The following is a 144,179-nucleotide window of genomic DNA, read 5'->3' on the forward strand; positions in this document are numbered from 1 at the left end:
CTGTAGAGGTTGTAGGGGTTATGATTCAAAGGAAAATCAATATCCTTTGCTTGCAAGAAACAAAATGGCGTGGAGAAGAAGCTAAGGATATTCAAGGTTTCAAACTTTGGTATACAGGAAAAGTAAGTGCACGCAATGGAGTAGGCATCATTATAGATAAGGAGTGGAAGAAGAACGTTGTAGAAGTTAGCAGAATTGGAGACAGAATTATTTCTTTAAAAATGATAATTGGACGTGAGACTGTTAATATTGTTAGCGCTTATGCGCCGCAAGTCGGGACAGAAGCCAGTCTTAAGGAATTATTTTGGGAGGATCTGGAGGGGTTGATTCGACACATACCACAGAGTGAAAAGATTTTTATTGGAGGAGACTTTAATGGGCATGTCGGGAGGGAAGCTGGTCAGTATGCGAGGGTGCATGGTGGTTTTGGTTTTGGAGAGCTAAACAATGAAGGGCAAACTCTTCTTGATTTCTCATTGGCGTATGATTTTAAGATTGCCAACACTTGTTTCAAGAAGAGAGATGAGCATCTCATCACCTACAAAAGTGGAGCCTCAAGATCGCAGATTGATTTTCTTTTGGTTAGGAACACAGATAGAAAACTTTGTAAAAATTGTAAGGTGATCCCTGGAGATGCTGTAACGACACAACATAGGGTCCTAGTCCTTGATGTGTGTATTATGAGTAAAATCCAAAAACGTCGACAAGTAGTAACACCAAGGATTAGGTGGTGGCAATTAAAAGGTGAGAAGCAAGATATTTTCAAGCGAAATCTTTTGGATAAAGGAATTTGGGATTCTCAGGGAAGTGCTAACATCATATGGGAGGATATGGCTAAAAAGATACGGGAGGTTGCAAAAGTAGTTTTGGGAGAATCGAAAGGTCCTGGTCCGAGAGATAAGGAGTCTTGGTGGTGGAATAATAGTGTACAGGACAAAATCAAGTATAAGAAGAACTGTTTTAAAGCCATACATTTGTGTAACAATGAGGAAAATTGGGAGAGGTACCGTATGGCTAAGAAGGAAACTAAGAGAGCTGTGGGTGAAGCTCGTTCTAAAGCTTTTGAAGAATTTTATAAGAACTTTGAGACGAAGGAAAGAGAGCAAAATATTTATAAGATTGCCAAGAGTAGGGAAAGAAAATCAAGAGATCTAGAACAGGTAAGGTGTATTAAGGATGAAGAGGGAAGAATTTTAGTTACAGATGATGAAATTAAAAATAGATGGGAGACTTATTTTTCTAAACTTTTCAATAATGGAGAGGATTCATCTAGTAACTTGGAGGATTTAGTAACTGGTGAAGGAGAACAAAATTTGTCATTCTATCGAAAAATACGTGATAAGGAGGTAAAGGAAGCTCTTAAGAAAATGGCAAATGGTAGAGCTAACGGACCTGATTGTATATCTATCGAAGCGTGGAAATGTTTAGGTGAAGAAGGGGTGAGATGGTTAACTAAGTTATTTAATGTGATTTTACGGTCCAAGAAAATGCCTGATGAGTGGAGGAGAAGTACATTAATTCCTATTTATAAAAATAAAGGAGATATTCAGAATTGTACTAACTATAGAGGGATTAAACTCATGAGCCACACAATGAAATTGTGGGAGAAAGTAATTGAGCACAGGTTGAGATTGGAGACAAGTATTTCTGAGAATCAATTTGGTTTTATGCCAGGTAGATCAACTACAGAGGCGATTTATCTACTAAGGGGATTAATGGAAAAGTATCGTTGTAAAGATAAAGATCTACACATGGTTTTTATTGATTTGGAAAAAGCTTATGACCGTATACCAAGAGAAGTGCTTTGGAAAGCGTTGGAAAAAAAGGGAGTACGGATTGCTTATATTAAAGCCATACAAGATATGTATGAGGGGGTAAAAACTAGTATAAGAACGCCTAGTGGTCAAACAAAGGATTTTCCTATAAAGATTGGGCTACATCAGGGATCATCTCTGAGTCCTTATTTGTTCAACTTGATTTTAAATGTTTTGACGGAACATATTCAAGAGGAAATCCCGAAATGTATGCTCTTCGCGGATGATATAGTTCTTATAGCAGAGACAAGAGAAGAGGTTAATTGCAAACTTGAGTTATGGAGGAGGACATTGGAGTCGAAAGGTTTTCGTCTGAGTAGAAGTAAGACGGAATATTTATATTGTAAATTTGATAAAGGACTATTCGAAAATAATTTGGAAGTGAAATTGGGAGATCAAATTATACCTCAAGTGGAAAAGTTTAGATATTTGGGAGCCATTATCCAAAATGATGGCGAAATCAGTGGAGATATTTCACATAGAATTCAAGCTGGGTGGTTTAATTGGAGAAAAGCTAAAGGAGTTATTTGTGACCGTAAGGTGCCTAATAAACTTAAAGGAAAGTTTTATCGTACTGCTATCAGACCGGCAATGTTATATAGTAGTGAATGCTGGGCTCTAACGGGACAGCAAGAGCATAAAGTTGGAGTAGCAGAGATGAGAATGTTACGATGGATGTGCGGACATACACGTAAAGATAAAATTCGAAATGAGCACATACGTGAAAAAGTGAGGGTGGCACCTATTGAGGAAAAAATGGTAGAAAATCGGTTGAGATGGTTTGGGCATGTACAAAGAAGACCAAGGGAGGCACCAGTGAGAAGAGTGGAACATATAACTTTGAGTCCGATTAAGAGAGGTAGAGGAAGGCCTAAGAGAACACTCTTGGAAGTTGTTGAACGTGATCTCTTAATTAATAATATTTCTAAAAGCTTAATAAATGATAGAGCACAATGGCGTCTTGCAATCCATGTAGCCGACCCCACCTAGTGGGATAAAGGCTTGTTGTTGTTGTTGTTGTTGTTGTTGTTGTATATTTTTTAACAGAGGGAATATTTAGCCAAGCTAACCTTATCTTCAAGGAATTTTTAAATCTTTTATAGACTATTATTGCTTTAAAGAATAAATGAGAAAAATGCCTCTAAAATTTATGTTAAGCAGCATCATAAATTCTAAACTCATTTATTATGTATATTGTTTCCTCAATTGTTAAAAACAGTTCAATCTGACCGTTGTAGTTAATCAAAGTTAACTTTAATCATTAGTTGATAAAAAATGACAGAAAAGGACCTCAAAAATTACATAAAAAGACCAAAAAATTACAATAAATCATTCAAAAATTATAAAAAATAACCAAAAAATTTAGTCATTTTATGTAATTTTGTGATCCTTTTATGTTATTTTTTGATCAACTAACAGTTAAAATTAACTTTTGCTAATGGTAGACGCTAGATTGCATCTTTTTTAAAAGTTGAGAAAATAATTTATACAATAAATAAGTTTAGGATCTATAGTGCTACTAGATCTAAAGTTTAGGGAATAATTTTTTCACTTATTTTTTTTAAATAAAAGCCAGACACTAGAGAACATTCTACCAAAAGCCCCCCATCCTCCAATAACAATTAACATTCTAGCAAAAGTTAATGAAAAAATGACAGTAAAATCTCCCAAATTATTTAAATGATAAAACGGTCTCCCAAGATGTTAAAATTTCACTAAAATCCTTAAAAATCTATGTGTCAATAAGTTATAAATTAAAAAGATTATTTTGCTCTTATTAACAAGTTATAATTTCTTGTTCAAGTCTTGTAATTTTTTGAATAAAAGTTATTATTCTTTAAACTAAATTTGTGATTGAGATTTGTTATTTTGAGAATTTATTTTTCAAAAATAGAAATTACAACTTGTAAAATTGTAATTTCTTATTCAACTATTGCGACTTATAAAAAAAATTGTTATTCTTTAAATAAACATGGTAATTAGGGCTTGTTTTTTAATAACAAAAATTATGTTTAATAAATTATGATTTATTATTTAACTCTTGTAATTCATAGAATAAAAGCTATTATTCCTTAAATAAAAACTATAATTGAGACTTGTTATTTTTAATAAAGATAAAATGATCTTTTCACTTTAAAATTTATTGACAAAGAAATTTTTAGAGATTTTAATGGAATTATGATATTTCAAGGGACTAGGTTATTATTTATATAATTCAAAGAGATTTTATTATTATTTTTTAAAATTAATCCCTTTCTTTTTTTTTATTTTTTATTTTGTCATAGAAGAAAAAGTTAATGCACTTCGATAAAAGGGGCAAAAAAAGAAAAGATACCACTTTACTAGTTCACCAAAATAGAGCCCAGGGTTTTGGTGGTCAGTGGTCACAACTTGGGGTCATTATGATCGGTCAACACCTTAGATGATTACCAACAATGCTTGTTTTAGTGGTTAGAAACTTAGACAGCTTAACCTAATATCTTGAGTTCGAGTTCTAAGATATGCAGCAATAAAATTAAGCATGCAAAGCATGTCTTGCTAATGGTACTTGTGAAATCCCCTCAAAGAAGGCCCCATTTGAGTGGGAATCTGGATTAGTCTAGAGTGGATTGGACGGATAATGAACCTAACATATCTAAACATTATCAACATATCGGGTGTAAAAGCAAAAAACAAAAAAAAAATCCCTTAGGCAATTCCTAGATATCATGGTAAATGGGCCTTCAACATTGAAGAAGGCCCATAACATTTGCCAAGAAAAGGATAAATCATATTTAATACAGACCATTATTTTTAATTAATTGAGACTTATTTTTTTAATAGATTAATTGTTAATCAAGGCTTATGAAAAGTATCATCTGAGGGCTTAATTTTTATTTTGAAATAGGTTAATTATTAATCAAAACTTTGAAAAATATCATTTGAGGGCTTTATTTTTTTTGAAATAGATTAATTATTAATCAAGGCTTTTTCCCTTAAGATTGAGGCACGGGGATCACCTTAATGCTGAGCTCTAATGTTGACTCATCGGTCTTTGTCATGCTTGGGACATAGGTCTTGCAAAAATCAAACCCTTTTATAACTCGTCTAAAACTATAGAATTGAAAAATTCATATATAAGAAAATTATATAAGGATCATAACTTTATCTATGAGATGAAACTCATGTTACAAAGAGAGTAGATCATATATATTATTCAGATTGATTGTGAGGATAACAAAATGTTATGATTCTCACATTGATAGACTTCATTGATGGAGTGTAGTTTATAAATTAGTTAGACACTCTCCCCCCTTATGAAGTGCCTTTTGAAAGTGAGTTTTATTTAAAGAGTTTGTGGTTGTAACACAAAACTATTGACCTTTTTGCTAAGACTCCAAGATATGAGATTGATAGACTTTTATATGATTGGTGGCATCGCTTGAGTTCTTTAATGGGTCTTAGATGTTTTATCTTCCGTTTTTTATCAAAAAGAAAAAGGATATCATTTGAAGGTAGTAATGGAGTTTGAGAAACTATTTTTTCTAGTGATATTAAGAGACAACGACATCCCTCTCAATTAGATTTTTTTATAGAAAAAAAATCATATATATAGTTTTCAGCTAATATGAAATTCTTTATCGGCCATGCTTAATAAAATTTAGCATAATTTTCAATGTTTTAACTTTTAAGGATTCATGTTGATGGGTATTACATTATCACCATTGATATTATGATATTGCGACATAAAATCTCTTTGTTTTGCTCTCATAGGCTATTTTAGGCAAACTGATTAAATTTTATAGATTACACGATAATTCAGAATTGGAGAAATTGCTAAGAAGGACCAAATGACAAAACTATTGAGGTAAAAGAATTAAGGGCTTTCAAGCGAATTAAAGTTTTTCATAAAAAAAAAAAGAGTAAAATAACGTTGCGTGAATAATTATTCAAGGGAAGATGAAACATTTGGTCATCCAAATTTGTTTAAATTATTTAATCTTTTATATTTTTTTAAATTATCATATTAATTTCTTAAATTTTTAACAAAAATTGACTATCAAATTAATCTAATGTATAAATTATGTTAATGATTTGACACATGTAGTTAAAAGAAGACATTGGCCTTCAAATCAACTTAATTTTTTATCAATATAATCCCTTATTTTAATTTTTTTTGAAAATTTTGATTTTTTTATAATTGAATAATTACATTTTGTTCATTAATTTATGTAACTTTCATTAATATTTTAACTGTATTATTTTTTCTCTAAACAATAACGGTCAAATTAATAACTTATACAAATTTTAATGATCAAATTGATAAAAAATAAATTAAAAAAAATCAAATTGATGAATAAGTTAAACTGATAGAATACAAATTTCATTATCCCATTATTTAGAGGACAATTACGAAATCTGATAAATTATACATAACGATGTGATAATATAATCCTATGGTGAAATAATGGAAAATGATAATCAAACCTTCCCAAATTGTATGAACAATAATTTAATCTTTTAAAATGTAATAATTTCATTAAAGTTTTTAGAGACTCTTATATTAATAATTTTAAAATAAAAATATTATTTTATTTTTATTAAAAATAATAAGCCCTACCAATAATTTTTGTTTAAAAAATAATAACTTTTATTACGTAAATTATAATAATTGAATGTAAAATTATAATTTATTAAGTGTAATTTTTGTTATTAAAAAAATTTTAATTATAAGTTTTATTTAAAAATTACAATTTTTATTCTGTGATTTAAGAGTTAAATAAAAAATTATAATTTATTCAATATAATTTTTATTATTAAAAAATAAGTTTTTAAAATAACACATCCTAATCATAATTTTTATTTAAAAATATTAATAATTAAATAAAAATTATAACTGATCAATAAAAATATAATTTTAAAATTTATTAATGTATGAGTATTTAAAAACTTTAATAAAATTATAGTTATTTATATAATTTGAAAGAATTTGTTCCAACATTCAACTTTGAATGTTTTAAAATAAAAAATTTAGAAAATCTGATTCCTTGATCTAATCCGTGACGATCAATCATATTATGATTACAATATTATAATTTGTCTCAACAGCTTTTCTTATTGTTGTTGCTGCTGTCTTTTTTTTTTTTTTTTAAGGTTTTTCCCGTCTCATGATAAATGGATGCCAGACCTATTCATAAAACAAATAAAAATGGGACATCATGACTTATCTAGGAAGTCAGGAAGAGAGAGAAAGTGACGACATCATCAAGAAGACAATCATGAATTTATCCACAATGTTCATGGATTCTTGCACATTCATGAGAATTCGATTTATACTCTGAATGTTACCGTAAGACTGCGTAAAATTTTTTCCATGAAAGCGTGTTAGTATTAGGCAAGTTCCATGAGATCTAGGAGAAAATGAAAGGATGGCCGATTGATCGATCCCTATCACGTGGCTTCCAAGGATCTTAACAAACAATATATTAATACACCGCTAATCTGGTCTGGTGTTGCCGTGGCATGCATACCTCTCTCCGAAGTATTGATTGAACCAGTGAGATAGTCCCTCACTGACGCAATCTCATAAGGAAGAAGGGGCTCATGTTTCTGTTTATTCGTCTTTGACGCCACTTTTGTTCCTCTCGCACGCCATTTCATCACGAAAATCGAATTAATCGCACTGTTTTTTCTGTTTCTTGATCTCTGCGTATTTGTTTATTTCGAATCGGATTTTTTTTCCGCCTCGTTCGATTCTGGGTTTGAAGGGAACGGTTGTGTTTTAGATTATGAGGAAAAGGGAGCGGGAAAATCCTTGTGGAGTATGCGGCCACTATCACAAATACGAAGAAGGGGAGGTTTGTTCGATTTGCGGCCACCGCATTCCGGCTGCATCGGAGAAGACTTCAATCCGAGTCAGCGCCTTCCCTTCCGAGATTTTACCAGAATTCCTTTACTTGGGCAGCTATGATAACGCATCACGTTCGGAGCTTCTCAAGACTCAGGGAATCTCTCGAATCCTCAATGTAAGACTTCTTTCATCATTTCTTTAATATACGATTCTTTGATAATTATTTCGTATCCCTTGTGTCGTTCGGGATCGTAATTTCAATATCTCATTAATAAACTAATTTATGATAAATCTTTGAATAATTTGATTAGATATTTGTTCATTGGCATTTGATCCTTTGAATTTGCTCATCGGGCATTTGATCCGTCGGATCCTGTTCTTAGTGGCATTTGGGATTTCAATGTGATGATGCATAGTTATAGACAAGAAAGAAATGCACAAATGTTTTAACCGAATTAACTTGTGATGGTGTGGTTTCAGTTATTCTTCAAAATGCATCATTTACTGTTAAGACTTCAAGTGGAATAGGTATAGAATCCAGGGTGGTTTGCAAGACTCGAAATCTTGAGAACCTTATTTATAATGGAGGCGGTTCAAAAGTAACAGTTCCTTGGTAAGCTGAGCCTGAGGAATGAAAAAGATCGTTCTTTTAGCTGCTAGTTCACATTCAAAAAGTTTTTTGCAAGTTGCAAATTAGAAGTTAATTTTAAATTGTTCTGGACCAAATTACGAATTTATCAGATGTGTTTCAAGTTTCTAACTGGCCAATCAATGGAGATGATGCCAAGTTAAACGTTTCATGGTTTATATATTCCAATGATATAGCTTAAATGGGCTGATTTGGCTTATTTGTATCCATGAAATTAATCTTTCTAGTGCTAGATTTGTTGATTTCTCTGGGTGAAGTACATAGCTGGAATTGAGATAGCAGGAATGATTAATTGTAGAATGGAGATGCATTATGTTTAAAGTACTCTCCTAGATATTCTATAGGCAATGGCTCCTTCAAGTTTGAGGAGCTCTGAGCATAGACATTAGGAGGGAAAAATAATGTTTCGTCATTGGTTTCTTGTCTCGAGAACAGAGATACCCAACCTAGTGACTTTGTGACTTTGAGGCACTATTGCCATTCAAATTGTTACATCAGCTGTTTAGCGAAAGAGCATTTAATTTCTTTGGTTTCATGGCAATGAAACATAACAACAGTGACAAATCTGATGGTTTTGAGATCTTATCTAGGAATTTTTGAATACTTACTTTTTTATATGACGTTGTACTTTATGCCTTTTGCAGACGGTTCCTTCTTGTCAAAATCTCTATAGAAACTCATTTACCTATCACTGTCTCCCAGATGACAAAACTTTGCCTTTGCCATTTGATGAAGCGATTCAGTTTCTAGGTATGTTTTTTTTTTATTTTTGACACATTAACTTCATTACAAGATGTTTTAGCATTATTGCTTAAATGTACAGTCTTTTATATCACTGCTAATGAGATGATTCATTATAAAATAGCCTGATACTTGCTCTCTGGTTTGGTCCAAATATGGCTATTAGATGATTGAGCCATCCAGTCACACCAAATGAAATACCAAATTACTCATTCCCAAGGGTTTCAATACTTTGTGAAATCTTTTCCTACCAACCATCTTTGCGAGATGTTATACTGCTAAGTATATGGTAGAGCTGCGGGAGGTATTCTAAGGAGAACAATAAAAGTAAAAATGCAGAAACGATGATGAACTATTTGCTTTTTTAAATTAGATTTTTGTTCTGTCTTGCAATGATTAAACAGATTGCTGACACATGCACCTATTGATTCTACTTTTCTCCTACAAGAATTGTTTCAATTTATGGAATTATCTAGAAGACCCAATTAAGCCTTACTAAGGTCAAAATCTAGTTTGAAAGGAAAGCCTTTGTACTACAATGAGATGTTATATCTCCAACAACTTCAATCAGCATGTGCTGCATCTGAGTTCTGTCTGATTTTTGCCTGGAGGAAATATCAAATACCCCTATGTAAGCAGATTATCCAGCTAGATCTTCATCAGCCTTTTTGAGGTCTGGCCTGATTACAGGAATGATGTCTTCATTGATATTGGATAGAAATCCTTTATAATTATTGAGGGGATTGAGAACGTAGGATTGTTTTATCCTTAACTGCTAGTTTCTTTTGAAAAATTTTGCCTTTTAATGGAACGCAACAGAAACTGATATTTGTATATAGACTGAAGTGTTATTCCTTTGAGCTGAGTGAAGATTTAAGAATTAACAAGCCAGTGCTTACAGTGAGGCGAATGCTGTAAAACTGCAGAAAGAAGGAAACATAGCAAACAACCTTCTGAACAACCTCCCTCGTCCCCAAATATATCTTTACCAGCTTACGTTTTAACTCTTCCAGCTCAAACCTAATGTGACTCGAAGCAGCCATGTTGCTTACAAACTTCCTTCCCCTTTTCTTCCCTTTTAGACACCTCATAGTGGCCCTCTAGCGCTCCCCCACCCCCCTCATTCACTTCTCCCAGGTCTTTAGCACACTTAGCCCGGTAGTTATTGGTCAATCAGAGTCAAAGGCCTTTCTTTCTTGAACTAGAAGTATTACTATTGCTTTTTTTTTTTTTTGGTCATAGAGATAGAAGAATTTATATATGCATATCATAAACTTGAACCTATACAGGTTTAATTCCCAATTACTGAGTTGGCATTTTATTGCAAGGAAATTTCATCTAGTTTTCTTTTTTCTAGCTCCTTGCGTATCATTCTGCGTGTTAAAGTTTATGTTGCCTAACAGTACTCTAAATTTTAGTATGCTTACCCATTTTGCATTGCAAATGTATTCCTCAACTGTTTCTTCAATATTGCTCTTAGAGGGTGAAGAAATATCTTTATACCCTAAAGTTTTTTAAAACTATTATAAGTTGATGTAGAGGCTCCAGCAACTTATCTTTAAATACTTGATCTTTAATGTCCCTGATTGATTAGACTTTGTATTTTATTGTCTGCTTTTTTTGAATATCTTTTTCCCATCTGCCTCAGTTTGACAGGCAACTCACGATCACTTCTCACCATTTCAACCATGCTTTCCATTTTTAAAGGGTGGGTGGGTGCCCCCTTGTAGGCCTTCCCAGGGGCAGATGTGGTAGAGCTTATATTTGTCTAGATGAATATGGATATGGCGAAAAAGCTATTTTTGATAAAAGTAACGTTTTAAAGACTGAACTAGTAATTGCATTGGTGGGGGCATTGATTACTGTTCTATATCTGATGATAAAAAAATAAACATGTTCTATGTATTAAAATTTGATATTATAAATAATAAAAAAAATTCCATTTTGTCCTTTCATATATGTCAAAATCAAAATAAATAGAGCCTTGATGGAAAATAAAAGAAATCTCTGGCACCATACTCTTCCTTCAACTTCACTTATGTGTTGATATATGGAAGGTTTGGAATGTCTGCTTCAACTTCACTTGACCCCTAAACCTCATTGTTTCCTTGATTGTTGCATTGATTTAAGGAAGGTTTGGAATATCTACGTCAACTCACTGGGTTACCAAACCAAATTGTTATTATCTTGAGATATATTGAATATGCTATATTGTCTTTTTCTCATTTCATAGTAGTAAAGCTGTTGCAAAATTGTTTTCTCAAAGAAATGGTACTCAATTTCCTCTCTAGCACTTGACCAAATATTAATTGTGGAGGGGATGAGTTCTTCACTAGTGTTTGGAGGGAAATTAAGAGCTTGTGCTTTCATGTTCTGGCAGGCAATTTGTTCTTGGTGTTTAGCTCTTTATTGATATTAAAGTCACGTTGTTTAAGTCTCAACCAACAATGCACTAACTATAGTCTCACACTGGCTGAATGAAAAGGAGAAGCAAAGGGGTGTTATTATAAAAGAAAACAGAATCAACATTCTAAGCGTATTTCTTTGACTGGGTTGTTGGGTAGACAAGAAACTTGCAATGGACCATTAGGTAGTCAAGAAGTATTTGGCTATCCGAATTGGCAAGGCTATTGAAGTACTTGATCCACTTGGTTCTTATTGGTTGTTGGTCGATTTTTTGACTGGCCACTTTTGTGGGCCAAGTGGATGGGAATGATATTTCTCAGGTTCTTTTGTTTGACTGGTTGATCTGGTTTGGTGTAGTTTATAAAAGTATGGTGGAGACATGCATGAAAACATTAACTCAGACCTAAATCTGTATTGACTCTCAGAATCATTAATCATGTACTTTGCCGTGTAAAAATTGGCTCAAGCTAATTTGAATTCAATAATTAATAGGTTCATTGTTGGCCTGATGAAGTTACAAATTGTCATATATGTCTTCAATTCTAGTTTTCCTATCCATTTTTTGGCTTTTACACTTGAATCAACACTTTTGGAAGAAGGCCTAAGAGAGGTAGAGGAAGGCCTAAGAGAACACTTTTGGAAGTTATTGAACGCGATCTGTTAATTAATAATATTTCTAAAAGCTTGATAAATGATAGAGCATAATGGCGTCTTGCAATCCATGTAGCCGACCCCACCTAGTGGGATAAAGGCTTGTTGTTGTTGTTGTTGTACACTTGAATCAACACCTTTTTTTGCTTGTAGAGCAATGTGAGAAGGACAAGGCCCGGGTTCTGGTTCATTGCATGTCAGGGAAGAATAGGCAAGTTATCGCCACCATTTTTTTCTAATCATGGCATTGAAATATTCTGCTTGAATTGGTTCCATATAATTTTGTGGTGGACCAAAAAAAAAAAAAGCAATAAAAAAAGCAGAAATAGTATAAAGTTCTCACTCTAGTGCTGCAGCCTTGTAAAAGGGGATGGAGTGAAGACATTGAAAGTTACAACTATAAAGAAGGGTTTAGATCAGTGCAAGTTACAATTCCCATGACTATTATATTTCTTCTGGCAGGTCCCCAGCTATTGTGATTGCTTACCTGATGAAGTCCAAGGGATGGAGACTCCCCCGGAGCTACCAGTGGGTGAAAGAGCGAAGATCATCTGTAGAATTAACTGAAGGTACCTCTGATTTCTAATTCCAGATTTGTTTCACAATTTTGAAGAAGATTAAGAGTATTTTAATTTAGAATAGATTTGGGTGTAGAATTTAATTTTTCACTGTAGTTTTTTATTATTCTGTTAGGATTTATAATTTTTTGTTAGGATCTATTATTTTGCATTTTAAAATGTTATCTTTTGGGTTTTATATAAAGCCCTTGCACATAAAACGTAGATCAGTTTTCTCATTGATTAATATATATAAAATTCTGGTCATTTACCCTTTCACTGATCTCCTTATGGAATGAAATGAATTAGCAGAGAAACTTGAATTTGAGAACTTTGATAATTCTTCCTACCCCTACTACATGTCCTTAAGGAAATTGGATTCCAATTCCGGGCTCATCTCAAAAGATGAGCACCATCTAGATTAAAATTGGATGATCCATATTTAATTATTATGTCTTTAATTTTTAATTTTAATAGATGTAAAATGCAAAATAAAAATAATGCTCTAGCTATCACTTCTTAAAAAAATTAAGTTATAGTGTTAAAATTTAAGAATTAAAAACTCTAAAAATTAAATACGAATAGTCTAGATCTCATTTTAAAGATGAGCAATGAGCACTGGATCCGAACTCTGTCCTTAAGAGGCCTGAGAGAAAGAATTGGGGGACGGCCCCAAATTTTAGTTTTCCAACGTTGATCTTGTTCCTAATTCTCGGTCTGTGTCCTGTCAGCAAGAATACAGGCTACTGCTCAACCCTGTGAAACCTGCTAAAGCACAGCAAACAAAGACAAATCACTACTAACTAGTAGCCTAATTAGATAACCAGAGTTGAAAAACATTGAGTAATACGTAAATTAATTGCGCAAAGCAAGAGAGAAGCTTGACCTAGAAGCTGTGCCAATTAACGTAGGAATATATTTCAAAGCCTAAAGAAATTTGACACGGATAAACCAGTCAATTTGTACGACAAGTTGCATCTACTGGGATCATGCTATTTTTTGCCAGAAAATCCAAAGACCTATGCTGCGGACTGTGAGCACCCCAAGAAAGAGAGTTGTGATATGGAAACAAAAGCCTAATCATGAGTCACTTTAATAGTTATCATAGTTTTATATCTTAAATTGCATGAATTAGAATTGACCCAATGATAGCTACAACAACGAACTTAATCCTGTAAATGTTGAAATTATTTAGCAGAACAGAGAACATAATTTTGATGGGCGAAGAAGGAAGGATGGCGGTAGACTGAGGGTCTTTACTGACCTTTTAAAGAGAAGCATCTGTCTATAGTGCGTTAGAGTTAAAAAATAACGATGGTGATGATGATGATGATGATGCTTGTTTGCTGTTAGTGAAGCTGTTTCTAAATCAGTTATGATGAGTACATTGAATGAATTAGCGATAATGGGTTTTGTTTGTTTTGTTTTGTTTTTTTCAACCACTATCTTTCTGACGTGCATCCTTCCTTTCATAATGTAGGTGTTTACCAGCAACTGCAGGAGTATGAACGCAAGATGTATGGATCGGTTGACACTGGCAGCTCTCCTTTGTTTGGGTTCTCAGCTCCAGCAACTCCTCCCATTAGCTTTGGCTACCCACAAATTAATGATCCAGCTGCACCTCTTCCTGCCTTTAGCATTCCTGGCGCTACCTCAATCTTTGCCCAAGCTCCCTTAGACGTGCCCCCAGCTGACTTTACTTTTGGAGCTGGTCAGACTCAAAACAGTGTGATTGGGAGCCCATTTAATGCCAATCCACCAAATCGAACTGGCAGTGACACCCAAATGGATGGTTCTTGATTTAAGCTAGAATGATTCACAATGACCGGTACCCCAACTTGATGAGCTTTATTACCTGCAACATAGAAAGTGGTGAGGGTAAAATGCTATACATTCTAGCTTCTAAGACTTGGGCATTTGGCTGGTGCTAAATTTATAGACTAAGGTAAACTTTTTAAGTGTTTGTTATCAAGTTTTTCATTAAAAATATTGACATGTAAATGAAATCTGTTGAAAGATCCTGTTATAGTAGTATTGAGCTGTTAGAAACATTCACTTGTCATATTTTTGTTGTACAACTTGATAACGATCACCTAAAAGTTTTACCCTAGTTTAGGATGCCGGCCTGTAAGCTGTCTTGCACTCTTGCTTCAAATCAAGATGCGAATGATCACAAGTGACTGATAGATACTATACAAGTTCATTCTTCCTTGTTTACTTTCGAGTCATTTCATGGTTTCCTGGTCGTAGTAATGAATTACAGCTTATTTACTGGCCTGATGTGCCTCTTCGTCTGCAGATCCGTACTTACATTATCCGGTTGTTATTGGACGTTAGAAGCGGAATTGTACAAGATGAAATAGGTTACAGTACTCTTTCTCTATACATGCTTGTCTAGTCGCATTCTAGGGTTGTCGTGCTGTTCCTGACTTGCCATTTGAAGTCCTGCTTATGATGCCTGATTTGGACTTAGCTAGATTATGAATCTTTGTTTTGCATAGAATCCAATTTGGTTTGTTATTTATGAATTATGAATATGAATAGTGCGATGCCGTATTTATATTGATTGAGATGCCATATTACTTGACTGAATTTTACGGACATCTGCCAACTTATTCAACCAAGATAATCTTTCTTGAGCAAACTTCAAAGATAAATTTAGCAGAACCATTTTGTTTTGTAACTTCGATCGTTATTAATTATTGTAATGGAGGACGTATGTTCAAATTTAAAAGCCAGTGACCAATCATTAATGTAAAATGTATTGCTAACATGGAGTTAACATGTGAATCATCGATGAGTAAGGGCAGTGGTGGAGATAAAGGGTTGGGGAGCCACGGTCTCCCATATTTTTTTAATTTTTTTTTATAAAATAAGAGTTATATAATTTTAACCCTCAAAATATGTTTGTCTATGTTTGATACTAGCAAAATTTTAACTATAACTAATTATTAAATATACAAAGATATTTGAAAAAAAGAATAATGTTTTATGCCATGAGAAAATAGGTATTCAAAATAAGATATATTTTTGTGACACTTGTTCACTATCACCATGTTGATATATTTACTATTGTCATAAATTATCAAGTGAATGAATTAAATAATAAATTCAGTAAGTAAGGAATGAAAGTTTTTAAGTTGAGCATGACTTTAAATTCAAGGAGTGTGTTTAAATTATTAATTATTAATTGCTGAGAAATTTTATTTTTTCAATTTTTTCCTTAAAAAAAAGATTTGATTGAAATATGAATTATATATTATGAGCTTGATGTGTAATTTCTATGACTTGAATACTAAGAGTAAATTATGTCAAATTTTTGTAAAAGTTAAAAAGTCTAATTCTTATTTATTGATGATTTGTATGCTATGAAGAATTGATGAGCAAACTTTTAAAAACAATAGTACATATTTATTTTGGTTATATATTTGTAAAATTGAATATAAATATATTGCAATATTTGTATTATGTTAATTATATACACACACATAAATTTCATTCAATTGTCAAATATGCTTTGTAATCTCAGTCTCCCATAATTAAAAAGTATTGCTCTGCCCTCAGTACTGGTACAATATGTAAAATGTAGAGCAACTAGAACTTGTTTTGGTTATTCTTATGCTGGGTCTAAATTGACATCCTTACTTTTGACTATTTAAATCTGAAGATTGCTTAAACCTGTCGTCAATTTGAGCCGAAGTTAACCAGATAATACTTTTAGGTACTGCATAATGAAAAAAATGAATGTTAATGACCAAATCCTTGGGACAGCAGGACAAGAATATCAAAGTAAATTGGCCGAGCTATATAATTTAGTTTCAATCAAGAGGCAAGATAATAATAGAAACCTCCTTGGCTTTGAAGTTCATACCTCAAAACATCACAATTCACAAAGCCAGAATTCTAATCTCTCGAGTACACACAACACTACACGTCACACTTTATATATTATTAAACAAATCAGACACACCTGACTCTCATATATATCCTATAATACACTTTATTCCTCCACCACTAAAATATATATATATATATATATATAGGAAGTAGTACATCAAGTTCAACAATGTTGAAGGGTTTTGATTAATCATAGGAATTCAGCTAAAACATTCTTGACAACGTAGTTGGCAACAATGGCATTGGTTTTCTCAGTAGGATGAAAAGAATCCCAGAAAACGAATTTGGAAGCATCTGAACAAGTGAACATGTCGCCTCTTCTGCAAGCATACCCCATCTCAAACATTCCTGTTGCACAACATGCTACCGAGGTCGATTGAAACCCTGTTTCACACAAATCACTAATATCAACTCTAACATATATATTTACTTTATTCTCCACATAATAATAAAATTTTTAGCTCCTCAAATTTGTCTTAATTATAAGTTTGATTTTGTTTTAAATTTATCTCAATTATCAATTTGGTTCTTATTGATGTAGCCATGTAGATTAATTAAAAGAAATTTAATTATTTAGCTAGGCAAAAACATACTTGAAATTTTTAAAATACAAATGAATAAAATGCATCGTGAGAGACTATATGAATAAAAATTAAACTAATTTTATAACTAATTTATTCTTAGTTAACTACATATACATGTTGAGTCATCGATATATTTTAGACATTATATTAATGTGATACATAGTTTAGAAGAAGAAATTTCTAAAAATAATATTTTTCTTACTATTTTTAAGAGTTTTCCCTCCTAATTTTTTTTCTTCCTATTTTTCTCTCCGTCCATATGAAAGGAAAAGTCAATTTGTTTTTTAAAATTTAAAAGACTAACATAACAATTGTAAGAAAACATAAAGAATCAAATTGATAAAAATTAAATTTAAGGAACTAAATTGATAAACAAATTTGAAAGATCAACAATTTAATTGTCCTTTAATCTCTAACACATGCATGATGAATGTTCAATAGAAATATAAAGGAGCTTACCATAGTGGGCTGGTTTTGTTATGATCTGCAATAAAATGAAATATGGATTTGAGAACACCAATCTGATCCCAGGTAGCTCCTTGTTCAGCTTCACTGTCAATTTCTTGAGCTTATTATTGAACTCCAAGGCTATGGCATTGTAACTGGGAACACATTCATTACCACCAACAAAGTTTGTGGTTCTCTCTAATGGCAAGCACCCCATTGGAGGTAGGCCTCCTAGGGAGATCTTCCGGGCACCCAGGCCGTGGAGTTTCCTGATGAAGCTCTCGGCGATGCCGGCGAGGAAATTCTCATATTGCCGGGGAGTGTACTCCGATGACCGGCCGGGGATGGCATAGTAGTTCTCCAGGAAGTCATTTGTTCCCAGACTCATCATGTATAATGCTTCACTTATGGTCTGGTTTGCCTTGCTTTCTCCAACATGGGCTTTAAGTTTGGTTTGGTAATCTTTGTAGAAATCCAGTTGCTTCCATAATGGTATCACCGACTGAAAATGATGCGTATTTAAGGCTACTTTAGAAAACCCACAAAACTATATGTAATGAACCGAAACCATATATAATATTAATTATTAATTTTAAGGATTCGGCATGTGATCGATGATGCTATTATAATTTTGCCCTCTCAGGTGAAAAATATTTTTCTATTTGTCTCTTAATTACGCAGCTACATTTAGTTGGAGAAGAATATCCCATCCTATGATTAGCTGGTTATCCCATTAATTTAAGTCTGGATATCATATCAACTTTATCGCTGTGAACTATATGTGAAAATATTGGATGTAGAAATCTTAAGAAAAAATAAAATTACACATTGTTAATCTGAAATTTTCAATTCTTTTGTTTTTCTTAAAAATATAGATACAAGTACAACAACAAATATATATCTTCTAATAACATAAATGATACTCGTTTCGTCTCAAATTATAAGACACTTTAGATAAAATCTCACATACTAATAAAGCTAATTAAATGTATTTTATAACCTTATTTTTTTAAGATAAAAATATAAACTTTTAAAAATGTCAAGAAAATTGAAGAAAGAGAATATATGAAAATAGTCATATTAAAAAAGTATCATTAATAAAATATTATTTTCATCAAAATATTTTATATTTTAAGACACTGAATTTTTTATAAAAATATCTTATAATTTAAAATGGAGAGAATATAAAAATATCTTTATTTTTTTGTTCGGTGAAGAAAAGGAAAGTAAATCTAAAGTAACAATATATACTCGCATATAATTTATATTTCACGGAATTAATTGAACTAATACAGAGATATTTATTTATTTATTTATTTTATCAAAGTTGGAAGAATTCAGATCTGAAAAATTTCAGTGCCATTAACTACAACTGAAGATCAGAGAAAATTGAAAACTTAGAAGCAGCAAACTAAGTAATGTGAAGAGAAGAAGGCATTAAGTGATTACCAGAACCTCGGAAGTCGCGTTGTCATAACCAGTAGCGGCGGAAGCAAAGGTGACGCCGGTGGCGAAATCGGAAATGTTATACTTGGGGTCCAAGTACGCCGGAATGTATGGCTTCACTCCGACAGCCTCAGAGATGAAGTCCGTGGGTATTCTGCCATTACTGAACCTCCCCGTAGGCTTCCCACCCTTGAAGTCACGACCGTACGGCGCGAAATTGCTCCGCGCCACCGTCGGAATGAAGTTTGTTGTTCCCGGCGTCCACCGATGAGTCCCCGAACACGATGACCGCCGGAACCTTCTCACTGCCGGTTCCGGCCACCAGTAGTGCCAGAAAGATACAGAAAACGTGCACGCATGAGGAAGACGAGATCAGGTTGTTTCGTTGACCTTGCATTGTGGTGTTATTGTGAAGCTGCAAGTGAGTGTGATTTGTAAGAAGAGAAGTGGAGAGATGATAAATGAGACGTTTGTGGTGAATAGTAATTAATGCAACTTTGATCTTTGGAGGTATGGGCGGAGAGTTAGTTGAAGTTCATAATTGCTCACACAAGCCACCACCTTTTAATTTATGTTCAATACTATACGTACCAGATGGCTGCATTATTAATTATGATTACTATTAATCATAACTAAAATGACAGTGGTGATGATAGATGTCAATTGATGACTCTAGAATGCATCAATTTTTCTCCCAAGTAGATTGGAAGATCATATCTTAAACAATGCCCTAGCTAGCTTGCCAGGGATTAGTACGAAAAAGATTTAATTTACTAGATCATTTTAGTAAGTCTTTATCTTTTTAATTTAAGTTAATTAATGCTTGTTTGAAAGTCAACAACTAAACTTGCTTAATTGTTTCTTGGTAAACAATTAGAAAAATGGTATTACTCCTTTTTTAAATATAAGTAAATTTTCACCTAACTCATATAATTTTTAAGAATTAGTTAATCCTAATAATTATTCCATTTATTAAAAATTATAAGATATTTTAATTGAATCACACTATCTAATAAGTTAATTAATTATATTTAAATTGATATAATCTTTTCATGTATTTGTCTTTATTTAATAAGGTGTGATTTCATTATTTAAGGGTAAAACTTCATTGATTCTACAATGAAAAGCAAAAAATGCTTTATTTTTTTGGAAAAATTTCAGTTAAGAACCATGGTAGAAACTTAATTATTGGTGTGTCCTATAAAATTTTGAAATTTTCATTTAATTTAAAGGAGAAAAGTTAAAAGAATTTCAATAGTGAGAATACCAAAATATCCTTTACTTATTATATAAAATTATTAGTTGTTAATTTTTTTACTGTACTTGTTAATTTACCAATATCACTTGTAAATTACATCCGTTCATCAGACAATCAATAACATTAGTTATTAATTTGCTAACTTTACTTATTAATTTACTAACATCAACTATAAATTACATGACTTGTTAATAATTTATAATTGATATTAGTAAATTATAAAGCCCATTAATAATTTACAACTAATGTTAATAAATTAACAAGTCAACAATTTAATAACTGATAATGTTGTTGCTTATGATTGATAAATTGATATCAAGTCTTACATAATTATTAACATATCAATTTATGTAATTTACAACTCATATTTGTAAATTAATAAGTAGAGTAAGAAAATTAACAACTTGTGATTCTACATAACAAGTTAAGGATATTTTAGTTATTTTACTATCAAAATTCTTTTGATTTTTCTTCTATGAACTAAACTAAAATTTCAAAAATTTAATTTTTTGGATCCACCAATAATTAAGTCTTTACTATAATTCTTAATTGAAATTCTCTCGTATTTTTTTAACTTTGACCTAATCACATAAAAAAATATCTTTTTTAAGGGATGGAATTTGTTTAGAATTAAAACATTTGGACTAAAACGTACATATAATTAATTAAACAGTTATACCATCTCTAATCTACACGCTAAATTTGCTATCAATCAAATTTCATGAAAGAAAAAAAAAGGTGTCAAAATATCTAAATTTAAATAAAAATACAAAAAAGAAAAAACTGTACTTTGCATAAAGTGGAAGATGGGAAGAGAGTAGCCAAAGAAAGTACATGACAATGACAGATGACTTCATAGGACAGAGAAGCACTTAGTGAGAGTGATCAGTAGAGGAGGGCCATTCTTCAACACGAGATACATATAAAGTGTCTTAATTAATGCATCTATATATCTACTGCTGCACTTATTTTTCCAAAAGGCTTCTCATTATTTGCTGGGTTCCACATAATCAACATTACTCCTATGAGTATTTCGTACGCGAGTCCAATACGCTGCTTCCTGACTTATTGTCTCTTAATTAATGGTCCCATCTTCTTCTGGTATAGTAGTAATTACATTGGCATGCTTCTCATATTTTCTGGCTTCAAACTTACAAATTAAAGTACATACACACTATGGATAGTTTTCTTAAATGAGACACTAACAACTTGAAACAAACACAGCCTAATGAATTCTAATGATGAGATGTTTTTGGGGCAAAAAAATTGCTTACTTAATTAAAACCTTGATGTCAAATAGAAAAATTCTTGTTTGTGATATCAAGAACAAATTAAAACCAAAGAAAAAAGGGAGAATTAATGAGGGAGGTATCCATGTGGATATAGTTGCAAGGGTCCGTGAAAGAGACAACTCAGACAGACACGGTAATAAATTAGAAAGGCTTCCGTATTCAATTCTGCCACCAGAAAAGGAGGTGATCCCATATTTATGTCTCGTCTAGTGAAGTCCAAGCCAAGCCAACTTAACTGTGTTCTCTTGAATTTTGGTGCTATGGTGAGTATCACATTTATTTCTTGTCTCTGGCGATCTGCGTCTGGGTGCTTGTGTTTGATCCAAAATTTTGCATCGTTACTCATTATGACCTGTTAGTGTAAAACAATCATCATTGACCAAAAAGATACCTCTTGCTTCATTGACTGAGATTTTAAAGTAATGAGCAGTGGTTAACAATTTCAACATTCTTGATGTAACTAAAAAACCCTACGAGCTATTTGCATTTGTTGATGTTGCGGGTAGTTTATTAGGTCCATAAAAAGATTGGGCTGATTTAATAAACGAGTCAACTTATACTAAAAGATTATTTATAAATAACACTTTTATATATTTTTGTTTTCTTAATTTAAATTTTTAAATATTTATTTGAGGTTAATTAAGTTTAATTAAATATTATTTAATTTTATTAGCCAACTTTTGAATTTTAAATGCCTAAATCTTGAATTTTAAAATATTAATGATATCTCTGATAATTTTGCACATTTTTTATTTTATTTTATTTTATTTGTATAGATTTTCTGGATTTAATATGAAAGATATTGATGAAAATTATTTTTTATAGAAAAATATAGGCATGCTTGAAGATTAAGTCAAGCATCAAATCTTAAAAATTTTATTTATATTTATTTTGGATCTTCTGATATAGTTTTCAATTAGGATTATTAAATGTAATTTTGTTATTTTTATTAAATTATTAGGTTTTATTTATGTTGGGACGCAGGACTTTTAAAAGAGTAGGAATAGAAACAGTGATTAAAAAAACGCAGAATTTAAATAAGAAGGAACAGGAGGCGGCGAAATAAAATTGGAGAGGAGCTGAGGCACGCGACTTCTTGCAGGGGCGATCGCTCTTCATCTTTCTGTGTTCAGCAATTTTTTATGGCTTCTTTCTCTCTCTCTCTCTTTTTTTAACATGTTGCTGTTTAATTTCTAGTGTTACAAAGAACTAATTTTTTAGTATAATCAGTTACAAATCATAAACTTAAATTGTAATAAAAGTCTTTAATATTTATAAAAAATTTTATTTTAGCTTTATTTTACTTAATTTTATATTTTAACTACTATTACTGAGTAGAATAACTTTATTGCATGACTTTTATATTATATATTTTATTTAAAATTTTGCCTGCTGTAATCGATTGATATAATATCATAAGCGTAATTTAGTCTAGCGTGGGTGATTATTCATATTTTGTTTTTGATTTAGTTAATATAAAAAAAATTGTTAGGTTGTGAGTTAAGGAAGATTTCAATCAATTTATAACTTAATTTTTTATTTAATTCTTAAATGATAATTCAAAAAATATATAATAAAATAATAATAATAAAGTTAAATAAATTTAATTTTTTTTTGTGGAGGAGGAAAATTAAGTTTAGATGATTAAGTTGTAATTAATTGTATTTCCAATGCCTAGCAATTTTTCTCAATTAAACTTGCTTTAATTATTTAATTTAGTTTTTTAATTAATTTTGTTATAAAACCCCCCATTTTCATAATTCTAACTTAAGTAATTAATTCATTAATTTTTACAGAGATGACCTAAGTTACACTTTATTGTAAAATTTAATTTTTTATTAATTTTGATGCTATTTGATAGTAGGAGTTATCTTGACTTGAATGCTAGGAATGCAAAGCATACTTAAAAGTTTTTATTGTATTATAAATTTTTTTACCATCAATCCAATTATATGAACCTGGAAATTTGAATAGGTGGGAGCATATTAAATTTAAAAAAGGACTAAAAGATAAATTTATTTTAAAATTTTTTCTCTAATAACATTAGGTATCCTAAACTTTTTGATAGTATTTTTGCCATGCTGTTAATTCCTCCCTCTGTTGACCGTCAAAACCCAAGTTTGACCCACAAATTGCCACGTTAAATTGGAAAACCTTACACATGGCATAGTGACTATGATGAGATGGACGACGGCCAAGCAACAAGAAACCATGAGAATTTAGAGACGGATAATCTTTTCTGGGAAAAGTGAGTCCGACATTGAGATGTTGCCTTCGAGAACATGGAGAAGTGACGAATTAGATCTCACAATCAACCAAGCAACCAACAATGTGAAATCAGGTAACAACAATCAACAAATATTTGGATTTAGATCTATTCACAAAGCCACAGTTTCAACACTAGATTCATACATTTTGGAGGGTGTTAAGACCGGAGAGACACTGAAGAAGGATCAGAGGCAACAATAGATCAGAACAAGGAGAAGCAGAGGACTTTGCCAACAATGACGGTGAAGAAGCAGAGAGGGGAGACACTGCCGAGGGTGGTGGAGATGGAGCATATGGCGGAGTAGTTCGACACCATATCCATGGCGATGCTTTCACTTATAATGTAGACAGAGAAGCGCCTCTGGAACTTGAAGCCATTGATGCATCTTGAGGTATAGGCCATGCAGCAATGGCGGCATTGAAGAAAGGGGAAGAACGATGTAGGGCTCATCATTAGGCTCCACGTGTGAAGTTTTTCAATTTAACGTGGCATTTGTGTGAGTTAAACTTGAGTTTGGATAGTCAACATATGAAAGATTTATCGGTAGGGCAAAAAAGCATTCTTTTTAAAGATTTTAAGACTAAAATACTCCATCAAAAATTTTAGGATATTTGTCACTCCTGAAAAAAAAAAATAGATATTAAGACAAATTTGCCCTTTAACCTTTAAAAGAAAATACTACTCATGCCTTGAAGATGATATTGTACACAACTTTTTTTTATCTTTGTTTTTTTATCTTCAGAGAACCATTCTGGCCAACACAAGGTGCCCTCCTTCCATCACACGAGGGTCAAGTTTGAAGTTAATGACTACTTGCAACATGCAAGAGTCTATGGGTTCATAGATAATCACTAAAAATAAGGTTTAGGGTCTCATACCCTGGAAATATCCCAGCATGCAATCAATACCATCCATTTTATTCACATATAAGCTTGGATCTGTAATCACAATCCAACATCCACATATACAATTCACATTCATCTACACCAAGTTGCAAATTAGCCACTTTATTACCAATTACACTTCAAAGGCCTCCAACTCTCAATACTTCAGAATTTGAAATCACAAAGTATTAAAATCCGGACATAAATCTCTAAGTAACTAATAACATGATTATAAATTCTTATAATAATGCTTTCCACTTCTTCCATCTGCTCTTTCTTTTACTGCTCTCCATGAAATGACTCATCTGTATCTGATAACATCATAAAGCAGATCAGCACAACTTAGGAATTTAATCACAGCGTGTGCAGAGCCTTTCCAAATTTAAAGATATTGCATACTGTTTGTTTTTTTTTTGGCTAAATTAAATATACTTATAAGCATCAAAATAAATTACTGTTGAAAAATGTTAATAATAAAAATTTTAATTAGTTCAAATATTATATTTTTGTATTTTCCATTGACATAAAAAGTTTGTCTTTCTATTTTCTTTTAAGTAAATAAGAATATTAAATTCTAAGGTAATAAGTTTTGGATACAGACATCATGGTATAACATAATTAGAACTAACAAGTAACTCTACAAAGATTATCTCTATCATTTGATCACAAGCTCAAGAATGAATCAAGAAGTAGTAATGGCAGGAAACGCATGTTAGTATATGTTGGTACTTCATTCAAATATTCCAGAGGCGCCACACACACACACAAGATTATGTTACTGTTTTGATCATTTGATGATTCAAAAAATACATTAAGTTTTTTAAATTCCACTAATATTATTTTTTTATTCTTAAAATAGAAATATTTGATTAACATCCTTTGTACAAATAGAGGGTTTGTAATAGAGATGGTGTAATAAAGTAGCCAAATGATCTGTAATCTCTCTCAGAAATCTTCAAGGAGGTTGAGAGGTTTGCCTTAATCCTGGTGGCTTACCAACATCTACTCCATCTAAACTTTCTTGAAACAAAAAAAAAAAAAAAGTAGCTTTATTGGGTCAGTTTGCTTGTGTTCCCATTTTTTTGTTCTAAAAAACTTTTTGAAATACAATTTTTTAAAATTGTTTCTCAAAACAAAACAGAAAGAAAATATATTTGATTGTATTGATTTAAAAACAATTTTGAAATTAAAAACTGGCCAATAATGATAGTTGCAAGAGGTTAATGGTGGTGGCTTATAATAGTTATTGATCAAAATGACTGTAGTTTTCAATAACCAAATAGAATGCATTTCAAAAATAAGAAAAATAGAATAAAAATAATTTTAATGTGAGTACATTTTCTTGTTTTAAAAAAAATTGAAAACAATTTTGAAAATAATACAAATCAAAATATTTATCCAAAGGGTTTTTATCTTTTAAAAAAAAATAGAAAGAAAATAGGCCCAGTATCTTCAATTTCTTTTAAAGAAAATATGTTTCATAAAAAAGCATGCATAACCGATAGAGTAAATTTTGTAATATTTGATCCATTCCTAATTTTTTTAACACATGATCTATGTATGTATGATGTAGTAATAGAGTAATACTTCCTTTGTTTAAAAATATATGACATTTTTAACTAAATTTTACTCTTAATAAAATAGTTATTTGTGTTCAAATTAACACTATCTGTTCATGTTTATCTTATTTAATAGAGTGTTACATTTTAAAATAAATATGAAGTGATTTATTCATCAAGGGCACTTTTGAAAAGAAAGTAATAATTATACCTTGAGACACTAAAAATGCCTTATATTTTTAAACATTTAACAACTTAAAAAATATTTTACATTTTTAAATGAAGGGAGTAATGATTAAGTAATGAAAAAAAGAATGAGGAAATGTTGGGAGTATGATAAGTACCTGTGCTTTCGTGGGAAAAGGCTTTCTCAAAGGAGAAGTCAAATTTTGGGCATCCCCCAATTTGGACATTTTCGAGTTGTGAAGCATCAAAGTTGAATCCTTTGCAGAAGTGTGTGAGGCTTGGCAATTTTGAAAGTTTCAATTCTTGCAGATTTGGGAACACAATGTGTTGCGGAGTGATAGTGGTTGCTTGATCAGTTTTATAGGAAAAGATCTCTTCCATTTCTACAGCTTCTGATACCTCTATGTAATGTAGTTCTGGAAGAAGCATTGCAACTCTAGCTGTCCTGAAAAGGCATTTCAACTTCTTGCAACCCTTCACCGTTATTCTCCTCAATTTTGGAAAAGAAATGTTAGACACGTGCTGAGCTTCTTCCAACTCTTGCATGATTTCCTGTACTTCCTCACATTCTCTAATTTCCAACCTTGTCAGCTGTTGAAGGCTTCCCCAAACAGTGGAGGAGAAGATGCATTTCATTTTTCCACATCCATCCACTGTCAAATCTTTAAGATATTGGAAGCTCAAAATTTGGGAGGGAGTACTGAAATCCCTGCATATCAAGCTTAGCTCACTTAATTTTTGTAACTCTAATTTCTGTAAAGTCAACTCTTCTGGGAAGAAATATGGGAGTTGATCAAGCACTTGACTGCCGCTGTTCCCATGAGGCTTTGCTTCCTATGGAAAACACAAATGAAGCTCATTAATGAACTAACAAAGGAAAGGGAGCCTAAACACATTGAACAATTAAACATTCCTATAATGATTAATTTTGACCATCTATATTCATTGTTCAGCTATTTAATACTGGGTACAAGTGGTTCAAGGCTCTAACATGCTACGATAAGTGTTGAAGCACCATTCATTTTTATTTTCATTTTTGTCGTCCATGTGAGACAAACAAAACCAACATGAAGAATGCAACTTACCTTTCTCTTTATTTGAGTGCATATGCTCCCAGTTGCCCCCATGATTGAAGAAAATTTTGGGCATTCTATCATGTTAATTGCTTCAAGTTTCATAGCGTATAACTTGAATCCATTGCAGATATCAACAAGACTTGGCAATTCCTTCAGATGTATATATGCCAAGTTTGGAAGCGCGATTTCGTTGACATGGTCACTGCCGGCTTCACTGCGACGTCCAAAAAGCTCCTCTAACTTTGCACACGAGACTATGTTTATTGACCATAAATGAGGAAGCAATGGAGTGAGAGAGGAGGTTGAGAAAAGACACTTGATCTTGCTGCAATGCGTTACTTGAAGGCACTCCAATTTAGGAAAGCATGTTTGGAATTCGTTATCCTCCCTCAGAATTTCCTCCAGCTCCTCACACTCTCTTATCATAAGAACTTGTAACATTGGTGGGCTTCTTCCGTGGAAACCCTCAGCAAATACAGATTTCAATTCCTTACATTCAAAAAGTTCCAATACTTCAAGATGGACGAGGTTCGAAATCTGTGAAGGAGCTCTCCATGTCACCCATAGCTCAGGCACACTTCCTAATCTAATCCATTCGAGTCTTGAGCCCGACGGCTGCAAATACCAAAAAAAAAAAAAAAAAAAAAAGGCAACACCATAACAAAAACAAGCCCTACACGTCAATATCATTCCTTTTTCGTCATTTTGGATATGGTTATAGAAAATGTTTTATCACATGCATCAATGCATGTGTTTGTATTTTAAAATTTTCATAACAGAAGTATAACAAAATTGTTTGCACGTTATTTTTTATTTTAAAAAATTTAATAGGTGTAAATGCTTATTTTACTTCACAAAAAATACTTAATTTTGAAATTAAAAATTCGATCAATCAGCAGTTATAATGGTCACATGGTTCGCTAAAAAAAAGGGAAGCAGCAACACAGAAAAATATTGAATTATCATGCTGTACCTATCTATAAAGCTATGGAATGTCTACAAAAATTATATATTCAAATGTTCGTTTTTAATTAAAAATTATATATTCAATTTAGAATGGAAAATTGATAATTCAATTGTTATTTTTCCACATTGGTACAAGTACAACAAAAAGAAATTAAAAAGTATCTTAATCTTTACCTTTTATTACTATTGCTATTGTTATCAATTATCATTTTTTTGAGGTTTTTATTCATTGATTTTTATATGGTTGGAAGAAAGGGATATTACAAATTTAATTTACATAAACTATAAAATAATTTAATTTAAATGTACATGAACAACAAATTGTAAAACTAAGGAGTTGTTATCAAAATAACTTCTAATTCAGTGCTACTGCCGGATCCTGTTGTGATTCTTTTTGAAGTAATGATGCCCCTATTCTTAAAAAAAAAAAAAATCAAATTCAATACGCATGCACGGGAACAACAAATTATAAAATGTTCTAAATAGTAACCTAATTTTTAAATTCCACATGAAAAGATTATGGAATAAGATAATATTTGATATATATTTTTAATAGGCACATGTATACATTTTTTTAAAATAATACAAGTTGTTTTTTATTTTTTAATATGCAAGGGTAAAAAATTTTAAATTAGAACACACTAATATTTATATTTTTTTAAATTTGTATGGGTAGAAAAATTTTAGAATAAAATATATTGTCTAAATTTTAATAAAATAAGGGTAATATGTATTATGTTATATTCCCTCCGTTAAAAAATGTAATGCATTTTTTGAAGAGTTAAATAATAAAAAATGTAATACATTTTTAGTCTTTTGAGGTGTAATCATTATTTTTTTTTCTAAAAGTGCCTCTATTGATAATTACTTTATATTTATTGTAGGGTGTTTAATAGGAATAAATATAAAAATATAAGATTAGTTTGAAAATAAGTAGCTACTTTATTGGGGGTGAGATTCGGTTAAAACTGTCTTACATTTTTTAACAGAGGGAGTATCATTTTAACAAGTTTTTATTGATATATTTTCTATGTTAGCTTTAAATATTTAGATAACAATTAATACACAAGGTGTATGGGCATAAATTTTGGGAAAAAATATTTTTCGTTTATGTTTTTAATATGTATAAAATAATAAATTATAAAATTGATTAAATTGTTATCCAGATTTTATGTGCACGGAGTGAAATATTCTAAAATAAAATAATATGTTAATTTTTTTTTAATATGTACAAAGATAAGAAATTGTGAAATAAAACAAGTGTTTATTTACATGCATGATTAATACTATGTTTAATTTATAAGAAAATCGTTTTTTTATATTTTTACAATACACAGGGTAATTAATTTTAAAGTAAGTCATACGAAAAAGAGTTGTTTTTTTAAATTCTTAATATAGACAAGTAACAAATTCTAAAATAATTTGTGAGATTAAAACAAATTGTTATTTATATTCATAATATACAAAGGATAATAAATTCTGAAATAAAACAAGTTGTTTATACAGTATCAAAGAACAATTTCTCAAATAAAAAAAATAGTGTTCGGGTTGGAGGGAGATGGAAGGGAGACAATGAAGATTTTAATGATTTCGATTAAAAAAAAATGGAAAAATGAGGTTAACATATTTAATTGTATCTCCTTACTATTTTCTCTTACATCTTTATCTTATATTTTTTCTATAAAACTTTTATAGCTCTAGTAGTCCTTCTTTTTTAATCAGTTTTCCCGGCCTTGATTTATTTCCATTTCCCTTGAAGCAAATAGAGAATTAATTGCCATATAAATATTTAGAAATAATTGAAAATGGGTACATATTCTAGAGCCACTACAAATGTGCGCGCGCGAGAGAGAGAGAGAGAGAGAGAGAGTATAGTTGCTTCTAGGATTTTGAAACTGATAAACACTCACATATGCGACTCTTAATGATTTCAAGCACTGATACTTGAGGTGAAAAAAAGTGCGCAACAAGAAAAGTAATATAAAGAAGGCAAAATGATTAGCAAAAAAAATGAAAGTACCTGGGGAAGGCGATCGTTGGAAAGGGATAAACCATGACAGAAATCCCTGAGACTTGGAACTTGTTCCAAAGTTAGGTTCCTCAAGTTGGGTAACACTTTCTCCAGAAGCTCGTTCCAATCTATGGTTATTGAAAATAGGCATTTTAGCTTGCTACATCTCTTAACTTCAAGCATTCTCAGATTTGGAAAGCATACTTGTGAGGATTGAGCATCCAGATGGCCTTTATGCTGCTCTCCTACCTCTGTACAATGCATTATTTCCTCTAATTCATTGCAATCTGATATTTCGAGATGTTCCAACAGTTGCATGCTTCTTAGAATTACAGGGGATAAAATAGTCCTCAAATTGTTGCACCTACTAACTCTGAATTTGCTAAGATTTTGGAGGCTTAGTGTTCCCATCGAACCACTCCAAATACTCCTCAAATTGTTGCACCCAATAACTTCGAATTTTCTAAGATTTTGGAGGCTTAGTGTTCCCAATGGACCACTCCAAACAAACTTCAGCTCGGGTAGATCTTTCAATATCAGTGTCTCCAGGGGTGGGATTAACTTGTTTTTGGTATTCGTTTTAGTACAAATATCCATTTCAAGTAGAAATATTATGTCTTCCACGCCACATTCAGTCACATAAAGTTTCTCTAAATTGAGAAGTGATGATAGAACTGAAATCTCACTGCATACTTGATCGTCCTGCAGTTAAAACATTTAGCAAATCAAAATAAGATAGCCACCTTACTTTGTTGCATTATCTTCATAGATATTATAAAAATAACAATGAAGATTCTATCAAATAAATCGATAGAAGGCATAGGAAAATACATACCATATTTATATTTGAACCAACCACGATGTTAATACATGAAGCTTGGAATTTGGGACACCCCATCCAATAAAATTCTCTTAAACATGGGCAACTTGAATGATAGTTTTTGGGTAAAATGCTGAGCAAATTTTTCAATTGCTCCAGTTTGAGTAATTTTAGAACAGGAAGCTCAATCTGAACCTCTTGATGATCACCCTCATGTTGACCAAAAGCATATTTTAGTTGAGAAGCCATCATAATGCACACCTCCTCCAACTGCACAAGGCCTTGAACACAGGAGTTTGAGAATACATATTCTAACTTATCACAATAACTGATGGTCAAACTTTTCAATTGTGAGAACACCGAATGTGCATTGTTTGAAGCTAAATTTATTTCATTGTTGGTACCATCACCATCCTCCTCCTCTATTATATTCTTCAATTCACCACAACGTATTACAGTTAGCTTCTGTAATGACAGCATAGCTTTGGCAACACACTTTGGGAAGAGTGATGTCAACATAGGACAATTAGATATATGCAATTCTTGCAATTTCTCAAAGAAGAAAAGCAAAGGTGGACCCCGCCAAACTTCTTTTAAATTGACCAAAAGCATCAACTTTAACTTGATTAGCTTTGGAAGCAAAGTTTCTGCTTGAAACAAATCAACATTATGAGAAGTTGCATCTACAATGCATTCTAAATTTGAACAAAAACCAAGACACAAGCTAGTCAACTCATCCATCCTTCCTACACCCTGAACGATGTCTGGTACAATACATTTGAAATCCCCATCAAGTTTATTTAAATGAACAGCTTCAGCTCGTTGTAGAAGATCCTTTATAAATGGACTTAAAGCAATGATTTTTAATTCTGCCAACGACAAAACCTTGGAGAAACAGCCCATAAAAGAATCATATTCACCTTTATAAATCTCAACAAATTTCCCAATTCGAAGTTCATATCTCTGTAACATGGGAAAAGTCGCATTATTTGAAATACATTTACCAAGTTCTAAAGTTGTTCTTCTTGGTTGGATTTTTGAAGTATATAGCTCTTCAAGATGTGTGCATCTTTCTGCTATCTTAAAACTCTGCTCTTTGATCCAAGATAAATCTAATAGCTTCAATTTACTCAACTCTTCTAATCCTTGTGGCAGTTCCTTAAATGAGCTTTCTTTCAAGTCGAGAACTTCAAGTCCTTTGAGGCCTAACACCCATGATAAATCATCACCTAATAGACAATTTCGCAAGCACAAAGTTTGTAGATTAGTTAGAAAATTCGTAGTGTACGGCAATGATAAAAAGTAAAAACATTAATGAAAGAAAAAGACATTAATTATTATACGTTTATTTTATAAGGATCAAATAAGAGTTTAAAACTTTGCAAGAACTAAGAAGGTTAAAACAATCTGACACTGGTTCCACCAAAAGATCATAAAATTAAAGCTCGCCAGAGAGATTGAGACTCGAGCAAACATGGCTAACTTTGGAGAAAGAAGACGATTTCTAGTGTTGGGATTGTTACGTTGGAATTAAAAATTTTAGTGACTAACAGGTAACGGGTAAAGTTAAACATAACATTAAAAAAAAAAAAATAACAGTAAACAACATAAAGAGACTAACCTGAGACTAAGAAGATGACGACAGAGAGACTACCAAAGACGTCGGAACAGCTGAAGAATCCAAGATCTGAATTGCCTGTCTCCAATGTTGCAGTTTGAAGGCCGTAAGAAAAACGCAGATGAGCAATTTTGGAAGGGAAATGTAGAGACAACATGTACAGCGTAAAGGCTTCAAAAATTGAAAACGGAACTCACCCAGACGATGGAAAGAGAATAGAGAAGATGATGAATGAGAAAAGGAGAAGGAAAATAATTGCAATCACTGTTGGAGTAAATCTCTTTAACAAAAGTGTGAATCTCTTCTGCTTTGGTTTCCAACTATTTTTTGAATTATTCTTAGCTCTTTGTGTGTGTGGGTCCTTGTTGTCTGCCATTCAAGCTTTGATTCATTTTCATTTGTCATTTCCCCATGGTAAATTGGTCTTCACCCTCTTTTGGTCTTTTCACCTCTTGGATCATCTAGCCTCCCAAAACCAAAATAAAAAATAAAAAATAAAAAATAAAAAATAAAACAAAACAAAACAAAAGAAAAAAGAAAAAAGAAAAAAAAAACACACAAAGAAAATAAGATGAAAATTGAATGAGCTTCAACGATACCTTACATTCATGTTCTTCTTATATATTCAAGATCCTTTGGCATCCTTACACCTTTAATATTCGCGTCAACTATGAAGAATGAATCTGGAATCCGACATTTTCTTGGGGAGACGATCAGCACCAAATTTATGTGATGACACGTAAATATGATCCACACATGCAGCTCGCCTATTGATGGGAAGGGAAAAAAGAAAAGAAAAACATAATTAAAAATATTGAAGATTTGAAAAGTTTAGAAAATTAAAGATATTTTATTAACTGAGAATATTTTATTTTAATTATCATAATATTATAATTATTATTATCTTTTAATATTTATTGTTATCTTTTCATTTAATTAATCTTAGAATTTTTAAAATTTCTCACATTTATTTTTATGAGTTAAGGTTGAGGCCTATAAATAAAACATCAACTCATTTAACGTGTACGCATATTTAATTAAATAAGAATTATTATTATCTTGTCTCTCTTTAAAGTCTTTTCTCTTCTCTTTATTATCTCTATCGATCCCGTTTTCTCTTTTTTATATTATCTTCTCCTTTCTCCTTCCTTGTTCTGCATCACCTATCTTTTATTTTTTTTTTATTGTTATTATTGATTGCCTTGACTTTAGAGTCAGTAATGTTTTCAAAGATTAACAGCTAAAGATCTAGAATATTTTTTATTAAAAAAATACTCTTTTGTTTAAAAATAAAAAGTATTTTTAACCAAATATCTTATCCCCTCAATAAAATAATTACTTACTTTTAAACTAACATTATTTTTTTATATTTATTATTATTAAAAATTTTATAATAAATATAAAGTTATTCATCAATAGAAACACTTTTAAAAAAAATAATAATTATATCTCGAAAGACTAAAAATATCTTATATTTTTTAATATCTAACTCCTTAAAAAATACTTTATATTTTTGAATTGAGGGAGTAATAAATAAGTCTCAATTAAAGCAATTATTTATCCATAAGTCCTGAAAATTTATTATACAAATTTTTTCAGTTATCTTGAAATTTGATTTAACAGTCGTTTACTTTGGAAAATATTTTTTATTGTCAAGGCTGCATTTTCCTTATACTTAAAAAAGATATTTTTTACTTGTAAAATAATAGGAATACTCCCAGTTTTTTTTTTGGTAAAAATGATAGGAATATTTTTGACCCACCTCCTTTACCATTGTTGGCCATTGCTTTTGTATTTTTATTAAAATATTGATATTGATGTTTTAATATTTACAAATAAAATTTCATCAAATCATAGGTCAAACGTTATGCCGTTATGATATGCAACTAAAATTTTTACAATTTATAAGTAAACTTCTCAAATTTATAAACCAACACATTTTTAAAATATTAATATTTTAATATTTCTCAGTAAAAACTTTATTGATTTACAAGGTAAAACTTACCAATTTATAAGCAAGCCTTTCATATTTACAAATCAGCTTGTAAAATCAGCGAAATTTTAATTATAAATTGTGAATTTTTATTTTTAAATTGATAAAAGTTCACTTATAATTATTAAAACATCAATGTTTTAATAAAAAATTAAAAAATTTTGACTAACCGTTCAATGCTGGCTATTGACCTTCTAGTTAAAGAATTTTCCAAAAAAGAAAAATGCAAACAACCTTGAATTTGATTTTAGAAACTTGACATTTATTTAAAAATTTAGGATACCGAACGAAAGCAAAAAAATAAAATAAAACGAAATATTTGGCAATTATTTTAGTTTTAGTAATCATGTAAAATTCATATATCCGAAACTGATTTTGTTACTCGATGAATTTAATTAAGGCAAAATTATATTTTCAAATTTATTTGAAAAAAATTATTATAAAGTCTCATAAAAATGGTCTAATTAGTCTAAAATTATATGAAATGCATAAAGTCACAAACAACACCTCCCTGATGCCAAGCCTGATAAGGTCAAGTAGAGCCGGTAATTCGGGCAGGCCGGGCTTATTCGGACCGGGCTTATTCAGATCGGGTTTTAAGTATCATACCCTTTAAAAAAAGCCCATATAGTCAAGCCCGGCCCTAACGTCTTCAGGCTTCGGGTTATTCGGGCTGGCCCGAATACCCGAAACTTTTAAAAAATATTTTTTTTTCCTTTTTTGAACTGATTTTAATTTGTAATTTAAAAGCTATTTTTTTTCTCAAATAATATAAACATAACAACACATTCTAGATTAGTAAAATATATGTAAAAAATCATTAAAAATACATTAGTATTAACAATAATAATAAAATTTGAAAAGTTAATTGCTTAATTTAACAACAAAGGCATACTATCAAGTACCAATAAAGCTTATAAAGGTTCAAATAACTTAAAAATCAGAGTTTAATAATACATAATTGTATAATTTCTTCACAAAAAAAGATGAAAATTTCACAATAAAATTCAAAATATCATGCTCAAAAGTCAAAACATCATGCTGTCAATTTTCTCTAATTCCCTATTCCTCTTGACTCTCTTGATTGACATTGTCATTATCATCCGAGGCCACATTTGAACTCTCAGTAAGCATATCAACTGGTGAAAATTCTTCAGATGATTTCCTCTCATTTTCAATCACTATTTCATTATCTGCAATAAATGAACAAGTTTTGTAATATAATTTAGTAAAATTTGCTTCTAATCAAGAAATAAAAAATATATGAAAATAATCACATATTATCATCATCTTGAAAGCCACGCAACCAGTTACGGGTGCAAATCAGAGCTTGAAAATTATCAGGAAGAAGAGTGCTTTGATATTTCGTAAGAACACGTGAACCAATGCTGAATGCAGACTCACTTGCCACTGTAGTGATTGGAATGCTAAGTATATCAGCTGCCATCTTTGAAAGAATTGAAAATCTACCTTTATTAGTATTCCACCAATTAAGGACATCCAACTCTTGATATACATGAGGCTGAAGTATTGCTTCGTCCAGATAAAATTCAAGCTCAGACTTGCCAACAGACATAAAATCCATACTTGTATAATTAATCCAATCCTGCATTATACAAACATTTGAAGTAACATATGTCTTAAAAAATTAAAATAAGATTAAAAATATATAAAAAAAAACTTACATCTAAAATCCCTTGAATATTGCTTGTTTTTATTGAAGCATTAGAAGTAATGGAGGATTGAGCTTGATACCTATGTGTTGGCATTGTTGAACTTGATCCAGCCCCAACATTAGAAATAGAAGTCATCTCTTTATACTGATTAAAAATATATTTCAATTTGCTTTGAATATTCCCAATCCTCGTATGGCAACTTATAGGATCAATTTTGGCATACATATACTGTATCATTTGAAGCTTCATTCGTGGATCAAGCACAGCTGCAATTGCAAGGATATTGCTATAATCATTCCAATACTTATCAAACTTGTCTTTCATTCTTTTGGCCATTTCACAAATCACAAGGTCACCATTAAACATATTTTCATCTAACAAGAGTCGAATCTTTGACACTTGAGAGAAATACAAATTTGAAGTGGGATAAGATGACCCAGACATCAACCTTGTCATAACATCAAATGGCCTCAAGAAATTGCACATCTCCTCTCCTCTCCTCCACTCCTTATGTGTTGGGCAAGATGTGAAACTTGTATCTTACAAGATAAGCTGGTAAAAGCACGGTGATATTTTAATGCACTTTCAAGCATTGCAAAAGTTGAATTCCATTTAGTGGGCACGTCCATTCGCAAGCCCACTGAACAATCAATTCCACCAACTTCTTCAACACATTGCTTGAAAGCAATCATTCTTGCCTTTGATCCTCTTACATACTTAATGCTGTCCCTAATCTTGTTTAAAGCGGTACTTGTCACTTTCAAACCCTCTTGAACTATCAAGTTTAAGATATGGGCACAACACCTTATATGAAAAAACTCCCCTTCACAAATCAAGCTTGCACTGTCTTGCAAAGCTAGCCTCTCTTTCAATTTCTCCTGCATATTATCATTTGCAAAGGCATTGTCTAAAGTAATAGAAAATACTTTCTTAATTATCCCTCACTCCACCAAACAATCATGTACTTTTCTAGCCAATTCTACTCCAGAATGTGGAGGTTCCATGTGACAAAAAGAAAGTATTTTACTATTCAACATCCAATTTTCATCAATAAAATGAGTAGTTAAACATAAATAACCTTCAGAGGTTATAGCTGTCCAACAATCATATGTCAAGGAAATTCTTCCAACACTATTTAACAATTTTTGTTTTAAGGTTTCTTTGTGCCCATGATATACTTTCATGACATCACTTACTGCTGTTTTTCTAGTAATGCACTTCACGCTGCGATTCAAGACAGTAGAATAATGCCTAAACCATTTATATTCAACAATAGAATAAGGCAAATCATGTTCAATTATCATCATAGACAAAGAATGCCGTGCTCCTTTTCATCAAGTTTCCTAGACCTTAATTTTCCTTCTTTATCCATCAACATTAACCCAACATCATGATACTTAGCTAGTTGTGGACAATTCTTAGCATGCCGTGCTAGATGAGATATGCCATCAGCTCCAGATCTTGCTAGATCTTTACTACAACTATTACATCTAGCCTTTGTTTTTCCATCAATTATAACTTTGGAAAAAGATTTCCAAACATTAGATGTGCAAGTTTTGACTTGTTTACTTTTAGAAAGCTTCCTTCCTTGTTCAAAAGCTGTTCTTTTACCAGAACAAACAGATTTTTCTCCTTGTTCAGCAACATTACCCACCTTACTAACATGCAAATTATCGTCCACCTTACTACTACTAGCACCCACATTTTTATTACTAGCAGAACCACCAATTTCAATATATTTTTTTGACTAGAAGACATTGTTTACTGCAAATAATGAGATATAAAAGATAATTAAATAAAATCAATTAACCACCACTAAAAAGAAAAAAGAAACTCATGCCCCTCTCAATCGTGACTACTTAGCTAAGTGAGTATAATGATCACCAAATAATAGTACAATGATCACCAAACAATACATAACAAGATTTTCTTTCAATACAAGATCTGTTCCTAAATAGGTTCATGCAAATTCAAATTGTCTGGACATGTATAAAAACAGAATAGAAAACCACTTGTACTTAGTTTAAATCACTCACAGGTCAGAGTAAATTCAATCTAAATCATTCACACACACAGAGATAACTCATTCAGCTAGACAACCACAGCATCCACTTTCCTATCAAAATGAGTCGAATATATGACATAAATAGGAAGAAATAAAATAGGAAAACTTGAAAAATCAGAGGATGAAAGCTCACCTGTGCTCCCAGGGATAGTTTTCGGTATGAGGGTGAAATACTTTTGCAGAGTGCAAAACCAGAACGAGATGGAAAGGAGGGTGATAGCAAGGTAAGTAGATCTACGAGACTGTGAGGCAAATAGATCTGAGACTGCAACAGTGCGAGGCGAGGAGAAGGAGATCTGGACACGCCGAGAGAAGAGCAAACTCATGGAGTGGAGGATGAGATGAGTCATCTAAGATCAGAGGAGGACAATCACAGACTCACGAGTCACGATTGACAGATTTGCGTCTTCTCCGAGAGTCTAGTGTGGTCTCTCATCTGAGTGGTCTCTACTTACTTTGCCTGATTCTGGCCGTGTGTGTGTAGTGTGCGCGACTGATGACAAGGTGACCGGCAATGCGAGTGCGGCAGTGTGCTGAGTGGCTGAGTGAGTGCTTGAGAGACTGGAGTGTTCTGTTCTTCTCTTCTCAACTTTCTCGCGTGCGTGTGAGCTTGTGAGGGCGGTGATCGGTGAGGCTGAGTCAGTGATTGTGAGAGTGAGACTAAGGCAGTGAGGTGAGGCGTGACTTGACTAACTTCGTGAGGCGTGAGCAGAGCTAAGGCAGTCAGCTTCAGCACAGCAATAACAGTGAGCAGAGGCGCAAATCATAAAGAAAGTAAGAAAAGAAATGGAAAAAAAAATTAATCCGGGTATTCGGGCTTATTTGGGCTGCCCGAATAAGCCCGAACATTAAAAAAATATTTTTTTTATTCGGGCTTGGCCCTAAAATTTTCGGGTGGGTTCGGGTTGGCCCATCGGGCTTGGCCCAAATTATTGGCTTTAAGGTCAAGTGGTCTAGATAGGGTCGAGGTTGGGGGCTATACGCACAGCAAAGTGCCGTGCATCCTTTGCTTTTCCAAGAGCTAATGGATACATCATTTGAAAATCTTAACCTTTCTAAGACCAGCTTTGATTGCAGAAAGCTCATACTTCTATGACAAGGTTGGATCTCTAGATGGGACTGAGATGTTACACGGCCTGTTGTAATATGCAAGAAGAAACGAAATATAAGGCTCATTGCAAGGTAGAGACTAATAAAAGTATCAAGGACGCCCACTATGTTAATCTCTACATCCAGGGTAGATACAGGAGAATTAGTAGAGGTTACGGCCTAACTTTTTTTTTCCCCCATAAAATGTATGAATTGTATATTTTTGACCCTCCTAAATTAGCACATTATAAAAAACTTGAGATATTAGATGAAATTTTCATTTCAATTTTATAGTAATCTTTTACTTATATAAAATCCAACTATTTTTGTAGCATAAAGATTTAGTTATCATAGGATTTATTTATTTTTAGCAAGATATTATATAATTTTTTTAAAACATTGATGTCATTTGATTTTATTTTTATTTTATATTTAATAAAAAAATTATAAAAATTATTATTAATAAACTTTGTTAAACATTGCAACAAAAATTCTAAGACATATTAAATGGTATGTTCTTGATATTTATTATAAAATTACTTATTTAAAAGTTAAGAGGTTATAGTTAAAAAATATTTTTTTAAAAAAAGTACTTTTTTTTGCAATAACCAAGATATTGAAATCTATCTCTCTCTCTCTCTATGTAATAATTAAGTTATTGAAAATAATGAATGCTTTTTACTATGATATACTTAAATTTTATTGACATGAAAAATTTACAACATTTGAAAATCATTACCATATTGATATATTTATTTACTATAATTATCAATTAACATAATTAAATAGTAAATTCAATAAGTAAATAATAGAATTTTTTAAATTAAACAGACTTTAGATCCTAAGAATGCATTTAAAGTATTCAATACTCATGAAGAAGATAAAATCTTCACCAATTTAATGATAATTTATATTGAAAAGGAAATTATTAAAAATTTTATTATAAACATGACAACTAATTATTTTTATGCCATGAAAAATCAATGAGCACAACTTAAAAAATAAATATATTTATTTATTTGTTATATATTTGTAAAACTGAATATAAATATATACATTGAAATATTTATGTTATGTTAGTGATATACATTGATTTAATTTTCTTTCGATTATCATATATGCTTTATCATTTTATTCCTTTAATAAAATTTTCTAGCTCTACCCTTATCTGTACCCCCATAACATGTTTGGATCTAGTCAAGAATACTTAGTTCAAGAAAAAGAACTAATAACAAAATGGAACTATATTTGTGAAATGATTTATTTAAGTGTACCTAACTTTTTTCTTTTTTTTTCTTTCTTTCTTTTTTGAATTAGAAGAGTTTACATATACCAAATTGACACACATTAAGTAGTAACTAGAGAAGATCTCCTCTCATCATCCACCACTTAACACAATAAGGGGGTGGTTGGTCAAAGGTAATAAAAGATCCTATTACCTCTCCAACATTTCTAACTAGAAAATGAGCACAAATAATTACTTCCTTAAATATAAAATTAAAAGAAACAAAGCAAGATCTGTTTAATAACTACATAACAAGATCAATAATGTCACCAAAAGGGTGAATGTTATTGTTGCTTCTGTAAATAAGATCAATGGCCTATGCATAATTTGTGAATACTTTGATATTCCAATTTCCTCTATCCTAACAGAGTTGCAGCCCCTTCAAAATTCCCATTAATATAGTAAAGGTAACTGGAAAATTCTTAATACATGCATTAAATCCAACAACCTAGTTAGCATTGTAGTCTCTTATTAACCCCCCACATTTACCTATGCCAATGCAAACATATCCATCAACATCTAACCGGACTTCACCCATCTCAGGTCTAACCCTTTTCTCAACCTTTCTCTTTGCCTTTTTTCCTAAAGTGTAAGACATCTGTAAAACACTAAGGTTTGATCTTGCTTTTTGGAGTATAGTAAAACTCAACCCTGTTCTATCGACATCATTAGTGTCAAAAAGTTTCTTACATCTACATATTACACCAAATGTCCCAGTAGACATACCCAAACAGAATATGCTAAGGTGCCTATTTTGTGAAACTCTTCCTAGCTTCATGCTTGAGATTTCTTAACAACTAGTTTTCTTTGCTTAGAGATTTAAAATGCACCCAGAGTTCTAGCACATCTTTACTTAAATTATAGCTAAGGGGACACATGTTTGAAGGAAGAAGTCGTCTCTTAGCTCTCAAGTCTGTTGTGTGCATTCTATTATTCATCATATACCATTTTCTTTTATAACTATATGATTGCATCATATATTAATATTATATATAGAATTGAATTGGAATTATCAAACAACATTTTGAATATTGGCTTCTCCATATCCTCAACTTTTATGCTCTATTAATAAAATGAAAAGCAACTTGTATCCTTCTATTGTCACCTTGAGCCTTCTTCTTGCAAATGATAAAACTAACATACTTATTCAAGATAGCAATAGTGAGTTTTCCTTTTGTCTATCTAAAATCAAAATCTAATAAATAAAGGGATAAAGTACAAATTTGCCTTGAATATTTACAAGGAGTCACAATTGGTATCCTAATGTTTTTAAAGGCACAATGTCCTACATTTTCAAAAACTGAACAATGTTGCCCCACTGTTAGTTTAGCACCAAATAAAGTAATACATGTAAGCATTATGAACACGTATGATGAAATTTTGACTAAATACACACTAAAGGGATGTAGCTGAGGGAATTAAATGCAATTTAATGACATGTGATAATAGAATTATGTCTTATCAAGATAGAAATGATTTTGAAGAAGGAACAAAGGATCAATGATGTCTAGTGATAAAGATGGATTGAATGAAGGGTCTAAGAGGACAAATGATGAATCAAAGATGGCATTTGTAGCAAGCTTTAGAAGGAAAGTGATGCTATTTAGGCATGGCTATGAAACACAGTACAAAAGGATGTTGAGGTTTTGTCACTATGGTTTGTTGGCTCCAAGGTGGACTTCTTAGAGTGAGAACAACCCTAAAAGAAGATTTTATAGGTGCCCTAACTATGATATGGTAAGTTACCTTTAATATTATAAGGTTATTTGGATATATGATAAACCTATCATGAGAGCCAATATGATAGGAGGTTGGGGCCACTTCTCTTGGCATGACTCTAATTTGAATAAAGGAGCTAGGTTGTGATAAACTAATTGGTTAAGCACATAGATAGATTATTTAGATATATGATAAACCCATAATGAGAGCCAATGTGATAGGGAGGTTGCGGCTACTTTCTTGGCATGACTCTAAATTTGAATAGAGGAGCTAGGCTGTGATAAACTAGTTGGTTGAGCACATAGATAGATTCAGGATGAAATTGTCCATCTAAGAAGTTGAGAGTTAAGACAAGCCAATATGGTCGACATCATTAGAGAAGTGAATAAGAGGATGAAGTTTGCAAATCATGTCTTGGGTCTTTTTTTTTATTTTTTTCTTAAATTGGTGAAGAAATGGTTATAATGTCTCTATATTTTAGGACTCTTATTTCTAATGGCTATATTGCTATGTTTTTTGAAGCCATTCCCTTATCTTGTAATCATGCCGTTTAGATGAAATGCAAACATTTTGTTATTTTTGTGTTATAGCTCTCTTAACTGGAGACTTGTAGATTCAAAAAATTAGACAATGAACCTAGAAACATAATACCATTGGAAACTAAGTATTCTATTATACTTGAGCAAGTGCTCTCAACAGTGAAGAGAACTAATGGGAAATTTTATGAGCAGTTAAATGGAATGTAATATACCTAGGTTTGATCAAGCATCTATATGTTGGCAACTTTTTTTCTCAACGTTTTTCCCAACCTAAAACAAGAAAATATAAAATAACCAAGAATGCATTTATTAATTAGAGATCTTATTAAATTCAAGACAAAACATTTGAAAAGATTGCTTACTAGTAGATTTAGCATCGCATATATTAAATCCAATATAAAGCTTTTAAGATTCAACATTCATTTGTAACTTCTAATTTTCAAAACCATATTTATTACTATTCTTGACTACTTACTACTTGTATGCTTTTATTATTATCATTATCACAGCACACATAAATTGTCCCCTAAGGCTGTGTGCTATATATACTTGTACTTGCAATTTCTAGTTATGATTAACCTATTACTTTGAGAAATCAAGACAAGCATTTAGAGAATTCATGTTTGAAGTGCTAATTATAAATGCAACCCACCTGCTGGAAATATAATACTATTAGCAACAAAGTAAAGAAACACCATTACTGACATAAACCATGAAAGTAATAGTATTCCATTACTAACCAAGTTTCAGATTAGAAAAGATGTACAAAACAAAAGTCATTGATATGAGAGGATACACATTCCAAAAGTACAAAGCATTAATAGCCACATTCCAACCTTAGGCTCCCTAATCATATGTGTAGTTTCCATTTCAAAAATTATTGATCTAATTAAAAGAAGAATATACATTTTGAAAGTACAAAATAAGTGTAGCTTCCATCTACAAATGCCATTACAAGGCTATGTATTTCACTTTGTGTAGCACTTGATCATATCCCCAATCCACCTCTCCCTTTCTGCAATGATGGAGCTTGTGGTATAGCTTGGTTTTCCCCTTACATTAGACGTAATAGAGTGAATGATAATGTAGAAGATTATGAGACAGTGGCACCATTACCCCTAAGCTGAATCTTCCTGGTACCCTTTGTAGCAATGACCTTTTGTTCTTATCTCATTTCTCTTTCATTTGGGATAGAGAATCTAGTCTCTGGTTCACATAGTTGTGCATGTAATCAATAGAAGTTCCCTTTTTAATTAGTACTTCATCTCTCATTCTAGGCTTCAATACTATAAAGAATACATTACATTAATGCATTAAAGTTGAAAATATCTCAACACCATTAACAATCATAAACTTACACTGAAAATAGTCCTTCCAGTATTTAGAGTCTACTGTGATTCCAAATCCACATTCTTTTATTGACCTATATAGCTTTTTTTTATAGACCTTCTATTTGCAATGTTTAGAGTAGGCTAGCTTTTACCTCTCCTTCTAGTCCTTGTTGATGGATTGGGCTGTTCAATTAGAGTAGGTTGAGATTGAGCTTGTCATGCAAATCTTCTTGTAGTAGTACAAATTATATTATTTCTTGGAGCCCTTTTTCTAGATCAAATTAGAGTAACTTAGGACTCTTGATTTGGATGAGTGTCACTATGTATAGTGTTGGTTCATGTCACTCTTAATATTTGTAGTTCCTTCTTGTTCTTGTGGTTTGGTAATCCTCTTCCTTCCCCTTGTATCTTTTTTTAGGATGCTTGATGTGAGGTCATCCTTATTAATCCACATTTTCATCACAAAATCTTAGGTAATCATAGGATTAACCCAAGCAAATTTTCCAACTGTAGTTAACCATTCAAAATACTTTTGAAATCAAGTTGTATTTTCACAAATTAGGATCCCAAGTTTTTCAAAATTAAAAGAATACTCAAATATCATTTGACAAACTAAAATCAGAGTGAAATGTAATTGCAGAAGTATGGGATTCCAAAAGGGTTTAAAGTATGTGCATGTATATTAAAAATAGTAATTCAACATAAAAATAAGGGAGTGCATCACAACATACTCCTCGTTGTGCCATGCGTCGTGACGCATTACATAGTTTATCATATCTTGCTGCTGTGGAATTTTCAACATGCCCCATTTTTCCATTTGACATTCGATTGAGGTGAATTAAGTGTCTATAGAAAGCTCAATTCAAAACCAAGCTAATGGCATGGGTTTTACTTTTAAATAATTTCACACAGAAGAGTTGGACACCTAAATACATGTTCTCTACTCTTCACACTTTTCACATCACAGGGGTGTCCAAAACCAGAAACATATGTTAAAAGCTACTACTAACATTTGAACTATCCTTAATAAACTTAAGACAATCTATGCAACACATCACATGCACAAAATAGTGTATAAATCTCATTTTCAACTCCTAATCCTCATTAACATCAAAACAGAAGGAGGAGATTTAGCATTGCATTTCATGACTATAAAATCATTTACGTGCATTAACATACTCCTTTATGTTTCTCTATTTATACTAGCATTTTGACCCTATCAAGGCTTTCTTTAATTTACATCACACAATATCCAAGTTTCAAAATACACATTCAAATAACAAGTATATGGTACAACTAAATGCATATTTTCAAAATCACAATCCTAGTTGGAAATATCATTATAAATTACACATTATAACATAAAGTGTGAGTGTTTACAATAAGAACAAGATTCCTAAACCTCTAGAAAGTTTCCTTTTTTAACACCCAAGCCAAGGCCACTAAAAATGTTAAGAGAGAAGGGTGAGTATAATCATTTAGTAACCAATGTTCCTCTACCTTATGCAAGTGCATATTAATTAACATTTTATAAACAATGCATATATGAGTCATATAATCACATATTTCACAACTTTACATATAACTCATGTTATATTTGTATGAATTATCATATTATTATCAATAATATCACTTTCCATAAGTCATATCACAAGGCAAATTGCAATAATACTAATAACCATGTGACAATGGTCCCAACACATACAACAATGCATATTGCCACAATAATAACAACTATATGATAATGACACAATCAAATATCATGACTTGCTATAAACTTAACAACCATGTAACATGTTGGATAATATACATGATTAAAACAACCTTATATCCTCCTTATACTTTTCAATTGAAACTATATGCTATCAATCAAATAGGCTTCGTTTGTGTGAATGAACTACCCATGGTTACCAATTATAAGAAGCAACCTAGCCAAGGTTACTACTTTTACTCTCGAACTATGGCTTTCCCTATTCTCGAACCCTTGGGGTGTTGTAAACCTTAAACTGGTCTCCTTGTGAAACACATGGAGATAGTTAGGTTCAATTCCTTTGACAAATAATAGGATAGCCCTTCAATAAATAGTGAGACAATGGCTACCTCTCAATTTCAACGGTTGGTAGCCATACTAGCTTTTGATTCTAATGATAAGCATCTAATACCACATGGATTTTATCTTTACTTATCTTTCTAGGTGAACTCTCGCCAATATGATCATGCAATCACTCATGCTCCCATATTCACATGTTTACAATTCACAATAGTAAGTTCATTTATAGATATTCATCAAGCTATAACATGTGAGAATATTATGCAAATCCACACCCTTTCATCAACAAAATCAAAACATACTTTCAAAAATAAAAGGGTGTATTTGTGATATTTTTCTTTAAAAAACCATAAAAAATATAAAAGTTAATGATCCAAAGAAAAATAAAAAATAAAATTGGTAAGTTGGGACATTACAAGGAGCATTAGAAAAAGGCATATTATAGGCCCCTAACCCAGTTTTATATGTGAAAAGAGCTCTTCCATTTATGCACGATACCTCTATGTAATGTAGTTCTGGAAGAAGCATTGCAACTATAGCTGTGATGAAAAGGCATTTCAACTTGTTGCAACCAATCATTGTTATTCTCCTTAATTTTGGAATAGGAATATTGGATACATGCTGAGCTTCTTCCAAAACTTGCATGATTTCCTCTACTTCCTCACATTCTCTAATTTCCAACCCTGTCAGCCATTGAAGGGTTCCCCAAATAGAGGAGGAGAAGATGTATTTTAGTTTTCCACATCCATGTACTTTTAAACATCCAAGATATTTGAAGCTCAAATTTTAGGAGGGAGTACTGAAAGCCTTGCTTATAAAACTCAGCTCACTTAGTTTTTGTAACTCTAATTCCTCTAAAGTCAAGTATTTTGGGAAGAAATATGGGAGTTGATCTAGCAGTTGGCTACCATTGTTCCCATGAGGCTCTGCTTACTCTTATAGAAAGCACAAATGAAGGTCGTCATTGAATATGGACTAAGATAGGAAAGGAAGCCTAAACACATTTAACAAGTAAACATTCTTATAATGATTAATTTTGACCATATATATTCATTGTTTAGGTGCTTAATACTGGGTACAAGTGGTTCAAGGCTCTGACATGCTACGATAAGTGTTCAAGCACCATTCATTTTTATTTTTATTTTTGTCATCCATGTGAAACAAACAAAACCAACATGAAAGAATGCAACTTACCTTTCTCTTCATTTGAGTGTCTATGATCCCAGATGCCCCCATGATTGAAGAAAATTTTGGGCATTCTTTATTATAAATTTCTCCAATGTTCATAGCGTATAACATGAATTCATTGTGGATATCAACAAGACTTGGCAATTTCTCCAAATGTATAGATGTCAAGTTTGGAAGCGTGATTTCGTTGACATGGTCACTACTGGCTTCACTGTTGAGTCCAAAAAGCTCCTCTAACTTTGCGCATGAGAATATGTGTATTTTCACTAAATGGGGAAGCAATGGAGTGAGAGAGGAGGTCAAGAAAAGACACTTGAGCTTGTTGCAATGATAAAGCCAAGGTACGTAATGTAATTTAGGAAAGCATGCTTGGTATTCATTGTCCTCTCTCACAATTTCCTCCAACTCCTCACACTTGCTTATGTGAAGTTCCGATAGCATGGGCAAGCTTCTTCCGTGGAAGCCCTCAGCAAATAAAGATTTCAATTCCTTACATTCACTCAGTTCCAAACTTTGAAGACGGACAAGTTTAGAAATCTGTGAAAGAGCTCTCCATGTCACCCACACCTCAGGCACACCTCCTAACCACAACCTTTTTAGTTTTAAACCCAACACCTACATATACACAGAACCAAAGACATGTCGACATGATAACAAAAACAAGAAGCGCAACACGTTAATATCATACCTTTTTCGTCATTTTGGCTGGTAAGAAGTATGATTATAGAAAATGTTTTATTACATGCATCCATGCATATGTATGTATTTTAAAATTTTCATAACAAAAGTACAACAAAATTATATTGTTTGTACGTTATTTTTTCTTTTGAAAAAATTTAATAGGTGGAAATGCTCATTTTACTTCACAAAAAAAATAATTTTGAAATTAAAAATCGATCAATCAGCAGTTATAATGGTCACATGGTTTGCTAAAGAAAAGGGAAGTAGCAACACAGAAAAAAAAGTGAATAATCATGCTGTACCTATCTATAAAGCTATGGAATGTCTATAAAAATTATATATTCAAATGCTCCCTTTTAATTAAAAATTATATATTCAATTTAGGGAAAATTGATAATTCAACTGTTATTTTTCCACATTGGTACAAGTACAACAAAAAGAAATTAAATAGTAGCTTAGTCTTTACCTTTTATTACTATTACTATTATCAATTATCAATTTTTTATTTTTTATTTATTAATTTTTATATGGTTGGAAGAAAGGGAGATTACAAATTTAATTTAAAAAAACTATAAAATAATTTAATTTAAATGTACATGAACAAAAAAATTGTAAAACTAAGGAGTTGTTGTCAAAATAACTTCTAATTCAATGCTACTGACATATTCTATTGTGTTTCTTTTTGAAGTAATGGCACCTCTATTCATTTTTTTTTTAAAATTCAAATTCAATATATATGCACAACAACAAATTATAAAATATTACAAATTGTTGTCTAAATTTTAAATTTCACATGAAAAGATTATGCAATTAAATAAGATTTGATTTATATTTTTAATAGGCGCATGCATAAAATTTTAAAATAATTTTTTTTTATTTTTTAATATATGCAAGGGTAAAAAAGTATAAACTAGAATACACTAATTCTTATATTTTTTTCAATTTGCATGGGTGATAAATTTTAGAATAAAATATGTTGTTTAACTTTTTAATATGTACAGGGTAACAAATTATAAGACAAAATGTGTTGTTATATGTACTTTGTTACATCAATTTAACATTTTTTATCAATGTCTTTTCTATGTTAGCTTTAAATATTTAGATACGTATAATACATAAGGTGCATATGGGCATAAATCCCAGGAAAAAAATATATTATTTATGTTTTTAATATGTATGAATAATAAATTATACAATTGATTAAATTGTTATCTAGATTTTATGTGCATAGAGTGAAATATTCTGAAATAAAATGACACTCCCTCCGTTCAAAAATATAAGACATTTCTAACTGAATCTCAGCTCTCAATAAAGTGGTTATCTATTTTTTAACTAATTTTATCTTTTTATATTTATTCCTATTAAACACCTTACAATAATTATAAAGTTATTATCAATAGAGACACTTAAAAATAATAATTACACTTCGAAAGACTAAAAATGTCTTACATTTTTTAATAGAGAAAATATATTATTTTTTTAATATGTACAAGGATAAAAATTGTGAAATAAAACAAGTAGTTATTTATATGCAAGGGTAATACATATGTTTAATTTATGCCAAATTGTCTTTTATATTTTTAAAATACACAGGGTAAGTAATTTTAAAGTGAGTCATATGAAAAAGAGTTTCTTTTTAAATTCTTAATATAGACAAGTAACAAATTCCAAAATAATTGTGGGAGAGTAAAACAAAGCAAATTATTATTTATATTCATAATATATAAAGGATAATAAATTCTGAAACAAAACAAGTTGTTTATACAGCATGGAAGAACAATTTCTCAAAAAAAAAAAAAATTGTGTTTGGGTTGGAGGGAGATGGAAGGGAAATAATGAAGATTTTAATAATTTCGATTACAAATAAAATGGAAAAAAATGAGGTTAACACTTTTTATGGTATCTCCTTACTCTTTCATCTTACATCTTTACCTTCTTTTTCTTCTTTTTTTTTTTATAAAAATTTTATAGCTGTACTAGTCAATCTTTTTTAATCGGTTTTCCTCCTCTTGATTTCTTTCCATTACTCTCGAATCAAATAGAGAATTAATTTCCAAATAAATATTTAGAAATAATTGAAAATGGGTAGATATTTCAGAACAACTACACCCGTCTGTGCTTGTGAGTATAGTTGCTTTTAAGATTTTGAAACTCCAATGGGGGGTTAAAATATTGATAGACACGCTCATGCGACTCTTAATGATTTCAAGCTCTGATATTGAGCTAGAAGAGAAAGAGTGGGATAGAGGAGAGGCAGAAGGAGAATAGAGAGAGAGAGAGAAAGTTTAATTTCATTCATACCCATTTATTTCAACCTAAAGGCCTATTTATAGAGAATATACTAAATAGGAAAAATTAATTTTTTAATCTTTGTAGTTTTGACCCACTTGTAATTTAGTCTTTTAATTTTGACTCGTTATAACTCAGTTTTTGAAATTTTGATTCGATTATAAATCAATTTCTAAAATTTATCTCTTACAATTTAGTCCCTAAAGTTTCAATCTTTGAAATATTGATGCCTATATTTTAAAAAATAAAATTATAAAAATTAAAAATATTTTAAAATTTTAATATTTATAATATTTATAAAAATTAAAAGGGATTTAATAATTTAAAATATTAGTAATAAATTTTAAAATCTTTTGAATTTTTATAATTTTATTTTTTAAAATATAGAGACCAATATTTAAAAGGTTGAAATTTCAAAGACTAAATTATAAGAGTCAAAATTCAGGAATTGATATACAACCGAATCAAAATTTTAAGACTAAGTTATAATGAATTAAAATTTAAAAATTAAGTTATAACTAAGTCAAAAATATAAGAATTAAATGATTAATTTTTCCTACTAAATACCCAACTACTCTTATATCCCTAATTCTCCCTAATATTTCTAAATCTCACGTATCACTTGAGGTGCAAAGAAGAGCGCAGCAAGAAAAGAAATATAAAGAAGACAAAATGATCAGCAAAAATATGAGTACCTGGAGAAGGCGGTCATTGGAAAGGAATAAACCATGACAAAAATCTTTCAGACTTGGCACTTGTTCCAATGTTAGGAGCCTTAAGTTGGGTAACACATCCTCTGAGACATCATTCCAATTCATGGCTACTGAAAATAAGCATTTCAGCTTGCTACATCTCTGAACTTCAAGCCATGTCAGATTTGGAAAAAAGCATGCTTGTGGGGATTGAGCGTCCAATGGGCCTTGATGCTACTCTCCTACGTCTGTACCAGACATTATTTCCTCCAACTCATTGCAATCTAATATTTCAAGACGTTCCAACAGATGCATGCTTCTTAGAATTAGAGCGGAGAAAATAGTCCTCCAATTGTCGCACCCACTCACTGTGAAGAATCTAAGATTTTGGAAGCTCAGCATTCCCATCGGACCACTCCAAACAAACCTTAGCTCAGGCAAATTTGTCAATGACAAAATGTCTAAGGGTAAGATTAACTTGTTTTTGGAATTCGTTTTAGTACAAATATCCATTTCAATTGGAAATCGAATGTCTTTCACGCCACATATAGTCACATTAAGATTCTCTAAATTGAGAAACGTAATAAAACTAAAACCCTATTATATACCTGATTGCCTTACAATTACAACATTTAGCAAATCAAAATAAGATAGCTATCTTACTTTTTAATTTGCAATGTTTTCATAGATATTATAAAAATAACAATGAAAATTCTTTCAAATAATATGATAGAAGGCATATGGAAATGCATACCATATTTATATTTGAACCAACCATGATGTTAACACATGAAGCTCGGAATTTGGGACACTCCACCCAAGAAAATCCTCTCAAACATGAGCAACTTTGAATGATAATTTTTTGGTAAAATGCTGAGCATTCAAGCAGTTAAGTCTAAGTAAGAATAGGAAGCTCCATTGAACCTCTTAATGATTATCCTTATGTTGACCAAAAGCGTATTTTAGTTGAGAAGCCCTCTTAATGCACACCGCCTCTAACTGCACAAGGCCTTGAACACAAGAGTTTGAGAATACATATTCTAACTTATCACAATCAACGATGGTCAACCTTTTTAATTGTGAGAACACCAAATGTGCATTGTTTGAACCTGAAATTATTTCATTGCTAGTACCATCACAATCCTCATGTATTATATGATTCAATTCACCACAACTTTTTATAGTTAGCTCCTGTAACAACAACACAACTCCGACAACACACTTTAGTGATGTCAACATAGGACAATGAGGTACATGCAATTCTTGCAATTTCTCAAAGAAGAAAAGCAAAGGTAAACCGTGCCAAACTTCTTTCAAATTGATCAAAGACTTCAATTTAACTCAATTAGCTTTGGAAACAAAGTTTCTGCATGAAACAAATCAACATTATGGGAAGTGACATCTACAATGCATTCTAAATTTGAACAAGAATCAAGCCACAAGCTAACCAACTCATTCATCTTTCCTACACCCTAAATGATGTCTGGTACAATATCTTTGAAACCTCCATCAAGTCTATTTAAACAAACAACTTCAGCTCGTTGAAAAAGATCCTTTATAAATGGACTGAAAGCAATGATTTTTAATTCTCCCAAGGACAAACCCTTGGAGTGACAACCCATGAAAGTGCCACATTCATAACTATAACTTCCATCAAAGTTCCCAATGTGAAGTTCATATCTCTGTAATATGAGAAAAGTCGCATTATTTGAAAAACATTTACCAAGTTTTAAAATTGTTCTGCTTAGCTGGATTTGTGAAGCATATAATTCTTCTACATGCATGCATCTTTTAACTATCTTAAAACTTCGCTCTTTGATCCAATATAAATATAACAGCTTCAATTTACTCAACTCTTCTAATCCTTGTGGCAGTTCCTTAAACAAACTTCTTTTCAAATTAAGAATTTCAAATCTTTTGAGGCCTAGCACCATGACCAATTATCACTATCACCTAATCGACAATATTGCAAGCATAGAGTTTGTAGATTAGTTAGAATAAAATTAAGAGTGTGGTAATAATGATCAATTTTTAAAAATCAAATCAAACATTAAACCAAAAAGGTCAGCAGTTTACATAATTTAACCTATTAGATCATCGGTCGAACCGATATGTAATAATTAAATATAAATTAAATAAAAATAAAATTTAATGCATTATACACATACTATATATGTAAGAAATAAGTTTACCATATATCTATTTCTTAATAAAATAGTGTTACATAACTATAAATCAATAATATCATAAACTGTAATCTTATTATTTTTGAATCAATTAATTGATATTTTATTAATTAAGATTAACAGGTGAAGAGGTGCCAGATGCATATATCAATTCAATTCGTTCATACTTTCGAAAAAAAGAACGTGGGCAAACATAGAATTTAAAAATATTTATTTGTTTTAATTAAAAAAATAAAACTAAAAAAAACCCTATGCCTTTGTAAGATGGCTTTCTTTCTCTGACAAAGATGAAAAGTATTTGTGAAATCCAAACCCAACTTTTCATTTCATACTCTCTTTCATTAATGCTTCCCCAAGCTAATTCCTATCTTCCATCCAATCTCTCCGGCTCTCTTTCATCACAGTCCTCCTTACGAGTACCGATTGGGTTTTCAGCCTCTCAGGCTCTCAGCTTTTCTACAAGTACTCACTAGCTTTGTCTGAGTTATAGAAAGATACGGTAACTCTTGAAGACTGGAGCTTTCTTCGTTCACCAAACAGTTTATGATATTTATTATCTCTTTTTTTATCAGTTTTTCCCCCTCCGTACTATCATGTCCTCCATCTTTTCCGTTTGCTTTCTTTTTCTTTTTTTTCTTTTTTTTTTTCATTTTCAGTTTCCCTTCTGCTCCCCCTTTATGTCCTCCTTTTTTGGATGACCGGTTCTCTCCAAACCATTCTGGTTTCCAATTTAAATCCGACTTCGGACTCAAAACCCAATTCTAGGCGGCTCAAACTGGCTCAACCCGTAGACGGTCTAAAGTTCCAAGCCAAACTGATGTAGTGTTTGGGTAATGGCCAGACTGGCCAGCCCGGGCCAACATTCAAAATGTTGATAATGACAAGTCGACTTTTTTATAAACTTCAAAGCCAATTTGCATAACCTTGAGTGCTCCCATGCCTCTAAAATTTGATTTTGATAATTCAGGTATATATATAATTTTTAACAGCAAAATCTCAAGTTTTGAAGCATCTAAAGTTTTGAAGTATCTAATCGTTGAAAAAATTGAGATGTTTGATTGTACAAAAAAGTGAATGCATGGCAACCTTTTATTCACTCATTTCTTGCTACCTTCGTATCCTTCTCAAGATTCAATATAATAGTACAATTTTCTTGAGATGATATCCACAATGTTACATCTCCAATTGTGTCATGCATTCTCAAGTAATTCTTTTCTTTCTCAAACCTCATTAACAAACAAGAATCTACAAAATTATTTATACAGGCACTCACTTTGTTTCTCACCTTTTCAAGTGAACCCATTTCCTCACACATGCCCAAACCAGTTGCAATTGTGAACAAAAATTCAATGGAGATATTTGCATCTTCTAGATATATGGAGCACATAAAAAAGATTGACTTGGCTTCATGGCTCAATCATAGATCAACTCAAGACAAGAAAAAGCATCTCTGACAGGTTTTGAATCCCTCAATCTTCCTAGTGCCTCCTTCCATTCTTCTATCGAATTTCTTTTCAAAGAGGCTCCTACATCCTAAATTGCAATGGAAAGTTCTTTACAGTCCCCAACAATTTCTTGTGCCACACCATGTAATGATTTGTCTACAATATGAGCATGCTTTTGGAACAATGTCCAATATTTCTCTTCAAATGAGAGATCCAATGGATCTTCCTCTCACAATCTATCAAAATGCATACTTGTTGATGTTGTGGTAAGAAATACCTTGCAACCAACATGATGATCTTCAAAAGGAATACCGATATCCTTAATATCAATCTTTGCCCATTCATCATTCAATATCATGAGTATCCTTTTCCCACTATTCAATCTCATTGACAAACGTCTTGCTCTTCCAACTTCACTCTATTCTTTCAATTCCAAATCTAATGTGTCTGCAATTTCATCTTGAATCCTTTTATAATCTAGATTATGGGAGACAGTTGTAAGTATGGCTCGCTCAAAGAGTTTTGATTTCTTGACCCTTTTATCAACTTCTTTAATCAAGGTTGTTTTACCACAGCTTCCCATTCCATACAATCCAATCATGTGGGCACAACCATCTTGGATAGCTCCCAAAAGTTCATTTGAAGCCAACTTTGTAGACTGGAAATACACCAAATTACCAAAAGAGAAATACTCCATATCTGGAATTTCCCCAATGACAAAAAAGGGATCAAAATTATTGCTTTGAACAAGTTGTTTAGTGTTTTCTATCTTTTTTGCCATCATTTTTCCCGAACAATAACTCTTCCAATAATCTGGACACCTCCCTTGAAAGCAATTGTTGTTTTCTTTCATTTGTTGTTCCAATTTTTGCACCTCATCCATATGCATTTTCACTCCATCTAACAAATTCCTAACCGCATTATCAATTCTTTCAGCTTTAATCATTGCTTCTTGACGACGTTTCTGCACTTCACATTAAGCTTATTCAAGCTTTTGCTTCCCTGTTTCAAGAGTTTTTGTGATTTTACTAGCATAGAACAAATATTTCCCTTGATGTACCACTGGATCTACTAAATATTCAGCAACTTTGGCAATAACTGATATTACTATCTCTGCCATTTGAGCCGACCCAACCTGAAAAAGAAGCGTATCATCAGAAGTTATATTGTGACGATGTCCCTGAGAACATCAAGATTTTCCATCTTCCGAAGAATCTAACATTAAAAAAAAGCAAACCTTGAATTATGTACATGACCCAAAATTTTGAAGAACTTTATACAAAATTACCAAAAAAAAAAAAGCATATCCTTATGAAGATCGAAAATTAGATAAAAAAATTTTCCCCTGTATTCGTAAAATTATTATTATTCACTATTTGTTTTTTAAGTAACTTTATATATGTGTATATGTATGTATGCGCACAAAGGGGTGCTTGTATGCAGTGACGGATCCAAGAAATTGAGTCACTGAGGGCATAATTTATATTTAAAATTTATATTTATATTTTTATAAAAATATTTTAAAATTTTTTACAGAATTATAGTAAGGATATAACAAAAAAATTAAATACCAAAAACAATACAATGCATAAAATACAAACTTATAATAAAATAAAAAACTATCTTTCAATGAGATAAAGTCTTCTAGGTCATCAAATTTTATATGGGATAAGGAAATTTTTGTAAAAGGCAAGTGAATTTTTAAAAAATGATGAGGGCAAATAAATTTTTTAAGGGGGGCATATATAATTTTTTGGGGTTTTGTTGTGTAACATTTTCCTTGCTTGTTAGGGCAATTGCCCCCGTTAGATTCAACGTAAAAAGAAATAATGAATTTTTTAGTTTTTCAAGTTTATCTTAATAAAAAAAATTACAAAAACATTATTCTTCTTAATTAGGAAACGATCATAGACCATTATTTCATTTTGCCCAAATTGAAAGAATTATGGTCACTCATCTTTTAAAGAGGCATTTTTTCCCAGAACTTATTATTGAAGAGGTAATTATAAGTTCAATCTTCAAAGAAATTCGATAGTGTCATAATTTATATGCAAGTCATTAAGCCTTGTTATCATGAACAAATATGTCATTAAGCTTTTATAATTAAAAAATAATCGTTAACATGATTAAGGCAATAAGTAAATAAATAAAGACGGAACCAAAACACTAGGTGATGTTGTAAACACAAGACAACGCCTTTTAAAAAAATAGTAAATGAATAGTGATAAAAAGGAGTTACCTTGAAAAAATGGGCTAGGAGCCTCTAATATGCTCTTCTCTAATGTCCATTATAATGCTCTAACTTTTTAATTTCATTTTTTATTTTTTTATCATTAGCTTCTACATAAAATAACAAATATTTTGATATCTTGATATCCCAAAATAATAAAAATTTATATTTTTTATAATTTTTTTTAAAAATTTTCACAAATAAACCCTTTTATTGTTGCAAAATGGCATAGCCTTAAAGGCTAACAATTTAAAAGGCTTTATCATCTTTAAAGAAATTCTTTTCTATAATCCTGAAAATTATAGTCAATAGAATTTATGTTGCATAATATTAATAAACATTTTAATTTCATGTATTCTTTATTGAAAGTTTATGTTTTATACATTTCTAGAATATTGTGTTTATGTTGGAATATTAATTTAAGTCAAAGTTTATATTTTTATTGGAATTTATGTTTTTACATAGTGTATTTTTAATATTTTGAAGAATCGCTATTTTTTCGGTTGGCACCCATTAATTATGCGGATATATGCCTTAGAAATAATGCTACAATGCATGCAATTCTCAATGATATAAGATAATGTTCAAATTTAGTAAGGAAATAAGCTTATATTAGTATTATATCTAGTGGTACAAAATTAAATGAAGACTCTAAAAGAAATAATATAATATTACCAAGAGGAACAAATTTGCCTATTGATAATGCATTATATTCCTCTAAGTCTCATGTGTTATAGAAGTTTATTAAGCTTCAAAGACATCTAGAAAAAGGGTAAACCTTTGGTCTCTCAAATATTTAATGTAACCAAGAGAACCTTTCTTATACTCATATATGTTAATTAGTTATGAAGTTTATAATCATTTGTTTTGAAACCTGTGAAATTGTTTAATGCAAGTTTGACATATGAAATTTGAATAGCCATAGGTTAATATTGGCCTTTGAATTTTTTTGAAAAATTAGTTATATGAATGAAGCATGTGATTTGTAGAGTTAATACGGTACAACAAATAGCTTGTTGAAATTATATATATATATATATGTCTCTGTGTGTGTGTGTTATATAAACAATGACAAAAATGTTAAATTGAGGAGTTCTATGATGATATGTAATATGTGAGTATATATCAAATTGTGGTTTAATGATATATTGTGATAGGAAGTTCAATGACAAGATGTGATGTGGAGTTCCAAGATAAGTTGTGATGTTTTATGAACTAACTATGCGTGGAGCACAATAATGTTACTTAGTATGTAAATATGTTGAATTATATGCATGATATGAATTGTTGCACTTGTGCATTGCATGATCATGTAAGGTGAGAGTTCGCTTAGGAAGAGAAGTAGCAAGTTGAAATCCATATGGTATAGACATTATTTAGAACTTGATGGCTTGCCTTAATACATTCATATTATTTGTCCCACTTGTTTGACAAGAAACTGTCCCACAGCTTATTGAGAGACTTAAATCTAATCTAGTTTTCACTTGTTCGACAAGGAAGCTAGTTTATGAAGAACAACATCCCATAATATGAGATTTGGGAGAAACTGTGACCCACAGGTGAGTTAAGTAACCTTAGTCAAGTAACTTTTCACTCTTAAAAGGCTACGGTAGTCTCATCATATGGACGAGCCCCTTGTGTAATAGCTCATGATTTCATATTGGAGGCATAAGAATGATAAGAAGGTGTAATAAAGAATACTATTAGTAAGGGCACATGATTGTTTGTATTGTGACCCTTATGATAGAATTTATGTGAAATTGTATGATTAGTTTGTAAAATGTGAAAATGAGATTTGTGAATGATGAGTTGACATGTGTTTGATAATAAGATGCTACTTGCATTCTAATTAATTGAGATGCACTAATATAAGTTTAGATATACCTTAGTTATTGAGTGGTTGTACTTACTCATCTCTCTTCAATATTGCAGGAGCTAGCTTAATAGGATAAGATCAAGGGAAACAGCTCAAGGCTTAGGTTATGCATCCTAAATTGCAGGCATCGTTCATTTTGAAAATTATGTGTATAAATCATTATAATATTGCCAACTAGGAGATTTCATATTTTTACTCAATTGCACTATGGATTCTTAGACTAAATTGTGTGGCCCCAGATTATATGTGAGTTTAATGATATATCTAAGAATGGCCAAAATAGTAGTGCAAGTGAATTTGTATTAATGATGATTTTGTGATGATTTCTATAGTTGAGATTCCCCCTTCCATTTTTGCTTTTTACGGAGTTGAGCGTGGAAAATATTATAAATGTGCCATGTATTGTGTTGTGGTGTAGGTATCCCGTAGTCTATTAAGTATGGTTTAGGGTTAAGTGTATGCTTTTAGCACTTAATCAAAAATTGGTCACCCAAGTTGTGTTTTGTTTATAAAGTGAGTGAATTTGAAAATGAGCATTCAACTTTTGATTGAGAAATAATTTGAATATAAAATTATTGCTATTAGTTAGAGCTTGGAGAAAGCTTTATGTAGACACTAGACCACCTTGATCGAACTTTGAATAGAGAAATAAGGTGCATCAGAAATTCAACCCTATTGTAGTCAAATGATAGCAACAACGACTATTATACTATGTAATGCCTCCTACCACATGGCACAAAGAGTAGTGTGGCATAGCACGTTAGTCATGTGTCATGGTGCACCTCCAATTTTTCACATTGTTAAGGCTTTTTATCTTTAATGCAAATGCTTTAAAACCTTTTGGTATCACATGCTTTTGTATACTTAGTTTACTTTGATTTTTTACTATGAAAATATATTAGAGTGTTTTGAAAGCTTGAAAACTTAAGATCCAATTTATGTAATTTTACAAAATTAGTAATTCATTTGGGTTAGCCCCATGATTACCTTAATTTTGGAGTTAATTATGAATTGGTAAAGGCAATCTTACAATACAAGGCGATATTTATAAGCCAATTCACACACCATGCAGATCATTTAGATATTTCATGGTTTTGATCAACATGTCAACCAGATGGTCACATGTTAGCTTACTATCATCTCATAATCAGGTGTTTATGAAATTACTTGCTTAATTTCCTGATCATTCAATTAATAAAATATGCCTTAACAATGTTGTTAAGTTTACATCTTAGGCTTTTAATGACTATTGTATGTTGATTTTGAGCATCCTGTTGCATATATTCACACACAAAATAAGCTTGTGGAATCATTTACTAAATGGTTAAAATTGATTGTAAGACCATTGCTCATGCAATCAAAACTCCTGACATAGCTCCATGGGTTAGATAAGTAAGGTTACCCTTATTAATTCTCCCCAATCTCCCATAATCAATGTGATTAATAAATTTACAAAATTTTACAAATGGGATACCTAAGCTTTACCAATTCAATAAATGGAAGAAACAATTCTCAATAATTGCAATAGGATCTTAAGATTTTCAACATTCAAAATACTCCTATATGCTTTCAATAGTCTCAAATCAGAGTTTTAAATTAATGCAAAAGTATTAGAATCAAGAAAAACTAAAGCATTTACATTAAACCCAAATGCATGCACCGCGGCTAACTATAAGTATGCCACGGCTCACGAGACATCATACGCCACAGTACATTGCATGATTTTTGACAACAAACTTCTGCTATCATATGACAACACAGGGATGAACTTTTGATGCATCCCAAATCTTCATCCTATTGAGGTAATTTTGGTGTCTATAGAGAGCTAGCTAATGGCATAAGTTTCAAAACTAAATTCATTTTCTATAAAAAAAAATTGGACACCTAAACTCATTTTCAGAAAAAACTCACTACAAGGATGTCTAAACTCACACACAATTACCAAAAGCCTACACCAGTCATCTGAACATACTCAATGGACCATTTTAGACTGCACAATCATACAAAGACATATATAACACAAATTTATCACTCAACTCCTAATTTCATAAAACACAAAGGGGAGTAAAATTTGCACAAAATTATCAATATTCATCTATAACATCCCAAAATACACTTTATACTATTGAGTTGCTAGCTTATAGATTCAATCAAAGGATATAAGGAGGGTATAAGGTGGTGTATTAATCATGCATATCATACTATAACCATATGTATGTTGGTGTATTTTGTTGTGTGTTTTAATGCCACTTCACATGTATTATCTATTCTCACACACATGAGTAGTTTGATTAGACTATTTGATTATTGACTCCTCAACTCACCCTGTGGTTATATTTTATAAGTGAAGGCTTCGATAGGGGCAAAGGGAAGGAAGGTGGGATCGAGCATTAAGGGGACTAACTAGTGTTTATATAATCCTTTCTATTCCTTTTGGTTTTATAACAAATGATATATGTATATGCCAACTTAGGAATCATATGTTATTTTGGGAACATTTGCATGAATTCTATTGCAATTGTGGGTATCTTGGCCTAAATTGTTATAATTATGATGTATTGGCTATGAGAGGTTGAGATATTAATGCAAGTATTATTTTGTGTTAATTCATATATTTGATTGGCTATTAGAATGATTATTGTATGTTTGTTACCTCTTGTGAAATTTATATTAAATTAGAGGTTTTAGGGGCCAAAACTTGTCTGAAGATTGTTGTTATGGTTTGAATGCATAAATAGGCTATTTATAGTCCATTTGAGTTAGTTCAAGTAGTTTCATGATTATTGGTACTTGGTATATGAGTTTGGACACCTTTGTTGTGGTTTTGTAATGAAAAGGTATCATTTTGGGTTTGAGTGTCAAAATTTCATTTGGTTTAGTATTTGAGTGTGAGACTAGTGCTAATAGTTTGGTGGTTATAAGTGCTATGTGTAGACACTTGAATTGCTTGAATCAGACATTGGATGGTGATTTGGCAAGCTCTGAAAGTTGGTCCAAAGTATTGTCATGATAGCAGGTATGTGCCACAGCGCATGATGGTCGCACCACAGCACAATGGCCAGCAAGAGCCGTAGCTCTCTATGCCATCCACCGTGACAAAAAATGCTTATGTCATGGTAGACGAGGTTGATTTCTAGGAAATTTCAGATTAATTTAATATTTTTTTTAAGTGATGTGAATGATTTTTATGCTTCCATTGTCTCATTTAATTAGTTTTAAACTAGAATTTGAGCTCAAACAAATTTTGAAAATGGTTTTCTTCAAATCTCAATTTTCTTTAATCTTAACCTTTAAGTTATGATAACCACTTTAAGGGATTTAAATGTCCTAGTTATTATAACAATGTTCCGTGTTTAGTGTCTTATGTGTTTGGTAATATTGGGGATGGTGTTACAATCAACACTTTTGACCATACAAAGTTTCATATGGAGCCATCTAAATACTCACACGGAAGATATTGTAGGAAAACTTCATAAATGGCAAGTATTTATCCCAACTTTCACTGTGTTCAATTGACAAGCCCGTAGCATATCCTTGAGAGTTTGGATTGTCTTCTTGGTTTGTCCATTGGTCTGGAGGTAATAGGTGTAAAGCTCTCTAAAAGTTTGATGTGAACCTCAAATCATGATGTAAAACAATCTCCTTTGGTATCCCATGTAACCGTACAATCTCCTATACATATATTTCAGCAAACCTCTCTAATATGTAGCCTGTTCTAACGATTAGGAAATGAGCTGACTTTGTCAATCTATCAATAATCACCCATATTGCATTATGATTTGCTTGAATATATGATAATCCCATTATGAAATCCATTAACATGCTATCTTATTTTCACATTGGTATCTCTAATGGTTGTAGCAACTCAGGTGGCTTTTGGTGTTCTATCTTGACTTTCTGACACATTAAGCACCTAGAGGTGTTCCATGCCACTACCGCTACTTCATCATGTCTTAATACACCTTAGTAGTACCAGGGTGGATGGTGAGCTTATTCTTATGAGCCTCTAATAGGATAATCTCTCTAATCTCCTGGTCATCAAGAACACACATTTGGTTATGGTATATTATAAAACCATCATCACAAAAGCTAAAAGCTGTTGTTCGATTCTCCTTAATGTCTCCCCAGATTTCCAAAAGGAAATTTTGTAACATCCTAAATTTTAGATAAAAAAAATTATGAAATTTAAGTTTTTTTTAAAATGATGATAATAATAGGAATTTATATTATTTGAGGTTATTTTAATAATATGGGTAGGCATTTAATTATGAATTTAAAAACTTAAGTTTAAAATTATATAAGAAATATTTTGTTAAGATATAATTTTAAGATTTAAAAAAATTATGTGTGTGTGAGAGTTTAAAAAAAAAGAAAAGAAAGTAAAAAAAAAGGGGAGGGGGTTTAGTCCCACATCGGTTAGATGTGGGAATGAAAGGCACCTCCTCATGTATAAAAAGAGGAGGTGCATTGTGGAGGAAGCATAAGGAATTATTTATTGCAATTTGTGAAAATTGCAACTAAGGGCCCAAGATGCAATTTGTGAAAATTGCAAGTAATGGCCTAAAGGTTTGAATAATTAAATTCAAACCTATATTTTTTTTAATATAATTTTGGGACCCACAATCCCATTTTTATATTATTTTTCTCTCTTCCTCTCACGTTACTCGGCTTTTTCTCACAAGGGAGGATTATTTTCTTTTTCTTCAAATATGTTCTAACTTTCCTGTTTAGATTAGCATTTAAAAATTTATTTAATTACAAAATTAATTTTATAGTTATTTTCTAAATAATATTAGCTTTCTAGTGATATGATTATTTTGTAGGATAGAGTAAATATTCTGATTAGAATTTTTTTATATGATAGTTAATCTGATGATATGATGGATTAAAAATATAGGTTAAAACTCTTAGGGATATAATAAATATTATAGAATATTTTTTTGAGGTTGAAACTCATGTTTAAGAATTTTTGAGTTAAAATCTAGATCTATATGGTTGAATTTATGTGGAATCTGAGATGTAGGGATAAACCTATGATTATTAAATATTTATTTAAGTATGAATAGGTATTTTTGAGGTTATAGAAAGGTGATTTGAGGTTTCAGAACAATTCTAAAATTTTTAATTTATTTTTGGACGAATTTTTAGAATATAGAAGGATGAAATTGTGATACGAGAAGTGATTTAAAGATAAAAAAAATAGTTTATTAGGGTACGAGAATTTTAGAAAAAAATTTGGGAAGTTAAATGAGGCATAAATCTTAAATTAGTATTAATATGGATTATAGATCTAAGACTTTCTAATTCTTTAAATTAGAGTTATTTATTTTAATGTAAAATTAATATATAGTATTGTGAAATAATTATGTAGATTATATTGACAAAGATAGTGGTGAAAAAGGAGTTGTGAAGGGGAACTTGTTATTCAAGATACAAGGTAACCATTATTAATGTGTTGTGATGAGTGTGTTTGTGAATGGTTATGTGTTGACATGTTGTTTGAAAAAACTATGAATTATTGAAAATAAATACTGTTATATACTTGTTTGAAATTATTGCCAAGTGGGTCAAAAATTTATTTTTATTTATCATGATGAGATATTATTGTTTGGATATATTCCTGTTTGGATATTTGAATGATGCATGACTTGTCAGGGTATTTTAATGTATGATGTTAATGGGAATTTCTGTTCGGTTAATTATTACCACGTGGTAAGCCCTCATTAGACCCAATGAGTGGCGTGTCGCTTGGTCCAACTCACCTTTGACCGGGTGATTTGGCATCCGAGCATGGCGAAAGGAGGATATAAGGTGTAGTCATGCAAATTAAATACTTGTTCGGTTTGTTTGAAAATATTATTCGGTTAAATGTTTTGTGTGCCCACTTAGCAATCGCATGATTAGTTACATCCGCATGCATCATTACATATTAATTTTGGTTACTGGGACTTTTAAGTCTCATTCCCCGTGGTTAATATTTTTACAGGAGCGAGTCCGGCCAAGAAAGCACCAGAGGTGTAACTATGGTGTATGAGACACCATCTTTTACATTGCCTCTTATTTTAGATTATACAATGTATCTTGTGCCAACTTAGGACATATCTCTTTTGTGAAACATGTAAACTCTAATCCTTTTTATTAAAAGTATTTATATGACCAAGAGGATTATGTCTGTCCCTCTTGATTTATGATCTGATTTGAATATCATGACATGAGGATCCTGTCTGTCCCTCATGGTTCTAATTGCTTTTTTGAGATATTTTAAGACCTGTGGTATATTGTCTTGGATGTATCATGGTAAGAAAATTTTCTACCATGATAATGGTTTTAATAATTTGCGAAAAATCGGTTTGTATTTTTGAGGGTGTTACATATTGGTATCAGAGCATTATGTTTCGAGCCTCTATTTTAGTAACACTTATTTAAATTTTTGTTTGAAACTATTATTTGTGTGAATTTAATATGTATTTATTATGTATGGTGCATTGCATATAGTTGGTTGGCAATATACATTGTTATGGTGCTTCTCATTGTATGGCCATTATATAGCTAGGCTAATTTTATTATTTATATCTTGTATCCTTTAGGAGGGGAGAGAAAATGCCTGTTACTCGTGGTAACTCAGGATTCCAACATGAGCACCTGCCACCGCCACTGCCAAATGAGGAGCCTGACTTGGCGGAATTAAGAATGTTTGTAAAAACATTAACAGACAAGGTTTAAGGATACGAACAAGAGTTGACAGAGCTAAAGAGGCAAAAGGTAACTGAAAATGGAGATAGGGCTCATGTTGAGAATCATGTGGGGGAAGGCAGTTCCTCACATCCTGCCACTCCGAGAGATCATGAGTCTAGAAGGAAGGAAATTAGGCAGGAGGAACAGAGAGCCCCACCGACCATTACTGATGTGTGGGAAACTGTTAGGAAGTTTAACCCTCCTACGTTTGATGGTAACCTTAAACCATCCGTGGTAGAGGAATGGGTGAAGAGACTCGAATCCATCTTTCGAGTAGTCACATGCACCAGCAATCAAAAAGTACAAGTAGCATTAGTGCTCCTAGTGAAAGGAGCAAGAGATTGGTGGGAGATAGCAGGGCCCAGGGATGATTCTACACTTACCTGGGAGGAATTCAAGGAAAAATTATTCAGGCATTACTTTCCATCAGAGTTAAGGTCTGAGAAGGAAGCGGAATTCCATGCCTTTAAGCAAGGGAACCTCAATGAGGACACATTCATTGCTAAGTTTCAGGAGTTATCTAGATACTCCACGTACCTGCAGTATAGGGATGATTCCGAATGGAAGGCTAAGCGCTTATTGGAGAAGGCTAGACCAGAATTGAGGGAACAATTGGCTCATCTAGATATCCGAGATTATGATGAAATGTGCGTAAAACTACAAGTAGTAGCTCGCAGTAAGAAGCAGGTTGAGAGAGAGAAGAGGGGTTATTCATATAGTAGACCCCCAACCTACCCTCGACCCACCGGAGGCATTATGAAGAAAAACCATCAGGGTTCGAGTAGCTCATGGAACCAAGGAAGGCAGAAGGGTCCATTTCAAAGGGGCCAAGGACAGAGGAGCTATCATAGTAGTTATCACGGGTCACAGAGGAGCCCAACAGTATCTACCCCTGCCTTGAGTACAGCGAGCTCTCAACAGTGCACTAAATGCGGGCGTCGTCATTTCGGACAGTGCTGGGTCTGTTACATTTGTGAGAAACCCGGTCACATTGCAAAGTTTTGTGGGGACAACCAGGGCTCAAATATGAAGAACCCTTCCCAACATCCTACTGTCTCTGGCCGTGTATTTGCTCTTACTCAGGACACCATGAACTCCCCAGATGCCATTAGAGGTAACATCAAAATCCTTCATCATGATATTGTTGCACTATTTGATTCGGGTGCTACACACTCTTTTATTTCTGAAACTTGTGTAAAGAACCTTGATTTGCCTGTGTGTATTTTACCTTTTGATATGAATGTGTCTACTCCTGCGGGAGAATCTGTAAGGACTGCTAAGGCATGCCTTAACCTAGTAGTCGAGTTTAAAAATAGGAAAACAACTATGGACTTAATTATCCTACCACTGAGAGGTATGGATGTAATTGTGGGAATGAATTGGATGGCTGCAAATGGTGCTATCCTAGATTGTAGAGAGAGGAGTGTGTCTTTATCTTCTTTGTCGGTGACCCCAGTCGAGACTCAAGATCATATTTTCTTGTCGGCGGCGCAAGTTGATAGATGTATGAAGAAGGGTTGCCAGGCCTATATGGTTTTCTTCTCTATCCAAGCTGAGATTGATGAAGGCGTGAAGAATATCCCAATTGTCAAAGAATTTGCGATGTATTTCCAGACGAAGTCTCCGGTTTACCCCCAAAGCGCGAGGTAGAGTTCTCAATTGAATTGGTACCTGGTACAGGGCCAATTTCTAAGGCTCCTTATCGGATGTCCCCTTCAGAGTTAGCGGAACTGAAAAAGCAAATTGAAGAGCTACTTGAGAAGGGTTTCATCAGACCGAGTGTTTCACCTTGGGGATCTCCAGTCCTTTTTGTAAAGAAGAAGGACGGAAGCCTCCGATTGTGCATTGATTATAGACAATTGAACAAAGTAACCATCAAGAACAAATATCCACTTCTGAGAATCGATGATTTGCTGGATCAGCTTGTGGGATCCGCAGTTTTCTCAAAGATTGACTTAAGGTCAGGGTACCACCAATTGAGAGTGAGAGCAGAGGATATACCTAAGACAGCATTTCGGACGAGATATGGGCATTATGAATTCATGGTGATGCCGTTTGGACTTACGAATGCTCCTGCGGTATTCATGGATTACATGAATAGGATCTTTCGACCCTATTTAGATAAGTTTGTAGTAGTGTTTATTGATGACATTCTTATTTATTCAAAGGATGAGGAGGCTCATGGTGAGCATTTAAGAATCGTCTTGCAAGTTTTGAGGGAACATAAGCTTTATGCCAAATTAAACAAGTGTGAATTTTGGCTCCAAGAAGTAAAGTTTTTGGGCCATGTTGTGTCCAGAGATGGAGTTGCGGTGGATCCTAGCAAGATTGATGCAGTGATGAAGTGGGAACAGCCAAAATTTGTTACAGAGATACGAAGCTTTTTAGGTTTAGCAGGTTATTATCGTCGCTTTATTAAGGGATTTTCACAAATTGCGATGCCTTTAACTAAGCTGACTAAGAAGGATGCCCCATTTATTTGGACAAATGTGAAGCTGCTTTCCAAGAATTGAAAAAGAGGTTAACCACTACTTCAGTATTGACTATTCCTGACCCTGTGGTGCCGTACACTCTGTACACTGATGCTTCTTTAAAGGGTTTAGGATGTGTTTTGATGCAAAATGACCGAGTGGTTGCCTATTCCTCCAGACAGTTGAGACCACACGAGGAAAATTACCCTACTCATGATTTGGAGTTAGCTGCAGTTGTGTTTGCTCTGAAGATATGGAGACACTACTTGTATGGATCTAAGTTTCAAATCTTCAGTGACCATAAGAGCCTGAAGTATTTATTTGATCAAAAAGAGCTTAATATGAGGCAGCGACGATGGATGGAATTTCTGAAGGATTATGACTTTGAATTACATTACCATCCGGGTAAGGCTAACGTGGTAGCTGACGCCTTAAGTAGAAAGACTATTCATGCTGCACATTTGATGGTTCATGAATATCATTTGTGGAACAGTTTTCATGATGTTCCAGTAGATGTGATTGAACATCAAATGGCCGCACTCCAGGTAGCAGACTTTGAGAGCAAATTCTGGGAAGATCTCAGAGTCTCACAGCAGAGTGATGACTACTTAAGGAATATAAGGAAGGAGATAGTGGTAGGTAAGGCCCCAAATTTTACCATCTCTGAGGACACAGTGATGAAGTATAAAGGTAGAGTTTGTGTACCTAATGATCCAAGATTGAGGAATATCCTTTTAAAAGAAGCTCATAGGAGCAAATATACAATTCATCCCGGTATAACTAAAATGTACCATGATTTGAAGCGAGGTTGGTGGTGGCCAGGAATGAAGAAAGATGTAACTGAATTTGTTTCTAGATGTTTAACGTGTCAGAAGATAAAGATAGAACATCAGAAGCCAGCTGAAACACTGCAACCGTTAGATATTCCAAAGTGAAAATGGGATGATATTTCCATGGATTTCATCATTGGACTGCCAAGAACACCCTCGAGTAAGGATGCTATTTGGGTGATAGTAGACCGACTCACCAAATCAGCTCACTTTTTGGCGATCAAGTTTACCTCTACATTAGAGAAATTTACTGAGATATACATTAAGGAGATAGTTAGACTTCATGGTATACCCTCTAGAATTGTGTCAGATCGTGACCCAAGGTTCACTTCAAACTTTTGGGGTACGCTACAGAAGGCTATGGGTACCAGACTAAGTTTTAGCACCGCATACCACCCCCAAACAGATGGACAAACAGAGAGGACGATCCAGACTTTGGAGGACATGTTGAGAGCTTGTGCTATTGAACTACCAGGTAGTTGGGATAATCATTTGCCATTAGCTGAATTTGCTTATAATAACAGCTATCATTCTAGTATTGGGATGGCGCCTTATGAGGCCTTATATGGAAGGAAGTGTAGATCGCCTTTGTGTTGGACAGAATTAAGTGAGAGGAGTATCATTGGTCCAAAAATTATAGAGCAGACCACCCAGAAGATTGCAATGATTAAGCAAAAATTGCTAACCGCTCAGAGCCGACAGAAGAGCTATGCTGATAGGAGGAGACGGCCGTTAGAGTTTAAAGTAGGAGATCATGTATTTTTGAAGGTTTCTCCAGTGACAGGCATTGGTAGATCCATTAAGGCAAAGAAATTGACACCTAGATTTATGGGCCCGTATGAGATCTTGGAGCGAATTGGATTTGCTGCATATAGAGTTGCATTACCTCCACAGATTGCAGGTATCCATAATGTGTTCCACGTATCACAGTTGAAGAAGTACAACCCGATCCTTCCCATGTTATTGAACCTGAAGAAGTAGAATTGAGGGAGAATTTGACCTTTAGATCTGAACCGGAGCGAATTGAGGACTTTAAGGACAAACAACTACGCAATAAGACCATCCGACTCGTGAAGGTGATTTGGAAGGGTGGAGCCCTAGGTGATGCTACCTGGGAGACCGAGGAGAGTATGAGGCGAGATTATCCACATTTATTTGCTTAGGTACATAGTTTCTAAGCTTACCAGCATTAAATTTTGAGGACAAAATTTCTAAAAGGAGGGGAGAATTGTAACATCCTAAATTTTAGATAAAAAAATTATGAAATTTAAGTTTTTTTAAAATGATGATAATAATAGGAATTTATATTATTTGAGGTTATTTTAATAATATGGTAGGCATTTAATTATGAATTTAAAAACTTAAGTTTAAAATTATATAAGAAATATTTTGTTAAGATATAATTTTAAGATTTAAAAAAAAATTATGTGTGTGTGAGAGTTTAAAAAAAAAAGAAAAGAAAGTAAAAAAAAAAAAGGGGAGGGGGTTTAGTCCCACATCGGTTAGATGTGGGAATGAAAGGCACCTCCTCATGTATAAAAAGAGGAGGTGCATTGTGGAGGAAGCATAAGGAATTATTTATTGCAATTTGTGAAAATTGCAACTAAGGGCCCAAGATGCAATTTGTGAAAATTGCAAGTAATGGCCCAAAGGTTTGAATAATTAAATTCAAACCTATATTTTTTTTAATATAATTTTGGGACCCACAATCCCATTTTTATATTATTTTTCTCTCTTCCTCTCACGTTGCTCGGCGTTTTCTCACAAGGGGGATTATTTTCTTTTTCTTCAGGTATGTTCTAACTTTCCTGTTTAGATTAGCATTTAAAAATTTATTTAATTACAAAATTAATTTTATAGTTATTTTCTAAATAATATTAGCTTTCTAGTGATATGATTATTTTGTAGGATAGAGTAAATATTCTGATTAGGATTTTTTTATATGATAATTAATCTGATGATATGATGGATTAAAAATATAGGTTAAAACTCTTAGGGATATAATAAATATTATAGAATATTTTTTTGAGGTTGAAACTCATGTTTAAGAATTTTTGAGTTAAAATCTAGATCTATATAGTTGAATTTATGTGGAATCTGAGATGTAGGGATAAACCTATGATTATTAAATATTTATTTACGTATGAATAGGTATTTTTGAGGTTATAGAAAGGTGATTTGAGGTTTCAGGATAATTCTAAAATTTTTAATTTATTTTTGGATGAATTTTTAGAATATAGAAGGATGAAATTGTGATACGAGAAGTGATTTAAAGATAAAAAAAATAGTTTATTAGGGTACGAGAATTTTAGAAAAAAATTTGGAAAGTTAAATGAGGCATAAATCTTAAATTAGTATTAATATGGATTATAGATCTAAGACTTTCTAATTCTTTAAATTAGAGTTATTTATTTTAATGTAAAATTAATATATAGTATTGTGAAATAATTATGTAGATTATATTGACAAAGATAGTGGTGAAAAAGGAGTTGTGAAGGGGAACTTGTTATTCAAGACGCAAGGTAACCATTATTAATGTGTTGTGATGAGTGTGTTTGTGAATGGTTATGTGTTGATTGTTGTTTGGAAAAACTATGAATTATTGAAAATAAATACTATTATATACTTGTTTGAAATTATTGCCAAGTGGGTCAAAAATTTATTTTTATTTATCATGATGAGATATTATTGTTCGGATATATTCCTGTTTGGATATTTGAATGATGCATGACTTGTCAGGGTATTTTAATGTATGGTGTTAATGAGAATTTCTGTTCGGTTAATTATTACCACGTGGTAAGCCCTCATTGGACCCAATGAGTGGCGTGTCGCTTGGTCCAACTCGCCTTTGGCCGGGTGATTTGGCGTCCGAGCATGGCGAAAGGAGGATATAAGGTGTAGTCATGCAAATTAAATACTTGTTCGGTTTGTTTGAAAATATTTTCGGTTAAATGTTTTGTGTGCCCACTTAGCAATCGCATGATTAGTTACATCCGCATGCATCATTACATATTAATTTCTGGTTACTGGGACTTTTAAGTCTCATTCCCCGTGGTTAATATTTTTACAGGAGCGAGTCCGGCCGAGAAAGCACCAGAGGTGTAACTATGGTGTATGAGACACCATCTTTTACATTGCCTCTTATTTTAGATTATACAATGTATCTTGTGCCAACTTAGGACATATCTTTTTTGTGAAGCATGTAAACTCTAATCTTTTTATTAAAAGTATTTATATGACCAAGAGGATTATGTCTGTCCCTCTTAATTTATGATCTGATTTGAATATCATGACATGAGATCCTGTCTGTCCCTCATGGTTCTAATTGCTTTTTTGAAATATTTTAAGACCTGTGGTATATTGTCTTGGATGTATCATGGTAAGAAAATTTTCTACCATGATAATGGTTTTAATAATTTGTGAAAAATCGGTTTGTATTTTTGAGGGTGTTACAATTTTTCTTCTAACTATGCTTTTCTTAGCTCATTCATGATCACTATAACATTTAGGTTATATGAAGCAAAATTTGGAACATTCTTATGTTCATTAAAGAAGTCCTCTAATATCTTTTGCTCTTGCATTATCATGAACACCACATGTAAGATCTTTCTACTCAAATCGTCGACCACTACATTTACCTTCTCAGGATGGTACTTCAACTCAAAGTTGTAATCCTTAAGCAACTCTACCCATCTATGCTATCTCATATTTAGCTCTTTCTAGTTTACAAAGTACTTTAAACTCTTGTGGTCACTATACACATCAAATTGTGCACAATACAAGTAGTGCTACCATATTTTGAGCATGAACACAATTGTTGCAACCTAAGATTGTGGATAGGATAGTTCTCTTCATGTGGCCTTAGTTGTCTTGAAGTATAAGGCATAATTCTATCATCCTAATATCTAAGACCCTGAAGTGACGCATCCACATACATAACAATGGCCATCTTAGATCTAGGATAGTTAACATCAATATGGTAATTAACCTCTTTTTCAACTCTTAAAAGGCCTATTCACACTTGTTTATCCAGACAAGCGGTTGTTCCTTCTTTATCAGTTTAGTCAAAGTAAAGGTAATTTAGGAAAATCCCTAAATGAAACTCCGTTAATACCTTACTAGACCTAAGAACTTTGAATTTGTGTCACATAGGTTAGTCTTTCCTATTGTAATACCGCATCAACTTTGTGAGGATCAACTATAATACCATTTACTAATACTATATGACCCAGGAATTTCACCTCACATAACTAGAATTCGTACTTGCTCAGTTTCATGTAGAGCTTCTTCTCCTTCAGGATTTGCAACACAATCTTTAAGTGTTTGGTATGTTCTTCCTCATCAACCGAATAGATTATAATATCATCTATGAAAATCACGGTAAACTTGTCCAAGTAGGGCCTGAAGATTCGATTCATGTAATCCATAAAGATCGCTAGCATATTCATCAGTTCGAAGGGCATAACAAGAAACTCATAGTGCCTGTATCTCATTCTGAAAGTGATCTTTGGCACATAATTCATTTTCACTCTCAACTGGTGATAACCAAATCTCAAGTCAATCTTAGAGACTCTAACCAATTGATCTAACAAGTCATAAATTTGGGGTAGCAAATATTTGTTCTTAATTGTCACCTTGTTTAGTTGTCAGTAGCCTATGTACCAATCTCATACTACCATCTTTCTTCTTGATAAAGAGGGAAAGTAAACCCAAAAGTGATCAACTTAGTCTGATTACCCCTTCTCCAATAACTCCTCTAACTGTTTCTTAAGCTCATTCAATTCTATTAGGGCTATCTGATATAAAGCCTTAGAGATAGGCTAGATACCAGGTACCAAGTTGATAGAGAACTCTCTCTCTCTCTCTCTCTCTCTCTCTCTCGTGACAATCCTAACCCTTCATCTACAAACACCTTAAGAACTCGTTAATAACTCTGATCTTGTCTATTGCACCGTCATATACACCATGTACTGAAAAGAATACCATAAAGGCTTGGCATCCTTCTTTCATTAATTTTTTAACTTGCACAACTCATAAGAACTTGGGAGTCTCCAACGTAGTGTGGATAAAGACTATACAACTTCATTCACTGTGGTCGTCATGTACACCAATAATAAGACAGAAGTCTAAAGTCACTCCATTAGTAGACAACTAGTCCATCCCAATTATCACATCAATTCTCAATATAGGCAATAAACCAAGCCAATACATGTGACTACCTTACTAAACTTCAACTCAACTTTCAAACAAGCACAACTAGTTCTCACAGAAGCACCAACTAGCTTAGACGCATTTATTAGGAAAGGCATTTCAATCATATGCAGGTTTAAATTTTTTAACATACTTATCAGAAACAAAAGAGTAAGTGGCACCAATATCAAACAAAGCCATAATTTGGTGATCGCTTAAAGAAGTCATATCTCGAATGAGCTTTAGGGAAGCTTCAGCCACCTCTCTCTCATTATAGTAAACACGCGATTGAGAATAACAAACCTCTTATTAGTTTTAAGAACATTCTTGAGTCAATATCAAGCAATGTGCCTAACCTTGTGGCACTTAAAACAAGGCCAGCACTCCTTAATATGGTGTCTCCCATACTTGTTGCACTATAAGGCTCTAATTGGTCTAGCTACAGTAAGAGAAAAATCTTGCCTCGATGCTTAACTCCATCTACCTATACTCTTGGGGGTATTACTCCTCATCTGGGATCCCTTTGATTAAGAACCCTTTTAAAAGTTCTTCCTCTTACTACCGCTACTACCAAACCCAGAATGTCCAGAACTAAATTCTGCTTTCTTGTTCATACCTCTGGTAGGACTTGTATAGGTAGAGAAACAAGCCCTACTATCTCTTGTCTGGCTATCCTTAGCCTCACGACCATGTCTAGCAATTGCATTTAGCTTACTACACATATCACCATAAAAGATAATATTAAAAGGATTTATAGTCAGGCTACATCTTCTCAAGCAACTACTCGGCCTTCTAGTACTTATCATCGTGATTTCTCAAGTACGTCAAGTATTTAGACAATTCATTAAACTTAGTAATGAATTCTTCATTCATATTCCCTTGCTGCAGTTGGCAAAACTCAACTTTTTTCTCCACTTTAAATGAGGCAAGGAAGTAGTAGGAGAAAAATCTCCTCTTGAACTCACCCCAGGTCAATAAAGAGCTATCAGTTGGCCTCACACTTTCCCACCATTGCTTATAAACATCTTTAAGTAAGAATGTGGCAAGAAGTACCTACTGCTCTATTGTGCAAGTCATGATAGAAAAATAGTCTCCAATAAATCTATCCATTTCTCAATAGCTCTGTTATCCATTAAACCCTTGAATGATAAAGGATTCAACCATATAAACTTTTTTAATGCCAAGTCAATCAAGCTCTCTTGCTTTTTTCCCTTTAGGCCTTACTTTTTTCGAGCCTTGTCCAAGTTTAACCTACTTATTAAGAACTGTATCCTCTTCTCATACCATGACTTCCTGCTCTTGATACGTCAACTAGAATGTTACTGACCGTGTTCCTTGTCCACACCATTCTTCCCTCCTAAGGATAGAAGTTATCCCATAAAAGAAATAGGGTTAGCACTAGCTGAATGGCAAAAAACATGTGTATAATGTTAATTGCTAACTTTCTATATTCAAATGCACAATTCACAAATAAACTCAATTGCTAATACACAAATCAACAAACCAGTTCTAAAAACTAGAGAAACTAAAACCAAGTTGTAATTTCCTAGGTTAAACAAATAAGGTTACCTTTACTAAACCTCCCTAATCTCCCACAATCTATGTGATTAATAGGTTTACAAAATTTCACAAATGGGATACTTAAGCTTTAAAAATTCAGTGAATGAAAGAAACAATTCTTAACAATTGCAATGGGATCCCAAGATTTTCAACATTTAAAATATTCACATACACTTTCAATAGTCTCAAATCAAAGTTTGAAATCAATGCGAAAGAATAGGAATTAAGAAAAACCAAAGCATTTGCATTAAACCCAAACTAGTGAAATAATGCAAAAAATGGTACATTTGTCGCGGCTTGTGAGTCTTTGTGTCATATGTCGTAGTGTATTGCACGATTTTTGATAATAAACTTTTGCTATAATATGACAACATAGGGACCAACTTCTAACGCATCCTAAATCTCTATCCGATGTCCAATTAAGGTGATTTCAGTGTTTATAGAGAGCTTTTTTCTAGTTCTAGCTAATGGCACAATTTCACAACTAAATTCATTTTCTATAAAGAGTTGGACAACCAAACTCATTTTCACTCTTTTTTCAACAAAACTCACGATAAAGGTGTATAAACTCACACACAATTGCTAAAAGCCTATACTAGTCATCTAACCATACTCAATGAACCATTTATAAAAGTTACATAAAATAAAAGGGGAGGAAATCTTTGCACAAAATCATCAATATTCATTTATAACTTCCTAAAATATACTTTATATTACTTACACAAGTATTTTGGCCCTATACAAGTTGTACAATAAAAACTCACTAACTCAAGGCACAAAATGCACAAGATTTTCACAACAAGAATACAATTAGCTTAAAATAATGGAATGAATCTTAGTTAGCAAGTTAATAATATTTCATACACATAGACAACACAATGAGGCATACAAGTAGGATTTATACTACAATCCTAAGCCTCATCATGTTTTCCCCAATTTGGATCCAATGAGCTAAGCCTTAAAACTCTTGAAAATTGAGTGTGAGTATAATCACTCAGTAACCAAGGTCTACCTAATCTATACAGTTATATATCAATTAAAAATAAATACAATTGGCAAATAACACATATATAACACACATAAGACAAATATAGCCACAACAATAACAACCATATGACCGGGCATGAAACACATATCATCATGAGTATATCAATTATACACAACTTAAGGTTGTAAAACTAACAACTATGCCCCCTAACAACATGCAAAACCATAATAATAACAATCCTGTAGCTAAAGTAAATGCATAATCAATGCCAATCTTATACCCTCTTATTACCTCTGACATGAAACCAATGGCTATGTCCACAACCTGAACTAACCTGACCTTTCATTTGGGAAGAGCTATCGAGCCAATGTTAACTTAATCACTTGCGTACCACGGTTTTCCCTAATACTAGCAACCATAGGGTGTTGTACCAATAAGCTAGCCTCCTCATGAACCAGTGAAGACTAGTTAGGTTTGAGTCCCTTATAGAATAAGTAAGACAATCTTGAATTTTGAGTCCCTTATAGAACAAATGGTACAGTCCTGAATCAACTATAAAATAAAGGCTACCTCTTGATTCTAACGATCTGTGTCAAGGCAAGCTTTTAATTCCAATAGTAAGCCACCGGTACCACGTGAATTTATAAATCTACTCTTTTCCCTAAGCAAATTCCTGCCAATGATCATGTTATGTACATCTTGACAATTAATTTCATTTTAACACAATTATGCATATCTTGACACTTAATGTCATCCAATATCTACTTGGGGTCGTATCAAGCTAATAGGATATCAAAATTCCTCTCTTTTACAAATAATTTTAGTTAAAAGCCTAACATTTCCCATCTTAAGGTCTTTGGTTGTGTGGTTTATGTTCCAATTGCTTTTTGTAACATCCTAAAAAAGTTAACCCTTAATTAGCTAAGTAAATGAGGATAATTAAGTAAATTAATAGGGTGTGTGGTTATAGAGAGCTAATAGATGTTATAGGTTGTGATTTCAACCTTATGATGGATTCTAGAGTAAAGTCGGGCCATTTGAATGTCAAAAAGTGAGAAAAATAAAAGGAAATGGCTATGTGCCACATGCCACACTGTGTGTGTATGGCATACCACAACACACGAGTCATCAAAGCATGAAGGTCCCTTCTCTGTACCACATGCCATAGCAATGGTGTGGTCACAATTCTACAGAAATGGAGTTGTGACAAACATGAAAAATAGAAATAAAATAAAACATAAATGAAGGAAACTTGAGGAGCTCTTCTAGCACTTTGGATTTATAAGCATTGGGAGTATTTTAAAACTTTCAAACACTATAGGTAAGTTCTCTAAGCCTAAATCCTTCTTCCTCTTACATTTTCTTAAGTTTAGGAGTTAGGGTTTGCTTGAGAAAGATAATTTTTGATCTATAGAGGCTATGGGTTCAAACCTATTAACTTAAATAGAGTTAATAGGAGTTGCTTAGGTTATTTAAACCTAGTATTTATGGCTCTAAACATTTTTGATAGTTGGAAGCTATAAATACACAAAAATCCTCCATAAATGAGATAGATAGAGTAATGTGACTCTATAATATTTTTTTAGGAGTTCAAAAAAAGTTAATATGACCTAATTAGTGAACCTAATGGGTTTCATTAAAAATGAACAGGTTGTGATTTTGAAAATTTGAAAGTGTTGATTAGGTATTGGAAATCATCCTAAAAGAGGATATTGACAATTGTTGAGGTGATTAATTGTAAACTAATTACCTAGTGACACCATTCAAGCTTTGTGAAAGCTTTAAAAGTATATTTTTGAGGGGTAAACTTTTAACGTTTTAAAGGTTTAAGGTAAACGAGGGAAATTTCTCTAATGTTTTTATGTGTTAATTAATATTTTAAATAATAGACTATAATTGAATCATGCTAGTGTGGCATAAAATATTTAAAAGTCAAATATTATAACTTGTGATATATTGAAAAATGGTATAATTTTGTGGGGTTTAATGATATGGTTTTATGGAATACTATGAAATAATGTTTGTGAAGTTCAATGACATAATTTGTGTAGAATTTGATGATATGGTTTTTGTGGAGTTCAATGATGTAATGATTATGGAGTTTAATAAGTATGTCTGATAAAGAGTTCAATGATGTAGAGTAAAGTGGAGTTCAATGATTTGTTGATATAGATTTATGTGATATTCATATGTGACATGAGTACAATGATGAATAATAAGCAAGCCTATCCATTGAGTATTTTGCATGCTATGTGATATTGCATTTATACACCACATGATTATGAGAAGTGAGAGTTTTTCTAAGAAGAGTAGTGAGTTTAAATTTATGTGGTAAGGCTATCGTTGGAGCTCGATGGCTTGACTAGATTTTTTTTTTTTGTTCCACCTGTTCGATGAAGGGCTATCCCATTGTGTAATAAGGGACTTAAAACTTATTGGAAATTATGCCCTACGGCCAATCATTATACTATACACATTATTATTTAATGAATTTCTCTTTTGTTATCATAATAATTGCATGTTCAATATGATAGCTGTATCCCTGGACAAACTATAATGATTGTCCTAAATGTCCCTGGTCGATTATCTTTGAGGGATTATAGATGAAACAAGACTGGTATGACTTTAATTAATTATAGAGATACAAATTAAAGTTATAAAAAATTGAAAGAGTACAAGGTGCTGGACTAACCCACTATGAGAAAGCTGCATGGTATAAGTCATAAGCTTATCTCATATGTAACTATATCGCTAAAACATTTGACCTGAGATCATCATGGATTCCTATATGATGACCACTGAACTTTGACCTAATCAAAAGTTACCTTTGACCGGGTGATCATAAAGGCTATAATTGAGTTTAGTGATATTCATGCAGAGGAATATGAATGGTCAAGATAGAATTCATCCCTCACATTAAGTGAACGATATTACTGGGCCTCTCAATGAGTAAGATTAAAAAAAATGTATGATCATACTATAATGAAAAGAGTTTTTCAATTACTACTATCAGTCTACTCAGAGATCGAGAAAGTAATGGTCAGGTAAAGGAGAATGACAATTTCATATCTCATACTTGACCAAAATATTACATGACAAAAGGGATGTGATATGGTTGCATGATAGGTTACATTGGATCATCGATCCCTATGTGAATTGGATAGTTATAATGTCTTGCTAGAGGCCACTTGTAACTTGTGGGGTAATAGCGTAATTAGCCCACTGTCAATTTCATATGGGCCTACAGGGTCGCACACAAGAACGGCCTAACTCGAGCTATAATGTCTAAATTCGTTAAATCTAGAATATGTCTAGATTCAATGAATGTAATATAGGGTGAATAAATTATATATATATATATATATATTTGAATCTTTATTTGATAAATATATATATATATATATTTATATTTATATGAAATATAAAATTCAAAATATAATTATATATATATACAGATGTGTGTGTGTGTATCAAATATACATATATAAGATATATGTATATGATATATAAAATTAAATATAGATAATATAATATATATAAATATATATTTTTGAAATATATATGTGTATATATATTCGTGTATATATATAATATAATATGTATATGTGATATATATTATATTATCTTATGTTAGTTTTAAATTTAATTTTATATGATAGATTAAATTTAATAACTAATATGATAAGAGAGAATATCATGTCAGTTTTATAATTTAAATTTATAAGATAAATTCGAATTAGATATGATATTATGGATTAAATTAATGAGATAAATTTAATTAAATTTTCATGAGCTTTTAAGTGGAAGACAAAAACCCTTATCTATGTACTATATATAGATAGAGACGTTCTTATGAAGGCAGAGAGAGAGTGAGAAAAGTTCTGACGGCAAAAACATTCTGAGAGCCACGAAACACCTTATAGAAAGGAAAATTAACGTTCAAAGAAGAATAGATGCTGAGAGTGCTGGCACACTGTTTGTATGGATACTAGTAAAGGGAGCAAATCTACGTTGTCAGCTCCTGAGATCCAAACGTGCGTCAACTTCAAAGAATTAAAAAGGTAACTCTTTTACTCACCTTAACTTAAACGAGTTTATTAGGTCCATATTAGGATAAGGACTTTAAAATTTTAATCTTCTGCTGCACCTCCCTATCCTACAAAACCTACTTCAGTTTTTACTTAATTAACAAGGAAGCTAGTTTAGGGAGAACGACACTCTATAGTGTGAGATTTAGGAGGAAACTGTGACTCACAAGTGAGTTAAGCAACCTTATGCAGGTAACTTCTTATGCATAAAAGGTTAGGCTAATCTTATCATATGGACAAACTCATTATGTAATAGCTCACAATTTTATATCCAAGGATATAAAAAAAGTGTGATCATGCATAATGTGATAAATATGGCACATAATCGTCTATATTGTGGCCCTTATGTCAAAAACATGTGATTTGCCTTGTTTCATTATGAACATGATTTGTTGTTTTGGCATTATATGCATATACATCATTGATGATAAAGAAAATGCAAATACTCCTTACTTCATAATAATTAACTTCATAATTTCAAAGTAATCATTAGGCTAACCAATTGGATTATCAAGTTTTTTTAATTTATATAAATGGAATCCTAAGTTTTTATAATTTAAAATTACTCAAAACATATTCAACAAATGTTTAATCGAAGTAAAATAATGTTTCAAAAGTATGTAATACCTTATGAGAGTAAAAAGACTTAAAATCAATTGAAAAATCTCAAGTCATGTAAAACTAGGCAATGTGCCGCGGCAGCTACCCCTTTTCTATGCCATGCCCTACAATGTGTTATATGTATCTAATGACAACTTTAATATCATTTACGACAATTTTGAAGCAACTTTTGATGTGCCCTATTTCTCCGTTTGATATCCAATTGAGGTGATCTAAGTGTCTATAAAAAGCTGTTTTCATAAACTAGCTAGTGGCATGGATTCCAAATTATGTCATACTAGGAAGATGAATACCTGAATATATTTTCACAACTTTTACTTGTTTTACCACTCTAGAGTGTCCAAAACTCCATACTTGTATCAAAAGCTATTACTAACACTCAGAATATACTCAATGGACATAGGACTACTTGTACAAGAAATCATATACATGTAATCCTATTCATTTTGGATTTTCACTCCTTAATCCTTTAATACCAAAAATAGTAGAGGGAGGTTTCAGAATTGTATTTTATAATCAATGTACATAGTTATGATCAAATTAACATTCCTACACTTAAACTAATATTTTGACATTATTAACACTTTAACAAACTTACATAAACATTCCAAGGCCCAAAATACATTCCAAAATTATAAACAACAATAAGTGAAAGTGTATACAAAATGCAACATATTTGGTAATATACCATTACAATAGGAATACTCAAATTCCCAAACCTCTAAAACTTGTTCCCTTTTCACACCAGAGCTAAAGCTTATAAAATATTAAGAGAGAATGGTGATAAAGCCACTTAATAACCAAGATACAGATATCCTATGTAGTTATATATCAATTGATTTAAACACATAAAAGGGAGTTGATTACTCAAAATATACAATTACATATGACACAAGTTGTAATTTGACAATTTAACTTATTTTCATATTTCTCATTTCAAATCAATAACTTTATTAAACTCTCATATTGTCATTAATGGCTTCTTAACCAAAACTAACAATCACAATAAATGGCATTTTCTACTATTAATGCACCTATAACCACCAAAATGTGTAAACCTTAAATTTCTAAGTTTTAAATACTCAAACAACAATGATTAACTCCACTTGAGTTAATAAGTTTGGACCTACAGACAATATGGATCAAAAATTACTTCTGTCACAAATCTTAACTCTCAAAACTTAAGAAAATGGGTTGGGAAGGAAGGAGAATAGTTTAGGAAATTTACTGTTAGAGTTTGATAGTTTTTAGGTGCCTCCAAACCTCTTGAAAATGAAACCATAGTAGAACTCTAAGTTTTTTCCTTCTCCTTCTCTTATTTTCTCTTTTCTTTTCCTCTGTTTTCACATCAATTTCGCATCTTATTTTTACAAAAAATGTACTATGTGTTGTGGTACCTATACCACATGCCCTAACATGTAATACAAAGAGGTAAACTTTAAGTTCTGAAGCCATATGCCGCGTCACATACTCCATGCATCATGGCATATTGTACGAATTTAATAGCAACATTGTTGCTGTTGTGCATCAGTAATAAGGTTCTAATTTGCCTTACTTCTCCATCCGACATCCCATTGAGATGATTTAGGTGTTTATAGAGAGTGTTCTCCTAATGCTAGCTAATTACACTAATTTCACAATCATAACATTTTCCAATCAAAATTTGGACACCAATTTCAAAACTCACTTCTTTTCAATCATACTACACAACTTCGATGCCCAATTCACATTTTAAGTGCCAAAGCCAAATTCACATCCTAGACCACACTCAAAAGACCATAACGGACCTATGTAATACATCACATTACAAGCTTAACACCTTAAATAAATTTTCAACGCTCAACCCCTTAAACACAAAAACAAGATGGGGAAGCCACAATTTCATCTGTCATTGTAACAAATTGACATAAATTGTATATTCACTCACCTCTCACTTGCACTAGTATTTTAGCTCTATTTTAAAATTCACAATGAATACATATACAATACTAAGGCTCAAAATACATAACATAATTTAACAATCTCATAGTGTAAGCCAAAAACATGCATTTTTCCTAGTTGACAATTTCATGTAAGATTATACTCAATAATAATCAAAAAGAAAATGAGGCCTATAGATAAGATAATAATCCAATGCCTTAAATTGTTTCCCTTAATCTTGTCATGTTATATTGAAGAGAAAGGGGTGAGTACAACTACTTAAAAAACAAGGTCCATCTAACTTATAATAATACATGTTAATTAATTTAAATGTAAATGGCAAAACATCATCATACTCAAAGGAAATTAACATATTCAAGCACATGTTTTCATTTTTCATTATCAATGGCATAAAATTTATGAAATAATATCATAAAAATCAATGTTCATAATAATAATACAAGATTAATCATAAGATTTCATCTTAAGGGACACAATACAGACAGTCATGTGTACTTTTTATCACAATATGCATGATCACACCTTCCTTATATCCTCATTATTTTGACATGAAATCATGGGCTATAACACATTAGGATCATATATGAAATGAGACTATCTTAACTATTCACATATGAGAGGCTACCCAGCCAAAGTTGTCTAACTTACTTGTGGATCATGATTTTTTTCAAATCTCACACCATGAAGTGTCATTCTCCTTAAACTAATTGCCTCATCAAAAAAGTAAAAAACTAGTTAAGTTTGAGTTTCTTGTTGAATAAATGGGACAGCCTTCATCAAACAAGTAGGACAACAAGTGTAAACAAATCTAGGCAAACCATTAAACTCTAATGGAAGCCTTACCATAAAGATTTTGATTCTATACTCCTCTTCCTAGGTGAACTCCCACCTCTTATAACCATATAGTGCATAAAAATACATTTTTTCATAGCATGCAAATATTCATTATACAGGCATGCATAAGATCACTATTGTACTCAAGTCATAGTTAGATATCACATAACTTATATATACTAATCATTGAACTCCACTTTACTCTACAAACAATCCTATCATTAAACTCCACATATCACATCATTGAACTATAAATAATCACATATCATCATTTAATTTTATTAACACATACTCATTGTACTTCACATAACACATAATCATTGAACTTTGTAAAATCATAATGTTGGATTTTCAAATGTTTTAGCTTTAGAAGCATGTCTTTAGGTTTCCAAGCTAGACACTATGTAAGAATAGGTGCCATGGAGTTTTTGAGGGGACAAGATCAATTACTCATGATATGCATACCATTCTTCATCAACTCAAATAGGATAATTCTTTTGATGTATTCAAACAACTTATCTTGTCAACTAGAACTTGAGAGGATATTAGTTGACATCCACTTGATGCTGGCCAATTGCATTTTAATGCAGATGGACCTATAACTTTAGATAGACTTGTTACATGTGGTGGCATTCTTCGAGACTCAAATTGTTCATGGATTCTTGGTTTTAAGAGCAAACTAGGAATGTATTCACCTGCTGCTACATAACTTCTAGCAATTAAGACTATGATATAGATATGCCAAGATCGTAACTTAGATAATGTAAACATTTGCACTGATTTACTAGAGGCATTGAACCTATTGGTCCGTGGGGGTAGTCATACTCATCCAATGAACACTAATATTCAATTTATAAATCAGGCGATTGCTACCAAAGAGGACATACGTATATCTCATGCTTATAGAGAAAGTTTGTGCTGTGTAGATCAATTAGTGAGGAATGCCTGCTCTGGGGATTTTGACGTCAGCACCTTCCAAGATGTTCCAATTGATTACTTTAGTATATATACTGCTAAGTTTGCTTCTTATAATGTGATCTCCTATAATGTGGAGGAGACATAGTTTTTTTTGTTGTTTTGACTCAAGCCTAAAGCTTGCCTTTTTATCCTAAAAAAAAAGAATTGTTTTTCTAATTCTGTATTACACAGAAAGCCACATCACATATGATGTGGATTAGTTATTCAGGTTTATGACATTCTATTTTTCTTGACCCTTAATAATTAGTGAATTAATATTTTAAGGTACAATTTAAATATAAATTGAGGTTTTGAAACAATATTTTTTTAGGAGGAGGAAAATAATGGCATAAGTGAGATTAAATAGGAATAAGTAAATTTTCATCCCACTAAAGATATTATAATGATTTAATATTATGAAAATTATATTTGAGTAAAATATACATAAGTAGAACATTTTAAATCACACAAGTCAAATAAACTAAGTATGGTTAAGGAGTTAATCCTAAAACCAACTTAGGAAACAAACCATTTAAATCACTAAGCAAATACACGATTGCAAAGTAAACATTTAAAACCTTAAAAAAAATTATAGGTTCTAACTATAGCGCATGGAAGCAAGCTAGATGAAAGAGAAATAAAAAGATACTGTCATGACAGCATTTAAATTGCTGTCATGACAGCCCTCCTGGTCAACTTCTGGGAGGTGCCGTTCCGCCATCTGACCTCCAATTGAAGTGATTTTAAAGCTCACACGTCACATTCAAAGGGTACTATAAGTATACCAAATTTTAAAAAGATCCAACAGTCGGATTAAAAATTGAACATGTTATAAATTTGGTTACTTTTGCTGTCATGACAGCACTTTCGGACCAACTTTCAGAGTACACCATTTCATCATCCGACCTCCGATCGGAGTGATTCTAAAGCCCACATGTCACTTTTAAAGAATACTATTAGCATACCAAATTTTGAAACGATCCAACGGACGGATTGAATTTTGTGCAGGTTAGAATATAACTACTGTAGCTGTCATGACAGCACCTCCAGACCAAATTCTGAAGTGCGTCGTTTCTCCGTCCGATATCTGATCGATGTGATTCCAAAACCCACACAAATCTTATAAAAGGTTTTACTTGTGACCTAAATTTTAGAGAAATCCAACGGTCAGATTAAGATTTGGACACCCGGATGCAAAAGTGCAGCTTTTTGGTAAAAACCATTTTCAAAATTGTCCAAATCTCATCCTAATGGTCACAAACCTGTGGGAATACTTTGGACACGTCAAATAAGATTAAAAACACCTGATAGAACATTCAAATGATGAAAAACCTCTATACATCAAAATTTGACCACCCGGGTGCCATTTCCCAAAATGGACCCTAGACCCCCAAAATGCACAAATCATACAAGAGTGGTCACAAATCAATCCAAATACCATATATTTATATAAATACATATGCTAAACATTTTCACTTGGCTCAGAGCTCCTTGTGGGGCCCACCCACCCACTCTCTCTATCCAAGGTGTATATTTGCCCATAGCACACCATTTGCAATGCAACCACTTTGCATTTGCTTATAAAATCACATATATATCAAAATAAAGATCTGCTTGTAATAGAAACTTAGTCTACTAAGTAAATCCATCAAAACCACACACCATAACCAAGTTTCCTAGCCACAAGTCTGCAAACAGACAAAAATTCATACACAAGCACACAATCCACACATATTCACACATACATACATAATCATATCCTACTGGCACCCTAATCCTAAATACATTACAATATATTTGCTCAAAAGAAAGGGGTTGCAGTTCTTTACAAATCACAAGCAAACCCCTAGCTTTGCTCTTTTCCCCGTCCACCACTGGATCCTTCACCTGGACCTGGAAATATTGAAAAGAAAGGGGTGAGACAACCACAGTCTCAGTAACAGAGAAATCTACATTGATTATTACAAAGTAAGCCATAATCAAATAAATGAATAATAAATTCAACATAGTATATAATTTAGCCATTTAAAATGTATGAATGCATGAACTAGGCCGGTATGGCCTTTTATGACCAACAGAATGCCCCCTGGCACTCTTTAATGCATAGGTAAACCTTATACCTACTTGTACCTCCACAGGCACAAAACATAATTTAAGGCATGACCTAATCCACCGAACCGCCTATGCCCCTTCGACGTGAATCCTGAGCAGTCAAAGCTAACTCCCTCCCAGAGCCAGCCCGATTTACTCTCCATGTGAGGGCTACCTTGGCCTAGGCACTCAACCTCACACTTCATATGTCGGATTCCCTCCCCCACTGAGAGGTGTCGAACACTCAATACACTAACCACTTTAGTGCACTGAGCCCACAATACGTAAGACAACACTGAGTACTGACAGTGTGCCATAGAATATCAAAAATTCACACCTTCTCATTGGTGAACTCCCACCGAGATCATGCCTTTTACTCTTGTCTACCTTTCCTGAGTATTGACCATTCAACACTCTAAAGTAGTATAATATTTATAAATCTCATTTCCATAAAAACATTGTTATTAAACAATTAAAAAACATATTTGCACTATAATCAAAGTAGTACCCCATAACCCCTTATAAAGCACATTTAATCTTTTAAAACATGTAATGCATGATAACTAGTAATATTTATTCAAAAATAGCTAAAAAAAGTAATAAGAAATATAAATTCCCCTGTTACCTCAACCCTTTGGTACCAAAAGGGTTCCCCTTGTACAAAATAGGGCTCGGCTTGTTCCTTACTTTTCAATAAGTTCCACCAACAATTTTCTACAACATATAAGTAATCCACATCACTTATCATGACAAATAGCATTAATGAAGACTATAACTCATACCACACAACTTGGGTCAATGAGTCATAATCCACCCTAATGGTCCATGTATTAAACCAAACATTCACATAGTATCACTTAACCACCAAAACCATTTATTAGCCATCATTAAGCTAATTTCCAATTTTATATAATTTCTTATCAATTAAAAACTTTCACTTAGTGTCACCAACTTTCACCATTAGCCCTTATAATGAAAACCAAATCTTAATTTAAATCTTATTGGGCTCAAATAGAAAATTATAACTAAATCAATAAGCTTAAACCATTGAAGAGCAAAAACCCAATTTTTCAAGGTTTATTTTGTGCCCAAAACACCTCTTTTCATCCAATTATCCACTCAAAACATTAGATCACTATATAGAAACTCAAAACATACTCCCTAGGATCCAAAGAAATAAAAGCTTACAAGAATAAAGCCTTTGGGATCAAAATCCAAAAATTTTCTCTTCTAAAAATTGAAGAAAATCAAGAGAAAGAGAAGAGGATTGAAGTAGGGAGTTTACCTATCGTGTAGCCGAGCTCGCAACGGTCGCAAAGACTCCTAGATCTAAGCCTAACTCCCTCCCTTTCTCTTCTCTTCTTCCTCTCTCTCTCTCTCTCCCGTTTATGCGTTTCTTTTCTTGCTCATTTTCTCTACGTTTCTGGTCTGTTTTGCTCTTTAAATTGCTGGTCAAAAAGTTTGGGAAAATTACAAGAAAGGACCCAACATTTTTTATTATTGTACAAAAGCCCGGGTCGACTTTGGTAATTTTTTCCATAGTTAAAAATCAAATAAAACTAAACTTTTGCTTAGTAAAATTCAAACTCTGAGCCTCTATTAAATTATTCTAAATTTTAATTTAATTATAGATATTTTATTTTATTTTTAAAATAAATTTGAGTCTTAAAATTTTTTTAGGATGTTACAGGTGGAGTGACGACGATGACCCCTCTGTTTGAAATAAATTACTTCAAACTACCTCGAGTCTCCTTGAAATTACCTTGCTTGACATCAAGAATACATTGGAGCCCTTTCGTGATGTTAGCATCATGCACTAAGGATTGTTGAACCTTGTCACATATTTCTTGGGATGTGAATGAACAAGACCCCTTATCTTGTTTATAAACAGAGGTTTCTTGCACAATTTTAAACTCTTGTGACCTATAGTTATCTTAAAGCACCTATGCCTTCTTTTCTATCTGACGTATTAGTATGATTTCTTGCATTCTTGCAAGACTTCTAGCTTTTTGTAAGACTTCTAGCTTCTTGCATCATTCTTGGTTTGAAAAGACGCATTGGTTCTACAAGTTTTAGTTTCAACCCAGCCACATACATAGAAACCAAATATTTTTCTTGTAATTTTAATTTACTGGTGTGGCTATCAAAGAATTCATTGAATTCTTTCACACTACCCCCTGACAAAGCCACATCTGGTGGTCATCTTCATATTCTTAGCATGAATGGTGTGCCATGGCTGAGGATGACAGGCTTTGATACCACTTATGCTTAATAATTAGAGAAAAGGGAAGGAAAGAGAGGAAATAGGGGAAACAAAGAGAGAAAGAGACTAGAGAGGAAGATAGAAACAGGGAACTCAAGTCTATTATTTCTAGAACTAATTACAACGATCTTTTTAGTGCCCTTTTATAGCCTATACCTGACACCCTTAAGTAACTATCCTAACAACCTATTAACCCTTTAACTAATATTATTTATTTATTTATTACATAACATGTTGCTTAACAATTTATAGGTGAAGGTTCATACGGTGATCCATCGGGATGATTCCAAAGGCTTAGTTTTGCATTGACTTGCATTGCTTCTTCCTTTACTTATGTGTTGGATTAATGTATGTTGCCACATTTAAGGCTCATGCCCATATACTCTAGTAATTTTTATATACTTAATACTGCTTGATTTCTTGTTACGGGGATTGCCTATTAGTGGTTGTTTATGTGGATCCACATGTGTTGAAATATTTAAATACAGTGATGTTTCAAAATGTGAAAAGCATATTTATGAGAAGTGATTTGAGAATAGAAATTAGGTTTTATGAATGTTATATGATTTGGGCTTCAATTGCTGTGAGCCCATTTGTTATGAAAATTTGAGATAACTTTGATAATTAAAATTTATGGATTTGTTTTCTTTAATCATGTTAGTGAGCTTAGACATATTTTTATGATTTTGCTTGTGATTGGTTGAAAAAAAATTATTTTACCATGATGGTTTTTTAAGGCTAAGCCAAACTCTTTCCTATCATGGTTAGTCTTCAAAATTTTACAAAAGATCATTTTTTTACTATGGTAGATTTTCTTTTTAATCATCTTTCTTCATTTTCAATCACATTAGTTAATTTAATGATTCTATAATTAAGTTATTTGATATAATGAGGAGCATGTTACAAGGTCTATGCATGCTCATCAACCACGTCACATCTTACTCTATTGACATAAACAGTGTCAATGGGCTTCAAGACTAGAAGGGCAAATGAACTTGATGTGCGAAGGTGGAAGGTACCAATTTCAACAAATAAAATTGGAAGCGCCTAATTAAAAATTGATGCAAATCATAAGACAGCTATACTTTCTTTCTTTGTTTTTTTTTTAATTGATTGTCATGACTTCAGAGTCAATGCCTTCTCACACGAACAGCTAAAAATCTTGAATATTTTTTATGAGAGAAAATTATAAATAAATTTAAATTAAATGAATTATTTATCAATAAGTCCTGAAAATTTATAAAAACATTTTCAACTGTCTTGAAATTTGGTTTAATAATGTTTACCTACGGAGCCTATTCTTTATGTTTTAAAAAAATATTTTTTTACCCGTAAAATAATAGGAATACTATTTTGTATAAAAATAATGGAAATACTTTTGACCCACCTCCTTTAACCACTGTTGGTCACTGTTTTTATATTTTTATTAAAATATTAATATTGATGTTTTATTATTTACAAATAAAATTTAATCAAGTTATAAGTTAATCATTATGTGGTTATGATATGAAACTAAAATTTTATCAATTTATAAGTAAACTTCTCCAATTTATAAACCAACAACTTTTTAAATTATTAATATTTTAATATTTACTGGTAAAACTTTATGAAAAAATTGGTGAAAAAGGCCTTGTTAGAAAGAAAATTGGTCCCAAGGATCAAATGCAATTTAAAGACTAAGACTAATATTTTATTTATTAAACGATATGAACAAATAGCCGAAATACCCCTCTATTTAAACCAATGAAATTAAAAAAAAAACAAAGGCTCCTTGTTCAACACATGCACCCCAAGTTAGAAGCTTTGCACCCAGACTAAAAATCTTGCACTCCCAGCCAGTAACCTTACACCCAAGATAATTAAAATTACTAATTTTTATTACCATGGATGTAAGGCTTCTAGCTTGAAGAGCAAGAAATAGGGTGCAAAGCTTTTGGTTGGGAGTGTAAAGCTTCTGACTTGGGGTGCATGTATTGAACAAAGAGCCTTTGTTTTTTTTTTTTTCAATTTCATAGGCTTAAATAAGGGTATTTTAGTCATTTATTTATATTATTTAATGAATAAAATACGAATCTTGGTCTTTGAATTGCATTTGGTTCTTAACTCCAATTTTCTTTCAAACAATATCCTTTCCACTAATTTTTCCAAACTTCATTGATTTACAAGTGGAACTTGCCAACTTATAAGAAAGCCTTTCATTTTTACAAATCCACTTGTAAAATCAACCAAATTTTAATTATAAATCGTGAATTGTTATTTGTAAATTGACAAAATGTCACTTATAATTATTAAAACATCAATTTTTTAATAAAAATATTTTAAAAAAATTTCATTAGCCATTCAATGTTGGCTATTGACCTTCTAGGCAAGGAATTTAAAAAAATAAAGAAAGAAAAGAAAAATGCATGCAACTTGAATTTGCTTTTAAAAACTTGACATTTATTTAAAAATTTAGGATACTGAAATGAAGTTAAAAAAAAAAAGTAGGCTAAAATATATGAAATTTCTATGAATTTTAAAACAGTTGCATATAACTCCCTCACCTTTAAAAGTTTAAAATTAACCCCCTAATCTTTAATTTTATTTTTCAAAACCTCCTATTGTTAATTATGTTAATTTTTTATGAGGATTAAAATGAAATTCAATTAAAAAATATTATTAAAAAAAATATTATATTGTATAATTATTTATAATAAATTTCTTATACTTTTCGGATAGTTGAGACATCGATAATAAAAAAATGTTATTATCACTTTATAAAATTTTAAATATTTATGTTCACATTAATTTTATCCATTTTTTTGTTATCAACTGCACATGATTTTATTGTTTTAAAGAATAAGTTTTTATTTATATTTTTATGTTGGATTAATGTAATGCACATGGCTAAAATATTTAAAATTTTGAATATTACCATGTTAGATTAATTTATTTTTTAACACTAGAAAAATATGCACCATTGATAACAAAAAAATATAAAAAACTAACACAAAAGTAAATATTTAAAATTTTATATGCTGATAATAACATTTATTTTGGCTATTATTAACGCTACAACTATCCAAAAAATATAAAAAATTTATTATACATAGTTATACAATATAATATTTTTGTTTAATAATATTTTCTAATTGAATGACATTTTAACCCTCATAAAAAATAATATAATTAACAATAAGGGATTTTGCAAAATAAAATTAAAGTTTGGAGGGTTTAATTGTAAACTTTTAAAGGTAAAAGGGGTTATATATAACTGAATCAAAGTTCATGAGAGTTTTATGTATTTTAGTCAAAAAAGTAAAATATTTAATGATTATTTTATTTATTTTTAGTAACCATGTAAAATTCATATATCCAATAGTTGAAAATGCGTTTGTCACTCAGTGAAATTTAATTGAGGCAAAATTATAGTTTCAAATTAATTTGAAAGAATTATTATAAAGTCTCATAAAAATTATATGATTACTCTAAAATCCTATGAAATACACAAATAATCTTAAAGTTGCTAGATCCTTTATTGTAAATAACTTTCATTACTACAAAATCCACATGGCCTTCGACAAGGCCTCCCCTTATCACCCGTAACCCTGCATCATCTTTAGATTTAGCTTCGGTCACCACTATGCTCATTAGGGATATTTATGGGACGAGACGGGACGAGATCAAAATACCCTTGTCTTGTGTCCCATCCTAAAAAAAGATCGGAATTGAATTTTTATCCTATGTCCTATCTAGTCTCAAAAGTTGTCCTATCCTATTAGGAATCAGGATAGGACCAGGACAAGATTGAGACATCCTATCGTCTTGATAAATTGGACAATATTGAAAAATGATCTGGATAATAACATCAATTAAAAATTTAAATTATATAATTTATTAAGTTTAAAATTAAAATAACATAAGTACATGAATCATAACAATTTAATTTAAAGTCAATTAGTGAATTACATTAATCACAACTACACATTATAATAACAATTACAAGTGATCTTTAGGCTATAAGAGTAGCAACAATAGGCTAGTCAAAAACAACATTAAATCATTATTCTTTTACTTTAGTTGAAATGTGCTAAGCTAATTGCTCTTCCCAAAATAAAATAAGAAATATAATATAAAAAAGTTATTAAATAGATAGATAAAAGAATAAATTATATTAATATAATTAATATATTTAATATATATTTTTAAAATAAAAAATAATATATATATATATATAATATTTGGGACGGGATGTCTCAATGATAATCTCCTGTCCCGTCCCGTCCCGCACCTCTTTCCTGTCCTATCCCGCAAAGTTCCATCTTAATTGTTTTTAGGCCGGGATGAGACCCATCTCGATATGATCAAAACGATATTAAGCCAATCAGGATGGGTACAAGTTGAACATCTTTAATGCTCATCAATCAAACTGCGTCGTTTCACAGCAATTTTAATTTTTCTTTTTATTTTTTAAAAAAATTTAAAATGTTAAAATTTGATTTGAATAGTTTAAATATAAAATTTGACTTACACAATTTAGATCTATACTGAAAAATTAGAAATGCAATTAAAAATGTTTTATAAAATATTTTTATCTTAATTTTACTCGATTGTTTATAATTGTCCATCTATTAAAAGCAATATTGTTTGAGAACAGTTAAGTATTAAATGTAGGCATTTTTTTCAGTGGGATTTGAACATTGTTTATTACATCGTGAAAACCTAACTTATTTTATTAAACTTAACCCCTGTCCTAAACTGTTTAGGTCATTTTTTTCTTATTTTTTGAGGTTGGGTTGGGCAAGATAAGCCTTGACCCTTACCCAAGGCTAAGCTCCATAAGTCCAAATGGTTGGATAGGGTCAAGGTTTGGGGCTACATGCACAGCCAAGGTGCCATGCATCCTTTACTTTCTTAGTGGATATATCCGTACCAGCTTTGATTGCAGAATGCTTATATTTCTATGACAAGGTAGAATCTCCTAGCTAGGATTGAAATGTTACAGGGATTGTACTTCTCTAAACTTGAGCAGCTCTCAGCTCCAATAGGTTAACTAAGATATAAAGCACATGATGTTTAAATCAAAGTCTTTCTAATCAGTTGCCGATCAATGTAAATTTAGCAAGATTTAGTGCTACAATTCCAACAACAAGAACCTTGTTTTTTTGCCATGAAACAAAATACAAATGGATTCCAAATATATGATTCTAATTGTCTAAAACGAGATAATGCTAATGAGGTAACACCAGCAATAACGTTGATAGGATAATGCCAGCCACTGCATTATAGTGTTATGACATTAACGTTCATCCATTTCACAAGCATTAATCCCTTTTAATTCATTTCAATTGTAACCCCTTCTTATCCTAGTAGTATAAATAGGAAGCTTCCCTCTATGTATGGACGAACAACATGATTAGAGGATAAACATAAGAGTTTTTCTTTTGGTTCTAAGCCATTTTGATATCAAAGCTGGTCTAAAGAGGAAAGAGTAAGGTAGAGTTGAGGAACTATGTTGGAAAGGAAAGAAGCTCAGAAAAGGAGTCCCTAACTTAGTTGAAGCTTGCATTCCAAGCTTTTTTTCTAGAAACTGACATCACCATCTTGCTCAAGAGGTCCAAAAATATGGAACAGAAGGTTCTCCATAGCCAAAAATTATGCCACACACTTTCACGTGCCTCCACCTGAAGTCCAAGCTCTATCGTCGTCAATCAACGTGCTACATGCACCTGTTGGATATTGAAGATGATTACATCATCCATCGCGTCATCATTCTGACTGGTCAACAACAGCTCATCCCAATCAGGTTCTGACATGTGTCAACATAGCCACGTCAACCCTACCCAGTTAGCCATATTTTTTGAATTTATAGTTTAACCCCAAACCTTTCCTTATTTCGACCCTTAAAATATCTTAAATTCTATTTTAGACCCTTACTTCTCTAAAATTCCATTTTGACTACAAATCTTTTCAAAAATTACACTTTTACCCCATTAACTTACCTAAATTCCATTTTAACCTCCACATTTTTTGAAATTACACTTTGACCCTTATACTTTTTGGAATTTCCATATTTACCCTTATACTTTTTAAAATCTCCATTCTGCCCCTATACTTTCCAAAATTCTCGTCTACCCCTATATCCTTTCAATATTTTCATTTTGTTGCTAAATTTTTCTAATATTCTCACCTACCCTTAAATTCACAGATATTCCCATTTGCCCTGATTTCCCCTAAAAATGCCTCCAAGACACAGGAGTATGCATGAAGTTGAGATGAAAGAGATGAGACGTAGGATACGAGAGTTGGAAGCTATTATGGAAACACAACAAACTCTGTTAAGAAATAATAAAGAAAACCTAGAAGGAGATTTGGGGAGCAGCAGTTTATCATCCACTAATAACCATTACCGTTCATGACAATAACAATTTCATTCTAATGACATCAAGGTAGACATTCCTGAATTTGAAGGAAGACTCTAGCCAGATGAGTTCGTAGACTGGCTTCAAACTGTTGAAAGAGTATTTGAATATAAGGAGATTTTAGATGCATAAAAAGTCAAGATTGTCACCCTCAAACTCAAGAAATATACATGAGGGAAGTGAGAGAAAATGAGACGCTAGCTCACTAGGAAATTTCTATTAGATCATTATCACTAAGATAACTTTTTCTAGCTGTAAAATCTTTAATAGAGGTCTTTATCTGTAGAAGAATATGCTGGAGAATTTGAACAACTCATGATGAATTATGACATCTAGGAAAAAGAGGAGCAAACAATAGCCCGGTACCTTGCAGGCTTAAACACAAATATCAACTGTCTAGTCCAGCTTCAGCAGTATTGGACCTTGGATGATGTAATTCGTCTAGCCATACATGTTGAGAAGTAAATGCCCAAGAGATCTTCTTTCTAGTCTTCTTCCTTTAAGGGTTATCCAGAATCCTGTAAGGAAAAATTTTAGCAAACTAACTCCATAAGCAAGTCACAATCTAGCACTATGTGCAAACCATCATCAAATGCTGCCAAGGAATCTAGCTCTTAGCAATCAAATACTTTAAATGTTAAGGATTTGGCCACATTATTGCGTATTGTCCTACCCAGAGGGTTGTCACCATTAGGGTATGACAAAAGCATGAAGCACCTGAAGAAGATGAGAAGGAGACTGAGTTTTATGGCACTAATTCTGTATATGACAAGGAGGTCATGCTTGCTGATCAGGGAGAAGCATTGGTGCTTAGACAAAGTCTGCATACAACTGTAGTCAAAGAAGAACCTTAGCTACAACGCAACATTTTTCATACTCGCTACACTGCCTAAGGAAAAGTTTATAATGTCATCATTGATAGTGGAAGCTGTGAAAACGCAGTATCTGACAACATGATAGAGAAATTGAAGTTGCCAACAAAAGATTATCTGTATCCGTACAAGCTTCACTGGCTCAACAAGGGGAATAAGGTAAAAGTTTCTAAACAATGCCCTGTGTCCTTTTCTATTAGGAACTGATATTGATGAAATTTTATGTGATGTTATTCCCATAGATGCATGCCACCTTTTATTAGGGAGGCCATGGCAATATGATTGACATGCTATGCACAATGAGCGTGCAAACACCTATTCTTTTACAAAAGATGGTGTCAAGTTCAAACTAGTACCTCTACCACCTAACAAGATTAGCCAATCTTGAGGGAATCTAGCCCTTTTAAGCCACTAGTATCTTTGATGACTAACGAGGAATTTAAGGTGATGAAGTTTGAAGCCTAAATGATGAGCTTTATCCTGGTGCTTGAGGTGAATAATGAGTCTACCAATCCACTAGGAGTCGTTCTGTTATTCTCTAAATTTTTAGATGTGATATCTAATAAGATACCACCAGGGTTTCCTCCCATGCGAGACATACAGCATGCCATAGACTTCGTTCTGAGAACAGTTATTCCTAATAAGCCTGCCTATAAGATGAGTTTCCAAGAACATGTCGAAATCCAATAAATAGTTGAAGAGTTGTTAAAGAAAGGGTTGGTTTGAGAAAGTGTTAGCCCTTATGCTGTACTTGTTCTTTTAGTACCTAAGAAAGATGGGAGTTGGAGAATATGCATTGACTGTCGAGCTATCAACAAGATCATGATTAAGTATCAATTTCTTATACCTTGACTCAATGATATGCTAGACCAGTTGCATAATGCCACTACCTTTTTAAAAATTGACCTTTATGGTGGATGCCACCAAATTAGAATTCAGTCAGGACAAAGTGAAAGACCACTTTTAAGACATAAGATAGCTTGTATGAGTGGAATGTGATGCCTTTTGGGTTAACAAATGCTCCTAACACATTTACACACCTGATGAATCAGGCATTGTGATCCTTTATTGGCAAATTTATTGTTGTATACTTTGATGATATTCTTATTTATAAGAGTTAAGAAGAACACTTAAATCACTTGTGGCAAGTTTTGCAAGCCTTCAGAGAATAGAAGCTTTATGCTAATTTTAAGAAGTGCAACTTCCTCACTAGTAACGTTGTGTTCTTGAGATACATCATTACTGTAGAGGGTGTTCGAGTTGATTCAAGCAAAGTTGTAGCCATTAATAGTTGGCCAATTCCAAAATCTATTTAGGAGGTTTAAAGCTTTCATAGATTAGCTTCTTTTTACAGGAGGTTCATCCGTAATTTTAGCTTTATTGCTGCACCACTTATAGATTTCACAAAAGGAGAGAAATTTCAATGGATAGAGTAAGCTTAGAAAAGCCTTGAGGAGCTGAAGAAGAAGTTGACCGAAGCTCTAGTCCTAGCTCTTCCTAATTTTGACCAAGTATTTGATGTTAGCTGTGATGCTTCTAACACCGACATTGATGCTTTCTTAAGCTAGAAGGGCCATCCGATTGCCTTTTTCAATGAGAACCTCAACGATGCCAAGCTTAGGTATTATATCTATGATAAAGAATTTTATGTCATTACCCAAACTCTCCAACATTGGAGTCACTATCTCCTAAACAAAAAGTCTATACTCTTTTCTAATCATGAGGCACTTAAGTATTTGAAAAATTCTTAGCTGAAGATCAGCCGTAGACATGCTCGTAAGAGTGAACTCTTACTGTCTTATTTATTCCTTATTAAGCATATGCTGCTCACAACAATGTAGACTAAAGTTTTTGGGTTTGAACTTGTCAAAGAGTTATATTAGGATGATCCTAATTTTTAATGAGTATGGGAAGCAACTGCAAATCAACCTTTCCACTAGTTCTATAAATATGACGAATTTCTATTTCAAGGCAAAGCCCTATGCATTCCACAAGGTTCATTGAGAGAAGTCATAATTTGGAAAGCACATGAGGGTGGATTAGCTGGACATTTTGGTCAAGATAAAATAATTGATCTAGTGAAGGAGAACTTTTACTAGCCTCGACTTTAATGAGATGTCAATAGACATATACAGAGATATAAAATTTGCTACTTGGCCAAGTCTAAAGGTCAAAATATTGGGTTATACATGTCTTTGCCAATTCCAGAAGCACCTTAGGAAGATGTGAGCATGAATTTTGTTCTAAGCTTACCATAAACTTAGAGGTAAAAAGATTATATCATAGTAGTTGTGGATCATTTTTCAAAAATGGCCTATTTCATTCCATGCCAAAAGACCAATGTTGCTGTTCAAGTAGCATATTTTTACTTTAAAGAGATTGTTCGTCTTCATGGCATTTCCAAGACTATCACTTCTGATCGTGATGTGAAGTTTCTTAGCCACTTTTGATAGACGCTATGAAAGAAGATGGAAACTAAGATCCAATTTAGCAATGCTAGTCATCCCCATATAGATGGTCAAACTAAAGTTGTAAATAGGACTTTTCGTAATCTTCTTCGCTTATGGGGAAGAATTTGAAGCAGTGAGATCTTATTCTTGCTTCAGTTGAATTTGCTTACAATAACTCTATCAACCAAGTAACTGGGAAGTGTCCGTTTGAAATTATTTATGACACTCATCCCTTTAGCCGGGTAGACTTGATCCCTTCACTTGATAAGCAGCAATATAACTCTGATACTGGCCAAAAGGCTAACGATATTAAGAAATTGCATGAGCAAGTTGGCAAGTGAATCCAAAAGAAAAATTTGAGATATAACGCTCAACGTGACAAGCATCAGAGACAATACAATTTTAAAGTAGGAAACTTGGTATGGATACATCTGTGAAAGGAACGATTTCCTAAATAATCGAATGCCAATCCATAAGAGCTAATGATCCATTCAAGATTGTGCAAAAGATCAACAACAATGCTTATAAGGTAAAATTTCCTGGCTCTTATGGAGTGTCTACCACCTTCAATATTGTTGATCTATCCCCTTACATTAATGATGATGCCAAATTTGACTCGAAGGTGAGTTTCATTCAACCTAGAGAGGATAAAACGGAATAACATTGATAAGGTAACACCAGCAATAACGTCAATGAGATAACGCCAATCATCGCATTACAATGTTATGCTGTTAACGTTTATCTATTTCCCAAGCATTAATCCCTTTTAATTCATTTTAGTTATCCCTTTTAATTCATTTCAGTTGTAACCCCTTCTTATCCCAGTAGTATAAATAGGAATCTTCCCTCTGTATATGGACGAACAACTGGATTATAGAATAAACACGAGCATTTTTCTTTTGGTTATGAGCCATTATCTATCCTTCCATATATTCTAATAAAAAACTATTAGATTACTAAATTCAGGAACAAGAAATTAATGCACCAACATCTGGATTATATCATATGATTATACAGCCTATTGTACTGTGCAAGAAGAAACAAAATATAAGGCTCATTGTGAACAAGAGATGATAGAAGCATCACAAAACACTCGATTGAATAGTTTTTTCTATACAAATCTGTTAATCTCTATACCCCGGGGTAGAGATAAGAAGACCATTAGGGGCTACGGCCTAACTTTTTATTTTGTTTTTTACTAAATGTAAGAATTATATATTTTTGGCATCATAAGTTTACATATCATAGAAGCCTTGAGATACTAGATAGAATTCTCATTTCAATTTTATAGTAGTTTTATACGCATGTATAGTCCAATTGTTTTCATAGTTTGAAGATAAAATTATCATAAGGTCTATTTATTTTCAACAAGAAAATGCTACATTTGCTCTTAAAGCACTTATGTCATTTGATTTTGCTTTTATTGTATATTTACTAAAAGAAATTATAAGAATTATTACTAACAAACTTTGTTAAGCATTGTAACAAAAATCTCAATACATATAGAATGTTATATGCTTGATATTTATCATAAAATTACATATTCAAAAGTTAAGAGGTTATAGTTAAGACTAGAAAAAATTATTTTTTCTATAATAACCAAGCTATTAAAAAAATTAATGGTTTTTTCTATGATATACTTAGATCTCATCAACCTAAAGAATTTGTGACAATTGAACATGATTACCCTGTTGATGTATTTATTTATTATAATTATCAATTAAAAGAATTAAATAGTAAATAAGTAATAGAGTTTTTTAGATTAAACAGATTCTAGATCTCAATAATACATTTAAATCATTCAATGCTCATGGAGAAGATAAAATCTTCTCTAATTTAATGATAGTTTATATTGAAAAAGAAATGACTAAAAAATTTTATTGTAGACATAATAATTAATTGTTCTTATACCATAAAAAATTGATGAGCAAAACTTAAAGAATGAACGTATATATTTATTTTTGTTATATATTTTTAAAATTAAATATGAATATATATGCTGAAATATTTATACTTCCTCCGTTAAAAAACGTAATACATTTTTAACCGAATTTTATCCGTAATAAAGCAGTTACTTATCTTCAAACAAACTATATTTTTTCACATTTACCTTTATTTAATAAAGTGCTTTACCTTACAATAAATATAAATTTATTTATTAAATAGGGGCATTTTTTTTAAAAAAAAAGACAATGATTATACCTTAAAAGATTAAAAATACTTTACATTTTTTAATATTTAACCCCTCAAAAAATCGCTTATATTTTTAAACAGAGGAAGTATTATGTTATTAATATATATAGATTTAATTTTTCTTTGATTATCACATATTTTGTCATCTCGTCCTCTCAATAAAATTTTCTGGCTCCACCCCTATTTATATACCCCATAAAATATTTGAATCTAGTCAAGAATACTAGTTCAAGAAAAAAAACTAATAACTAAACAGAAATATAATCGTTGAATGATTTATTCAAGTGTACCTAACACTATTTTCTTTCTTTTTTTTTTCTTTTTTGAATTAGAAGAGTTTACATATACTAAATTGGTACATAAGTAGTAATCAAAGAAAATTTCCTCTCATCATCTACCACCCTAACACAATAAGAGGGTAGTTAATCAAAAGTAACAAAAGGTCCTGTCATCTCTCCAACATTTATAGGTAAAAATGAGTACAAAAATTTGCTTTCCTACACATAAAATTAACACAAATAAACTCAATAATGTCGCCAAAAGTGCGGTAGTCATTATTGCTTTTGTAGATAAGGTTAATGGCCTCTGCACATTTTGTGAAAAGTTTGATATTCTTATATCCTCTATTCTAGCAGTGTCGCTGCCCCTCTTAAATTCTTATCAATTCAATTAAGGTAACTGATAGATTCTCAATACATGCATTAAATCCAACAACCCAATTAGCATTGTAGTCTCTTATTAACCCTCCCACATTAACCTATGTTATTGCAAACAGATCTATCAACATCTAATTGAACTTCACTCGTTTTATATCTAACCCATTTCTTAACATTTCTCTTTGCCTTTTTTTTTTTCCTCTTAAAGTGTAAGACATTTGTAAAACATTAAGGTCTTATTTTACTCTTTGGAGTGTAGCAAAACTCGGCCCCATTCTATCCATATTATTAGTGTCAAAAAGTTTCTTACACCTACTGCACGAAATGTCTCAGCAAACATACTCAAATAGAATATGTCAAGGTACTTGTTTCGTGAAACTCTTCCCGGCTTCATGCTTGAGATTCTATAGCAATCAGCATTCTCTGCTTGGAGATTTAAAATGCGCCCAGAGTTCAAGTTTTACCAGCCAACTCCGCCAACTTTCAGTATGGTTGCAATCTCAGAGGAGATGCAGCAAATCTTGAATTACAATCAAGGGGACACGTGTCTGAAGCAAGAAATCCTCTCTTAGCTCTCAACTCCACTGTGTGCATTTGGCGCACTATTTTCTTTTATAATTATATGATTGCATCATATTTCAGTATTATAGAACTTAATTGGAATCATCAAACAGCAGTTTCAGTATTGGCTTCTCCGCGACCCCAGCTTTTATTCCCTATTAATGAAAGAAAAGCAGCTTGTATCCTTCCAGTGCCACCACAAACCTTGCAGACGATAACATTGACATACTTATTCAATACGGTGATAGTGATTTTGCTTTGTGTCCATCCGAAATCAAAATCCAATAAATAGAACATTTCATGTCTTTCTACTAAAGAAAGGTTGGTGCCTTCACATTACACATGCATACAGAGCCGAGGGTACTTCTTCCCCTTTATATGTATAACTTATAGCTTTATGTATTTAAAGTACTTATTTTTAATTAAATTGTATCATTTAAAAAATATATGTTAAAAAGAAGAAGATAAAGCTTTTATTTTTTAACAAACTTACACAGTACGTACATATTTTTTTAATTTTATTTAGAAGTTAATTTCAATATTTTTCAATAAAAAACTTGAAACTTTAAAAATTTTAAAAATTATATTTTATTCATATTAAATACATTCTTAAAAAAATTCCCAATCTTTCGATATTATCATTTGAATATGAGTCAAAATAGAAATTGTAATTGTAATAAATAATGAATGACTCGTACAAAGAATCATAAAATCCATCCATCAACTTATAAATATACAGGTAAAACAGCTATACCTTTTAAATATGCAGCTTTTAAAAAAAGTGTATTATAAATATCACTCCATCCCTAACGACCTGTTAATGTTACACCTTTTTTTTTTTTTTTTAATACAAACATCATCAACGTCCCACTCTGCAACGTTTGAATTTTGTGAATGGAGATGACTCCATTCCAAGTCACCTATTTTTCTGCTAAGTTTGTAATGACAATAATTAATAAGCCACAGAAGTGGGTTTTTTTTTTTTTTTTGTCCGTTCTTTTTTGGCCACACCCGCGAGTCTTTGGTCTTTCACACCTCCCTCTTGCAATCCATTGTTTTGTAGTTTTGTTAATTGTTAGAGATTCTGATTCTGCAGTTAGAATTTAGAAACATTGTCGGCCTTGAGGGATTGAGGACATTGGATTGATCTTATCTGTTTCTCTGGGTCTTTTTTCCTCAACCTAGTTGTGTCCATTTTCCTTTTTAATCTCGCCTCTGTTTTGGGGCGTTTTCCATGTTTGTATATCGGGGGGAAAAAAAAATTCCTCTTTTTCTGTTCATATTTGTCCACGAGTATTGAACGATAAACGAGCTCACTCGCAGAACTTTCGAGCTCCCTCTCTATTGGCGCAAAAGGGTCTTTCATGGCTTCCCGAAAAGTAAGATTTTCATTTTAATTCCCAACAAATCCCGAATCCCACCATTTTCGGGAAGGGAATTTTTGAGCTCCTTGGCTCCTAATTTCAGGCCTCCAGGTTCGAAATTTGACTTTTTACTGGTTTTAGAATGGTGTCATTTCCTCCTTCTCTGACGAGATCTCTTCCAATTCAAGGGTCAATTCTTTATCTATTTCTCTGATATTTCTTGATCCGTCGATATAGCCCCAAGGGAGAAAAGAAAAATGTTTGGAACTCAAAGCAAAATAGACCTTGCGGTCGAATACCAATCCCAAATACCAATTCTGAGGCCCAGCATCTATTCCAGAAGAGCGAATCTCACTGTAAAATTCCAAGACATTTATGGGTTCACGGTAGAAGGGAATGTAGATGATGTCAATGTGTTGAATGAGGTACGAGAGAAGGTGAGGCAACAGGGAAGGGTATGGTGGGCAATGGAAGCCAACAAAGGTGCAAATTGGTATTTGAACACTACCATAGGCGAAGGCAGTGCCCTTAAGAGTTCTTTGAAGTTCTCCACACTTGTTAATGCCATCACTCTGAAGAAGTTGATTAGGAGAGGAATCCCCCCAAGTCTACGGCCTAAGGTCTGGTTTTCATTGTCTGGGGCTGCCAAGAAAAAGTCCACCGTACCTGAGAGTTATTACGATGATCTGACCAAAGCAGTGGAGGAGAAGGTCACCGCCGCCACCAGACAGATTGATCATGTGAGTGTGTCTGCCCTGCCTTTGTTAGTGGGTTCTTATTATGATATCTGTGATAATCTACCACGCAATTATACTTTGCAAAAATGGAAGCTGGCCCAATTGAATACGACATGATGCTCTAAACTGCGTCTGACACTATATATCTTGTCATTATGCAATGACATATTTGTTATTTCTTGTATCCGTGTTAGTATTGTTGTTGTAGTTAAATAACCAATGTGTCGCGCTTGATTTTACTTTGTAAGGATGATGTTCAAGTCTGAGTAACTAGCTCATTAAAAGTTTGCTGAACTGATTTCATTGCGCAGATTTTAGATTAGATGTCTTATAAAGATTCAGATTCGTATCTTGCTGAAAGGCTTTTATGGATTCAGAGGTGTTGGTTGATTAATTGGCTTTCATGGGCGTGTCCTCTTACGGTTTTTTTCTAGCCTTGTTTTTAATGAGCAACTTTATAGTTTGTGAATGATATTGAGTAACAAAAGGTTCGTTAGGAAATTGAGCAGATGCCCTAAACTCTTAACCTTAGCGTTAGTTCATGTTCTTCAGTAAGTACAAGCAAAGTATTGAACCAACAATGTCATGCTAGTCATTATATATTTGATTCTAGAAAGAGATGATCAGATGAGAATCTGTGTGGCCATCAGTACTATTTGAAGTTTTCTGATCAAGTTCAATTTGGCATTTTTATATATTTCCTTTTAAGTGTTTCAAACGTTACTGCTAATTTAAAAAATGTGAGATGGTTTTGCAAAATTGACTCCATCAAGTTATCAAATTTGACTGCTTGCATCTTGATTGATTATTGATCTGATTATTTGGGAATGATATGCTTTAGCATCCATATTCTATGGTAAGCAAATTTCTTCCGCTTGTTAGAATCATTCTTCTTCCCATCTTGCAGGACCTGCCCCGAACCTTCCCTGGTCATCCATGGTTGGACACTATAGAAGGACATGCTGCTCTTAGGCGTGTTCTTGTTGCCTATTCCTTTCGTGATTCTGATGTTGGGTATTGTCAGGTTAGTTTGCTTGCCTAACTGCCTTGTGTTCTCTAACTATCTGTTTTTATTTCAAATCTTTGATACGAAACAAAAAATTATGCTTTTATACTTTGTTCTGATTTTATACAGGCAATAAAAATGGAGCATGACAAAGTTTCTTTTGTTTAAATTAACTATTTGGCTTTTAGATACGAATAATAATGCTTGTTTTGCTTTGATCACAGATGGAGCATGCATACCTGAAAACATTATTTCTTAGTTATTGACACACCTGCTATTCTTCCAGGGGTTAAATTACGTTGCAGCGTTATTGTTGCTTGTCATGAAGACAGAAGAGGATGCATTTTGGATGCTGGCAGTCCTATTGGAAAATGTCTTAGTTAATGACTGCTACACAAACAACTTATCAGGATGCCATGTTGAACAAAGAGTGTTTAAAGATTTACTTGCTAAAAAGTGCCCAAGGTATTTTCATTGACGACTTAACACTGTCATTCCTTGCTTCCTTGGCATCGCCTGAGAATCGGACAAAATAAAATGCAGGATAGCGGCTCATTTGGAAGCGTTGGAGTTTGATGTCTCCCTAGTAGCCACTGAGTGGTTCCTTTGCCTCTTTTCAAAGAGTTTACCTTCAGAGGTTAGAATAATACTGCAATTAATTATCACAGAAATCACAGAAAGCCTTATCTTGGTCTGTGATAAATTAGTGGGTTTTCATTTTGGTCCTCCGTAAATCATTTCTTTTAATTTAGCCCCCAATCATTGAATTGTTTGCAATGTTATCCTTTCATCCCATCTCCTTCCAAAATAATACATCAAACCTCATAGTTGGCTTGCTTCAATGGAATAGCCTGTGTAGGACAAAAAGGCAAATATTGCAACCATTTTAATTATAGAAGCGCTTAAAATAGGATTCTTTTTTTTTTTTTTTCTCTTCTCTACTTTGCCCTAATTAATATTTCTTCTGTGGGATATCTTAGACAACTTTGCGAGTGTGGGACGTCATGTTCTACGAAGGGGCAAAGGTTATGTTTAATGTGGCTCTGGCAATCTTTAAGGTATCAACAACACTGTCTGGCTTCTGTGTTCTTTTTTTTATTCTGGCACACAAACATATTGCCAAATATGCTATGAAAGAATGAGTGTTTGACATTTGAAACCTCGAATTGTAGATGAAGGAAGATGAGTTGCTTCTTACACATCACGTTGGTGAGGTGATTGATATTCTGCAGAGGACGACCCATGACCTATTTGATCCAGATGATTTACTGACAGTAAGAATTCTTTGTTCTCATTTCTCTCCCTACATCTCTAGTTTTTATTACAATCTGCCGGATATTTTTTTCTTGAGTATTTTTCGTGTGACTTAATAAAAAAAAATGAATAAATTTCTATATGTCGGTGTAGAATTTGTTAATTCTTTCAACCTCAAAAAATAATTTTAATTGAAAAACAATGATAAGATCTAAATTGATCAAATCAAGCATGAACAATCCACAGAGAAGTGTGAATGTTCACAGCCATCTTGAAAGCAAAACAAATCCCTAGTGTATGAAAATATTTGGGTTTGGACTGTAAGTTCAATCACTTCTGTAGATATATGGTTTCTGTGCTGCTGCAATCTAGATTGATTGTATGTATATATTTTTCCTTAAAAAGCTGGTTGTTTTGAAAAAAATTAAATGAAAACATGGCTATATACAGTAGGAAAACATGAGAACATTTAGATTTGAACAGATTCGAAGACTTCTATTGCAAAACAAGGGTACCAAGCAGAGTATCTCTGCTTTAAATAAAACATATTGAAATGTAATTGCAAAAACTTGTCATCATAATGTACAAGGTTCCTCCAAGGCATTTGCTCTGCTTTAACTCTAATTTTCATTATGTATTCTTGTACTTGCAGGTGGCATTTGATAAGATAGGCTCCATGACGACCAACACCATATCAAAGGAAAGGAAGAAACAAGAACCTGAAGTGATGAAGGAACTTGATGAGAGGTTGAGACGGTTAAGTTCATCCCAAGTGGAAGATAAATAGCAATTTCTTCAGTGTAAGTTTGATCTGAAATAGGAAACTGTTCTAGTGGTAGCAGTACTGTGTTGTGTGTCTTGGAGGTGAATGTTGAGTTCATCCGAGTGAAAGTTCCTGTACTGTTTGAGGGGATACTTGTAGGTGAGAGTGTAAATGATCTGTGGATGTATCATTATCTGTTAATTTATGGCGCAGATTTGATCAAGAAATTATGGGATTTCATTGATCTGCTAGTTTTTGCACTTGAAGCATGAGTGTTGACGAGGAGTTATAGAATAGAGAGAAGGTTCCTCGTGTCATGAGACTATCTCACGAGGCATTTTGCGCCTATGAACTGAAACCTACACAATATTACTATTATGCTGTGCTTGGCTCCTGGGGAATATAGAGGGAAGAAAAAATGAAGAGAAAAGAAAAGTGGAGGTATGTAATTTTCTTTCTATACTTGGTTGAGCTAGAGAAAATGGGAAAAACGAAAAATTGTTAGTTTCATATGAACAATAATAACTTTATTATTTGTAAAAAATTGTTTGTATGTAATAAATTTTAATATTTTTAACATATTATTTATATGTTTTTGATTATACATTGTTGATTAAATAAAAATATAATTGTAAATTCTTTTACTCGTTGCTAGCAAAAAAATTTATTTTGTCCAATTTTAATCTTTAAAGTTGAGGGAAAATTAGGATGAAAATAGAGGGAGGTAACAAGTAGGAAATGAAAGGGAGAAGGATAGTTTTTAAAATACTGAATTAATATCAGTTAAGTTTCCAACAATTTTTTTGTTGAAAAATAAGTTAAAAATATAGATTTAAATTATCATAAATTTAAGAGTTACAATTATAAATAAATATTTAAATATTAAATATAATTTTTAAATTATAACAGAAATTTTTATCTGTAACAATTTGAATTGATATTTATAATTTATTTTATACAAAATATTATTAAGAACATAAGTGCATAACTATTATTAATTCATTCCTTTAAAGCGTAACTGTCGTTCTCCTAAAATGAAAAGATTCATAAACAAATTTCAAAATTAAATTTTCTCTCCATATTTGGATATAAAAGTTGGAAGTAAAAATTTGAGAGTTTTATGTATTATTTTCTTCTCAATTTTCTCTCCCTCTCATTTTTCTCTCCTTAGGTATGGGTTGAGCTCACAGTTTCAACTCGCCTTACCAAACCTGCAACTAACTTACGGGTTGATTGATATTATTAGCTCTATTAAGCCAAGCAAAATTTTATTTATGAAGAGTTTCATTGTTTAAATATATTTGCTATGATTTTTAACAATAATTTATAAGGACGATAAAAGCTTTTAATATGGAGAAAATAATTTGAAATAAGTGCAATAAAAATGTGGCTAAATGTCAATTGGAATTTTTCTTTTTTCTTTTTTTTTTGCAAAAGTCTTGACTTAAACTCTGTCGCCCCAACCATGCAACTAGAAACTAGAAAAGATTTGTTTTATTTTAATTTCCTGCAGATCCAAAGTGCTAAGAATGGAATAGGATGAATAATGTCCAAATTCAAATTCTTTTTATATATAAAAAAATAAAAAAAAACTTATGTCCACTAACAAATATAGTTATTTATTAGAAAAAATATAATAAAATCTCTTCAATTATATAAATACGAATTTAATCTTTCAAAATGTCATAATTTCATTAAAATTAATAGGAACTTTTGTGTAAATAAATTTTAAAATAAAAAAAATTATTTTATTCTTATTAAAAATAATAAGTCTCAATCATAACTTGTTAAGTGTAATATATAAAACTCATAAATTTTTATCTCCAATTTTATACTATAAATCGTAAAAGTTAAATAAAAAATCACAATTTATCAAGCGTAATTTTTGTTGAAAAACTTTTCAAAATAAGAAATTTTAATTATAATTTTTTAAAAAATAAATAACTTGTTTTGTGGATCATAAAAGTTAAATAAAAAATTACAACTTATCATGTGTAATTTTTATTATTGAAAAATAAATTCTCAAAATAATAAACTTCATTCACAACTTTTATTCAAGGAATAACAACTTTATTCAAAGAATTGCAAGAATTGGACTAGAAATTAAAATTTGTCAACAAGTGAAATGGTCTTTACAATTTAAAACTTATCAACACAAAAGTTCTTAGAGATTTCAATAGAATTATGACATTTTAAGAGATTAGATTGTCATCTAATCCCTTCATTAAAAAATATAAAGCATTTTTTAAGGGATTGAATGTTACAAAATGTAAGGCATTTTTATTTTTTCAAGATATAATTATTACCTTTTTTTTAAAATTATTCATATTGAATAAGTTACTTTATAGCTATTTTAGAGTAAAATATCCTATTAAATAAGGGTAAAAATGTAAAAATAGAATTAGTTTGAAAATAAATAACTACTTTACTTGAAGTGAGATTTGAATAAAAATGCTTTATATTTTTAATAAAGAAATATATAATTTGGGGTAATTTTATTATTATTTTCCCTATTTAATTTTTAAGTGTATGTCCCTCCAATTTTATTATCTAAACCTATTTATAAGAAATAAATTATAGTTAAAAATTAACTGTAAGTTATTTCTTATAAATAGATTTGAAAATAAGACTAATAAAAAATTTATACTTCCTCCGTTTAAAAATATAAGACATTTTTTGAGGAGTTGAATGTTTAAAAAATATTTTTAAATCTTTCAAAGTGTAATTATTATTTTTTTTTAAAGCAGTCCTATTGTTAATAATTTTATATTTATTATAAAATATTTAATAAGAATAAATATAAAAAGATAGAGTTAGTTAAAAAATAAATAATTACTTTATTAACATGAAATTAATATTTTCAAATAGAAGGGAGTATATTTTAACATTTCGTTTTAAATGATTTAAATAAATAATACGAGTGTCATTTTTCTTGAACTTACTTTTTAGGTCAAGGCCCTTGAAGAACTGTGTGGGTGTATTGTGCAGTATTTATCCGCACGTCCGCATGTCGCTTGCAGAAACCTCAGCCGCTTCACCAAAGCCCAATGTCCGCCGCGAAGCGCAGCAATTCCTGGACCATTGACACTGACCTCGACGGCATCGACCTTGGCCCCTCCGATTTCGGCTCCTCCATCCCTCTCAAGAAGGTCCCCAACGGCGACGTTTTCTCGGCCTCCCGTGCCGGCGACGTTGACCGCCTCCGCTACCTCCTCGAGTCCGGAGTCAACGTCAATGCTCGGGACCAGTGGGATTCTGTCGCTCTCTACTATGCTTGCCTCGCCGGTCACCTCGATGCTGCTCGCATGTTGCTCGAGAGTGGTGCTATCTGCTCTGAGCACACATTTGACGGTGACCGTTGCCACTACGCTGCCCTTAATTTGAAGGTCAGGAAGTTGTTGAAGGCATTTGAGGCCAGACCGCCGCCTCTGGGTCCCTTGCAGGCGTCGCTGAGAGATACTTTTTTGGGTTGTGCCGCTAATTGGGCCTTCTCGGAGCTTGCTGATTCTCAATTTCAAATTTCGGGTTAGTTTGTTTTGTTTGATGCTTTTCCTATTCAAAGGGTGAATGAATTATTCGTTTCAGCGCATTTAGTTCCATATTCAAGCGTTGGATTATTTTTATAGTGTGCCATGGTATTTAAGCCACAACAAAAGTGGTCATTTTGTTTGGTCTGATTTATAATTAAGATTAGGTTTAGCACTGTCTTCAAAAGAAGGAAAGAAGTGAGCCGTGGGAAATATGTGGAAAGAGAAAAATTGAATTCAATAAAACGATCTCTCAAATTTTAAATATCAATAATGATTTTGAATATTAAACCAAAGTCTAAAATGGCCTAATGAATTTTGCTTTCACTAGAATGAATATTCGAACTTGTGTGTCAAGAAACTGTTCAAATTGTAAACTTTTTAATTCATCAAGTACTTGGGGCCAAAAATAAAAAATAAAAAATCCAATAAGTACTTAATTTTGCCAACAAATTTAGTTACTTCTATTTTTGCAATTACCATACAATTTTTCTTTTTTTTTTAATTTTCTGGTTTGATTCTCCTTGATTAGTCAACGGTTGCCCTCTGGTTTTGGATTGTGCAAGTAGCGAAAAGTTCTAACATGAAAGCTCATAAGGTGAAGTATGTGTTGGTGAAAATGCCATATATTGTCACTAACTTTTGGTTAGCAGTACAAGATGTATTTAAGTAACAACAGATCACTAAATGCAAGACGTGCGCAGTAGGTCTTGTTGAAACACTATAAAAGTTGGCTTGATCTTCTACTTGGGCAAACTATGATTTTATCCTTGCCCCCTACAATCCTAATATTCTTTCCATAAGCTTGAGCATGTGTTTGCTTGATCTCAGGAATATGGATCAAAGTTGTCTTGCCTAAGTTCCAGAAATTTTTCCACGATGGGCTTTCTAATGCACCATTGATTTCAAGAGATTTCTTATAAGCAGTTGCATACACAAAGCATAACTGCTTAGATTAAGTGAATTTCTTTGGAAGTATTTTTTCAACAATGATATTCTAAGAAGACATGATTTGAGACTCGATATTTATTTTGATTGAGTAGGTATATCATCAACTCAGGGATCCAATTGCAACCACTTTCCTCCAGATGTGGTTTTCTATGTATCAGGAAGACCTATTGAGGCTCATAGAGTCATATTGAGTGCCAGGTCACCATTTTTCAAGAAAAAGTTTGAGAGTGATTGGAAAGAGCGAAGGGAAGTCAGATTCTCTAAGGAGAAGCTGTCCTATCCTGCTCTCTATAGCCTCTTGCACTTCTTTTATTCTGACAGATTAGAGATTGCTGTAGATGACATGGAAGATCTTGTGAGAATCTGTAAAGTATGCAAATGCGAATCACTACAGAGAATTCTGGAGAAAGAACTAATTCATCAAAAATATGCAGAGTATAAAGCGCTGAGAGATTTGGACAACTCTCAAAAACGGTTCATTTTACAGGGTTTATCCCTTCCTGAAGAAGACAGGCTTCCTGCAGCATTGCATCAGATTCTTCTGATTGCTCTTTCAAATTCAACTCAAGAAAGTGATCTAAATGATGGAATTGATAAAATGGTTTACCGGGTGGGTGCATTGCAGATTGCTAATTCAATGAATGATCTTGCAGATGTTTGTATAAGAGTAGATGAAAAAATATTTCGCTGCCATCAAGTTATTTTAGCATCAAGGTCAGAATACTTCAAAGCAAGATTGTCACGTATACAGGACTTCTATGAAGGGAAAGATGAGTCATCCGTTGTTTCCCTTCCTTTTCTTGAAGAACGTGATTTGAGCAAGGAAGCATTTGAGAAAATGATTGAGTATATGTGAGTCACTTCTGTTGGCTGAGAACCTGAAATTCAAAATATTGAAGGGAACTTTTTTTTTTTTTGGGGGTATTTTAACACTTTTTTCTTTATTCTCTGACATTAATTTGTTTTCCATTGTAACGAGAGGTCTTTAAACTGATTAACATTTCTTACAATCCCGTTGCCTGACTTATTGTCAAGTGCTGCACAACCAGGATTTCCATATATTTCATAGGCATTTATTTTTTTTCTAAGGACTAGGAACTTCCACTCTATATAGCGTACTCAGTCAGAATAGATGATAAGCTGAATAAACCTTCAATCATGTTCTGTTAATCAAAGTTAGGTTACACATGACAATTTGTATAATTGGGTACTTATAATCTATCAAGATTGCGTAAAATCTATTTGAATTGGGGATTATAATTCATATGTAGTAAGTTCTTCCATGAGTGTCTATATAAATTGATTGTGGCGTGTCATTTCTCATTGGTTATCTGCTCCTGTAGTGTCTTCAGCATGTTCCTAATATGCCCAATAGAGTATGTTGACGTTTCAAGGAGAATTAGTATGTTTGTAGCTCAATTTTCAGTTGTAACTCTAATCTTCATGCATCTGATTGTCTTCTTTCTTGTTCAGGTACACTGACGGTCTGAAGGATATCAGTCCAGATCAGGTAATTCATCATAAATGCAAGTGTCTGTAGAAGTGTTTTTTCATCTTTTATCTAATGCATACTATCTCTTTTGAGTAGGCAGGGGAAATGTTTGATGCTGCTTCTAGATATTTACTGTTTCCTCTAAAGCGTGCTGTGGCTGATGCACTGCTGCCACACTTGGAAATGGTTTCACCTGCAGAACTTTGCCATTGGTTGATACTGGCAGACATGTATGGTTTATTCTTCCATTTCTAATTGTTTTTATTTTTTTGGGGGAGGGGGGTGGAAGAAATGTGTGAATAACTTGCATTTTTGTTCCTGTTTCAATGCTTAAAGTTGAAGATCCTATAGTAAAATGTTATCCTAGAGTAGGACTTGTAATGATATGTACATAACTGTATAGGTGACAAAGCATTCAAATGAAGAGGGGTGAGATCATCAATTAAATCCTGACTGTGTAGAATCTGGAAATTCAGACTTACAATGCTGAAGAGTATAAAAATATAAAAAGAAGGACGAAAGAGAATAATGGGCCCTTATTTAGGAAATTCTGAAATGGGCTGCAGGGGCTTGACTGGAATCAATTTGTAGGAGAATCGAGGGGGTGAGTTTGGGAACATCTGTTGGCTGTCGTAGATAGTGAATGGTGAATAAAAAGAGGAGAGGGAAGAGGAGGGGTGCAGGCTACTAGGTTTTCCATCAGAGAATAATAAAAAATCTCATGAGAAAGTCATGGTTGCAGTAAGCGTTGGACAAAAAGAATTCCATAAATAGAATAGACTCTTTGAAATAGTCATTAAATCATCCCTCACTTCTAATTGAACATTATTGTAGATTCTGCTTAGATGAGTTATATATGTTTGATTATTTTGCCACATGATAAATCCTTGTTATCTTAATCCAATGCTCAATGGGGAAAAAATTCATTTGGATGCAACGTTTATAGTGCTGCATATCATATTTTCAGCTGTGGCTAAAATGGCAGAGTTGGTATGCTTGTGTCCAGGTATGGTGTTTTGAAGATACGGGAATATTGTCTAGATACGATAGCTTGTAATTTTGAAACATTTGCTGAAACTAAAGAATTCCGAGCAATGCTATTGACACTGCCACCGCCATCTGGAGATTCCTCTTTACGTACCACTGCCCCAAGTGTTCCTGGGGCTGCTCTAAATACTGATCAAGGCAATCTTCTTGATGATTTACGAGAGAAATGGCTTGAAATTGAAGCTGCGGAGCTTGACGAGAGAGATGAGAGCGCATTGCAGTTTGACAAGCGGTTAGAAATGCTTATGCTTGTTGCAAAGCAAGAAAATATAGGCAATACTGAATCAGATGATATTGAGAATGTGGCATCCTCAGCTCTTTCTGAAACCTCTTCTCAAATTTCTACTGAACGAGAACTGTAGATCCTAAGAAGTTTTGGGAAAATTTCTTTTTCTTGAGATTAAAATAAAATATGTAGAGTATGTTACAGTGGTAATCTTTAGCAGTACGTTTTAGTTTGGTCGCTCAGAGTGCTTAAGTTGGGTTTTTGTGACTTTAGATGCTTGGAGCGTCCATTGATTGGAGTTCTTTTAAGTACCTGGTCATATAGGATGTTGTGAATGTTCACATATTACAAGATGATGTGAATTGGTTGAGAAAGATTTAATCTGTCACTATTTGAGAAAAACTAGAATGATGCAAAGAAGATTAGTATGGTCCTCTACAAGAAGGGCGCAGATCAAGAAAATTACAATTTGTCTGCATGTTTGTTAGACTCATTTTGTCTTGCCTTTGTTTTTTGTTTTTTCGTTTTTTTGGTTTTTTCCTTTTACTGCATGGAGGGGCACATAAATCAATACAGGTAAAGAATGTAGAATTCTTATTTAAAGATCCAAATTATTACAAGTGCATTAATAACTCATTGGATCCTTTCTTTCTTTTTTAATTATATGGACTTTGATAAACAACCTATATTGTTTTTGTTCTTGACTTGTAAACATTGTGATTTATTATAAATTTTATTTATACATTGATTTGCATTTGAAACGAAATATTAGGCAGGGAACTCTGCAGGTTATGAGTGGCTACATGTATACCTAGATAAATATGTATGCCAAAAATTAGGATTATTTTGATGCTCAAATGAAAGTATATAAACTATGAGAAAATTTAAGTAAATAAAAAAGAGAATAACATGTTCATTTAAAAAATAGTAAAAATGCTATTAAAATTTTTTTGTAACACAATAAATATTACATAATTTTTTATGGAAAAAAGGGCAACTGAGTTGTACCGGTCTTCATGCATGGAGAATCTTTACCCTTTGACGAATTATTCCAAAGAATTGAACTTAATCTATGTAAAGAATGTTCCTAAGAACCAAAACACAAAATTAAAGAAGGGAAATTTACAAGGCACCCTTCTTTCTTCTGTGACTTGCCACAGAACACAAAAATGAAGCTTTTTTTTTTTTTTTTTTTTTTGGTACTGAAAGCTAAAGGACAAAGAGATGGCACCTCCCTTGCTTCAACAATCAAGAGGCTGTCTCTTCGTTCTCTGGAATGCTCTTTTTATCTGAAGCATCAATTTCTAAATTGGAAACATCATCAGCCACATCAGTTCCACTTTCACCCTCTTCTGAATCTCTTGGATATCCATCTTGTGATTGCTGCAGGCTCCAGTACATGATGCTTGCAGTCAAAGTAAGAATCATCTTTGAGTTAACCTGTCAAGGCAGCAAACAAACAGCTTAACATATACTATTTCTCACAATCCAATGAAGCTGTTGATAAGTCATAAGATTAAATCATCAATAAGTGATCTGCTTTGTTCTTGCCTTTATGTCAGAGTAGAAAGTACAAGCCTTACTCCAGTAGTTTAGTTTTTTCCAAAGAAAAAATGAAATATTTGTTTCATAACTAAAATAATAAATAATTATGTTGTAAAGGTTTTATATATACTGTAAGGCTGCTAATAGGACTAAGTTGACATTTTCAAATTCAAAATGTCCACTTGCTTGCAACAATATCCCCAGAAGACTAGCAACACTCAAGACATAAGTGAAAGGGACATTCAACAATAAAATGCTCATTGTAACATTCAAGCAATTACTTTCATCAAAATCCGGTACAGGTGGTTAACTGTCAGTTAAACAAACTATAATGTTGAATGGCACACTTTAAATCATTAGGGGGTGAACTGATTTTGGGCTAAATATTGTATCAGGGTACACTGTAATCTGCCCTTTAAAAATAGTCAACTAAGGTTCTTATGATGTACTATCAACTAGAAATGCACTTAGGAGTTTGAAGCAGACAAAATCTAAGGGTAATACTTATGTACTTAACTTTATATACTTAATATACTTATATCCAATTAAATCATGAAAAGTGAATTTTAATGTGTTAATTAAATTAATAATAAGAATTTATTATACAATAAATAAGCATAAAGGTGCATTTTTGTCCTTGAAATATTTTTCGAAAAGCACCCAACACCTTAAACTATTGGTTGAAACATTTTACTTTTAAAGTAACTAAAATAGAGCATTTTTGCCCTTATCATTAAATTCCCTAACTGTCAACGTTGGAGTCTTAGTTAGCAATTTCTAATTGTCACTGTTGGAAATTTGATGGCAATGACAAAAATACTCCATTTAATTATTTTAAAAACAAAGTTGCTCTGACAAATAGTTTAAGATGCCGGTTGTTCCTCGAAGAATATTTCAAAGGTAAAATACACTTTTACCTTTAAATAATCTATAAAAGATCCATATATTTTGAATCAATCAGAAACAAATACGTTAACTATACAAGGCTAATTATATAATTATTTCCCAAAATCTAATTATTATTTCCACATGATGAATTATTGGAAGCTATAACCTAGGGGTCCAACTTCTGTATTTCAAAAACTTTATCTAACTTGATTCCCATGAGTTTATATTGAAGATAAACCACAACTAAATCAGTCATCATCTTGGACAGACACAAAAAACTGACTTTTTAAATAACACTATAAATTGAAAATTACGTTCAGCTTAATTTGCTTTTTGTGGGCCGACTATTCAACTTATGTTGTTGAATTTACCTCCATTATGTCCTCAGGTAACAGAAAAATGGAACACCCAAGTTTCCGAGCAACACTGATTATATATGTTGCATTTGATTTCTTGTCCTCATCTGCCATTCAAATAACAAAATAATAAGAAACTTTTCAATTCCAGCATAATGCTTGATAGAAAATTGAAGAGGCGCAAGCTCAACTCTAGCTAGCCTCAACTTCTTGTCCAAATGGCGAGATACCTGTCTCCCCCTTGGTAACAAGACTCCAGTTGACAACCCTAGGCTCCACTGCACTCAGAAGCTCAAGGAAAAAGGTCCCACTGGAAAGATTCTTATCCTGATGGAAAATAAGGAAATTAAAAAAATACATATGAAAATAAAAATCGATGTTGTATTGCCCCATTTAAGTTAGTTCTGTCGCTCAATGATCAGTCCAGCAAAAATATGCACCGATAAGCATATCATATAATTAACTACCTTGAAACTCTCCATTTAAAATGACAAAACATATCAACTTCGAGGTTAATCAGTTACCAACCTCAACAAATCTAAATTGAGTAGAAGCTTATTGAATAATCACTAATTTTTTAAAATCCATATTCCAAGGTGGGATACATAAAAGCATGGAATTATATCAGCTTCACTGTAGCATGAAACAAGGACAGGGGCTTCTAATTTTTTTTATTGGGAAAGCAAAAAGAAAAAAGAAAAAAAAAAGAAAGAAACACCTGGTGCTAGGAGATTGATAACTAGACATCACATAATTAATTACCTTGAAACTCTCCATTTCGGAAGTTCTTCCAGCATTCTTTACTTTTCTGTTTGCCCAGTTTAATATATCAGCATCTGTAATTTCTTTACCCTGTTGTTTACCCTGGGAGTGCGATCTCAAGTTTTTCAGAAGTTGAAGCATATTATACCTCATCAACTGCCACAAATATGCTGTGAGACGAAGAAAATATAGAAATGAGTTTCTCTGACAGAGTCCTCGAAATAATGGCCAAGAATTTGTATAACCCCCCTACCCCACCATAAAAAAAGAGAAAAAGTAAATACAAGTTGTAATCAAGCAATTTAAAAACAAAAATGGAAGTTAAGTAGAACTCTCTTCAGCCTAAAATAAGATAGCTTTTGTAAATTAAATCAATTGTTTGCAATAAGGAAACCAGTAATCATTAACTACAATGTTTTGTCAATAATTAACCCATTCTCATTAGTCATTTATACTAAACCTGCATCAATACACACAGTCCGCTAAAAGAAAAAGATGACAAGATAACCTAAACCAAAATCCATAAAAACATTCTCTCCCTACTGCAATACACTGCAGATTACATATTTAATGATAATATTCTTTTAGAAGATCCTAATTCAGAATATCAGGAAGCATACAAAGGTTATCTGAGAATCCAAAAAGAAAGACATGAATGATAAAGAATGGGTTGAAAGGCTGGTATTATTCAGTTTAAATTTTTAGAAGAATAAACTAAAATTCCAAGGCAGTAGAAAGGTCTGATGAGTGCAAACGTATGGACCTCTCCAATTTTTTGAAGACTAAACATAAATTTCAAAATGCATTTATGACTTCCTCAAAGTAAAGATAGATGTAGTAGCATACTTACATAAGATTTAAGGAAAAAGGATCATCAAATTAGGGTGAAATATCATTTAACTTTTCTTTTATATATATTTTCATCCCTATTTCAGTAGGGAAATTGGGACTTCCACCCTGATATGTTTTTCTATAGTTTAGTGGACGTGCTGGAACTGCGTCTATTTGGAGACAAATGGAAATTTGCCAAACCAGACATAGAGGAGTCTAAAGTGACATGAGGTAATTGTATTAAGAAGGATACAGACAGAGGGACCTAAATCTTGGAATCTAAAACCTGTGTATGTTCTCTGTTAGAATCTCCATATAAAACCTCTTTTATGACTTAAGTTCCTTTTGTGTAAACAGATCATCACGACTTTTAAATGCTATCTCTTTTAACATAAAATCTAGCCCAAATTGCCAAGTCTTCAATTTGTTTCAATTTTACAACTCAAATCTAAATTTATGTCAAAATAATTTAATCAATAATTTCACAATGCACGTGCCACATGGTGCATTCAGAGCGGAAGCTAAAATTAAGCAAATTTTGTTCGAAGTTCAAGCATTTGTAGGTCATTAAGTTTATATTTCCTATAACATCTTATGTATTCAACCTTTTCTTTTGAAATATTGTAACTTTCGTCCTGGTAAAACCAGCCCACAATATTTTATCCCAAATTCTACCTCGGACCAATCCGACGAGATTAACCAATGCCAAAATTCTAGGTCAATGAACAAGAACGAATAATCCAGTACATGCATCAAATTTAAAATAGAAACTCTTCCTCTGTGCATGGGATATTTCATTTTTTGTCAAAATATTTCAGCTTTTTAACAGACAAATGCAGGATCCAATTAATAAAAATTAAATGGATATTCAGCAGATGCCAAGACAAGGCACAGGCCATACAAATAAGTCAACTTTGCCAAACAAAACAAAGAAATAATTAGAATGCTCAAAAGGAAGTCCCAAACTAACCTATTATGAGCTTTTTGTTGCCTTGTACAATATCATTACCAGCAACATTCACTAAAGAAAAGTTTAGGTTTTTCCCAATCTCTATTACTTGGTTGCAGTTCTCAACTTTTCGAAATGGCATCTTTATAGGAGGCTTAGTTGCCTGCTTCCAATTGACAGATGTAGGTGAAACCTTATCAAGTACTTCTAACAGAACCCATCTGCATATAATGTAAATAATAGCCAATAATTGAGTGGGAAAAGCCCAAAATGGAAAGAAAAATTAAATAGAAAAATAAATATGGAAAAGGAGGGTGGGGGGGAGAAGCAGAAGAATGTAAAGTATACCCATTTCTCACATCCTCAAAAACATTATTGACATGAGTAGAAATTCCAAGACTGTTTATCCACATTCTGAAGCATCTTTCTTCACGAGACGTCTCTGCATCATCTGTCATCATCTCAGCAAAAGACATTTTATCGCTGTCAACTTTGTCTGTAAGGCCATTCCTGCAGAAGCAGAAGCATCCGATGCGATGTAATTTACATAAATAGATTATGTTGCAAACAAATCCTCTATATCACTTAGTGGTATATGTGGGAAAGGTTAACTCAACTCGATGGCCATGACAGGATGAAATACAAAATCTAATATGATGATAGTATTTCAAATAAAAGTAAAAGCACCAGTACTTCCCCCAAGGTCTAAATGAAAAGACAAAAAACAGCCAGAATTCCATGGAAAGATACTCAGAAATATTCTAACTGTACCATTAATAATACCTGTGCTGGAATATCTCAGCAACAAATGCAAGATTAAGGTTTGCTGAGCCCTCCACAATGTCCTTAGAAGTAAGGTATCTCTTGCAATCCAATTTCTCTGCCTGCTCAAGAACCATGTTTGCTCTTTCTGTTGGATCTTTTGCCGTCAAGGCAGCAGGACCGGAGTGTTCTGGGGCAAGAGTATTAAGCAAGTAAGCATACGCCTCACCATCCTGAAGACAAAAGACATCGTCAGCTACAGTAACTGTTTTAATTATAAAACCACGTCTATTCTAGTAATGCACATAACTATCTGCTAGTGTGGCAAAAACTATCCATACCATGAAGCAGCAGTCAGTATGGTTTACAATTACATGGTAAATTTTTCCTTTAATCTACTGGACAGTGGATATGGCCAAGAAAGCAATTATATGAACCACACTTTCAAAACCTTTTTAATGTATCAACGCATTATTAATAACAAACAACCAATCTAATAAAAATAGAGAGGTGAATATCCTGTGGGTCCCTTCGGAGGCAAATTGAAAGGATAGACAGCAGACAACCCACAGCTCTTAGCAATGAATTACAGAAGAGTCCCCTTTATGTCAGCCAAACTATCCAGAGTATCATGAAAATTACTTCCAAGGTGACAATCCCATTCACATTTCACTCCCAACACCAACCCACATGAAGACACAGAAAGGATCCAAGGTTACAAAGGGAATGTTCATGAACGCCTCCATTCCATGTTTCCTGATTCCGATAATCCTTCCTCTCAAAGAGGTACACAATCCATCCATCTATCGTTTTTCCTTTTAATTATTAGTTGACTTATTGACAAAAACATCAGAGAACCTCTGAGGCCAAAGGGCCCAGAGGTTTCTCGCCATTATCTTCCATGGAAATTGTACAGGCTCCTCTCAAGATCAGGTTCTTTTTCTAACAGCAAGGATTTTCAAAGAAAAAAATCATGTACAACATAAATAACTGACATCAGCTCAAAGTTTATGCAGCTTAGATTAGTTTCCAGCTAAAAGTGATTAGTTCTAGAGGTGTAAGTCAGATGTACATGGCTAGGTTTCTTACCTTTAGGTCAGATGAGAAGTTTGTAACCTGTTTCTTATATCCCGCTTTCTTCAAGTGGAAATTCATCCATTTCAGTAAAACCTTTTCAGGTGCTAAATTCATAAGCTCCTCCACTTCCTGCAAACATTTTATATTAAAATAAATTATTTCTTACAGTTGCAATTTATGAAACATATATATAACCACGGAGCTCCTAAATCAAAAATCAAACGAAATAATGAAACCAATCTATGACCTGGCTATCTTCCACTAGTTCCACAAGTTGAGGAGTTTTCTTCAGATTGACATCAGCTAACAGTTGAATCTGATATTGCCATCATATTCAAAGGAAAAGAAAAAAGATTGCGTAAGCGCTATGAACTTTAAGTCTACCCACTGACAATGGTGCCAGTATTTTAATCCCTGGTATATAGATTTGTAAAAGACTAAGTTTGGCTACCTTGATTATTTGTGAAATCAAGCCCAGCAACAAATGTGGCTACAAGATAACCAATTAAAAAAATTAAAAGGAAAAAAAGGAGAGCTGGAGTCAAACCACAAACAGAAGTATGGAAGCAGTAAAGTGCAAAGATAAGATTGATCTTACTCTTCCTTCAATTAAATCCTGTGTGCCTATATTAACAACTGTGCACCCAATAGCCTTTGCAGAATTCAGGCAAAGGGTATGATTTTCATTTCTCTCCCACGGATTGAGAACCTGTTTTGTGTTAATTGCTCTCTCATCTATGGTCCCAGGCACAGCAACGTTGATAAGCTTGCTGCAGGGAACAGAATAAACAACATGATCACGTAAAAGTTATCCTAAAAATAAAATCTTACAAAAATAAAAAGTGCGTGTGCATGCGTGCGTTTAGATATATCAAAATCAACTTGTTGGATCCTGAAGTTATACCAGAGGAGGACCCCATCTTTTGCAAGATCAAACAAGGCATTTGTTGATGGATCTATAGGAAGAAATTGCTTAAAAAATTATCATCCCTCAAATAGTTGTTAATATGAGAAACATAAGAAGCTCTCTCTGATTCATTGATGGCATGATGGACAATTGTAGTGGTTGCCTTCAGAAAAGAAGAAGAACTTTTTGAACCTCCAGTTTTTGCCACTGCTCGGGTTTGCAAATTTAAATGTGCCTGCCAGTTAATTTGATTTATTTAGCTGCCTGGCCCAATATAAGTGTAATGCATAAACAAGCAGTTACATTTACAAATTAAACTAGATATACAAGCATACATGGTCATAGACAAAATTGCAATGCTTTGTTAGGGACATATAAGCTCAGGCCATTTATGCAATCAAATGGCATTTTGTTTGCCGTCGATTTTTCTCATTAGTTCTTCAAGATGGTTATCTCTTCGAGATCAATAGAACAAACACATCTGCATCGAGGAAAGTAAACTGCAAACCTAGGCCTCAACCATACTGAACTAACCCGAAGGAAGGACTCAAAATCAATTTCTTCATTCATGTCCTGATACGACTCGCGCAAGATAGCCTTAATCTCATCCTCATCGAATAATTCATCAAAAGCCTTAAGTTTCTTTAAAAGGGATGGCAAATCTCCCACAGTGACTCGCCCCAATTCAGTCTTCACGGATAAAAACTGCAAAGAAGATAACTTATTTTACATATCAGCTTAAGATTGAGAGGTTGCCACAGCATTGTTTTTTCTTTTTTTCAAGGAAATAAACCACGAATGCCAATAAAGCAAAGACGATGCGTAATTATAAAATGAATAACCTACTTTAGATTTCAATGTTCGAAGCTCCACTTGAGTGAATTGGCTCTGGAGCTCTTGATCAGAAACAAGGACACCAACATAACTAGACATTTTGAACTCGGTAGGTGCAAATAACCAAACGCCTCGAAGAACACTGCCCATAACATATCACAAGTTTACAAAAAATTCCGACGCAATCTCAGCAAATCATGACAGTATATCATGAAACGAGATTACGAAGACAAGCTCCGACGCATGAAGGAATCGAAAATTAAAACTGAACGTGCATGCAAAACGCTAGATTTGACCGATCCAGCAGCAGCAGCATGCGAGGAAAATGCAAGAATCATGGAAGAAGCAAATAAAACACAGATGACTAGATGAGCAATGAAGAAGAGGTACCTTGTACACTCAGAACCTCAAAGGAAAATCGTAAGAATGTATCATCATTATGGTAGCACAAGGCTTGGAGTTCCAAGAAAAGATGGAAGAAGGAGGGAATGCGAGAGCGAGGGGAAGAGAAATGATGACAGAAGATCAAAATGGGGTGGAGAGAAAAATGTGTGTGACGATAGGATCCGCGGAGAAGGAGGGAAAGCTTTTTGGCGCTCCAAGCTTCTGCTTAGTCGAATGGTCTCATTCTCATGCTAATATTATTGTCATTACTTATTTATAGGGGGGGTCGCACAACAGGTATTAAAAAACAAAAATTACACTTCGAGCTTAATAAATTTTGATAACGCACTGCAAGTCTGAGAAATTTTGTTGCAATTTTTTCTGAAGTAAAAATATAATTTTATTCTTATGTGATTTAAAAGCTCAAAACCTGCATAAAACCTTTATCCATAAAACACAATATGATATTTATAAATTCTCAACACGTGCCCAATTAATCTGCAAGTTAGTTAAAATATACGAGACACACAGAGCATGTACTATACAATATTTATAAATGCACAACATGATATTCATAAATTTTTAATACAATATCCATACATATCTAATTAATTAGTAGGTTTAATAAAACATAAATTATGCAATGTACAACACAATATCTATAGATGCATACCATAATATTCATGTACCCTCAACTAAATGTTCAGTCTAATAAAATGTATAAGTTATGCAAACAATTTACAATATAATATCCATAAATATACAATATAATGTTCATAAATTTTAAATACAATGTTCACATGTGTTCAGTTGATCTATAAATTAATCAAAATATACAAGTTACACAGAACATGTACGACACAATGTCCATGGGAGCACAACATGATGTTTATATATTATCAATATAATGTTCATGAACTTTCAATACAATGTTCATGCATGTCTAATTGATCAATAAGTTTGATAAAATGTACAAGTTATACAAATAATGTATAACATAATATTCATAGATGCATAACACGATGTTTATGCATTTTCAACTAAATATCCATGCATATCAAATTAATCATTCCACCAATTCATTTCTTTCATTTTATTAAGAGCAAATTACATTTTCACTCCCAAAAAAAAATTGCAACAATAATCCTTGAGTCTGCAATGTATTATCAGAATTGATTAAATTTAAGGTATAATTTTTTATTTTTTTAAGACTTGCAGTGTGATTCTCCCATTTTTATACGTGAAACCTGTGTAGGGGTGTGTGTGTGTGTTGTTGTTTTTTTTTTTTTTTTCGCCAACTGTGCAGGTGTGTTTGGCTTCCCCTTTAATTTCCCATTTGTTGATCATCGATTGCTTTTTGGCTTGTTGCCATGTTTTTCTCTACATACTAATAATCAAATCAGACAGGTCATTGTATAATAAACACTAGTTCTAGAATTAGTAATCTAAACCTCAATTAAATAATTATAAATAAAACAATTCATTAAATTAATCTGATCAGTAGCTTATCCATTCAACTGCTCTAGTTGATCTTGTTTTTCAATACTACGTTTTTTTTTTTTTTTGGGTTCAAATTCACCTCATCAGCTCACGCCCTATCACGAGAGCTAACATCTTTCCTGTTGCCTTTTGCAAAACCAACAATGTTAGATACGCACCTTCTCATAATGATTGTTTAGTGTTTAATTTCAATTTTATTTTCAATAAGCATATGTCAATTTGAAGGTTGGGCATACGAACATGTTCTTATTATAATGACTTATTAACATAATAATTTTTAAAAAATATAATTAAAATTAGTTAATACTTTTTAGATTTTTAAAATTATCTTTGACAAAATTCATCAGATAACTTCATTTAGGAAAAATAATTTAGATAACTTGGAGGGCCTTATACTATGGATTATGAAAAATGGCTTTATAGTAAACGCGGGAATGAGTATTGTATTCATTACATTAAGATTTTATTATAAAGAGAAAAAAAAAATTCTTTTTGTGTTTTTTTTTTCTACCACACTGTCATAACCACTAATATAAAACATAAAATTTATGAGGTACTTTTTACTTTTACATCAGGTGGAAGACAAACGATGTAAAAAGTTAAGGCGATGGCATTTTTATAATTATGTTAAAGTATTTGATAATTTTTATATCGAATGGACCTCCACCTAATGTAAAAAACTTAGTTTTTACATTGGGTGATTCCACCTGGTGTAGAAAGTTAATTTTCTACATTGGGTGGCCTTTCACCTGGTGTAAAAAATTTTTTAAATTATCCTCTTTTTTTCTTTCACATAAATTTGTATAGTCTCCTTTCTCTTCATTTGTTTTGTTTCGACCCCTTCCCTTCCTCTCATTTCCTCCTTCATTTCCTCCCCCTCCTCCCTCTCGCGCTCGCGCGCCCTCCCTCTCTTTCTCCCCCTCCCCTCCCCTCCCTCAGTGCCTCTACCCATCTATTTGCCATCACTCCTTCTTCCCTCCTCACTCTCTCAATGCTGAGCCGTTGCTGCAACTGCCACCACCCAAGTATGTCTTAAATATGAATTTTTAGATTTTATAATACTTATATTTAGATTTTGATATTATTAATTATTATTAGGAGCGCTGTTAGTGATTTTATAAGGCCTCAAGTTGTTGAATGTGATTATTTGTTTAGTTTAAAATTGTTAATTTTTTCATATAAAACTTTTTAAAACTTTTGAAAAGTTCAATTTTTAAGCTTTGATTTAAACGTTATCAGAGTATATACACCTTACACCGTGAATTTGGCTCTCCTTTTGCGATGCATGGGGGATTTTTTTTTTTAATTTATATTTAAGCTTAGATCATGCAATTATCAGAATGTAAACAATAATTGTCAGATTCAAGTAAATAAAATGTGAATACAATTACATTTGAATGACGTTTACTGATTTGATTGAAAATAATGATCTTTACGGATAACTTATTTGTTAACCTTGATGGGAAAAATATGTGTATTAACTTGATTCAATTTGTAGTATTAATATAGGATGTACTAATAGTACACATATACGTAATTATGTAATTAAATGAAAACAAATTAATTTTTAAATCAATTAATTTTAAAAAAAATTATATATAAGTCTCATGGAGTAAATTTATTTACAAATAAGTCTTATAAAATTTAAAAATCATAAACAGATCCCTTAAAACTTGAGTGTAATTTGAAATTAGGGTACAAAGAGAATAATGTCTCCATTAAAAATACATTATATCAATCAAATAATTTATAACTATTTCATCAATAATTTATAACTATCAATTCATATTTTTATAATTGTAATTTCAAATATTAAATAGTTATATATATAATTATATATAATTACCTCATTAATAATTTACAACACCATTTTAACATGTTATAATTATAATTTCACATGTGTAATAATAATTAAATCAATGATGCATTACTAATAAAATTTAAATAATTATTGTATCAATAATTTATAACTATTATTTTAATATTTTATAATTGTAATATCACATATCTAATTCATCAAGGTACCCCCCGGCCCTGCTTCTTCTTTTCGTCTTTTACGTGTCCCACTTCATTTTTCTTATGCTCCGGTTGCTCCAACAAACTCACAGCTTCACTTTGTTTCGATTTTCTTTGGGGGTCTCCCTCAATGACCTCCTCTTCTTCTATGAACTTTACTTTCCATTTCATGGGTTTTTTTAACTTCTTTTTCCGCTTCTTCTTTTTGGCTTTTTACACGTCCAACTTCACTTTTCTCATCGGAGTCGAGCAACGTCGAGAAAGGAAAAGCAGACTTAGGTTAGGTGCCATAGCTATCGCTCTCGACGTTGCCACCGCCATTGGAACCACCGATTAGATTCTCCCTTTCTTCACTCAGTTCTTCCAGTTTCCCAACTTTTGAACATCTCATCGATCACTCTCTTTTTCAATTTTCCTTTGTGGGAAGGAGAAGAGGAATAAAGCTTTGTGGGAAGCCATAATCATGGAGGTTGATGGTAAACTGATAGTGGTAGTTGAAATGAGAGCCACTTGCCACCATGAATGATAAACTCTGTCGCCTGCCACACCTGACCTTGGTTGCCCGGATGGGGATACGGTGCGAGCTTAGTGAACTGAAAATATTAATAATAAAAGCATTATTCAGGCATGGAGAGTTCGAAGTGTCACTGGGGAGAGTTGCACTAGTGGTCAAAGTGTTGCAGGCGACACGGGGGTGGCAGAAGTGTTGCTCGAAGCAAGTTGCGGAAGTGTTGCCCGTAGAGGTGGAAATATGAATCGTCAATGGTTGACTGTCATGTTGGTGTTAAGGATAATGATCCTTCCACATGTTGAGTGTTCGAACTTCGAACCATCAGCATTGAGAGCGGAGAAGGAAATATGAGTCAACTTAGTACACACGAATTGAATTAGATTCAACCTGTTTTCACATGAATTTTAATTCAACAACTCAACTCTTAAGAGTTGACCGATTAAATAAGCTAACTCATTCTCATTTATTTATTTTTTTAATTTGTTTTTTAAAATTTTTTTAAAATTACACCTAAATGCTAAGTTTTAATTTGATATTTTTTCATAATTCATTCTAAATATATCAAAATATTAATTTATAATGTTTGTATAAAATATATAAATTAATCCGATTAAGTAAGTCACGCCTAATATGGTTTATATCCACAAAATTTTTTTCTTTTTTTTATTTTTTAAATAATATGAGTTAAACGGGCCAACCCTAACCCATCAAGATTAACCCATATAGTTCACAGGTTATATGATCTAGACCAGAAAAAATTTATTTTTATTTGGGACAATCTTTTTTCAACCCGACCCAACCCTTATAACTAGTTATTTGGGACAACCCACATAACTCAACCCATATTCCATGCTCTAGTTGTACAGAAGTATTGAAAAGTGCTTTGTTTAAATAATGTTTAAAAAATACTCCTTCTGGTCCTATTTATAGGACAGAAAGAGAAGAATTTTTTTAATTCTATTTATAAATCACGTCATTAAATTTTTATTATAAATTTTTTCTTTTACCCTCCATTGAATGTTGAAGAGATAAAATATGCAATTGAAATATGTATATTTAACAAGGACAAAGTTGAGAACTTATTAAATTTTAAGACAGGGTTAATGAGTTTTAAAGTTTTTCTTGATATTAATGAAACATATTAAAAGTGACCTATAAATAAGATCAAAGGAGTAGTAGTTAAGGGGTCCACCAAATGGACATTTGTTATATTTAATGTTATGATACTCGATGCTATGATTTAATTATTTAAGAGGCAAAAATGCACATTTACTCTTATAATTATTACTTCAACTTTTTAAAATTATAACTTCACATATTTAATAGTTAAATTAATCATGCGTTATAATTTTAATACTAATTATATAAAACTATCACATAAGTAATTTAAAAGTATCACTTCAATATTTTATAATTGTAATTTTATATATTTAATAATTAAACTTTTGGTGATAATTTTTTCAGTAATTTGAGAATCGCTCAAGCCAATTTTGTTCTCTGTAACTTGTTCCCAACAATTGAACTCGGTCTCTATCTCTCTCTAACAAAAAATTGTTTCTAACAAAAAATATTCAAACCTTTTTGCAAACCATCAAATCCCATTTCCGCTACCCTATACATAGCGACTTTGATCATGGAACAGTTTAAAAATTGAATAATGAAAACTAAAACTTGAATAATAAAAAATTTTACCAGTTGATTCAAATAGAGCTTTCTAGCGCAAAGCAAGCATAAGAACAAGGACACGCAACATTGATTGCAATCAATTATGATGATGAAGGAGTTGATTGTATAAGCAAGGCAGAGAGCATCGATCACAAACAATACTATAGGCTTCAATTGATGAGGAAAAACAAGGCAAAGGGAGCGTCGATCATAAACAATTCTGTAGGCTTCAATTAGTGAGGTGGAACAAGACAGAGAAAGGGTCGATCACAATGCCATGGTGAAGAAGAAGAAGAACGCAACAAAGTAATCGTGAACATGAACAGAGCAATCGTGAACTAATAGAGCATGCATATGGTTTTAACTGGGAGAGAGGGATGTCTTTATCATTGTAACCTAATAAATAAGGGGAGCAGTGTCTTTTTACTTCAATTTTAAATTATGCCCGGTTTTTAAAGGACTTGGCTATAGTTTATAAATTTTATGAAATTTATTTATTAGTAAATTTGCTCGACGGGATTTATACATAATTTTTATCAATTTAGTTCTTGGTATAATTTTTTTGTTTTTTGAAAATTTTTTGGTTTATTTTTTCTAACTAAATAATTGCAATATATTTTTATTAATTTATATAATTGTTATAAATATTCTTTTATCCATATTAACAAATTTTAACAGTATTATTTTTTAAAAAATGATAAACATTAAACAGATAATTAAAATAAATTGAAAGAATTAAATTAATAAAAAATAAATTTAAGAGAAAAAAATCTAAGGGAAAATTGATAGCTAATTTATTATCAGTGACAAACACAGAAGCAGTACTGAAACGGTTTAAAAAGAGATGGGTCGGCATTTAGCACTCTGATCTGAAGGGCGAAGCGTGCACAGAGCAAGATACTGACATACTGGACAATGACGAGACAAAAACAACACGAAAGAACTCGGCTTCAATAACTGATTCGATATATATATATATATATATATGTGAATTGTAAAGCTATAAACGATTTTTTTTTTTTTTAAGATTCTTTTCTTGTTTGCCCGTGACGTTCTATATACTAAGTGATCCAAATATGAAAGAGGACTTGTAAAATTTGTGACAATATACACTTTTCTGTTTTCTCATTTCTCCTTATTATCATTATGTCTTTTTGTGCTGGGGTAAATGAACTTTTCACTTTTCATTGCTTGAAATACTAAAATAGTTAATCACCAATATAAATCAATTTCATTCTTAGGCTGGGTCTGTTGCGTAATGTGAGTTGATACGACTTAAATGAACAATGCAAATCATGAATAACCCGTTGTAATAGTGACAATGAAGATTAAAATAAAGCAATAATGACACCATCTGAAGGAAAGAAAAACATCATCACTCAAAGAAAAGCATATTTCGATTCAAAAAAGAAAGAAAGAACATATACTTCAAAATCCTCGTGTGTCTATCCTTGGCTTCCAAAATTACAGTCCAACACACACTGATCACAGAAAACATTACAATTTCTTCAATTTTTTATTGGCATTCTGATAGAAGAGACCGGCATGGACCGTTCATTATTACTTAACAATGGAACCCCTTTTCATCTCTTTCTATCTCTTCCCTTGAGTCAATATTACCAAGGAAATTCTAAGTATAAACCAAGATATGTGAACTTCTTAAAAGGGGGGGAAAGTAAATGTGTATATATATATATATATTATCTCCTTCAGCTAAGGTTTAATTACAAAATTGGTAATCAGACGTCAAAATGTAACCAAATAGACAAATACCTTTTCAAACGACTAAAATGAGAACATCAAACCTTTATAAATAAGTAACTGCATGAAGCTAACTTTCTTATTGCCTCAACAATCTTCGCAGACTGAAATGAGGATCACTCTGACTCTTGCAGTTTATTAATTTAACTGAAGTCTGACTTTTTTGCTTTAGCCCAAAGTTTCTTTTACATTTAAAATTTGAACATGGATATTATTGTTAAACCTTACGAAAGAAAGATAAAATGTACTTCAGTCTTTCTTGAATCAATTAAACAGAAGCTAGTATATGACAGATTGAAGGAGAGCTAGGGGGGAAAATTGGGAAGCTCTCCATCTATGTTCAAGCCCAATCCTTCCGGATGTCAAAAGTGTAGTTGATCTCCAAGTGACATTTGTTATCATCATCAACAAACTGCAAGATCAAAAACACAACGGCATTACAAATCCGAAACATCTGGCGAGTATTACCCATACCCTTTTCATAGCCTAATCCCATGAAAATGGTTACTAGAAAGAGTGGCAAATTAATTATAGTTCAAAAATGCAACTAGTTTGAGCACTGAGAATATCTATCGTGAACTAACTCTGACAACATGGTGTAGTGATGTAAAATTTAAAATGAGGTAACTTAAAAGAAGTATAGGCTGTTGCTATAGTGTTCCAAAGTTCCACATTGCTATGAAGTAACCCCTCTGTTTCTTGTTTATATATGATAATAAATTTAGAAGATCATTTGCAAGACTGTAATAGGGGTGGAAGAATTGTGAGGAGATGAAGGGTTTTATAGTTTTGTCTATAAAAAATTTTGAATAGTTTTATTCAAATTCTTATGTCTTTTGAACCATCTTTTTCTCAATTGTTCGTTGGAGTGCAAGTGTTTTTACTGCTGGTCCCAACATGCGTTGTATCCCTTGTATATCTATTCATATTAATGATTTTCTAAGTGCTTGCAAATTAAAGAGTTATTCCAATGAAGAAATACATGACTTCAAAAACAAACCTGACGTAAGATTTTTCCCCTTCCACCAACTTTTTTATCACATAAACCCTTTTTGTCATAAGCGGATATCAAATAAACCCTTAAAACAACTAAAGGCATGACATCAACATATCATAGACAGTGAGAGGCTAATCAATTAGCAGTCATCTAAATATAAGTATTCTATATATCCATTAGCGTGTATGACTTCATGTAGTGGTAGTTTACCCTCGATTTTGCAGAATATTGTCCTCTAGCAAACATTCCAGAGGGTGTGGTTTCTTCCGACATTTCATGTGTGTAGGGTTCTGCCTGAGGGCTGAAAGTTCCCAACATCTCTTTTGAGCTGTCCACTGAAATGATACCAATTTGTAAGAGAATGCCTTAGATCAGTATTAACTTTCAATACTGTTAAGTTCATAAAAAATTTTCAAAACGATTTTATTTTGCCCTTCTGCCACACCATGAAAATAAAATTTAACACAAAAGTAAATAAATTTACTGACATAGACAATATTTATACACCTGGCATGGTTAACTCATCCTTAGACTTGGTGTCCAAGTGAGTACTGTTACATGGGCCTTAAATTTTAGATGAAGGCGTGATCAAGGCAAAAAATTGGATCACTTCAGAAAATAGGAGGGTAGCATTTCCTACTTTCGGACTATATAGACCGAATTGAAACTATTATAAAAGTAGAGGAATCCTACGTGAATTTGAGCCTATTTTATATATTTGGAAAAAATGCAACACAACTTACCCTTCATACCAGTCTTCCAGACGGTATTGGTGTATTTAAAGCCAGACACGATATTGTTGCTCACTTCAAAGGCAAATTTCAAACGGTAATGGCTACCTTCTTTTAGAGTAAACCATAAGCCTTTTGGATTTCCATCCTTAGGAATAGGAAGAACAATGTCATCTCTTCCGGGAGAAATGATTGACAGACTGAGAACTTTCACTTCAGGTTCAAGAGTTTCTGGAATAAAAAATTGGCAAAAAGAAATTGAGTTATTTGAGACATAGAAAGAGGATTTGCAACAACTAGATAAAAAATTAAAACTTCTTAATGATTGAGGGGACTAACATGAGAAAAGACATTCTAACTAAGAACATTTCAAGATGGTCATAGGGGTTCCTCATCTACTCCAAAGAAAAGGAGATGGTATGGGTATTCTGATTCCTGAACAACACGCCAAAACAACAACAAAAATGGGCAAGTGCCAAAAAAGAATGAATCATAATCTCTGGTTTTTGCCAATGATTTCCTTGTCACAAGTATGAAATGTGCAAATTTAGAAAAGGCCAAATTTCCACAGTTCCTTTGGGCCTCAGGAAGTTGCATATTGGAATATTGAAAGACGGATGATAAATGACTTCCACAAAATATTCCATGGCTGAATATAATTCTAGCTTTAAAAAGTAAAAACCCATATTCTTTATGTAGAAGTAAAATCAGCAAATTGTTAAGATGATAGCTATTTGAAAAAACAAGAGGCTGCAGAAAAATTATAAACTTTGGTAATTTATCCTTTTCTTTTTCTTCCTTTTGGGGAGGTTTTAACGTTTTGTTTAGCGAGGACTTCTGCAATATCTTCAGTAAATGGAAATATGCCCCGCACCCATGATACAATAAATTTTTAAGCACCATTGATACAATCAATCACATCAAAAGAAACCAATATGTAGTTTATCACCGCATAGGCACCTATGGCCGAAGAAGAAAGGACTGTCCTCAAATAATCCCCGTCTATATTAACTTATCAGGAAACCATAGTCATTCCCAATTTGGTTTTTGACAGACTATCTGCAATTTGCAAAACATTATATTTCGAAGGACAACATGGAATAATGTCAGGGCCAGATGTTGAAGTGGTATAATAGAGAAAGGGGGAAGATAAAATGGTACTGCTCAGCACAGCAATCCACATGTATCATTAATCACAGGATTTGGCATCATTGAGATAATTGAGAATGACACCAGTAGTAAAAGGAAACTTTTTTCTTTACTTTTCCTGAAAGAAATATAATTAAAAATTTCAGAATTTGAGAAATAGAGGTATGAGGGATATAAAATACCTCCAACGTTGTCCATGTCCACGCTGCCAAGAAGTTGTTCCTTCCAACGCCTTAGACTTTCATCGTCCTGTATTCTCAAAAGGCCAACCAAAAAAGGATGAAGGAGGAAAGGAAGAAATGCCAGAAAAGAAAATTCTGGAGGAAATGAGTAATTTAAAATAGGTCGCCCTCTAGTTGGCCAAAGTCAGTTTGGATTTGGAATGTATCATTCAAATATCGCTCTTAGAGGTCTCACGATTTGTTAGTATATCACTTTCTTCATTTATATCCTGAATGATTTTAATCCCAATAATGTTAACTTAATAGGCAATTAATTTATTCAAGATATAAGTGAAATGAATCGTCACAACTTTAACATTATTATTTTGGTCAAAACTAAGACAAAATATTAAAGAGTAACTAAATGGTGATTGGTGACAGAAAAACTTGACAAAGTTAGATGAAGGTAAAATGATTTTGTTAGGGATAAACCGGGTACATTCAGACTTTGCATTGAAACTAGATAAAAAGAAAACAGAGAAATAAATATAAAGAGGACTAGTGGACGCCATACATAGCCATGGTCACATTATATCATTCTTGCTTCACAGGAAATACAGACCTTATCTTTCTCGAGCTGATCTTTAAGAGAGCACTTAGGCCCCAACTCTAATTTGGTTCCCTCGTCGTCGTCGTCGTCTTCAGTTGGAGCGACAGAAGACTCGCTCGCATGTCTGGGCAAACTCTCACATTCATTTTTCTCTGCAGCTGGTTCCTTACCTGCTTCATTTTCATCAGGCTTCATGTTCTTGGAACTTTAGACTGCTTTAACAATTTCAAAAGCGGTTAGCTCATCAAAACTGTCAAGGAATCACAATGAGCAAATGGGAAAACCCAGATATCAAATTGCAAAGACAGAAAAAGTTAGGTATTCAGTACGAGACCAATCAATACAAAATTCAAAACAAATTTAGGTAGAGGCTATGTTTCGGAAAACCAAAGAGACAAGACAGACGAATACGCACCAGCAAAATTAGGGTTTGTTTGAATTGTTCAAGAAATCTGAAAGGGGAGAGAAAAAGATGGGGAAGTCGGGGGGGAAACTCGTGTGGTGATCCGAAATGTACGTGAGGAAGGGAGCGATTAACTTGAAAGGAAATTCTTTCGTTGGCCATTAACAATTCAGAGAAATAGAAATTGAAAATTTTTTGGGACAACGAAATCGAAGTCGGAAGGCTTTATACGGTTGGATTTACAGCTTCGACAATAGACGGACGCCCATGCTAGCTTCCCGCGCTGAAATGAAAGTGCCGTTAACGGACAAATATATTCATAAATCATAAACTATATTAGAATTAAAATATTGGGAAAATATATATGGTAATCAATGAATTTTTAGGAAAAAAATTCTCATGTCTCATATAAGTAATCAAAATACAAAAAGTTCCATGCAATGTCATATATTTCATTGAAATTACCAATTATCATTAAATAGTTGTTAATTATTATTTGTTAACTGTCAATTGAACAGTTTTATTATCAATTATTCAACCGTAATTGATAATTTCAATCTAAAAATTTTGTAAATTGATAATTTTAGTTTTAAAAAATATGATATTTCATAATAATTTGTAATTTCATGAAATTTTTCTGTATTTAAATTAATTATATGGGATCTGAAAGTAATTTTTATTAAATTAAATAATAAGTATATAATTTATGGATTTTTTTTTTTAACCTGAGGTACGATTTATGGTTTAATAATTCAAGAAGCTTCCATTTCTAACTTTCATAAAGCAAGATGGCACGAGGAAAAACTGTTCAATAAGCTGAAACATTTTTTAAAAAATAATTGTTTGATTCTTGTAATTTTGACCCAATTAAAATTTAGTTTTTCAATTTTGACTTGTTATAACCTAATTTTTAAAATTTTAATTTAATTATAAATTTATTCTTCAATTTTGCCTCTTGCAATTTAGTCTTTAAAATTTTAACCCCTTAAATATTAACTCCTATATTTTAAAAAATAAAATTATAAAGATTAAAAATATTTTAAACTTTTAATATTTGTAATATTTATAAATATTAAAATATTTTAATAATTTAAAATATTAATAATAAATTTTAAAATATAAGCACCAAATAATTAGCTTTTCTTTTCTTTTTATTTTTTAACTAGAAGCTAAGATATTTTAAGAATGAGAATGAGACATGAGAGGCTAAGAAAATACAAGAGATGATCAAATGTGCCCATAAACTGATAAAAGCGCAACGGGTGAAGATAAACTCGCAATTTCTTTTTTCATTTTTTTCTTTTTCATCCTTAAAGAGCAAATTTAGAGTTAAATTATAGCTTCAAAAATATTTGGGACTTTACACTCATTTTTTATTTAATATTTTCCTATGACATTTCAAAATGATACAATATTACCCCTATTATTAATACAAAATATATATTTTTAAAAATGTTGAAAGAGAACATTGCATTAAAAACAAATTTATATGTTTTGGATTTTTTTAGATTTATAATTTAAGGAAAAATTTATTATTTGGCCTATTTTCTAAAATATTTTATGATATCCTAATTACATCAAATTAACTATGGTAAATGGTATATGATTTTTTTTTGGGTAAAAAAACGGTATTTGATTTTATCATGAACGTGAATGATATAATCGCGTGAGCCAAGGGCATCACTGATAAGTAGTAACATGGATCCAGATCCTCTCCCTGCGAGATATCAGCTATCCATATAATGATTGCCAACCTATGTTTTGTTTATTGGTCAACAGGCCAACCTTTGCTTTAAATCTAATACTATGAGCTTTTCTAAAAATTGTTTTACGACCCATTGGGCCATCCAATACATTCGGCCATAAATATGAGGCATATTTTAATGCATAGAATTAAGGTCCTGTTTGATATGCAGGTATGAATTTTGATGGATTGAAATTATATTGGGATTGAAATTGAGATTAGAGTTAGGATTAAAGTTTTAAAAGTATGTTTGGTACAGAGTAATATTTGGATAGAATACTTGCATCAAAAATTATCAAAATACTATAATGCCTTTATCATTGACAAAAAAAAAACATGATCTGGAAGAAGAGGACAAATAGATAGTGAAGTCTGTCACTTGAAGCCACTGTCTGTTTGTTGCCTGAAGTTAGTACTCTCCTCGTAAGTCTGTTTGTTCATTGCCTAAAGCCACTGTGAAGTCCGCCGTGCCCAGCCCGTCTCTTCGTCCTTTGATCTCATTGAAGCTCTTCTGTCATGTCACTAAGCTTAGAACCTAGCAATGATGAACTCAAACCTGTGACTAATTGTGGAAATCGATGGTGGGAAGAAGACAAACCCAAATCTAGCAAATGATGACTCAAACCTATTAATGTCAAACTCAAACTCAAATCACCATCATCGAGGGCACAGTGTAGCCAAGGGGCACAACGTTGTCAAACCTAGATCTCTCTACTATTTTCAATCCTGGGGCACAACATCGCCGACAAGGGCACAACATCGCCATAGATGGTAGAGGTGGAGACACTTACATTGCAATCAATAGCAAAGGTAGAGGCAAGAGATGACTTGGATAAGGGAGTGCACAATATGAAAGGACAATTTCGTCTGAAAATTTTTACTCCTAAAATTAATTTTTCAATACTAAGGGGGATGTGGTACTAGGTATTCCTATCTAGATGGAATTGGGCTTGGTAATAAATTTGCCTTTCCCACCCACCAAACATAAAACCTTATTATTACCCAATCCCACTTGCTCAATCTTGCGTACCAAACGTACCCTAAGTATATAAAGTAAAAGATACGGGCTTCTCTAATGCAACCCAAAATCCAAGACAACGCACACATGTTGTGGTCACGAGAAGTAACTTAGATTTAGGGTAGGGTAACTCCAGTGGCCCAAGTTTATCCAACAAAGCCCTAATGGTTGATTCCTCCAGTTCAAGCAAACACCCTTAGATAACACTGTAGATCACTCATTGGCATTGGTTCCTTTTTAAAAGGTGGGTTCATCGGATCCATCAAATCCTACATAGTGGAGTCCACCATCCCAAGAGGTAGATACTGTTGTGGATAGTATGGCACTTGTGGCCCAAGAAGTAAAGCTCTTGACGAATGTGACCAATGGGAGGGTTTAAACCCAAGTCAACCTATTTCTTCATGATTAAACTTATGATTATAACTAGCTGGAATTGCAGAGGGGCAGGTGGATGTACTTTCCCCAAGTTAGTCAAGGATGTTGTTCAAAAATACAATATAGATGTTATGCCTCCTGGAACCATGCATCAGTGGATTGAGAGCAACTGGGGTTGTTAGAAAATAAGGATTCATGAATTGGATCTGAATTGAAGCTTCAGGCTATGCGAGGTATATGGGTCTTTTAGAATATTCATCTTCATAAAGTCAGTTATATCCAATCCTCTCCATAGATGCTACCCTATGAGGTTTCTAATCTTTTCTTGGGTAATAAATCACTGGTGACTTTTATCTATGGTGAGACTTCTGTGCAGGGCTATAAGAGCTATGGGATTCTTTATGTAATGTCTCCTATAGTACCATGAACTATGGCTTATATTAGGGGATTTTAATGCTTATCTATGACCTGACAATAAAAAAAGAGCGGCTGATCCTAATGTTACTTCTATGATGAATTTTGCAAAATGCATTTCTAATTGTAATCTTCATGAACTGGGTGTGGTTAGGGACCAATACACTTGGGAACACAACGAAATTAAAGAAAGACTTGATTGGGCTCTAGCAAATGATGCATGGGATAATGGATTTGTGGACATGAAGGATTTTCACCATCTCAAATTTAAATCTAATCATTGTCCCATTGTGGTAGCTAAAGGTGAATCTGAGGGAAGATCGCACTATAGACAAAAAGTGTTTAAATTTGAATCTGCATGGCTTCTTGAAAAGGACTTCCCTAATATTGTTGAAAGGGCTTAGGAAAACAATTATTGGCTTGATGGTTTAGAGATTTTCACCTCCACTGCTACTGTGTGGAATGATACTGTAGTTAGAAGCATCCCATACAAAAAGAGGAAGATTCTTAGTAGACTCGAGGGTATTGATTGTGCATGTAGTAGAAATGATTGTAATGGATTAAGTCAGTTGGAGAGGTCACTTTAGCAAGAATTTTTCAAGGTAGCCACCCAAGAGAACTAATTTGGTTCTAAAAATCAAGGTGTAAGTGGTTACAATAGGGGGATAAAAATTCTACATTTTTTTCATGCAACCACCAAAGTTAGAAGAAGAAAGAATAACATTAATGGCCTTTTAAATGACAATGATGAATGGGTGTTTGATTAGAACAAACTAAAAGATATGGCTATGGATTTCTTTCAAAACTTGTACACCTGTGAGTTGCCTCAAAGTCAGGACTGTTGCTTGATCTCTAACTTTCCCAAACTTTCTAACATTAATCTATCCTTTATTCAGAAATATATCTCTGACATAGAAATCAAGAATGCCACTTTTTCTATGGGTGCATTAAAAGCTTATGGCCCTAATAGTATTGAAGCTTAGTTTTTTCAAATGCAATGGAATGTGGTAGGTACAAAGATTTACGATATGGTTTGAAATATCTTTAATAATCTACAAGAGATTGCCTGAATCAATCAAACTAATATTGTGCTTATTTCCTAAGGTTGATCACCTAGTTAAGCTAAAGGATTTCATAACAATTTCTCTATGCAATATTAGTCTCAAGACTGTCACTAAAGTTATAACATCCAGACTTTGGCCTATTTTAAATCAGCTCATTGAACTTAATCAATGCTCTTTTATTGTTGAAGGCCATAGTGATGATAATATAATCATAGCTCAAGAAGCTATTCACACGATAAGGAGGAAACAAAAAGGTAAGTGCTATGTTGCTATCAAGGTAGACATGGAAAAGGCGTATGATAGATTCGAATGGTCCTTTATGGAAGAAATACTTTTGCCATTAAGATTAGAGTCTAAATTTGTTCAAGTAATTATGGCGAGATTGAATACAACAGAAATGAGGATAGCTTGGAATGGAGAGGAAACACCTTCTTTTCATCCTACAAGAGGCCTTCAACAGGGAGACCTATTAAGCCCATACTTTTTTGTTATATGAATGGAGAAACTAGGTCATATCATCAACCAACTCTGTAGATAGAATTGCTAAAAACAACTCAAATTCTTTAGAAATAGTCTGTTGATATCACATATTTTCTTTGCAGACGATCTGATCATTTTGCCGAAGCTTCAGTTGATTAAATGGAGACCATTAAGGAAACTATGACTCTATTCTGCAAGTCTTCAAGACACAAAATCAATCTGTCCAAATCAAAGCTTTTTGTTTCTTCAAATATGATTTTCCACAAGGCTATGGAATTTGGTAATATCTTGGGCATAGGACTCACATATGATCTTAGAAGTATTTAGGAATTCCACTTTTCCACAAGAGAGTTATTAAAGCCACCTTTGCACTACTCTTAGCTAAGGTGCAAGGTAGATTTTTAGGATAGAAAGATAGATTCTTGAATATGGCTGGTCATTTTATTCTCATTAACTTTGTGCTTTCAATTTTCCATACCATTCTATGCAAACTTTCTTGCTTTTAAAAGGCATTTTTGATGAAATTTAGAAAACTAATAGATCCTTTCTATGGAATGAGCATATTAAGCAAAAGAAACTTCACTTTATTTCTTGGGATACAGTCAAGATGACTAAGTCTATAAGTGGATTGGGCCTAAAAGATCTCAAAAAGCAAAACATGGCTATCATTTTCAAAATATGTTAGGAGTTAATCACCAATTCAATGGCTTTATAGGTTAGATGCTTATGAGGTAAACAAGGTTGTGATGATGCAGACTTGCCACTCATATATCCTAAGAAGGCGATATATCAGACCTAGCATAGTATCACTCAAGCTTAGGATACTTTCCTCAAGGGACTTGGGAGGAAAATAAATAGTAGTAATAGTACAAATTTTTAACTTGATAACTGGACTTCTCTCAACATACCTCTCTTTGTGTTAATTAATAGAGTGGATGAGAATTATAATCTAAGAGCTCGAGTTAGCAATTTTATCCTGTTTGATAATACATGGAATGTTCAAACATGGAAAAGGTATCTCCCAACTGAGGTGGAGAATAGACTAATCAAAATTCAACCCCCTTTTAATGGAGAGATTGATACGTTCTGCTAGAAAAAATGGCCTTGCTGGTAATTTCAAAGTCAGGGCAACCTATGATTTCTTGTGTAACAACTGGGGGTTGAATAGAGACATGGCATGAAGATCCATATGAAAATTTAATCCCCAAAAAAATTAAAATGTTCTTGTGGCAAGTTACCATGAAAGGCTTCCAACAAATCTCCTAAGAGCTAATAAAAATTTTAGTGATTGTGTGTTGTGTCTATTTGAGTGTGCTTGTGAGGAAACACTTTTACATAGATTGAGAGATTGTCCTATTGCTTTTGAGTTGTGGTCCAAATTTATTAACCCAATTTTCTTGTCCAGATATTTTCTCTCTGCCCTTGCAAGAATGACTATACTAGAATTTGAAGCAGGAGATAGGAATGAGTTAATTCAACAGATGGCCTTGGAGAAAAGTGTTTAGCTTGGGCTACTGGAATCTTTAGAAAAATAGATGTTGTGGCATCTTTAACAATGACTGGCTTCTAGAACAAAAGGTGTTTCAAACAATCTTTCATCATCTTAAGGAGGATAGGGCACTCAAAGGTTTCCACAGAATCATTCTACAATGTAAATTACGAGAGGAGGTGCAGTAGGTACCACCTATCGCAAGTGAACTTAGATTTAATGCAAATGGTTCAGTAAATGCAAAAGGACAAGTAGCTTGCGGTGGTGTATTAAGGAATCAGCAAGGGAATTGGATCATGGGGTTTAAGCAGAATCTTGGTGAAGAAAATATTATTGTTACGAAGCTTATTGCTATCCATAATGCTCTGAATAAATGCAAAGAAAGGAATTTGGCTAATGTCTCCATTCATACTGATTCTTTGCAAGCACTCCAATTATTGGTGCATGATGGGAGTCATTACCATCCTTTGAAGGTTATTATTCAACAGATCTAACAAACTTGGCAAAATACTGAGAATATACACATAGTGCATACAAACAGAGAAGGAGTAAGGTGTGCAAATCAACTAGCTAGGAATGCTCATCATGGTAGTTTTGACTTACAAATTATGTAGACAGTCCCTATGATATGTTTTAGTATCTTTTGTTATGAAACACCTGCCAATCTTGTGGCAAATTAGACTCCTCTTTGTATTCCCATTATTAAGCTTAGGCTTGCCTTAATATTTAAAAAAAAAGAAAGATATATGACATCCAAAACATTCAATAGACAATGTCATTGTAAATTTTAAAACGTGGGGAATGACACTCCAGTCATAAATATTAAGATGTATAATAGTAATAATGAATAGAAATGCTATCATGTCATGCATATTTTGAAGTCTTATATCTAGTATATACCTAATTTATGAAAATAACACTTTAACCATTATTGGATATATAATTATTTTTTAAGATCAATACATTAGGGAAAAACATGATTTAGTAAAGTATAAATTAAATTTTATGGCCATAAATTATTATTTTTTCCAAAAACACATAGATGGAATAATATAAGAATGCTTTAACGTATTTTGTTTTACAACAATAGTTAATTACAATAATATAAGAAAACATTATTAAAGCTTAGATGTAGTTAATGCCTTTAATATTTATCATCATCAAAATTTATATTAAACATGATCTCATAAACTTTTTTGTACAACATATATCATCCCATTTTTTTATTCTTTCCGATGAGAGTTTGGAAGATTTGGTTAAACTCTTAGTTAAAGTCTTCACGTGATCAATAGAATTATTTCTTATCAACTTCAATATTCAAAACAGAATGATGAGGCTCATTACATCAGACAGTGCTTTAACTATTGACCCAGTTTGTCCCATTTATGCATATTCTTCGTAATCAATCAACCAATATCATGAAATGTAAATT

The 144,179-nt window shown here is 32.3% G+C and overlaps 8 protein-coding genes across 13 annotated transcripts; 3 read left to right on the forward strand and 5 right to left on the reverse strand.

The window, feature by feature from the left end:
- Positions 1-7,015: 7,015 nt before the first annotated feature.
- On the forward strand, positions 7,016-15,240 carry LOC129302951 (protein-tyrosine-phosphatase IBR5). Of its 3 annotated transcripts, none has more exons than XR_008591363.1 (6): positions 7,016-7,819; positions 8,938-9,043; positions 12,245-12,302; positions 12,554-12,660; positions 14,129-14,593; positions 14,948-15,240. XR_008591363.1 is itself a non-coding variant. In XM_054941895.1 (5 exons), exons 1-5 carry the CDS (start codon positions 7,583-7,585, stop codon positions 14,446-14,448), a joined length of 828 nt encoding a protein of 275 aa, XP_054797870.1. In that variant the 5' UTR covers positions 7,016-7,582; the 3' UTR covers positions 14,449-15,240. The 3 variants fall into 3 exon arrangements, 1 of the variants encoding a protein (XP_054797870.1); XR_008591364.1 differs by having other exon boundaries at positions 14,129-14,520; XM_054941895.1 differs by having other exon boundaries at positions 14,129-15,240.
- Positions 15,241-16,450: 1,210 nt separating this feature from the next.
- LOC129303911 (GDSL esterase/lipase At2g04570-like) lies at positions 16,451-19,481 on the reverse strand. The gene is given in 4 exon segments (XM_054943495.1): positions 16,451-16,929; positions 17,589-18,078; positions 19,026-19,268; positions 19,270-19,481. Coding segments are annotated over 4 exon segments (1,077 nt in total). The 5' UTR covers positions 19,420-19,481; the 3' UTR covers positions 16,451-16,735.
- A 5,256-nt stretch (positions 19,482-24,737) lies between these two features.
- LOC129304039 (uncharacterized) lies at positions 24,738-33,179 on the reverse strand. Its single transcript, XM_054943665.1, has 7 exons — positions 33,159-33,179; positions 32,965-33,039; positions 31,359-32,572; positions 30,533-31,225; positions 27,556-28,161; positions 26,629-27,304; positions 24,738-25,036 (listed from the first exon to the last, which is right to left on the reverse strand). The coding sequence occupies exons 3-7, from the start codon at positions 32,313-32,315 to the stop codon at positions 25,005-25,007; spliced, it is 2,964 nt and encodes a 987-aa protein (XP_054799640.1). The 5' UTR covers positions 32,316-32,572; positions 32,965-33,039; positions 33,159-33,179; the 3' UTR covers positions 24,738-25,004.
- A 22,428-nt stretch (positions 33,180-55,607) lies between these two features.
- LOC129302831 (putative disease resistance protein At5g05400) lies at positions 55,608-95,659 on the reverse strand. Its single transcript, XM_054941700.1, has 3 exons — positions 95,573-95,659; positions 56,250-56,324; positions 55,608-56,153 (listed from the first exon to the last, which is right to left on the reverse strand). The coding sequence occupies exons 1-3, from the start codon at positions 95,657-95,659 to the stop codon at positions 55,608-55,610; spliced, it is 708 nt and encodes a 235-aa protein (XP_054797675.1).
- An 8,366-nt stretch (positions 95,660-104,025) lies between these two features.
- Positions 104,026-108,372, forward strand: LOC129302396 (uncharacterized). Of its 2 annotated transcripts, none has more exons than XM_054941249.1 (8): positions 104,026-105,101; positions 106,006-106,122; positions 106,391-106,569; positions 106,648-106,741; positions 107,085-107,162; positions 107,277-107,378; positions 108,011-108,158; positions 108,335-108,372. In XM_054941249.1, exons 1-7 carry the CDS (start codon positions 104,619-104,621, stop codon positions 108,143-108,145), a joined length of 1,188 nt encoding a protein of 395 aa, XP_054797224.1. In that variant the 5' UTR covers positions 104,026-104,618; the 3' UTR covers positions 108,146-108,158; positions 108,335-108,372. The 2 variants fall into 2 exon arrangements, with proteins under 2 accessions (XP_054797224.1, XP_054797225.1); XM_054941250.1 differs by having other exon boundaries at positions 104,026-104,472; positions 104,599-105,101; positions 108,011-108,372.
- Positions 108,373-108,432: 60 nt separating this feature from the next.
- LOC129302395 (BTB/POZ domain-containing protein At2g04740) lies at positions 108,433-115,842 on the forward strand. Of its 2 annotated transcripts, XM_054941248.1 has the most exons (6): positions 108,433-108,562; positions 111,071-111,646; positions 112,692-113,451; positions 114,073-114,109; positions 114,188-114,321; positions 115,059-115,198. In XM_054941248.1, the coding sequence occupies exons 2-6, from the start codon at positions 111,169-111,171 to the stop codon at positions 115,066-115,068; spliced, it is 1,419 nt and encodes a 472-aa protein (XP_054797223.1). In that variant the 5' UTR covers positions 108,433-108,562; positions 111,071-111,168; the 3' UTR covers positions 115,069-115,198. The 2 variants fall into 2 exon arrangements, with proteins under 2 accessions (XP_054797223.1, XP_054797222.1); XM_054941247.1 differs by lacking the exon at positions 108,433-108,562 and having other exon boundaries at positions 115,098-115,842.
- A 519-nt stretch (positions 115,843-116,361) lies between these two features.
- Positions 116,362-124,807, reverse strand: LOC129304147 (fimbrin-5). The gene is given in 16 exon segments (XM_054943818.1): positions 116,362-116,804; positions 118,169-118,260; positions 118,384-118,480; positions 118,916-119,085; positions 120,717-120,916; positions 121,044-121,205; positions 121,479-121,690; positions 122,547-122,663; positions 122,782-122,850; positions 122,986-123,024; positions 123,133-123,304; positions 123,439-123,514; positions 123,517-123,676; positions 123,976-124,146; positions 124,288-124,417; positions 124,666-124,807. Coding segments are annotated over 15 exon segments (2,016 nt in total). The 5' UTR covers positions 124,375-124,417; positions 124,666-124,807; the 3' UTR covers positions 116,362-116,612.
- A 7,332-nt stretch (positions 124,808-132,139) lies between these two features.
- On the reverse strand, positions 132,140-136,427 carry LOC129303818 (rho GDP-dissociation inhibitor 1-like). 2 transcript variants are annotated; one of them, XM_054943355.1, is made up of 6 exons: positions 136,176-136,427; positions 135,773-135,975; positions 135,172-135,238; positions 133,853-134,071; positions 133,320-133,444; positions 132,140-132,524 (listed from the first exon to the last, which is right to left on the reverse strand). In XM_054943355.1, the coding sequence occupies exons 2-6, from the start codon at positions 135,953-135,955 to the stop codon at positions 132,453-132,455; spliced, it is 666 nt and encodes a 221-aa protein (XP_054799330.1). In that variant the 5' UTR covers positions 135,956-135,975; positions 136,176-136,427; the 3' UTR covers positions 132,140-132,452. The 2 variants fall into 2 exon arrangements, with proteins under 2 accessions (XP_054799330.1, XP_054799329.1); XM_054943354.1 differs by having other exon boundaries at positions 135,773-135,972; positions 136,176-136,425.
- Between the last annotated feature and the right edge of the window lie 7,752 nt (positions 136,428-144,179).

This window comes from Prosopis cineraria, unplaced genomic scaffold (assembly GCF_029017545.1).
Source record: "Prosopis cineraria cultivar Desert tree isolate PC_DT_omini unplaced genomic scaffold, ASM2901754v1 PC2, whole genome shotgun sequence".
Classification (NCBI taxonomy): Eukaryota; Viridiplantae; Streptophyta; class Magnoliopsida; order Fabales; family Fabaceae; genus Prosopis; species Prosopis cineraria.

Coding starts and splice junctions, on each gene's coding strand:
- LOC129302951 (XM_054941895.1), top strand. CDS start 7,583: ATGAGGAAAAGGGAGCGGGAAAATCCTTGTGGAGTATGCGGCCACTAT. Junction 12,303..12,553: donor TGCATGTCAGGGAAGAATAG/GCAAGTTATCGC, acceptor TTCTTCTGGCAG/GTCCCCAGCTATTGTGATTG. Junction 12,661..14,128: donor ATCTGTAGAATTAACTGAAG/GTACCTCTGATT, acceptor TTCATAATGTAG/GTGTTTACCAGCAACTGCAG.
- LOC129304039 (XM_054943665.1), bottom strand. CDS start 32,315: ATGTTACAGAGATATGAACTTCGAATTGGGAAATTTGTTGAGATTTAT. Junction 28,162..30,532: donor CCAACGATCGCCTTCCCCAG/GTACTTTCATTT, acceptor TGGTATTTGCAG/CCGTCGGGCTCAAGACTCGA. Junction 27,305..27,555: donor GCACTCAAATAAAGAGAAAG/GTAAGTTGCATT, acceptor TGTTTTCCATAG/GAAGCAAAGCCTCATGGGAA.
- LOC129302831 (XM_054941700.1), bottom strand. CDS start 95,659: ATGTCAGAACCTGATTGGGATGAGCTGTTGTTGACCAGTCAGAATGAT. Junction 56,325..95,572: donor TCATCTTCAATATCCAACAG/GTGCATGTAGCA, acceptor CTTCTTTTTCAG/GTTGGGTCGGCTCAAATGGC. Junction 56,154..56,249: donor AATATTTAGTAGATCCAGTG/GTACATCAAGGG, acceptor TGTGAAGTGCAG/AAACGTCGTCAAGAAGCAAT.
- LOC129302396 (XM_054941249.1), top strand. CDS start 104,619: ATGTTTGGAACTCAAAGCAAAATAGACCTTGCGGTCGAATACCAATCC. Junction 106,570..106,647: donor CTTGCTAAAAAGTGCCCAAG/GTATTTTCATTG, acceptor AATAAAATGCAG/GATAGCGGCTCATTTGGAAG. Junction 107,163..107,276: donor TGGCTCTGGCAATCTTTAAG/GTATCAACAACA, acceptor CTCGAATTGTAG/ATGAAGGAAGATGAGTTGCT.
- LOC129302395 (XM_054941247.1), top strand. CDS start 111,169: ATGTCCGCCGCGAAGCGCAGCAATTCCTGGACCATTGACACTGACCTC. Junction 111,647..112,691: donor TTCTCAATTTCAAATTTCGG/GTTAGTTTGTTT, acceptor TTGATTGAGTAG/GTATATCATCAACTCAGGGA. Junction 114,110..114,187: donor AGGATATCAGTCCAGATCAG/GTAATTCATCAT, acceptor TCTTTTGAGTAG/GCAGGGGAAATGTTTGATGC.
- LOC129303818 (XM_054943355.1), bottom strand. CDS start 135,955: ATGAAGCCTGATGAAAATGAAGCAGGTAAGGAACCAGCTGCAGAGAAA. Junction 135,239..135,772: donor ATCAGCTCGAGAAAGATAAG/GTCTGTATTTCC, acceptor TTGAGAATACAG/GACGATGAAAGTCTAAGGCG. Junction 134,072..135,171: donor GGACATGGACAACGTTGGAG/GTATTTTATATC, acceptor TTTTTATTCCAG/AAACTCTTGAACCTGAAGTG.